Source organism: Labeo rohita, chromosome 19, assembly GCF_022985175.1.
Source record: "Labeo rohita strain BAU-BD-2019 chromosome 19, IGBB_LRoh.1.0, whole genome shotgun sequence".
Classification (NCBI taxonomy): domain Eukaryota; kingdom Metazoa; phylum Chordata; class Actinopteri; order Cypriniformes; family Cyprinidae; genus Labeo; species Labeo rohita.
The window spans coordinates 5,566,423-5,710,601 of record NC_066887.1 but is presented as its reverse complement, the minus strand read 5'-3'; the positions used below and the strand labels follow the sequence as shown (position 1 = coordinate 5,710,601).

Here is a 144,179-nt window from a genome sequence, read left to right as displayed (position 1 = left end):
GCGTGAAGTTGGTAAAGCTGTGTGTTGAGTTGTTTAAATGTTCAGTTGATTTCATCTAAGGCTGTGGCTGAAGTCAATTATATAGTTCTTGTGTTTGTCTTGTTTCTCTTTCAATCAGTGATTCTGCTCATTAACAGCAGCTGTTCATCAGTGTCTGAAGTCACTCATTAGTTTTCATTCTCTCTGTAAGGTGGACTATATTAGTAAACTCATGTAGGAAATAGTGAATGAGGGTGCAGAGTTTGATTTTAAACATAGTCTCTGAGTGTTGATTTTGAACGCTGTTAATTCACGATACATAGCAGCAGGCTACTTTTTCGAAAATGACAAATAATACCCAGAATGCACTGTTTTAATGGAAAACAGCATGTTACTGTCAAAATTTGGCCGTTTTTTTACAGCAATTTTTAACAGCCCTTACCAAAAAGAAGTATACTTCAAGTTTATTTTATTAAGTATACTTAAGTAAAGTTCAAGTATATTTGTTAAGTATACTTTATACAGTAAGTATACAAATATCAGCATACTAGGAGTATACTTTTCAGTGTACTACTTTAATACACCTTGGGACTAAATTGGCCCACTTTCTAGTATATAAAAGTATACTTTTAAGTATACTTTAAGTGTAACAGTAGTAAACTTTGAGTACACAATTAGTTTACATCTATATTTTGTTTGTACTGCAAGTATACTAAAGGTGAACTAATAGGTATACTGATAGTTTACTAATTAAATACTTTGTACACTTTGAAGTATAGTCTCACTAAACTACAAGATTAGTAGTTACTGTAAGTATACTCGTAAGTTTTCTTTAAGTAAACTTCATATCATACTTTAAATATACTACTATGTCTCTACTTAGGTATTATTTTGTTATATGAATATCTGAAAATACAAAACATCAGAAGTAATTTAGTTGTGTATGTAGACAACATTATTTCTCTTTGTAAAGCACTTTATAAGATTAAGATATCCAGGAAACAGATATAAAAAGATTAAAGTATCTAGGCCTCAACACTAGATACACAAACCTCAAGAATGGTGGCAATCAGCAAATATTAAAAAGATTAGATCTGTACGTCACAGTACAACAAATAACTAACAACAATGACAAAACAACAACATAAAATTTTAAATGAAGTCAGCAAACAGCAAAACAATAATCATATAACAGTAACTGGATAATTTATTCATGCTGCAATGCATGCTGGGAACTTACAATGAAAACGGATTCTCAGAGCACAAGTACAGCTCAAATACTTTTTCTAAGTATAAGTCAAGTATACTTAAATGTCATTTTAAGTATATTTCTGATAAGCATATAAAGCACATTTCTGAGAAGTACATAAAAAGTAGACTGAAAGTATACTTTCCTATTTTTAGTTTAAAAGAAGTATACTAATAGCACTTGAATAAACTTCTTTTTCGTAAGGGAGTGTACCCTAAACCTAACAGTTACCCACTTCTGAACACTATAAAGCATGTAACAGGCAAATTTAAGTACAGTCACAGGTATTTGTTGCAAAAACTGACCATAAACAAGCAGTATAAAAGTTTTACAAACAAGTCCAGTTGCATTCAGAGTCTTCTGAAGCCATTCGATATCTTTATGCGATGAAGAGAGCAAAGTGTATCTCTTTCAGAAATATACTCCTGAGCATTAGCACGATGCAGTTGGTCACGAGACACTCAAGAGCCAATGGCATTTCACAACCAAAGCTGACATAATGCTTCTTCTGGCAGCATTTTTTTAATTCTCGCACAGATTGCAGCACACAGGATAAGCTTTACGGCGGATGAACACAGCAATCGCATCTATTCCTCTCAGAAATCAATCGTTTTGCCTCGGAAGACTTGGAATACTAATATTTTTTAAATAAATTATGACTGTAGTTGTATTTGCCTGTTATATCTGTTATGACTTCGGTCTGATTGGCAGGTTATTGGTCTTGTCTTGTATGTGTTTGTTGTCAGGAGCATGTGTGTTTTGACAGTTTGCCATGTGCTTGTTGTCGTTGTGGTTCCCCTCTCCATCGTTATCTCATTAACTACTTTTGCTGCTGTCACACCTGTGACTAGTTAGTCCCTCATTTCTTCCTCCATTTAAGCTCCTCTCGTGTGCGGTCTTGTGTTTGACCGTTGCTGTGTGAACACGCTATGCTCTGCTTGTGTTCTGTTATGTCCTGCAGTGGTTTCCCAGACTCCAAGTACAGTTTAGTTTCTGCTAATTGACTTCTCTTCTTGTACCCTCTCTGCCTTTCGTTTCTCCAGATCTCTGTTCCCTAGTTATTGCCCTGGCATTACCAGAGCCATGTATTACGGCTTCTCTACTCCTGCCCCTTTTAGGGTGGTCAACAGGGAGCTCCCCACTCTGATGTTGCATTAGCACTGACGTTAGGGCTCCATTATCTCCTCACTCTGATGTTGCATCTACACTGACGCTAGTACACTGTGCACTGTTTTTTCCACGCCTTACCCTCTCTGCCTTGTGGAGTGTCTGGAGGCTCATTTGGACTCACCCCCTCTATTTTATTGGTTTATTGACAAATGGTTAGGTTTAGGGGCAGGTTACATGCTCATAAATGTGTAAATAGTGCAATGTAAATGAAACTGTTGTGAATGTTTACATTGGAAAATCACACCCCAGCATATGCAACAAAGGCAAAATGATTACCCAATACATACTTTGATCATGATGATAAATTTCCCAGTGCCTTTTGTGTCAGCATATTGACACCAAGGCTTTCTTATTTAAAGCAATGGACAACCCTGCTTGTCGAAAAATGACGCTAAGGTGGTACCCTGTGTGTCAAAAAGTGATGCCAAAGGGTCCTGACCAAGCGTCAATATATGAAGACTAGGGAGTGAGAATGTGTTAGGAAAATTGATGGTTGAAGATTGAAGGTATCCTTTAAGGGATCGGCAGCCACCCCAGAATTTAGTGGACTATGACTTAAGGCAGGGGTGTCAAACTCAGTTCCTGAAGGGCCACAGCCTAAATTAAACACACCTGATCCAGCTAATCAGGTCTTTTAGGCTTATTGGAAAACTACATGGTTTGTGTTTTGGAGCAGGGTTGAAACTAAACTCTGTAGGGCTGCAGAACTGAGTTGGACACCCCTGAGTTAAGTCTTTACCCTTTTGATTTTGGGCAGAATAATCCTCAAGGGTAGGCTAGGTTTTGAGAAGTCTGACATAACCAGAATTTCAGATTGACGGCAGAAGTTCTGGATTCCATAGCAGCTTTCCCTGGTCAAGGACTGCCTGACCAACATGTAAAGCAACCAATCACAGTTTTGTTTCTTGTCATATTTGTACGCATGAAAATGTAAAGTTGATGTCTCTACAACAACAGACATCTAATAAATAATTTATTCAAAAATGCTGTGCAAGTTTCCCTCAACAATGGCTCTGTGAACTGCATATACTTTTGGAAATCCAGTGTTTAGCTGATCCTGATACAGTTCTTTTTCTTCTATTAGGGGGTTTGGTGTCACAATGGCTTTGTTTTCAGGTGGTCCATTTAATAACGCGCCAAACAGGTCTCCGGAAAATCCTGTAGACTGGGGCCTAATGTAGTCTACTCTGATTCCCAAGGAAATGGTGAATTCAGGTGAATTCAGGTAAATTGCAATACTTTTTGACCGTCGAGATGATTAGATGAAAAAATGCCCACCCTGTTGAAAAAAAATAGCATATGCTGGTTAGGTATGTTTTGATGCTGGTTTAGGCTGGTCCTTTGCTGGTTTATGCTGGTCCTTAGGTGGTTTACACTGGTTCTTTGCTGGTTTATGCTGGTCCTTGACCAGCAACATGACCACCATAAACCAGCAAAGGACCAGCATGAACCAGCTAAGGACCAGCATAAACCTGCTAAGGACCAGCTTAAACCAGCATCAAAACATCCCTAACCAGCATCCCAGGATTAAAACATACCTACCAGCATTTGCTGTTTTTTTCACCAGGGCAGTTTACTTGAATTTAACTCTACTAAAAGTAGTACAGGTTAATTGTGTTCATTGTGCCCTTATGTCATTTGGGTCACAAGAGTAAGAAGGGGGGAAATGTTGTGTATTGTGTTATTCCATGATTCTTCCCCTTTAAAGATATTATATAACTGTCCATGTGCTAACACTACCACCCATTTGCAGATGGTATTGACAGATCTATGAACCTGACGTTGCCATACAAACGTCAGAAGAATTGTCATAGCCATGTCACAGCATATATATCACAAACATGACAACCACAATCACACAGCCATCATACGAGGAGACAGGTTAGCAAGACAACATACTTTCATTTTTTAACAACTCATCTGTGAATTTAAGAAAAATCATCAAATTAGTCATTATTTTTTAAAGAAATGACTGGTGTTTAACATATTTATAAGTATAATGTATTATAATGTTTGTAATTATGAAGCAATAGTATTGTTACTTTTATAACAATGTTAAAGTTACAATTGTACACCATGGTTCTTGTTAAATTTTTGTTTAATGTTTTAACTGTTCATTTTTACACCAATAATGATTTCACAGAAATGTTCCTATCTCACTACAGATCATGGGGCAGTTGAAGGTTTACGTTGTTGTCTTGGCATTGCTTCTTCTGACCACTGCTAGAGAGGATGACACAGGCACATCAAAAGAGTGTGAGGATGCTCCTTTTGTTCCAGGACACAATCTTGCTAGAGAAGGATTTGATATTGTGACCATGGAGCGAAAAGGTTCTTATGTGATCAACATGGAAAAATGGGATTTGGGAAACGGCACTTGTAAATTACACAAAAACAAGTACATGAATGGAATAAAACAGAAGCTACCAGCTGCAGTTGTAGACTGGAGGACCTTGCCATCGTGTTCAATGAAAGTCTCCAGTCAGATCTTTGAATCAAGTGAAGCAGTGGTCAGTAATTCATTATTAGCACTCTGAGCTGGCTGGAAAGATGGTTTAGATGTGATGGTTGCTGGAGCTGCAGTTGGAAGCACTCATTCCAGGGAAGCAAAATTTGCAATGACGAAATCAAAAAAAGACAAATACAGTTTCACAAAACATGAAGTTACATGCGACTTTTACAGGTGAGAGATCCGGACTGTTTTAACTCACTAATACTGTTAAAAAGACAATGACTATGAAAAGAAACAAAAATTTTAGACATTTATTGTTTTGTTTTTTTTACAGGTATCGTGTAGCTGAAAAGCCTCCTCTTCATGCACAGTTTCTTCAAGCAATCAAATCACTCCCTGCATCCTACAATCCAGATGCCTACCGCAACCTGATCACCACATATGGCACTCACTATACCACAACTGTCAAGTTAGGAGGCCAAATGAAAGCCATAACAGCCATCAGAAGCTGTCAGGCAACAATGAAAGGACTTACAGACACTGCGGTGAAAGACTGTTTGGATGTTGAAGCCTCTGGTGTATACAAAGGAGCAACTTTGAAGGCAGAGGCACATGTTTGTCAAGAACTACAGAGGAAGATGCGCACAAATCAAAAGTTCAGCTCCATGTTCAATGAGCGCCAGACAGAGATTATTGGAGGAAACATAAATGGAGAAGATCTACTTTTTTCTCGTTCATCACACCCAAATGCCTTTAAAAAATGGCTTAAGTCTTTGAAGAGTATCCCTGAAGTTGTGCATTATTCTCTGAAACCCCTCCATTTCTTACTGAGTACAAAACACCCTGCAAGGAAAGGACTGAAGAAAGCTGTTGAAAAATACATCATTCAAAATGCCCTCATGAACATTTGCTCTGAGCCTTGCAAGATTGGCAGGAAGTGCAGCGCAAGAGATCGATGTGCTTGTGTTTGTGAAAGTAGTCAAATTATAAAGTCTAACTGTTGTCCAGCTGAAAAAGGACTTGCCACCCTGAAAGTCTACAATCTCAGAGCCAGAGGTCTGTATGGAGATATATTTACACAAACAGATGGCTGTGTATTAGTTAAATATGACGGTAAATCTAGGCGCACTGAGACCATTAATAATAATGACAATCCACACTGGCCAGAAATATTTGAGTTTGGTCCGATTAAGATCAGAATGGCCAATAAACTAACTTTTGAAGTATATGATGCAGACAGCTCCTGGAACAGTGATTTCCTTGGTTCATGCTCTTTTCGTCTTAGAAGTGGAGTTGTGCATGATGCTTGTTTTTTTTAAATATGGCACCTTCTATTTTAACTATGAAGTAAAATGTGCACCCAGTCTCGAGGGCCCAAAGTGTAATGAATACAAACCTTCTCCAATGGCTGCCCCTCTGGCTGATATTTTCAGCTCAAGAAATGGTGTTCTGGTTAAAGACCTGCCAAGGCTTAAATCAGCTCTCAATAATTCTGTTAAGTTCACTATGACGAGTACTTATGGAAAGCTGATGATGTTGTAATCTGCATCTTGAATACATCACATGCTTGAAAAATCGACCAAATATACCCTAACAGCTCTTTCTTTCAAAAAAAAAAAAAAAAAAAAAAAAATTGGCTTATTTCTTTTCCCATTGCTTTTCTGTTTTATTTTGTGTTTTCGCCTTAATAAAGCATTCTAGAAGACAGTTGTATGTGTTTTCATTCTTTTTTTTTTTTTTTTTTTTTTAGAATTACAAAATGCAAAATCAACAAACAGAGCACTGTGCTGCTCCTGCCCCATTTGATATCATAGACTAGAAATGAGAAACCCCAACTTAATCATTTATTGAGAAGTTAATATTGCTCAGTTATATATGCACAGGTATATTTTATTCTCCATGATGCTATTTGCTGGCAGCAGCTTCACACACAGCTCATATCTGTATTTCTGTGAGTTACCTCAATGTTTCCCACAGGATTTTGTGAGACTGTGGTGGGTGGACCTTACATTAACACTGTTGTTTTAGGAAGCCAAACAAAAAATAACATAATAATAATAATAATAATAAAATATAGTTGCAAGCAGCAATTACTGGGGTTCGAGCATATAAGGCCTTTGAGGTGCTATAGCTTGGGTGTAGTCCAAACCAAAATATATGACTAACATTTTCTTTTAGTTTTGTTTTCTTTTAGGTTTTATAGACTTTTAGGTGCAGTAGATCATGATCATCTTATTACGTGGCCCTGTTATCACTGTCCAAATGCAAATGTTCAACATTTTTTTGTCTTTTTTTGTCTTTTTTATCTAGAGAGTCCAGAGAATTTTATTGCAGTGGTTTTATTGATTTTGAGTTAAAAACCTAGGACTAGTTTACAGAAATAGGTTTTTTAAATAATATCAAATATTTAAAGAACAGTTGGATTGACAGCAACGGTCCTGGAGGCAGAGTTGTTCAGAATGAGGAGATCTATCATATTATATCAAGATCTAGTGTTTGTGTGAATATATATATGCATTTTTTTTTAGCAATTTGAGGCCATTTACCATAGACAGCTTGTGTTTTTGAAGCCTTTTAACTGTTATAGCGCCACCTATCGTCCGATCTTCATGAAACTTTGCATGCTTGTTAAGAGTCATCTGACACATGTTCTCACTAATTTTCATAAAGTTTTGAGTTTTTGTTTAGGTTTTATAGGCTTTTGGGTATTTTTGGTCATGCCCCTTTTCTATATGACCCCGTTATAGCTAACTAAAGTACAAAATTAATTTTTTTTTTTTCATAATTATTGATCAGACCAGAATTATAGATCTGGAGAACTGCACTGCAGTGGTTTGATCAAGATTGAGTGAAAAACCTAGGACTAGTTCACAAAAGTAGGTTTTTAACATATTTTTGAATAATTAATGAATGATTTGATTGACAGCAATGGTTTTTGAGGCAAAGTTGTTCAGCATGAGGAGATCTATCAAATGATATGCATATTATGTGGATATGTGAAACACCACCTGATTACAGAGCCATAAAACTCGTTAGAGCCAACTAGTGGCTGATTTATTTCAAAATTTTTACAGACCTTTAGGGCCATGAGTCGAACATGCCCAGTGAGTTTTGTACCGATCGACCTCCGTTAACCTTGTCTAATAGGTGTTCAAAATTCATTGGCCCATGGTGGCCATGTTTTTTGAGATACGCAAATGTCCTCATAGTCACATGTGCCACTTCAGACAAAGAGACTGCATAACAATTTTCAAGTCGATCAGACTAACAATTGCAGAGTTACAGTCAATTTTTATGTTTTTTTTCACCTTATAGCGCCACCAAGTGGCAGAGATGTGCATTTTTTTTATTTGACCCAAGATTAAGCTTATACACAATGTTTAGCAAGTTTGGTGAAGATATCTCATTTGGTTCAAGAGTTATAGCTACATGTAGCAGTTGGCTAACATTAGCATAGAACGTTTTGTCGTTCCTATGCAACTGTGAGTCGACCTAGGACTAGTTCGCACTTTGGTTCGCAATTTTTCAGACTTTGTACGAAAAATCTGTACACTTTTGTTCGTCCTGACCCAACGATGTAAAGTTTTTTAGTCTACGGCAAAAAATGTGAAAAAAAGATAGTTTTTGCACTGTAGTGCCCCCTTTAGGCCTATTGGGGCGAGCTTTTGGATCTGAGTAGTGGTCAAGACTACTACCATCTGACCAAGTTTCAGCTCTCTAGGCCTTAAGGTTTGGGCTGCACAATCAGTTTTAGGGAAGAATAAGAATATAAAAAATCCTGACAATTACAATAGGGTTTCAGCACGACGTGCTCGAACCCCTAAGAATAATAAAAATAATAATAATAATAATTTATATTATTATTCCTAAGACAGTCAATAGCCAAAAACAATAGCCAATATTGTAAAACAATCGCACAGTCAAATAAATTAAAAATAATGTTTCACAGATATATGATTTTACTTTACACTACAGTAGGGCAATTACAATACTTTTGTACTAATATCGACACTTGCACTTGCCACACCTGCCAATGGCCAGTGACTTTACTGGATTTTTCTTTTTTTTTTTTTCTGTAGCCATTTAAAACCACTGCATTTTAATCATGATACAATCAAAGATGCTACACACATGTAGCATGAGCAGTTTTTATTTTATTTAAATTTGACTGTATAGTTTAAAAATTTGAAGCAAAAACATAATAGTCTGACATTACCTTTGTGAAATTATGAAACAAAACATCTGAATGAAAAAAAAACAGCAGACGGTCTGAATTAGAACGCAAATTCACTCTCTGACAGCAGGTGGCGCTTACAGAGCAGCAGCTCCTTGGCTATAACTGAAAATAAAGAAGCTGCTCAGAGACACGGAAAATACAGAATAACGAACTGATCGCATGAGCAGAGTGAACGTTTCGCTTCGAAATCCGCAGTGCAAACAAGCTTGATAAGAGAATTAAGCCATATTGCAGTTATTGAAGGGAAACACTGTACCTAAACCACACATGAAACCCAGAATAGACCAGCTGCAAATGTGCAGCGTGGAGTAGCTCTCTCACTCTGTATAACATGGCAGACAACTAGTTGTCCAGGATGGTTCCATTCACACAGTAGGGCTTTGCTGAAAAGTGTAAAAACAACAATTTCTCAGTGACATTTTTTATAGACAAAAATGAGATGATAACTAAACAAAAACCAGTTTGAATGACTCATTTTACTGACTAAATACGAGTCTGGGAAGAGAGATCCGATCAGAACTAATCTCGTGCATGGTGAGGAGGTCATGTTTTATCATGAACTATATAAAAGTTTGGAAATTTTAGAGGAATGCCTAATTAATGCATTACAATTTAACTAAAGCCATTAGATGTTAGTTGGCTAAATCTACTGTAGATTTACTTTACTTCTTATATGCATCTGGTCATAGAGCATTTTAGATGGCTAGCCTAAGGGCCCCCAGCAGGCTGTCAGTGCCGAGCCACTGAGACTTTGCTCATTGGCAAAACGTTGGCCCGTAGCACTATCCCTGCACTGGCAGCCCTTACTTATCCACCAGGAAGCCCTCACTAGGCCCACACAGGGCCCGTATTATTAATCTACAGCGATAAATCTGTTTCACTATAAATACTTTTCAGCTACTATAACTTAAGTCTATAGGAAAAACAGTTATTATGCATCCGAAATATATGCAGTCACTACATAACTAATGTCTGCATTGTTAAAATTGTACAGTAGTCCAGGGGAAATCCATTTAAATCAATGGATTTGGTAAATACAAAATAGAAAACATTTACTTCAGGTTGATACTGCTAATATAACATTCAACTAGTCAGCAGACGGTGGTAGCGCTCCATTCATCCACCCGCTATGTCTCTTTTTTTCTGCAACCACACCTTTATCTCACTCTCAACCTCAGGCTGAAAGGAACATTTTTAGCCAGCCTCTGAAAAACATATAGGGGAGCACGGTGCACAACCTAACACTTTTTGAATATCTCAGTTCGTGTAAATCCACGTGGGGTTCAGAGTATATATATTTTTATCCACATTTATTTCACACTTGTCTATTACAAATATGTCACTTTGTTTCATAATTACATTGTATACGTTTTTCATTATTTACCTCAAAGGAAGTAAATTTTGACAACATGCCCCATAGGTGGGGTACACTGTAACATGTGAGGGGCACAGAGAGCCCACTGTGGGCCCCACCTGGGCAAGGCTGCACTGGGCCTGTTTACAGGGGTCTCACTCACAAAATCCTTCCAGTTCACTGAAATGTTTGCTCACTAAAAAAAATCCCACAACGCACCGCACAAACTAGGAAGCACTGATGATCACTGTGGTCCCTTACCAGAAATCATGTCATATTTCTAAAGCACTAAACATAAACCGCAAAAGCTAACTCAATAAAAATAATGATGTTAATGACATTCTACTATGTTGTCCGTTAACAGTGTATGTAGTCATGTCACTGGAAATTGAGTAATCACTGTCCCAACGTGGTCAGTAGTGTCCTTACCAGTGACCGGATTCGTGCATGCAATATACTGAGAAACAAGTACATGAACTTAATCTTAAATATCTACAAACATGTAATGGTATTTTTATGCTTTAGAACAGTCAAAAATTAAATGTATATTTAAAATATTTTGTGTAACTACAAGATGTTCATGGCTTATCACTAAATTTATATCACAGACAAGGCTTAAGCCTAGTCCCAGGCTAAAATGTAAGTCTGAGCTGAAAGAAAATTGCACTGACTGATCTTAAAATATATCAGTGCCTTTGTCTCAAGATGCACACCAGTTTTTTGTTTTTTTTCTAAGACACATTTATAAAAATTACTTGTCCTAATTGAACGATGGCCTAATCCTGGCTTAGTCTAAACCCTGTCTGTGAAACCAGGCCATAATCTTCAAACATTTGCAAAATATTAGAACATTATTTTACAATTTGTCAAGGACAGTTTTGTGGGCTTCAGTTTGAGCTTTATGTTTAGGAATGTGAATGAATGAGCATGGTTTGCTATCAGCACAGGCTTTTTATAACGCATTACATTCAAGAACATAATCCTCTGGATGCTTTGTGAACTTTCTTTTGGTTAACAATAAGTCACAGCAATTATCAAATTATTAAAAATGTAATTAGTGAATGTCAGGGCTTTTCACAATTAAAATAAACCCTGGATAAAGGGAATTCAGTGTTATCCTGCTTCATGGCTCAGGGGTTTCTAGACCATTGATTGGCCACTAATTGTTAATATGATAATTTGGAAGTGTCAGTTGTACATTACTATTACAGTCAAATCTGAACACAGAGAAAGCATTTTGTTACTTATAATAGCCATTTATAATAGCTTGATCAGTTGCACAAAAATAATCAGAATATTAACTTTAACCTGATATAATAAACTGAATATAATAATATAATTCATGTTATATAATAATTAATCTGATATAATAATCTGAATATTGACTGAAATATAATTGACTATTATATTTCAATATAATAGTTTATACAACAGTTCTTTCTGGTCCTCCAACCTGACTGGCTGAGAGAAGTGTGATATTGTAGTGAAAATGATACTCCAACCATGTCACCGTTTGTATCACTCCACTTAGGGAATTAGCAAGTGTTATGGTGGACACCCAAATCCACTAAAATTTTATAAATAATACTGTGACACAGAATGTACTTGTTTAAACTTTTAGTATGTTAGTATGAAGTTTGTTCATAAAGATAACGTGTATTTAAAAATTTTCTTTGATGTTTTGCTAAATGTGAGCTCCCGGATGTCAGCAGCCGTTCGGTGCTCATGAACCCGCCTTGAGCAGCATCACCTCGACCAGATCTTCTGGAATTATATGCTGGCTCTGATATCTCAATCGTGGTTAAACAATGAGATATATTTTGTTTTGGTAAATATAACAGGCAGTTTTTGGTTTTAGTAATCTATTACTTGTTCCAAAGCAAATAATTTTGGCTGAGGACAAAATCTCAACACAATATATTTTATGTAAATTTAGTGCTGTATTTCAAAACATGATTTCAGAGATTTAATTTTTTTGTATTTTTTGTTTTTTAAGTAAGATCTTTCAGTGGCTAGGACACACACACACACACACACACACACACACAAGTAATGCTAATAGCAAGATCACGTTTATTTAATAGGCAGGACATAATAGACTAATGAGGGGGCTGTGTTTTCTGTATTTTATTAGGTTGAAAAAAGCGTGCAGTTAACTCATGTAATGAGCCTGGTTTGAAAATGTAAGAAGTAGTAAGTACAAATATTTGTGTAATAATGTAAGGAGTGAAAGTAAAAAGTTGTCAGAAAAATAAACAGTGGAGTATTGATTCCAGAAAAATTTACTTAATGAAGTATTTGGACTTTGTTACTTCCTATCACTCCATACCTGAGTCTGTTAGTGTAACATTTACTTGTGTTGTTTACAAGAGATACTTAACCTGAGTTGCTTATTGCCAACTGTTATTCTACCGAAATGGCTTTTTCGGACTATAATGGTAAGAATGAAACAGTTTCTAGACGTGCAGCATTTTCATGTAGAGACCTGGGGTGCGTTTCCCAAAAGTATCGTTAGCCAACTATGGTTGCGTGTTCAGTCATTACCAACATAGTTCAACTATTCAGTGTTTTCTGAAACCATAGTTTAAATGAATATTCGCAAACAGCGTCGCAGACTTACGTGGTTAGAACTACAGCTCTCGACCTGTGGTTAGAAGCATAGTTTCTTGTTAGCAAGACATATGGGCTCAATACATTATGCTCTCGGTCACAATAAGCAAGCTAACATGCAGTACAATCTATATCTTCCATTCTATCTAAATATAAATGCATTTTAATCTATGTATTTTTGTGCATCCTCTATAAGCAGCGTTTTTGAATAGTGCGCGTGTGCAAAAATAAGGTAATGACATAAAAGAGAACCTGCGATGAATTAAACATCAAATAAAGCGAAATGACGGAACAAAAAATAGTAAATTAGTCATTGGGTGCCATGTTCAATATTGCTGCATTTTAGAGATCTATAATCAGTTAAACAGCAGAAGTTATTACTCTACCACAGCGTGTGACATCATTAACAACAGCCCTACATTGTTGAACTAATGTGGTTCAAATGACGGAGATGCGACCGTGTTCGGGAAACAGTCAAGACTAGCTAGTTCATTTCCACAACAATGCATCATACTATGGAGGTTAATCTGCAAGTTACGTCCTTGTATGGGGAATGCACCCCTGGTGTGGGACAATAAATATGTATTTTAGTTATGGAAATAACATATTTTGAGTATTTATATTTGGGATATGGTCACTGAGCTACTTTGGGCTGTTTTTGACTGGCCATTGGGCTAGTTTTGTCTACAGACCTGGCATCCCTGGCTGTATGGAACAGTACACACTTTCAGCTTAGTGAAGCGTACATTTTCCATCTGAAGTAAATGATTTGTTTTCTATAAAAAAGTCAAGCAATCGTGTGGGCGCTGCCTTGCTGGGTAAGTAATGTGATCAGTGTACGACCAAACAGCTTGTAACACCGACTACCGCAGCAAGCCTAATGTTTATGTAACTCCATCATTCTTGTTATGCCCCAAATCGCAAAATGACAAGACCCCTGCTTTTTGTTTTGTTTTTTTTTCTAAACCCCACTCCCATCCACTCTCACGAGTATCGCATTGGGAAGCCTTGATACTAGGTAAAGTTTAGGTCTCATTATTTCTGTTAAGTCACCTTTCATTTACATACAATATCATAACGCTAAATCTAACATTGGCATCCACAGAAAATGGGCAGATGGGAGTTCTAGTTACACAAAAATGTTCTGAGGGCAGAAAGGAAAATGATTGGTTTACAGATTCAACCAATGAAATTGAAGCAGAAGCGGGGTCAGGAAATTTGGACGTGTGGAGGGAATACTTCAGATAGAAACGTTATTAACGCTTCGTGGGAGGCATTTGCTGCAAGGTAAGTGAATTTACCATGTATTTTATTTTTAAAAAATAATAATAAATCAACATAACTCTAACGTTTACTGAGATAATTAGCAGGCAAAGACACACAGAACAAGTAATCATCGACTATGTATCATATCATATGCATTTTCATTCAACTGCTTTATCAGTCGATCGCACCAAAACTTTGACTGTAAGAGAAGCAATTGACTCTGTACTGACCCCAGCACTCCGTGATCTACATCTGGATATACAAACAACCAATGATTCTGTAAAAGAGCTAAAAACAGAAGTTGAAAAGCTAGCCATCGCGGCAAAACAGACACATGACAGGGTCGATTCCGTTCAAACTGCTGCACATGAGGATAGGAGGACTGTCATAAACAGAAATCAGCTGGAGCAAATCACCGAAAAAAATGACAGACATTAAGGACAGGAACAGGAGAAATAAAGTAAGACTTGTAAGGATCCATCCACCGGCCCAAACGCGGAGTCCAGTTGGCTGGTTGAAGGTTTAGTGCATGTTCGGTCTTTTCACAGCGCTTCTGCAAAATCCACTTAATTTATCAGGATTTAGTTTCAATTTTAATCTAGCTCCATATTTAATCTGACTCCAATTTCATATGATCATTAAAATTTATGTGTTTACTTTCATTTAGGCTGATCACAAATATCAGTGTGTATTAATTTAGATATTTGATTATTCTGGAAATCCCATACTTTCAATTATTTGTTCATTAAAGACCTAATATCGCTTCGCAATTCACTTGGCCAACAGTGAACGCACGACACAAGCTCACCAGTTCTGGACTCACTCAGAGGATGAGGGGTGGTTATAATACATTTTATGCAGACTGCATCCTGCATTTCTTACCATAAAGTGTATTTTTTCTATAATCACGAGAACTACAACATGTTAAGCCAGTGACAGCCAGTAATCGGAAGCCCTTAATGGTGTTCCCCATGGTCCAACCATTGGTACTTCGGTATGCTCCATCCTGGACGCAAACTTTGTGGAAAATATCAGATTACACTTTAATCTACTAGAAATAATGATTTCAGAAGAGATCAGATTTAATCAAATAGAACAATTTATTTGTCAGGGAAAATGTATCACGCCAATTACACAATTAAACAATGAAAATCCAATTCAGAGTGGGAGATGCATACCTGACCGCAGAGAGATACACAACAGCATGTGAGAGGTTTGGAGGCAAAGCTCCAGAGACTCTCAAAACACAGTGTGGGGGTTCTTCTGAATAAAGAATCCCCCCGTAGTGTTTTGTCACTTCGCTTATATACCCAGACCAAAACAAACAAATCTTCCAATCAGTTGTAAAAACATAAAGACCTTTTGGTTTGCCAGGAGATCTCATGACCCAAGGTCACACCTGGCTGGAAATTCTCACCCGACCCTAAGGGGAAAACACACCCCTCAGCAGCAAAACACAATTCTACAAAAGTGTTCAGTCTTCCTCCTAATATAAGAGACCTTTAGAATGATACCAAACATGAAGGGGAAGAGCAACATATTCACAAGATGTAACACAGGTAGTGTATGGACATTCTTGGTCACTTTCAGTGGAATCTTTTAGGGAAAAGTGTGAGATGCAGGAGGGGAGAGGAGAGGGAGGAAGGGAGTCGTACATGAGCAAGGGGGGTGGTTTTGTTTGCCCTCTTTGAAGATCTCTTCTCCAGATTAGAGAATCATGCTATTGCATGCACACAATGAATGTTCTGAATATTTTATCATTGAATGTGAATGGCCTAAATTCTCCTGTTAAACATACCCGTATATTAAAATATTTGCACCATAAAACGATCTCCTGTGCCCTGATACAAGAGTCTTATTTAAAACAATGTGATGTGGCACGTTTTCAAAATAAGTATTACAAACTGGCAGCCTTCTATTGTGCTCATAATAAAACTAAGAGGTTGTTCATCTTAGTCCATAGGAAATTACAGTTAACTATAGAACATACTGGGAATGATGAGGAAGGTAGGTTTGTTTTTATACACTGCAAAATACATAATGACATACTAGCACTGGTCTCCATTTACGGCCTGGATGAGGCAGACAGTGCATTTTTCACAAAAAGTTTCAATGCATTACTTGAGCAGATTGAGTGTCCTTTAGTGATGGGTGGTGATTTTAATGCTGTTTTAAATCCTGCACTGGATAAATCTCACCCTGATACTACAGCTAACACATCCTCTAAGCTATTGAATAAATTTATCACTGAACTCAATGTGATCGATCTTTGGAGAATCCAAAATGCTACATCTAAGGACATCACTTTTTTTTTAATAGACATAAGACCTTCTCTAGGATAGATTACATATTTCTCAGTCCATCTCTAATTTCATCTAACTCTTCCATCTCTATATTACCAATTTTATTATCTGATCCTTCTGCAGTATTATGTAATATTCACCTTTCCAACATTAAGACCAAGGCCCCTACACTGTAAAAAACAATTTGTTGAGTCAACTTAAAATAATTTATAACCTGGCTGCCTTAAAATTTTTAGTTTAGTCAACTCAAAAAAAAGTTTATTCAACTTTAAATGTTAAATTATACTAAGTTACAACTTAGATATTTGAGCTGAATCAACTTAAAATTTTAAGGCATCTGGGTTACTTACCCATCTGTTAAGTTTAGCAAACACAAATATCTAAGTTGTTACTTAGTACAACTTAACATTTCAAGTTGACTAAACTTATTTTAGTTGACTAAACTTAAAATTTTAAGGCAGCAGGGTAACAAATTATTTTAAGCTGACTCAACAAATTGTGTTTTTTTATTTTTTACAGTGTAGACGGCGTTTTAACCTATCATTACTAAATAATCAGTCATTCATCAATTCGCTAAAAGATCATATAAAGGAAAAGGGAGACCCTCAAATATTGTGGGAAATGACAAAGTGTGTAATACGAGGATTTTGTATATCTTTTTCTTCTGCTCTAGCCAAAGCAAGAACCCGGAAATAAGATCCAATTATTACAAAATTTACAAAAACGAATTTTTTTCTGATCAACAAGCAACACAATTGTTCTCCTTGAAAAAGGAATGTGATTTACTTTCACAATCAAAGGCAGAGTTTATTTTACATAGGATGAGGCAAAAATACTATTTTGAATCGGAGAGACCTAGCCACTTATTGGCCCTCAGGTTGAGAGAATGTGAGTCTAGGGCATATATCAGTGCAATAAAATCTTCAGATGACCAGATAACCACAAATCCTATAACAATTAACAACATCAAATCTATACAAAACAGAAATCGATTTTGATGAGTCAGTCTGTAAAGAGTACTTGGATAAGTTAGAGCTGCCTCGGATCACACAGTTGGATAAAGACTCTTTAGAGGCCCCGTTAAGCTTGGAGGAGATCCATGAAGCACTAAAAAGCTTTTACCAAGCCTAGATGGCCTCCCTCCTGGATTATATTTAGAAATATGGGATATGGTAGGAACTCTTATGCTTGACTCATTTAATTTTGCAATTGAGTATGGTACATTTCATAGAGACCAAAAAACATCTTTGATATCATTGCTTCTTAAAAAGGGTAAAGATTCGCTAGATTGCTCCAGTTACAGTCCAGTATCACTCATCCCATGCGATCTAAAAGTTTATGCTAAAACTCTTGCCTCTCGCATGGAGAAGGTAATCCAAGGCTTAATCAAGGAGGACCAAACTGGTTTTATCAAAGGATGTCATGCGGCCAATAATATGCGGCGACTGTTTTATGTACTTGATTTTGCAGACTCTCTACCGAGTCCTTGTGCGTTTTTTTCACTAGATGCAGAAAAAGCCTTTGATAGGCTAGAGTGGAACTACATATGGGCAGCAAATGGCCTTGAAATTCCCTACATTGTATATGCGGTGTTGGATTTTAAAGTTGCTGGTGTCCAAATTCCAGCCAGAGGTGTTGTCATTGTGAAAGATGAATTTTCCACTAACTCCTTAATCGGTATGAACATAATTTCGCAATGTTGGAGTACTCTTTTTCAGAATGCGGGCCAGTCTTCGTTGCTGCAGTTTCAGAACAACCAAGAACGACAAGCATGGCAGCAGATCATGGCAGTGTGTCAACGTGTTGCAGCATGTATACAGCAAGATGGGTCTCTTGGCAATGTGTGGCTAGCTAACAGACGAGGTGTCCGTATTCCACCAAGGAGTGAAGTTTTAGTCTGGGGACGTGCTCGAATGGGCCCACAACAGCGTGATTATTGTGGACGTGTAGAGCCAGCATCTGATCAGCCTGTGGCTGCTGCAAGAACCATTGCTATGGTAAGAGATGGTAAAATTCCTGTGAGACTTTGTAATATACACCCTTACAGTGTTTTCATAGGGAGGTATCAGAAGCTTGGACAGCTGTATGAAGTAAACAGTCCCGACATTTATGGATGCAAGGATCTTGGACTAGTTATGAAGACCGATGGTATTGTGGAGGTGAGCTTGATTGAAGCTAGCCCTTGTGCAAAAGATTCAAGTGGTCCTGGGATACGTCAGTTTTCCCAAAGATCTGATTTGACTATGCTACAGTGCCAAGATTTGGATGCACTTTTGAAGAAATGGTCTAATGTTTTTGCTGAAAATGAGGATGATGTTGGATATACTGAAGTAGTGCAGCACAGGATTCATACTGGAGATGTTCCTCCCATCCGTGAGAGATTTTGACCATTACCTCCCATGATGTACCAAGAAATGAAGACCTTATTGACAGACATGTTGGACAAGGGGGTTATTTCTGAGAGTGCTAGCCCATGGGCGGCCCCAGTGGCAATGGTGAAGAAAAAGGATGGGAGTTGGCGATTTTGTGTGCTTTTCCTCTTCCTAGAATTGAAGAGACTTTGACCACCTTGAAGAGGGCCAAATTTTCAGCACTTTGGACCTGGCAAGTGGCTATTGGCAGGTGGGTGTGCACCCCGAAGATCATCTTAAAACTGCTTTTGCCACACCCCTTGGGCTATATGAATTTCAGCATATGCCCTTTGGGTTATGTAATGGTCCAGCTACCTTTCAGAGGTTAATGCAGCGTTGCCTGAGTGGCTATATCACTGATTTCTCATTGGTGAACTTGGATGATATAATTGTGTATTCAGTTGACTTTTCTACCCACCTTAGTCATCTTGAACAGGTATTCCAGCAACTGTCCCAATACGGGTTAAAATTAAGACCTGATAAGTGCCGCCTCTTCCAACATCAGGTGAAGTTTCTTGGCCATGTGGTGGATAAGGCTGGTGTGCATCCCGACCCAGAAAAGACAGCAGCAGTCCGAGAGTGGCCCATTCCTACAACAGTACGGGAGGTAAGGGCCTTTTTGGGCCTTGCAGGCTATTATAGACGTTTTATTTCTAGATTTTCAAAGATAGCCCAACCTCTGAATGCCCTTTTGGTGGGAATTCCTGTGGACAAGAAGTCTGGGGCACATCAAATTGAGTGGACTGCTTCATGTCAGGCTGCTTTTGAAGCTTTAAAGTCTTGTCTTACTGAAGCCCCAGTCCTGGCATATGCTGATTTTTCTTTACCATTTGTTCTGTATACAGATGCCAGCCATCAAGGCCTAGGTGCTGTCTTGTCACAAGTGCAAGATGGACGAGAACATGTGATCGCGTATGCTAGCCGAAGCCTTCACTCTGCTGAGCGAAATGATGCAAGCTATAGCTCTTTCAAGCTAGAGTTACTAGCATTAAAGTGGGCCGTAACAGAAAAATTCAAAGACTGTTTGACTGGATCAAAGTTTACAGTGGTTACAGATAATAACCCTGTGGCCCACCTACCAACAGCTAAGCTTGGGGCCGTAGAACAACGCTGGGTAGCCCAACTTGCCAGTTATGACTTTGTGGTGAAATATCGTGCTGGGCGGGAAAATAGAAATGCAGATAGTTTATCCTGATTACCTGTGTGTCCAACAGAGCCAAAGCCGTCCGCAGAGGTCCAACACATTGATGCCAGTGGAGATGTTACTCTTCCTGGTGCCTTGGGAACTGACGGGTGGCGAGAGGCACAGCAAGGGGATGAAGATCTTCAGCTGGTGATGCAGTATGTGAGTTCTGCTAGTGTACCCTCTGGTCCTGAGAGGAGAACATTACCCGTGATGGTACAACAGTTACTTCGTCATGTGTCAAGACTGACAGTCATTGATGGTGTATTATATAAAAGAATGACTGATCCTAATACCCATGAGTGTCCGTTTCAGATTGTATGTCCAGCTGCCAAGCAAGATGAGGTATGGTGGCGGTATCATGAAGCATTGGCCCATGCAGGTATTGAACGTACATTGACCAGAGTGCGTTATCACTTCTTTTGGCCCAAGATGGAGGAGGTAGTGCGAGGGTTTCATTCTGGGTGCATTGCCTGCAGCTTGCAGAATGAAAAGAATAGTTGTAAAGCCCCCTAAACCCTATATCAGTGTCCTGTCCGTTGGAGATAGTAGCTTTGGACTTTTTGTCCTTAGGTCGGCCTAATGATATCTATCAAAACATATTAGTTATGGTAGATATGTTTACACGCTATGCATGGGCAGTTCCAACGAAAGATCAAATGGCTCAGACTACAGTGAGGGTACTCTGGACTAATGTGGTGCAGACGTTTGGTTGCCCTTTGCGTTTCCACTCAGATAGAGGGCCAAACTTTGAGTCTGAGTTAGTCCAGGAGTTTCGTCAGTTATATGGGACAACCAAGAGTCGAACTACCCCTTATCACCCTGCAGGAAATGGTAGGGTATAGAGGGTTAATCAGACGTTGTTGAATATGCTTCGTACATTAGAGAAAGAGAAACAGGACAGGTGGCCTGATTTTCTTCCTGAGCTGATGCAGGCTTACAATAATACTGTACATAGCGCTACAGGTTTTGCTCCATCATATTTGATGTTTGGGCGGACAGTAAGGATTCCTGTAGATTTGGAATTGGGTGTAGTGGTTGACCAGCAGAAGTGGGGTCTGAGAGGGTGGGTGCAAGACCATTACAAAACCTGATATGGGCCTATGCTGTAGCTAAGAGTAAGATGAATCAGGCTGCAGAGATGATGAAACAGACTTATGATCATGGGGCTAAGGATGTACCCCTTCTAATTGGTCAACGGGTTTGGGTTAGGGATCGGAACAGACAAGGTCGTGGGAAATTGTGCGGGTTTTGGGATCCACTGCCCTATATGGTAGTTGGAACATTGGGGGAAACGGGGTTGGTTGAAATTGGAATCGGCTTCAGGAGGGGACGAGCAAGAAAAGAGACCTGTTGCACCTGCGCTGGCATCTTTTGACTGTGGGTGATTCGCAGGTGGTGAGACGGCTTATGGCTGTGAGAGTATACATGCCCTGTGGTTGAATACAGACGGAGTTAGTGGTTCACGGAGCACCGTCGAGCGAGCAGCACGTGAGCCGGTTGGATGTGCGGCTGTAAAAGTTTACCGTGGATGCTTTGACGACGAGAGTGGAACGGATGTGATTTTTTTTTTCTGCACACGACTACACTAGACTGGATGGCAGGGTTGCTATCCGGTCGCGCTGTGAGTAACTCCCCATTGATTTCGATCTAGTAGCGGCTTTCTAGCTTACTTCGTCAATCACCCTCAAAGGAGTGAACGAGCCTATGATTGGATTTGATGATCTTTTTAACTGAGTGCTGATTTTTAAATTTTAGTGTGTTACTTCTAGACTGATATACTGCCTGGAAATTGAGTGCTGTGAGATTTGTACACTGGATACTGGCAGATGTTTTCTTATTTTCCAGCACGTCATCCCTGTTGTCTTTGTGGGAAATGACAATAAAAGGACGATAACTGTGGACTTTGCTGTTCAGCTGGAATCGCTTTTAACTTGGACTACTACTGAGTTTGGACTTGGACTTTTTAACTCTTTTTATCCTTTTTGAGCCATTGATTGTAATAAAGAATTTTGTGCTTGAATCTTTTGTCAGTGTTGTTTTCCCACTGTTCCATCCCCTGACAACGTATCAAATTTAATAGTGAGTTCCTGGGGTCTTAGTTATACTCTAGGTGGCGTAGTCGGTCAAATAAGCTTGAATCATTTTCAATCTATCCATTTGCACTGTTATCGTAATGGTTTAATGCACTTCTGTGTTGGCGGTCTTTAAGCGTATTTGTGTATTCCCTTCTATAGCAATGCCTCACACTCCACCCCAGTAGGTGGCGGAAATGCACCAAAGCTGGTTTGCCAACCGCAATTAAGTCCAAAGAAGAAGAAGAAGAATTAGATCTTTAAGCGCGTGCGCATGCGCTCAGGTGTGCAGCACAGTTTGCAAATGGAGGACAGTGTGAGGTAGAGACGAAGAACTTTACATCGTGTTCTGGATCTAGTAGCGCAACTAGGTATGACGGTGACCTACTTATAAATCTAATTTTAATTGTTTGTTCAGTCTGTATTGAGAATTATAAGTCTGATAGAACTCACTGAGTTATCGTTAATGTTTATTTGGCGAAAGAGGCACATGGCATTTTCCCGTTGGTAACTAACTCTGTAACTGCCATTTAAGAGCATTGTCCAACTAAAGTGTCTATTTTTATCGAACATTTGTTTTTACGTACAGTTTGTAAGCTGTTTGTGCTTTGTGCTTCACAATTATTGATATGTAAAAACCGCGGAGTTTACTTTGCACGTGTCGTTCACGTGTGAGCAGTGCGATGTACGAATTACGAATTACAACAAACAAGTAATTGTGATTATTTTACCATTTTCTTTTGTGCACGCTTACTTTGGAGAGCTAAAACTCATGGAGTGGAAGTGTAAATTCTGCTTGTTTTCGTGTGAAAAGAGGGCTCAGCTGTTAAAACATTACAGATTGAAACATGGAGGCTATACTAGAACTACTCCAATTCCATGTCTCCACACAGATCGTCTGTGCTCATTTAAGTCGTTTAATTCACTAAGGGTGCATTTGACCAAAAATCATTCACATGTTAGCCAAACCAGTCCTTGTGATGACACCCGTTTAATATTTCACTGCCTACTGTGCAGTTTTGAGGAGCCCTGCACAGAATCAATTTTTTTGGGTCACTTAAGGCATCATCTTAAAAATCATGAAATGGTGCTGTGTCCCTATAAAAACTGCACTTTTCAGAGCAATGTGTACTCTACATTTAATGTTCATAAATGTAGAGAGCATAGAACCTCTGATCAGAGGCAGTTGAGGTCTGACATTCTTTTGCACGTTGCTCTCAGTGTAGATAATGTGCAACCAGAAGAGCCTTTGTACCCTGATTTGGTAGATGAACAAATGGAGGAAAATGATGCAGAGAATGAAAATCTTGATGATTTGCAGCATCAACTAGAGCATAATCTAGCCTCACTCTTTCTCAAAATGCAGGCTATTTTACATGTTTCTGATTTAGCTGCACAGGAAATAATGCAACAAATAACTCAGATTTTACTGCTGTCAGAGCCCCTTGTTTATCATGCTATTCAGCAAATTCTCCTTAAACATGGAGTAAGTGACTGTGATTCATTAGTGAGAAAAATAGTCAATGCAGTTAAAGACAATAACCCAATTTTGACAATGACCAAAGCTGGTGGGCCTCTTTCCACAGCAAGCAGAAGAGCATCATATTTTCTGAACGAATTTCAGATTGTCATGCCAATTGAGTACAGTCTTGATTCTCAATCGAGTACAGTCTTGATTCTCAATCAGTCTCCTATGTACCAGTTCTGCAAATGTTGCAAAAACTTCTAAACAGGACTGACATTCTAAATAAGGTCCTTTGTAATGACCGCTCAGTTAATGAATTTAACACTTACAGAGATGGCAGTTACTATCAAGGAAATGACTTTTTCAGCACGGAGACCTTCAGGATTGCCCTTGGTCTTTATGTTGACAAATTTGAGGTTGCCAATCCCCTTGGCACCTCACGTAAAAAACACAAAATGTTTGCTCTGTACTGGGTTATAGCCAATCTTCCTTCAAAGGATCGTTCATCACTTCATTTAATTCAGTTAGCAATTTTATGCAGAGCTAGTACATTGAAACAACGTGGTTACAAAGATGTCCTGAGCTCTCTTGTTCAAGACCTTGAAACCCTTGAAAAGCATGGTGTGTACATTGAACAGTTAGGGGACTGTGTTAAAGGAACTGTGCTTTTTGTGTCAGCTGATAATCTAGGTGCTCATTCTTTGGCTGGTTTACAGGAGAGTTTCACTGTTGAACATCCATGTTGGTTCTGCTTTGCCAAGAGAAGTGAAATCCAGGAGAAGGGTGTCCATCTGGGAGCATTCGAACCAAGAACCAAGCAGGAGCATGACAGGCAAGTGGTTGAAGTGTTTAAGGATGCAAGTTTGGTAAAGCAGTATGGTGTGAAGGATGGCTGTTTTTTAAGTGAAAGATTGGAACACTTTCACACAATTGGTGGTTTTCCACCTGACATAATGCACGATCTTATGGAGGGTGTCATCCCCATAGAGATGTCCTTGTGCATCAATGATTTGGTCTCAAGAAAACTAATCTCTCTTGAATCCCTGAATCAAACTATCAAGGAGTTCCCTTACAAATTCTCAGACAAAGTTGATCAGCCTCAGGTCATTCCAGCCACATTTGCCTCTTGAGGTACCATTGGTGGTAATGCCCACGAAAACTGGGCACTAATTTGACTTCTGCCCCTCATTATTGGCTTTGACATCCCTGAAAATGATCAAACGTGGGGAATTTTGTTGCTTCTGAAAGATATTTTAGAAATGGCAGTGGCATTTAAGTTCACTGAGGATTCTCTTGATTTCCTTGATGCAAAGATTGCAGAACTCAGACATTTACTTTTAACAGTGTTCCCTCATTTCAAATTGCACCCTAAGCACTACTACATTGAGCACTATCCGCAGCTCGTAAGAATGTATGGACCGCTTAGAGATGTGTGGACAATGCGCTTTGAGGGCAAACATAAATTCTTCAAACAGGTAATTCGTGACACCAAAAACTTTAAAAATGTTACACAAACTCTGTCAAAAAAGCTATCCGGCATCAAAGACTGATGGCTTATTATGTTGACTCACCCTCCTTTTTCAAGCCATCCATCCAGACAGAGAAGGTGATGGGTACTTTGATTTCAACTTTCTCTGAGAATATTCAAGAATTCTTGAGACAGACATATGCAGTACAGAACACAGTCCTCTCAGCATCATCTGTGACCATTGATGGAATCCAGTATAATCCAGATATGGTTGTATCTTTTGGTACTTGTTCAGGACTACCTCATTTCAGACAGATTTTCAAAATTCTTGTCATTAACACTGATGTTCTGTTCGTGTGTAAAGATCTGACATGTTGGTACATTGAGCACCTACGTTCTTTTGAACTGTGCAGTCATGTGCTGTCACTGACAGTTATCAAACCCTCAGATCTAAATGACCCATTTCCTTTGCCAGCCTATACACTTAGGGGCAGGACCTATGTTACATTGAAACATTATATCTTATGCTGAATGGATGACATATGTTAAAGGGTATTTAGAAATTGTGCAAACTCTCATGTTTTACTCTTTTGTTTTTATTCGGGGAACAAAATATTATTTTGAAAAACGTTCTGTACTAGGAATTGGCTTCAAGCTTCAGGGACACAAAAGCATAATTTAATTGTTTTATTCAACATTATATTTCAAGTATTGTGATTGTAGATCGGTGGGTTTAATGCGAAATAAATTGAATAAATAAAATAAAACTGTTGTTACATCCTGTCTAGCATGCAAAGGGCTGTGTCCATGTTTCAGGAGACTTAGATAATAATTTGTCTGAGATTTTGTAATTGTTCATATTTACATGTATTTCTCAACAAACCCATTCATTTGCCTTAAAGGGCTAGTTCACCCAAAAAAAGAAAATTCTGTCACTTACTCATCCTCAGATTATTCCAAACCTGTATACATTTCTTTGTTCTGCTGAAGACACAGGAAGATATTTGGAAGAATTTCAGATCTCACATCCCCCCCCCCCCTTCTCTACTATGGCTGTAAGTGGGGGATGAGATAACAGTTTTCCAAATTTCTTGATGTGTGTCCAGCAAAACAAAAGAATTTATACAGGTTTGGAACAATCGGAAGGTGAGTAAATGATGACAGAATTTTTATATTTGGGTGAACTATCCCTTTAAACACAAGAACATATTGCGCAAGTTATTTTTATTTTAAGTTTATTTATTGTTTTGTGCTCTTTAAAAGTTTGTTTGAAAAGGAGGTTTAAAATGTTTCATTTTGGAAGAAAACAAATTTTATCAAATATTGGGTTTTGAATGACACAGAGTAAACAAGACTTTGTTTGTGGGGGGGTGAACAGTGACAAATTTTGTAAATCTTTAACCTCAATTCTTTTATTTGTAGAGAGACCAAATATGGAGACAAGAACCGTACTCCGATTGATTATTCACAAAAATTACATCAGAAAAATCACTCTTCCTGTGAAACCACAGACAGTTGATTCACTATTGGAACAACTTGAAGAGAAACTGGGACTTCCGTACAAGTTCTCTCTTCAGTTTGAGGATCCTGACTTCAATAACTCCCTTGTGAATCTCACTGATATTGATGATTTGCCAGATAAGCCTACACTGAAGATTGTCTCCCTTGTGACGTCACCAACACCTACATGTAGCACAGCTGACACCGAAATCCTCTCTACGTCTTCTGATGGTCCTTCAAGTCAGGTTAAACGCACTGCATGGCCAGAATCTTTTGAGATCCCTACTTTTCCTGTTGATGTAGAATACAGGTTACGTCAGGGAAACCTACAGTACATGCGAGATGAGACATATCTGCAAGTGTCTGGAGAGTTAAAGCATGAGATCCTAGAAAAACTCTCAGAGACAATCTACAGTTTCAAAGCCTACCCAGATAAGGACAATTTTGAAGATGTTGCTGCTGCTCTGATTAAAAAACATCCCTGCCTTACTCAGCCTGGCACCTCTAAGGGGTGGAATGGGTGGTATGATAGCCTCAGATGGAAAATGGGTAATTACCGCTCAAAACTGTGACGAGCTGGATGTTTGGACGTATCCATAAATGCTGGAAAAAGAGGACAACAGCCTCAGAGACACTTAAAAAAACCAAAGAGGTATGAAGTCAATTTTCTACCGAATTTCCTGAAGGTCAAGATGAAACTAGCATGGAGTCCAAAAGGAAAGAGATGGTCGACGAAATGAAGAAACGACATCCTAATGGTGTGCTGATAGCCCAGAACATGAATTCTACATTTGCATTACGTAGACAAGAACCACACCCTCTTGTAGCACTCTTTCAAAAATATATTTTCCAGAATCTGGCAGTAAGTTTTAGGACTTCAGTTTTACTGCCAGATTCTGGAAAATATATTTTTGAAAGAGGGCGTGGTGCTGGTCCTTCAAGAGCCACTCTCAACTCATCTGTCTATAAAGCCTATAAAAAAACAGTCTCCATGTATTTCACAACACTTCAGAATGTTATTCTTATTAAGTGAGGTTCATTTTTTAGGATTTTTTTTGCCCAAGCAAAGTCTCTTGAGAACCTGACACATTGCACTTCTGGAGACTCAAGGTAAGTTGCAGTTCTGGAAAACGGTGGCGTGGGAGACTAAATGGTTTCTGATGGTTTCCATATCGAAGTCTTAACATTAATTCTTACTTTTTTTGCAATAAACATGCATCTTTTCTCCTACACCTGTTTTTTTTTCTGAGAATGCAGACGCAACAAGCGTTTTTCTGTCCGGTGGTCATGCCTTAACTTTGCAAATTCCAGTATTGCATTAGTATTGCATCCTTCTCATGGGCATTTAATAGTTTTTGACTTTTCAGTCTGAGGTGAATCTCTTTTTTTTGGGCATTTTATCTGTAAAAGAAAATGTGACTAATAATTCTGCACACCTAAATATAAGGAGTTTTTCACTTCCAGCCTTCATGGACAATTATATATCACTTAAAAATAATTAAATAGAAAATGAATAGTAGTTATTAAGATTGTTGTGGTTTGGAATTGGTCAAATGTGCTTGGAAAAAAAAATGACCACAATATCAACGTGCCTAATAATTATGCACACAGTGTAGTGTTATGTAAACATTTTTTATGTGCATAAACTTGTTGAGGGCTGGACAAAATTGAAAACACAATTTTTTTTTTTCAAATTAGCTGAAAATGACCAAATTCTAGGTTTCTGTCGGACATCAATGATGTTATTTTAAAAGATGTAACATTAATTAGTTTTATGTTGTTTATAGGACAGTGATGATGATGATGATGATGATGATGATGAAGTGTTGTCCAGCATTTCTATCAGCATATTGACAGTGATCTCCGAGGACTGTGAAACCACACCTTATTCACTGCACCTTGATGCCACATCCACTGCCATCATTTTGGAAGGTAAAGTAGTAATGGATGACCTGGGAAATCTTCCCAAAGCCATGTGCACCCTCTTTGGGCTCATGTATGCTCTAAATTTAGAGTATCCTCCAGTAATGAAGAACACATTCGATTTCATCCAGAGGGTGATTTTGTCACTTGGGCACAAGTCTCTGAAACCTAGAATCCAATCCCTGAAAACTCTTCTAATGCAGTAACGTCACTGTGCCATGATATCGAGCATTGTCATTGTCATTTTTCAAGGTTGTCCATTGTTAAGTTTCAGAAATGGTCATCACTACTGAAGAATGTATATTGTTTCCTGTTGGTAAACTTAATGTTACGTGGTTGGTTTTAGAATGTGTAACATTTTAGAAGAAAAAAACTGTTCTATACTAAGACTTTTATGCTCTCCAATTCCACATTTTACTTCTATGAAAGTTAAAGATGTGAAAAAGGGATATTTATTTTTTTCCTTTAAGAGTGTACTGAAAAATGTACTTTTTTTTTTTTTTTTTTTTTTGGAAAAATTGACAGTTTGCTTAATGTCAAGTAGTTGATTTTAGAATTAGAAAATTTTAAGAGAATTTTGTTATTCAACAGATCACAACTTGTCCTGTACTGTACTTGTCTGTTACAGCTTACACTGCAAAAAATTACATTTTCATTATGCATTTTTGTCTTGTTTGTAGTAAAAATATGTAAAACTTCTTGAATCAATATACAATTACTTGAGATAAGACATAAGATATTAAATCTTGTTTTATGAAAGACAATTTTTAATAAAATTTAAGTTTATGGTAAAAAAAGGCAAAGAAATGTCAATGGAGTGAGAGAAAATAATTTGACTTTTCTCAAGTACATAATTCAAGTTTATTTTTCTCACCACATTACCAGATTTTTTTTTTTTTTTTTGTACTATAAACCTTGATTTGTTTTCATAAAAGACTAAATATCATAGGTCATTTTTCTTGTCAAGAAAGTGTATCTTGATTCAAGAATGATTCGATATTTGTAAAATACAAGACAAAAATGCTTAGTAAAAATGCAATTTTTTTTTTGCAGTGTACTCTTTAGTGTTGTCCTATTTTGCATAAAGTTATACATGGAAAAATGGGACACTGTTCTTTTTTTTTTCAGAGTGCAATTTTTGTTGATGCAAATGTGCATTACTGTTGATATGTCATGCTTTAATGACTTGAATTAACATTGTTTTGAGTTAACATATGTTTTATGGAACAAATAAATTACCTTCTTGTTGTTCCAACAATCTGTTGTCTCTGTGTATGATTAACTTAGAGTTGTGAGTACACCTTACTTGAGAAATTTAAGGTAATCAGTTTCCACACATTTTTCTAGTAACATGAACTAGCAAATATGTTAACTGAACTGTTTTATTTGAGTTATCTGTATTGAGCCTAACTTGTTATACTGAGTTGACTGTACTCAAGTTTTTAGGTAGTCTTTACAAATAAAAAAGTTAACTGAGCTAAGTTATAGTAGCTTAATCAACTCAGAAATTATGTATTAATTTACTTGAAAATTCTGAGGTAATCAGTTTCCACAGGTTTTCTAAGTACACTCAACTCATTACTTTGTACAGTGTACAGCTGCAAAGAAGGCAATCATACAAAACTGGTTTACTCCGCACATGTGTGCAAAAACATTTTGAATTCATAGCCTCCTTAAAATAGTGACTTGTGAATGTACAAGCACGAATTAACAAGGCTAAACCTAGTACCATTGATGTATGGCAATGTTTTTGTCCAACATTTTAGACTATATAAAGGAATGACTATATAAAGGTTTTTTTTTTTTTTTTTTTTTTTTTTCTTCTTTCAGACTGTAAAATCATTGATATGTTTGTTGCTCCCCTTTCCCTGTTTGTTTGAATGGATGTTCTTCTGTTAATCTAATGACAATAAAATGTTGATCACAAAAAAGAAAAATAGAAAGAAATGTTGATTGAAAATAATCAGTTTACGGGTCCAATATTACAGTAAAATAAGTTTATTTATGATTTCTGTCTTTTTTTTATACAATTACAAATTACAAACAAATCCAGTAAATTAAATGCATGTGTAAAACACAGGAACATTTAACAACAAAATAGCAAAATGTATCATTAAACTGCTGTAGTTTTAACTAATGGATATCATCATTCCTAGAGGTTTTTAAGTGCTTTATTTTTTATTTTTTATGTTCATTTTAGACATGAGTCAACAAATTTGAACGGGTTCCCTTTAAAGGTCATAGGTCGCTTGCCAAATATCTTCTCAAAGCCAGTTTCTCAAAGTCTCCAGAAATGTTTATAAAGTCTTCCTGCAATTGAAACGCATAAAGAATTTTGTTTTAATTTACACTGACATTCATGATAAAAGAACAAAAAAAAAAATATATATATATATATATATATATATATATATACACATATATTACCTAACGGTTTCTGTTTGGGATATTGAATCATGAACATCCTCATTTTCATGCATTTCCTCGACCACTTTCTTTTGTGCAAGAAACTTCCATGCCAGGAACACTACATCACTGACCATCTCACTGCACAGCATCTGAAATATAGCAATGTAAACAAACAGAATTACTAGCAAAATCATAAGATCAAAGATAAAAAATCACTTACAACTCCCTCAAAATTGACAATTTCTTAAGGACATGTAATACATCCTTTAAACCCTGCCATTTCTAGAGCCTACTATACTCTGTGTGGCCTCAGCTACAACCACAATGATTGAGGGCAGATCAGAGTAGACGTTTGAGGGAGAGCTAATGAAGTTGGCTTCAGTAGGCTGGAATAATGCAAACAAAATGATGTTTGATAACAAAGTTCGGGAGGAGCACGATCAGATAATCAACTAATTTGACACAGGTGCAACTCGTCTAGGTAATCATCCAAACTAGCACAAGTCATATATATGCACACAGCCGACTTACCTCCGTCATTCGACTGTTTTTTGGCATCCCCCCTCCACCCCAACTCCTCACTCTTAATCTATCCTCATCCTATACTTGGGATGAGGGGGGTGTTCTCTGGGTTAGGGCCATATTCCGGGCTCGGAGCCCTCCCCCAGGATAGCACGGCAAAATATGCTTACTGTTTACTAAACCAGATTAGATGTAAGGGTGAACTCGTGAACAGGTAATTGGTAACAGGAAGTGAGACTAGAGTTTCTGACACTTAATATGGGCACTTAAAAAATCAACAAGATTCTCAACTAAAATTAGATGAATTTACAAGTCCAGAGATTCCCTTTCTCCAAGTATGGACCAGTGACGGCTTCTGCTTTTTCAAGAATGTTTTTCTGCAAAGAGAAAAAAACCTACATGAAACAGTCTCGACAGGTTTGTCATCATTATAAGCACATCATGTGAAAATGGAAAAAGAAAGCAGATTCTTGATTCAGCATTCAGTGAATAACCTTGGAAGAAATAACCTGACTAACCAACAGACCAATCATGTTGCACAGTATCTAAAATGTTGCTAAGGTCAGTCTTAAATTCCTTAAATTCCAAGGTATAGTCATACAGAAATACTCTGACGTGAGTAGCGCATAGTACATGACAAATAACAGTAATATGAACCTATCCAGTACACCTGCCCCGAGAGCAGCACATAATTCAGTTTAGTACTGTTATTTTTACTCCTGCCCTGAGAGCAGTGCATAGCTTAGCAATGCATAGTACACTAAAATAACAGTGATATGGACCTACTGAGCATAGTTTAGTAAAAAATAACAGTAATACAGACTTATTAAGTGCTCCTGCCCTGAGAGCAGTGCATAATTCAGTTTAGTACTGTTATTTTTACTCCTGCCCTGAGGGAGGAGGCAGTTTAGTAAAAATAACAGTAATAAAAATATATTCAGTAGTCCTGCTCTGAAAGCAGTGCATAGTACACTACAAATAACAGTAATACGAACCTATTGAGTACTCCTGCCCTGAGAGCAGTGCATAATTCAGTTTAGTACTGTTATTTTTACTCCTGCCCTAAGAGCAATGCATAGTTTAGTAAAAATAACAGTAATACGAATATATTCAGTACTCCTGCTGTGAGGGCAGTGCATAGTTTAGTAAAAATAACACTAATACGGACCTATTGAGTACTCCTGCCCTGAGAGCAGCGCATAATTCAGTAAAAATAACACTAATACGAATATATTCAGTAATCCTGCTCTGAGGGCAGTGCGTAGTACACTACAAATAACAGTAATACGAACCTATTGAGTACTCCTGCCCTCAGAGCAGTGCATAATTCAGTTTAGTAGTGTTATTTTTACTCCTGCTCCGAGAGCAGTGCATAGTTTAGTAAAAATAACACTAATACGGACCTATTGAGTAATCTTGCCCTGAGAGCGGTGCATAATTCAGTAAAAATAACACTAATACGGACCTATTGAGCACTCCTGCCCTGAGAGCAGCGCATAATTCAGTAAAAATAACACTAATACGGACCTATTGAGTAATCTTGCCCTGAGAGCGGTGCATAATTCAGTAAAAATAACACTAATACGGACCTATTGAGCACTCCTGCCCTGAGAGCAGCGCATAATTCAGTAAAAATAACACTAATACGGACCTATTGAGTAATCTTGCCCTGAGAGCGGTGCATAATTCAGTAAAAATAACACTAATACGGACCTATTGAGCACTCCTGCCCTGAGAGCAGCGCATAATTCAGTAAAAATAACACTAATACGAATATATTCAGTCCTCTTCTCTGAGGGCAATGCATAGTTTAGTAAAAATAACACTAATACGAACCTATTGAGTACTCCTGCCCTGAGAGCAGCGCATAATTCAGTAAAAATAACACTAATACGGACCTATTGAGTACTCCTGCCCTGAGAGCAGAGCATAATTCAGTGAAAATAACACTAATACGGATATATTCAGTACTCCTGCTCTGAGGGCAGTGCATAGTTTAGTAAAAAATAACAGTGCTAATGTTAATGCTAGCGCTAAGTGACTGATGAAATGCCACGGACATTTGAACGAGTTCTGTTGTCACTCATATCGGCTTCACAGACAGCATGGTAGCATTGGAAAAGCATGTTTTACTACCCCATAAGCAGCTTTGGTGCGATCGACTGATAAAGCAGTGAATGAAATGCATATGAAAATGCATATGATATGATATGTAGTCAATGATTACTTGTTCTGTGCATCTTTGCTCGCTAATTATCTCAGTAAACATTAGAGTTATTTTGATTTATTATTATTTTTTAAATAAAATACATGGTAAATTCACTTACAAATGCCTCCCATGAAGCGTTAATAAAGTTTCGGTCTGAAGCATTCCCTCCACACGTCCAAATTACCTGACCCCGCCTCTGCTTCAATTTCATTGGTTGAATCTGTAAACCAATCATTTTCCTTTCTGCCCTCAGAACATTTTTGTGTAACTAAAACTCCCATCTGCAGAAAACGGTCTCATATATTTTACGATAAAAAAATTCTGATGCATCTGGATATTTCTTGAGCCTCTTGCACTTAACTGAGACCATGCTGCAGCAAAACTATGTTGTACAGATGTTTTGTTCATATAGCATTGTGTATGTCTGCAGGGTTTTTTTATACAATATTTACATTCTGCCAAAACATGTTTTATAAAAGGATAGGGCATCCTCTATTTCAATTTCAATTTCAGCTGAATCCAAATCTCCTGTATCCATCACTGAGCCAGTTTTTAGACCAAATTTTCTGTTCAGCCAAGGTCTGTGGTCATGAAGTCTGAGGCTAAAACTAGGTTCTGAAGTAGTCTACCCTCATTCCCAAAGAAACAGATCAAGAATTTAACAAAAAAAGGTTCATGAACACACAAAAAAAAATGTGTAGTTTATGACATATTAGTATGCTAAAAACATTAACTGTGCATTAAGTAAACATATATTCATGTTAACAAAAATGCCAATAAGAATCTGAATATCGTAACATCATTTTAGGGTGAATTCAGGTCAAATGGGCAACTTTTTGCTATTGAGATGCACCAATTAACCTGAATTTACTCCTTCTAAAAGTGGTACAGTTTAAATGTTGTCTTTTTTAATTTAGGAAAATTTCTGTAGTGTTCACACTTACTGTGTGATTCTAACCCTCCAAAGAGATGACATAATCACCATGGTGGCTAATTCCTAGAACTACGCGGTGCGAAAGCCCCTTTTGATCACTGAATGCATCCATAGCCCACACAATGTGTAAAACCTCAGAAGAACTGTCATAGCCACGTCATAGTATATAATTTGCAACACAATCCTGACAACCACAATCACACAGCCATCATATGAGGAGACAGGTTAGAAAAATTTCACATTTTATTACTCATTTTTGATCTTAAATTTAGAGAAAACCATCAAAAGAATCATATTATTGATTAAAGAAACAATTGGTGGTAAAAAATACTTGAAGCATCTTGTATAATGCTTGCCATTTGTTTAAAAGGTACAATATTGTTGATTATAATATTATTGTTATAATTTTATGTTATTGTTCTTGTTAATTTTTTGGTTAATGTTCTTTTATTTTTTTTTTCACCAGTAATAATTTGTCACAAATGTTCTTCTCTTACTGCAGATCATGGGGCAGTTGTGGGTTTATTTTGTTGTTTTCTGGGCGTTGCTTCTAACGACCATTTCTGGAGAGGATGACACAGGCACATCAAAAGAGTGTGAGGATGCTCCTTTTGTTCCAGGACACAATCTTGCTGGAGAAGGATTTGATGTCGTGACCATGGAGCGAAAAGGTTCTTATCTGATCGACATGGAAAAATGGGATTTGGGAAACAGCACTTGTAAGTTTCGCAAAAACAAGTACATGAATGAAATTAAACAGAAGCTACCAGCAGCAGTTGTAGACTGGAGGACCTTGCCAAAGTGTTCGATGAAAGTCTCCAGTCAGATCTTTGAATCAAGTGAAGCACTGGTCAATGATTCATCCTCGGCACTCTCGGCTAGCTGGAAAGTTGGTATAGATGTGAAGGCTGTTGGAGCTGCAGTTGGAAGCACTCATTCCAGGGAAGCTAAATTTGCAATGACAAAATCAAAAGAGGACAAATACAGTTTCACCAAACATGAAATTGCATGCAACTTTTACAGGTGAGAAAGCTGGGTTGTAGTGTTGGGTTCAAGTCCACCTAAGTCGAGTCCGAGTCGAGTCCGAGTCTTTAACCAATTGAGTCCAAGACGAGTCCAAATCCAAAATGGGCCGAGTCGGACTCAAGTCCGAGTCCCAAAGGGCCGAGTCAGACTCAAGTCCGAGTCCCAAAGGGCCGAGTCCGAGTCGAGTCCGTCCGAGTCCAAGGAAACACTACTGTTTGTCAGTATCTTAACATTGTTTTAACCCAGGGGTGCCCAAACTCTGTCCTGGAGGAAGGTGTCCTACAGATTTTAGCTCCAGCCCCAATTAAACACACCTGAACCAGCTAATCAAGCTTGCATACTAGAAACGCCCTGGCAGATGTGTTGAGGCAAGTTGGAGCTAAACCAAGGACCAGGGCCGAGTTTGGGCACCCCTGTTTTTAACCTTTACAACTAGAAAAAAGCAATGTCAGTTGAAATGTAAGAAAAGCAAACCTCTAGTGGATCTTGCCATTTTGAATTTTGATTTCACAACATCTCATAATTAGTGTCCATACTCTGATCTATGTAATGTGACATATTTCAGAGTGAAACAGGTTTTAGAATGTGAAAAATTATAGGGCAAGACTTGACATTATTCATCGATGTAGTAAATGTATAAATTCAAGGGTGGGGGTAAAGAAGTAGGTATCTTGGTGAATGGGACCTTAAGATCAGAAAATGCACCTCTTTTATTTCTGATTGTGCCTGTGTGTGTTTTGGGTTGTATATGACTTTTTTTTTTTTCTTGAATGAAAATGAGGTTGTGAGGGATAAACCTAGTCCTTACAAAGGTCTACACTGTGTATAAAGCCCTACCTATACTTTCCATAAGTCACAGCAAACTCACACCTGTTTTATTTTTGAATGCATTTATAGTTACATTAATTACAATAAATTGCAAGGAATAATTGATGATGGGCCATTTAATTATCAGAAAATCATGCACACCCAAGGTGGTTTTGGACTCATAAAAACTGTTGCTGCAAAGATGTTAGAAAAATTATTTTTCTTTCAAGCTAGAAACTGCCACCATGTTTAAATAATTTCAATACTGAAAAAACTAATCAACTAATGTAAGTAAAACATTCTCGAGCTCAAGGCAAGTAAACACTCCAAGTATTACTTACAAGCAAAAGTATTAATACATATATTAATAAAAATTACAAATGAAATAATATTTTTTAAAATAGAATCTTTTTTAAAATAGAATTGTAGTTTTTTTTTTTTTTTTAGTTTTTTTTTATGTAGGTCTATGTAAAGGCTATTACAGAAATAGACTACAGACATTTCATGAAGTAATAAATGTTAAAATAAAACACTGCAAAATCTTCACTGTATACATTAAAGATAATTCTTATTACAGGAAATAAGTGATTCAGTCAAGAACAGTGAGTGATTTTCTCTTTTTCTTTTGTTGTTTTGATTATTGTTTGACGTGGTCGGCGGCTGCAGGTTTACGCTGCTGTCGCTTTAAGATCTGACGCACAGATCAAATATTTTGACGCATCAGTATTTCTCCGCTGTTCAGGTTTACTTAAGACAAAACCGACTTCATTTACATGAATAGTCTCCAATACGAGCATGTGTGTAGCAATAACAGAAGCTGTTAGAAGCGAAAGTGAACTCGGCATTCGCACACTGACTGAGAGGCGCCTTCTGTGATCGCGCTTTGAGTGTGTGCGCACATCTCGTAGCCTTTCAAGTAGCCTTCTGGACAAGACTTTAGTGATAATGCATCGATTCAGTGACATTTCCGTCAACTGTCTGTGGACTCAGACGGACTCGGGATATTTTCCGAGTCCGAAAGGCTCGAGTCCGAGTCAAGTCCGAGTAAAAATACATCCGAGTCCGTGACAAGTCCGAGTCGCCTAAAAATTGTACTCGAGACCGGACTCGAGTCCGAGTACCCCAACTCTACTGGGTTGTTTTTTCCTCACTAATACTGTTAAAAAGACAATAACTATGAAAAGAAACAATAACTTGAACTACAAACTGCTCCTTCTGATCACACTGAATTCAAACAGTTTTACTGTTTCTTTATAGTTACCGTGTAGCTGCAAAGCCTCCTCTTCATGCAGAGTTTCTTGAAGCTGTCAAATCACTCCCTACACCCTACGATCGAGACGCCTACCGCAACCTGATCACCACATACGGCACTCACTATACCACAACTGTCATTTTAGGAGGGCGAATGAAATCCATAACAGCCATCAAAACCTGTCAGGCAGCAGTGAGTGGACTTACAGACACTGCAGTGAAAGATTGTTTGGATGTTGAAGCCTCTGGTTCATACAGTGTAGTAACTGTGAAGGTAGAAGCACATTTTTGTCAAGAACTAAAGAAGAAGATGGGCACAAATGAAAAGTTCAGCTCCATGTTTAGTGAGCGTCAGACAGAGATAATAGGAGGAAACATAAATGGAGAAGATCTGCTTTTCTCTGGTTCATCACACCCAGATTCCCGTAAAAAATGGCTTGAGTCTTTGAAGAGTCTTCCTGACATTGTGCATTATTCTCTGAAACCCCTCCATTTCTTACTGAGTACAAAACACCCTGCAAGGAAAGGACTGAAGAAAGCTGTTGAAGAATACATCATTCAAAATGCCCTCATGAAGGTTTGCTCTGAACCTTGCAAGATTGGCAGGAAGTGCAGCACAAGAGACCGATGTGCTTGTGTTTGTGAAAGCAGTCAAGTTATAAATTCTAACTGTTGTCCAACAGCAAAAGGACTTGCCACCCTCAAAGTCTACAATCTCAGAGCCAGAGGTCTGTATGGAGATAGACTTACACAAACAGATGGCTGTGTATTAGTTAAGTATGACAGTAAATCCATGCGCACTCAGACCATTGATAATAATGACAATCCATTTTGGCCAGAAACATTTGAGTTTGGTCCAATTAAGATCAGAATAGCCAATAAACTAACTTTTGAAGTATATGATGCAGACAGCTCATGGAACAGCGATCACCTTGGTTCATGCTCTTTTGATCTTAGAAGAGGAGTTGTGACTGATACTTGTTTTTTTACACATGGTACCTTCTTTTTTACCTATGAAGTGAAATGTGCACCCAGTCTGCAGGGCCCACAGTGTAATGAACACATACCTTCTCCAATGGCTGCCCCTCTGGCTGATATTTTCAGCTCAAGAAATGGTGTTCTGGTTAAAGACATGCCGAGGCTTGAATTAGCATTCAATAACTCAGATAAGTTCAGTTTCAAGAACCCTTATGCAAAGCCGATAATGCTGTGACCTGCATCTCGAATCCATCCTTTATGCATGACAAATAGCCTAATATAACCTAACAGCACTTTCACTTTCACTTTCGTTTTTTTTTTTTTTCTCACAAAAAAAAGATAATTCTTTTCCCATTGCTTTTCTGTTTGATTACCTGTTTTTTTTGTTTTGTTTTTTTGCATTAATAAAGCATTCTTAAAGACAGATGTATGTTTTTATTCTTTTTAGACTTACAAAATGCAAAATAAACTAACAGTGCACTAACTATAGGCAGTACTGCTCCTGCCCCATTTGACATTATAGACTAGAAACAAGAAACCCTGTCTTTATCATCAATTCAGCAAACTTATTACTAATTATTAAGTCGTTTATTGATTCTATCTATCTATACAGTCAATGTCATTTTCCAGGATACTATTTACAGACTGCAACTTCAGACGACATAGCTCATATCTGTATATTGGTAAGTTACCTAAATATGGAGATAGTTTTGTTGTATTCTAAATAAATAGATTATGATTGTGTTCTGGAAGGAACTCATTAAAGCAATTTCAACATGTTTTAATTGTAACATTCCAATTACTCCATCACTCTGCCTGTTAGGTGATCAATTCCTCAGTAATATCCATCACAATAGAACACACCGCTCCACTACTCTTGTCTCTAGCTATCGCTAAAAAACAATTCTTATAAACTGGAAAAAAAAATAAAAAATTCCGTTACACAACAGTTTCAGTTATTAAAAGAACACATAGGCAATTTGGCCTTTTTGTTCCTTATATTTATAATCCTGTGCAACAAGAAGTCATGGCTGGACAATTTCATGTTCCTAGTCACCCTGGTGTGCTAAAAAATGTGAATATACTTCAGAGATATATTACTCATAAGAATTTCTAGGGGTGCCAATAATTGTGGCCAATGAGAACTGGAGAAAAACATTTATTTCATAATGAGATTTTCTCCTCACTTTCCATTGTTTTACTTCAATGAAAGGTTAGAATTTTGTGAATTTTTTGAATGAAAGCTCAAAAGGATAAACAATGCAGATTTATTTCCACAGCTGCCTTTGCTCATATTTATCAAGAGTGCCAATATTTGTGGAGGGCACTGTATATATAAATGTGAGTTGTGTGTTTTTTTGTGATCAGCTTGTTTTATGTTGTCTTGTCTTTGTTAATCTGTATGTGTATTTTGTGTATTCTTTGTATGCATATTAATAAAAATAAATAAATAAATTATGATCCACAAATAAATGTAAAGAGATTAGTAAAAAGTAAACATTCACAAATAAATTAAATGAGATCCACAAATAAATTTTAGAGTTTCACAAACAAGTTAAATTCAAATAAATAAAATGCTGAATGAATTTGTGGATCACTTCCTGTGCATTTGTGAATGGCTTTTTGTGCATTTGTGGATCATGGCATGCATTTGTGGATTTATAAAAAATTCTAGCGTCAAGACCTGCTAACAAATCCATAAATAGGTGGACTCCACAAACCATCTACTCAAGCCTATCAGATAACAGCCACATTAAACAAAGATTTAAAGCACTATTTTTCTGGCATTTTCAAATATACGTTAAAATATGTGACCCAGGATCACAAAACCAGTCATAAAGGTCATTTTTTCAAATCAGTCTTTCAATCTATTTAAAAATCAGGAATCTGAGGGTGCAAAAAAATCAAAATATTGAGAAAATTGCCTTTAAAGTTCTTCAAATAATTTTCTTGACAATGTATATGACTAATCAAAAATTAAGTTTTCATACCTTTATAGTAGGAATTTTACAAAATATCTTCATGGAACATGATCTTTACTTAATTCCCTAATGATTTTTGCCATTAAAAAGAAAAATCAATAATTTTGACCCATACAATTTATTTTTGGCTATTGCTACAAATAAACCCCAGCGACTTAAGACTGGTGTTACGAATCTGGTCGGTGTTCTGCGGTCCGCTCACCACCAGATGTCGCTCTCACCCTATCATCACACACAGACTGTTGCACTACACCCCGGACTATATTCCCCATCATTCAGCACGCTGATTGGGTCAGCACCTGTGACCAATCAGTGGCGCTATAAAAGCCCCAGTCTCTCCCCTTGCAGGCCACGGAGTATTGTTGTTGTGTTTATTATTGTTCCCTAGTTCCCTGGTTCCCTGGTTCCCTGTGTTTAGTTCCCTCACCTGGCCATCTCGTCTCGACTGTCTCGCCGCCTGCCTACTGGACTCTTGCTCGTTTATTTGATTATTCTCTCGTCTCATCCCCTTTACGGATTACGTTTGCCTTGGATTGACCCACGCCTGCTTCACGGACTCTCTCTACTTCTTGCCTGAGTTATACCTGTTTGCTACTGTTCTGACCCTGCCTGTTGTCGACTGTGTCTCTGTCTCGTCCTCTTAATAAAAGCTCGCAAATGGATCCACTCGCCTCTCGCCTCTCACTCAACGTTACAGAATACTCCATCACAACAGGATCCAGCAGCTTCACCCCCGGACAGTCAACAGATATGGACACAGACAGAATTCTTTTCAAAATCAAACAAGGACCACGCACACTTGAACAATACATCCATGAGTTTCTGGCCATTGCTAATTATTCCACCCTCCCGGACTGTATAATTATTGAAATCTTTTGTGATGGCGTTAATGAGCCTCTTAAGGCGAGACTCAGACGCGAGGGTCCGCGTTCATCACTAGCTGCATTCATGGACTTTGCCCTATTGTGTGTGGGCTCATCATTTACTGTGGGTGTCGCGGAGGAGGAACGCGACAACGTGGTAATGGCGGCCGCGCCGAAGCGCGTTCATACCATGGCGGGGACAGCGGAGCCCGTTTGCAAGATGGCGGCAACGGCGGCGCCCGTTTGCAAGATGGTGGCCGCGCCGGTGCGCGTTCACAAAATGGCGGCAACGGCGGAGCCCGAACACAAAATGGCAGCTATAATGAAGCTCTGTCACGTCACAGCTGCTACCCCAGAGCCGAACAAAGCTAAAGCAGCGTTTCCAGAGTCAAGTCAAGTTACAGCTGCATTTCCTGAGTCAAGTCAAGTTTCCAAGTCCAGTCAAGTTGCAGCTGTGTTTCCCGAGTCAAGTCAAGTTTCCGAGTCTAGTCAAGCTACAGCTGTGTTTCCTGAGTCAAGTCAAGTTTCCAAGTCAAGTCAAGTCAAGTTGCAGCTGTGTTTGCTGAGCCAAGTCAAGTTTCGAAGTCAAGTCAAGTTGCAGCTGCGTTCCCTGAGTCAAGTCAAGTTTCCAAGCCAAGTCAAGTTGCAGCTGTGTTTCCTGAGTCCAGTCAAGTTACAGCTGTGTTTCCCGAGTCCAGTCAAGTTACAGCTGCGTTTCCTGAGTCAAGTTTCCAAGTCAAGTCAAGCTACGACTGTTGTTCCAGAGTCACGTCAAGCTAGAGCTGTGTTTCCTGTGTCAAGTCAATCCAAAGCTGCTCTTCCTAAGTCAAGTCAAGTCACAGCCGTGGTTCCTGAGTCAAGCAAAGTCACAGCCGTGGTTCCTGAGTCAAGCAAAGTCACAGCCGTGGTTCCTGAGTCAAGCAAGATCCAAGCTACGGTTCCTGAGTCAAACAAATTCAAAGCTGCTGCCGCTCCTGAGTCAAGCAAGGTCAAAGTTGCTGTTCCTGTGCAAAGTACAGTCAAGACTGAGGTTCTTGTGTCAAGCAAAGTCAGAACGGATCTTCCTGAGTCAAGCCAAGCCACAACTGGTCTTAGTGAGCCGAGTCAAGTCTCAGTCAATCTTCACGAATCAAGTCAACTTACTGCTGATCTTCACAAGCCAAGTCAAGTCACTGCTGAACTTCTCGAGGCAAGTCAAGTCACTACAGATCTTCACAAACCAGGTCAAGCCACTGCTGGACTCCATGAGCCAAGTCAAGCCTTAGCCGGTCTCAGCGAACCAAGTCAAGCCACAGCCGATCTCCATGAGCCTGGCCAGGCCACAACTGATCTTCATGAGTCAAGTCAAGTTATTGCTGACGGCCCAGAGTCAAGTCGCGTCCCGCCTGATGGCCCAGAGTCAAGTCGTGTCCCGCCTGACGGCCCAGAGTCAAGTCACGTCTCGTCAGACCACCCAGTGCCTCGTCACATCTCGTCAGACCACCCAATGCCTCGTCACGTCTCGTCTGACCTTCCAGAGCCAAGTCACATCTCGTCTGACCTTCCAGAGCCCCATCATGTCTCGTCTATCTGTCCAGAGCCTCGCCATGTCTCGTTTGTCTGCCCAGAGCCTCACCATGTCTCGTCTGACCGCCCAGAGCCTCGCCATGTCTCGTCTGACATCCTAAGGTCACGGCCTATTATGATGGCTAGCGTGCTGGACCCACCACTAGTGTCAGTGAGGGCAGCAAACATCCCAGTGGCATCAACACCGTCAAAATCCACCATTAAAGAGGTCCTGCCACTGCTCTTCCCTAAATGGCGGTTGCCATTTGGTGTGTGTGGGCTGCACACTGTGCTCCTGAAGTCACGTCTGTTCACAAGTCTGCTCCTGAGGTCACGTCTGTTCACAAGTCTGCTCCTGAGGTCACGTCTGTTCACAAGTCCGCCCCGAAGGTCACGTCTGTTAATAAGTCTGCTCCTGATATCACGTCTGTTCACAAGTCTGCTCCTGAGGTCACGTATGTTCACAAGTCCGCCCCGAGGGTCACGTCTGTTAATAAGTCTGCTCCTGAGATCACGTCTGTTCACAAGTCTGCTCCTGAGATCACGTCTGTTCACAAGTCTGCCCTGGAGGTCCCGTCTGGTCTCAAATCTGCTCCGGAGGTCCCGTCTGGTCTCAAGTCTGCTCCAGAGGTCCCATCTGGTCTCAACCGTGGTTTTTCGGTTGGAGCGTCTGGAAGCCGCTCCTTGGGGGGGGGGCTATGTTACGAATCTGGTCGGTGTTCTGCTGTCCGCTCACCACCAGATGTCGCTCTCACCCTATCATCACACACAGACTGTTGCACTACACCCCGGACTATATTCCCCATCATTCAGCGCACTGATTGGGTCAGCACCTGTGACCAATCAGTGGCGCTATAAAAGTCCCAGTCTCTCCCCTTGCAGGCCACGGAGTATTGTTGTTGTGTTTATTATTGTTCCTTAGTTCCCTGGTTCCCTGTGTTTAGTTCTCTCGCCTGGCCATCTCGTCTCAACTGTCTCGCCGCCTGCCTACTGGACTCTTGCTCGTTTATTGGATTATTCTCTCATCTCATTCCCTTTACGGATTACGTTCGCCTTGGATTGACCCACGCCTGCTTCACGGACTCTCTCTACTTCTTGCCTGAGTAATACCTGTTTGCTACTGTTCTGACCCTGCCTGTTGTCGATTATGTCTCTGTCTTGTCCTCTTAATAAAAGCTCGCAAATGGATGCGCTCGCCTCTCGCCTCTCACTCAACGTTACAACTGGTCTTGTGGTCCAGTGTCACATATAATACTGTGTGCCTTGGCTTGATACACAGTCTAATGTCTAATGAAATCCAATTTTAAACATCTTTAACAATTTTTATGGCCCTTTTATTTCATATTTGAGCCAATTAGAGACTAGGAATATTTAAAAATCTACAAATGCACAGAAAGTCATTCACAAATGTATAGGACAGGACACACCAGTGTTGGGGAAAATTGTCACACCCCTGTGTACTGTTTATTTTGGTTTCTCCCTCTTGTGCCCATATTTGCCCATAATCATCATTGGTTTACCTTGTTTCACCTGTGACTTAATTAAGTCCATTGTTATCACCTGTCTTTATAAGCTGCATTCTGTTCAGTGTTTGGTGTCTGGTCTCGTCAATATATGTGTGTGTTTTTACCCTCCTTCTGTGGATTCACCTGTTTTGGATTTACCTTTGGAAGATAATAAAGACCTTATCTTTGACCTTCGTCTTTGTTCGCCCCTTCCTCGCATGATACGTGACAAGTTACTTTTAAAAGTAATGCATTACAATATTGCGTTACTCCCTAAAAAAGTAACTAATTACGTTACTTAGTTATTTTATATGGAAAGTAATGTGTTGCGTTACTTTTGAGTTATATTTGTGTTACTTTTTAAATCTGGGCTGGGCTTGCTTGTTTTTTTTATATGTGTGTGTGTATATATATAAATATAAATATATATATATATATATATATATATACAGGGTGGGCCATTTATATGGATACACCTTAATAAAATGGGAATGGTTGGTGATATTAACGTCCTGTTTGTGGCACATTAGTATATGTGAGGGGGCAAACTTTTCAAGATGGGTGGTGACCATGAGGGCCATTTTGAAGTCGGCCATCTTGGATCCAACTTTTGTTTTTTCAATAGGAAGAGGGTCATGTGACACATCAAACTTATTGGGAATTTCACAAGAAAAACAATGGTGTGCTTGGTTTTAACGTAACTTTATTCTTTCATGAGTTATTTACAAGTTTCTGACCACTTATAAAATGTGTTCAGTGTGCTGCCCATTGTGTTGGATTGTCAATGCAACCCTCTTCTCCCACTCTTCACACACTGATAGCAACACTGCAGGAGAAATGCCAGCACAGGCTTCCAGTATCCGTAGTTTCAGGTGCTGCACATCTTGTATCTTCACACCATAGACAATTGCCTTCAGATGACCCCAAAGATAAAAGTCTAAGGGGGTCAGATCGGGAGACCTTGGGGGCCATTCAACTGGCCCACGACGACCAATCCACTTTTCAGGAAACTGTTCATCTAGGAATGCTCGGACCTGACACCCATAATGTGGTGGTGCACCATCTTGCTGGAAAAACTCAGGGAACGTGCCAGCTTCAGTGCATAAAGAGGGAAACACACATCACATCATCAATGGCCCCCAAGGTCTCCCGATCTGACCCCAACACAATGGGCAGCACATTGAACACATTTTATAAGTGGTCAGAAACTTGTAAATAACTCATGAAAGAATAAAGTTACGTTAAAACCAAGCACACCATTGTTTTTCTTGTGAAATTCCCAATAAGTTTGATGTGTCACATGACCCTCTTCCTATTGAAAAAACAAAAGTTGGATCCAAGATGGCCGACTTCAAAATGGCCACCATGGTCACCACCCATCTTGAAAAGTTTGCCCCCTCACATATACTAATGTGCCACAAACAGGACGTTAATATCACCAACCATTCCCATTTTATTAAGGTGTATCCATATAAATGGCCCACCCTGTATATATATATAGATAGATATATATAGATATAGATATAGATAGATAGTTCTATTTTTAGCAAACGTAAAGAGATGTATTTAAAGTCATTTTCCTTATTAGTAGGGTTGAACATGGATCATTAAAGGCAGCAAAGACATTGGTTAATAAAATGGCATTAAATACAGGAAAGGAAATTTGCGTTAACATATTGTTGCAGGCTTGCATCATATTCTGAGTTTGCATTTCACTGTTTTAATTCATTTTGATGAATACTGAATCTGTTTTTTTCTGAGTGAGATGAATTAATGCATGTTCACGTTTAGTCTAGAATACAGTCACATCATGTTTACACAACACACACAACGCCTCTGTATTTCCAGTTTCTCTCAACATGAGGAGACTTAGGAGACTTGTCAGTCAATAAATGGGACAAGTAAACTGTCCACCCTCGGCGACGAGCAGGCTAAGGTGCTGTCGCCAGCGGCCGGGTGGAGGCAGCAGCTGCACGGCGGGGCAGGATATGTCTGATAGCCTCAGTCTGCTTCTGTGCGGCAGAAAACTGCTGGGCAAAGTTCTCCACCGTGTCGCTCCACTGGCTGTGAGGTGCTAGTGGAAGGGGGAACTTCTTTCTGCATTACTGAAGCGCCGTGCCGGCAACACATGAACAGGTATTATGAGTCTCTGACTCATTTTCTTTCAGTTTCTATCTTGCTTGAAGACTCGATCAGATCGTCTCCGAAGTGAAAAGCTGACTATGCGCTGCACCTGCTGCCTATTTATACTCGCGCTGTGATAAGCGGCAGCTGGATGCAATCATCGCATGCCAATGTACATTGGCTCATTTAGTTTACACTCAGTAGACTGGTCTCTCTAAGTGAGATCCCAATTTGTTGGTCACCAACGTGACTTGAAGTGACCAACTGAATGGGGAACTACTGAAACAAATGTTAAAAGTAAGTGGATAAGTAAGTAGGTAAGTTTTTCACTTGTATTTCTATTTTATTTTGTTTTTAAATTTAGATTTATTTTGTAGTGCTATCATGCAAGATAGTCCATTGTTTTAGGCAAACTTGATGATCCAGAAATATGATTTCTGGAGTATTTTATACGCAAGTCTTGCTGTGTCATGTTTTCTAACCAAGACTGCAAGACTGCAAGTCTTTATTTTTCTCCTCTTTTATAATAGTTCTGGAGAAAATGGAGCTGCTGAGAAACTTAAAAATGAAATGAAATTAGAATTAGTTCTGGAAATTGTTCATTTTTGCAAAGCAAGTTGTAATTTGTAAATGACAGAAATCCTTCTATACATTTTTGTTTGCCTCTAAATAACATTTGAAAATTAAAAACATACGAATGTAATGTATGCATTACATTAAAGGTAATTTTAATGCTTGTGTGTCAGGACTAAGTGATTGACAGCAGTGTTCACCTATCAGCACGTAGTTTGTTTGATTTAAGGGTTGCCTGGGATGTGTTTGATGCGAGTTTGTTGTACTGGGTTAGCATGTTGATGTGCAGTTAACATTTTGTTGCATGCTAAATAGGCAGTAGGGGTTCGATCTTCAACTGGCTGGCAGGAGATGCCATTGACAGGTCATGTGACCTGTCAGTGGCTGGTGGCTGGCAGTCGCAACCACTGTAGATCTGCAAGAATAACACGTTCTCTATCACTCTCACTGCAAGGAAATACACTATTTTATTGTTATGAATGTATGTATTCTTATGACTCTGTTATTTTGAATGATTGACGTCTTACTTTTTATTTTTATTTTTTTTCCCCCACAATTTAAGCAGTCAAATGAACGTTATGTTATCTCAAATGTAGACGCACGGCAGCCGCGCTCATAACGGAAGTGACGCGCTCAGTTTTTCCAGGCGCGTCCACACCGCATCGACATAAAAGGTGTGTTCGACTTAACGCAGCGCTGCGCAGCTCGATCAAATTCTGACTTCAAGCAGTGCATACCGGTTAAAAATTTTGTCCGACTTGAGGCGGCGCCGACGCCTCGTGACTGTCACGTGTGGTATCAAAGTACCGCAATAGCGATTCGAGAGCAGCCGGCTGACTTAGCCGGCGCAGTTTCTTCAGAGCAGCTGCAGGAGCTCTGATGACCACATGACTGTTTCACGATTGGCCAGATTCACCGCATGACAATGATCACGTGTGTTTCAGGTTTATTCTAACATCTGCAAGTTCGATAATACTCACAAATCTGTGTTTTTACTGTAGTCGTAATGTTATATTGAGTCAGATTTATCATAAAACACTGATAAAAGCATATATAACCCCACTTTATTAGTATTTAAATAGTATATGTTTATATTGATCATTATTCTTGCTCAGATGGCGCTGTATTAAGCAGTATATGAAATGTGTTTCTGTTGCTCATGAAAATGCTTTTGAAAAGTCTGTGTATTTGATAAATATTGCATTTAATTCACTTCTTCTGTGACGGAGCATGCAAACACCGCGGAAGCATCACTAACGAGAGTAGAAAGTGTCCGACTTGACACCTCCGTTTTCAACTCCGCCCACGACTGCTCTCGGCTACTCTCGTTGATCGCTGTCTGTAGCCGTAGATGAAGTTGAACACACCTAAAAACATTTCAACTTTTCAGAATGGTAAACACAACCAGAGGGTTAACAGAAATGCCAGTTTCATTTTAGGGTAAATACAGGTCAAATGGGACACTTTTTGCTATTAAGATGCCCCAATTACCCCGAATTTACTCCTACTAAAAGTGGTACAGTTTAATTGTGTTCTTTCTTTTTTTTTTTCTTCTTTGTGGGGAAGTAAGAAGGGAGAAATTGTTGTCTAGTGTTCACACTCACTGTGTGATTCTAAACCCTCAGAAGAATTGTCATAGCCACGTCATAGTATATAATTTGTTCTGGTTAAAGACATGCAGAGACTTGAATTAGCATTCAATAACTCAGATAAGTTCACTATCAAGAGTACTTATGGAAAGCTGATAATGCTGTGACCTGCATCTTAAATCCATACTTTATACATTTCACGAGTTCACCCTCACATCTAATCTGGTTGAGTAAACAGTAAGCATATTTTGGCGTGCTGTCCTGGGGGAGGGCTCCGAGCCCGGAATATGGCCCGAACCCAGAGAACTCCCCCAAAAGAAGCTTAAAGACCTGAGACAGCAGCCAGACTTGTTAGTTGCCCCCCAAAATGTGCATGCTGAGTAGAAACTTGAGGGGCCAGGGGGTGGGTGGTGTCTCGGTTCAGAGCGACTTGGAGAGCCCTTGCACTGTCTGACAGGAGCTGCGGCTTGAGGTGTCAGACTGGCGAGCCCTAAAGGAGAAGCATGATGGCAGATATCAAATGAGGGGCTCTCGCTGCTTCTGAAGGGAGCCTGCAGCTCTGCTGCACCGGGAGGGAGGGCCCCGTCCGCTGCCGAGTACGCAGCGTAACTCAATTGGCAGACGGAGGGCCCACACTGCGACTGAAGGGAGCGCTCAAGGAGAGCCGGGTCTTGTGCGGGACTAAGGTGGTGTCAAACGAGGAGAGTTCAGGGCTTTGCTCGATCTGTTGGCCGTCTTGGTGGCTGAAGTGGATTTAGGAGTGAGGTTAGCTAATCTGCAAGGTGAAAAAATATCCCGTACGGGTCCGCTTTGTTTGTCCTCTGCGAGAATGATTCTTCGAGATTAAACAGCGTATACAGTCCAGTTTCCGTGCAGAGGATATATTGGCATGGTCGAATGATACGAGGATGCCGGGGAAGAACCTGAAAGTCTCGCGATGTTAAGCTTCGGCATTGTGGTGAACGTGTGGCTAATCGAGCGGAGCGACGGTCGCGATAAAGCGTGGAGCTCGATGGCAGTTGTGACAGGGGATCTCGTGTAACGTTACTGGTCTCGTCGTTGTGCGGAAACGTACAGCTCTTTTTTAAACTTACAAAATGCATAATCAACTAACAGTGCACTTACAGGCTACAGGCACCCTTACCAAAAAGTAGTATACTTCAAGTTTATTTTATTGAGTATACTTAAATTTCAAGTATATTTTTAGTGTACGTTATGTAGTAAATATACAAATATCATTTATGATCTACAATTAAAAAAAATGTAAAGAGATTAACAACCCAGCAAATTTGCCAACCCAGCAAATTTGTTGCTAGATTTAACAACTTCTCAGACCATCCTAGAATACCAGCAGATCAGCTGGTAAGAGGTGCTTAGCAGTAAGCTTATCACGTACAAATTAGGTTGCTAGTTGCACTTCAACAAAAACATTAATAGTAGCTTTATGATACATGCAAGTTGGGACTATGCACCTATGATTGTTAATTTAGGTGCACTGTTGAACTTATTTTTCTCGAAAACCAATCTTTTTCCATCGTATCTGTCTGTGAACAACGTGTAATTAAAAACCCAACTAAATGCTAGTGAAAATTAATACAGAACATTTGAGTAATTTCGTTTCGCGACTTCACCTACAAACACAAAAATCATTTGCAACACGGCCTGCATCGCGCTAGCGACTGCTGTGAGAGCTCGAGGCCTGACTGCATGCACCGCTGCGGCCGGAAGACCCGCGGTGAAAAGTTGAGCCGAAGCGGGAAGCGAGTGAGGTTTTGCTGCGGTGAGAACTGGGACGCGACCCGGGCTCAATGATGCCTGCCGCTGCGACCCAGCGTTCGAGGAGAGCCGGGTCTTGTGCGGGACTATGGTGGTGTCAAACGAGGAGAGTTCGGGGCTTTGCTCGATCTGTTGGCCGTCTTGGTGGCTGGAGTGGATTTAGGAGTGAGGTTGGCTAATCTGCAAGGTGAAAAAATATCCCGTACGGGTCCGCTTTGTTTGTCCTCTGCGAGAATGATTCTTCGAGATTAAACAGCGTATACAGTCCAGTTTCCGTGCGGAGGATATATTGGCATGGTCGAATGATACGAGGATGCCGGGGAAGAACCTGAAAGTCTCGCCGGTGGAAGCGATGTTAAGCTTCGGCATTGTGGTGAACGCGTGGCTAATCGAGCAGAGCGACGGTCGCGATAAAGCGTGGAGCTCGACGGCAGTTGTGACAGGGGATCTCGTGTAACGTTACTGGTCTCGTCGTTGTGCGGAAACGTAAGTCTGTAATATAATGGCGAAAGGAGCAAAACCGAATGCCGAAAAAACAGTCGAATGATGGAGGTAAGTCGGCTGTGTGCTTATATATGACTTGTGCTAGCTAGACGAGTTGCACCTGTGCCAAATTAGTTGATTATCTGATCATGCTCCTCCCGAACTTTGTTATCAAACATCATTAAAAGTAGCCCTAATATAGCCTTTCACAGCTCTTTCATCTGCTAGAAAAAATGCCCAGAACCTATGATCACTGCTTTTCCCATTGCTTCTCTGTTTTATTTTCTGTTTTCATTCTTTTTTAAACTTACAAAATGCATAATCAACTAACACTGCACTTACAGGCTACAGGCACCCTTACCAAAAAGTAGTATACTTTATTTTATTTAAACTTTAAAAGTTTATTTTATTGAGTATACTTAAATTTCAAGTATATTTTTAGTGTACGTTATGTAGTAAATATACAAATATCATTTATGATCTACAATTTAAAAAAATGTAAAGAGATTAACAAAAAGTAAACATTCACAAATAAATAGAATGAGATTTACAAACAAATCTCAGAGTTTCACAAACATGAGTTAAATTCAAATAAATAAAATATAATTTCGGAATTAAAAAAAAATAATAATCTATTTATGTCACACAAAAACTTTGGCTGGCACTCATTTGTGAATTGTGTCCTGTACATTTATTGGTCACTTAATGAATTTCTGGATCACTTCCTGTGCATTTGTGAAAGGCGTTTTGTGCATCTGTGAATTTTGGAAAAATTCTAGTGTCAAGACCTGCTAACAAATTCATAGGTGGGCTCCACTCGGAATATTTCAGAATCTACAAATGCACAGAAAGCCATTCACAAATTTACAGGAAGTGATCCACAAATGCATGCAGTAATCTACAAATGTAATGGGCACATCGTAAATGAATGACAAGCAAAGGAGTGTGTGTGACATAAGATAGTATCTGGTCAGTATCTGGTGTGACCACCATTTGCCTCACGCAGTGCAACAAACTTCGCATAGAGTTGATCAGGTTGTTGACTGTGGCCTGTGGAATGTTGGTCCACTCCTCTTCAATGGCTGTGCGAAGTTGCTGGATATTGTCAGGAAATGGAACATGCTGTCATATATGATTAATAGAGTGTTTTTACAACGTGTCATCAATCAGCCATATTGGCAAAACTAAATGTAAACAATGCCACTGAAACCGAACAAAACTTGCATATTTTGCTGATTATTGCTGCTGAAAATAGTCAATTATGCAGATGGGAATTTCCCTTACACAAAGATGTTCTGAGGGCAGAAAGGAAAATGATTGGTTGACAGATTCAACCAATGAAATTGAAGCAGAGGCGGGGTCAGGAAATTTGGACGTGTGGAGGGAACACTTCTGACAGAAACGTTATTAGCGCTTCGTGGGAGGCATTTGTTCAAGGTAAGTGAATTTACCATGTATTTTATATAAAAATATTAATAAATCAACATAACTCTAACTTTTACTGAGATAATTAGCCGGCAAAGACGCACAGAACAAGTAATCATGGACTACATATCATATCATATGCATTTTCATTCAACTGCTTTATCAGTCGATCGCACCAAAGCTGCTTATGGGGTAGATTGAGTAAAACATGCTTTTCCAATGCTACCGCGCTGTCTGTGATACCGATATGAGCGACAACAGAACTCGTTCAAATCTCCGTGACATTTCATTAGTCAGTTAGCGCTAGCATTAACATTAGCGCTGCTCTCAGGGCAGGAGTGAAAATAACAGTACTAAACTGAATTATGCGCTGCTTTCGGGGCAGGAGTACTCAGTAGGTTAGTATTACCGTTATTTTTAGTGTACTATGCGCTGCTCTCAGGGCAGGAGTAAAAATAACAGTACTAAACTGAATTATTCGCTGCTCTTGGGGCAGGAGTACTCAATAGGTTAGTATTACCGTTATTTTTAGTGTACTATGCGCTGCTCTCAGGGCAGGAGTAAGAATAACAGTACTAAACTGAATTACGCGCTGCTCTTGGGTCAGGAGTAAAAATAACAGTACTAAACTGAATTATGCGCTGCTCTTGGGGCAGGAGTACTCAGTAGGTTAGTATTACCATTATTTTTAGTGTACTATGCGCTGCTCTCAGGGTAGGAGTAAAAATAACAGTACTAAACTGAATTATGCGCTGCTCTTGGGGCAGGAGTACTCAATAGGTTAGTATTACCGTTATTTTTAGTGTACTATGCGCTGCTCTCAGGGCAGGAGTAAAAATAACAGTACTAAACTGAATAATGCGCTGCTCTCAGGGCAGGAGTACTCAGTAGGTTAGTATTACCGTTATTTTTAGTGTACTATGCGCTGCTCTCAGGGCAGGAGTAAGAATAACAGTACTAAACTGAATTACGCGCTGCTCTTGGGTCAGGAGTAAAAATAACAGTACTAAACTGAATTATGCACTGCTCTTGGGGCAGGAGTACTCAGTAGGTTAGTATTACCATTATTTTTAATGTACTATGCGCTGCTCTCAGGGCAGGAGTAAAAATAACAGTACTAAACTGAATTATGCACTGCTCTTGGGGCAGGAGTACTCAGTAGGTTCGTATTATCATTATTTTTTACTAAACTATGCGCTGCCCTCAGGGCAAGAATACTGGATAGGTTCATATTACTGTTATTTGTCATGTACTACGCACTACGCACGTCAAAGTATTTCTGTATGACTATAGGCCTGTCATTGACTCTTTCATGTAGTTTTTGTTCTCTTTGCAGAAAAACTTCTTGAAAAAAGCAGAAGTCGTCACTGGTCCATACTTGAAGAAAAGGAATCTCTGGACTTTCTTTGTAAGTTCATCTAGTTTTAGTTGAGAATCTTGTTTTGTTTTTTTTAAGTGCCCATATTAAGTGTCAGAAACTCCAGTCTCACTTCTTGTTACCAATTACCTTAGGTTAGGTTTTATAATTCCAGCCTATGGACGTCATTAGCTCTCCTTCAAACGTCTACTCTGATCTGCCCTCAATCATTGTGGTTGTAGCTGAGGCCAAACAGAGTATAGTAGGCTCTAGGAATGGAAGGGTTTAAGGATGTATTACATGTCCTTAAGAAATTGTCAATTTTGAGGGAGTTGTAAGTGATTTTATCTTTAATCTTATGATTTTGCTAGTAATTCTGTTTGTTTACATTGCTATATTTCAGATGTTGTGCAGTGAGATGGTCAGTGATGTAGTGTTCTTGGCATGGAAGTTTCTTGCACAAAAGAAAGTGGTCCAGAAAATATATGAAAATGAGGATGTTCATGATTCAATATCCCATACTAAAGCCTTTAGGTAAAATTAATTTTTTTTTCCTTTCTTTCTTTTATTATGACTGTCGGTGTAAACTGAAACAAAATTATTTATGCATTTCAATTGCAGAAAGACCTTACAAAGATTTCTGGAGACTGAGAGACTGGCTTTGAGAAGATATTTGGAAAAGCAACCTATGACCTTGGGCTTGGTTTAAAGGGAGCCTGTTCAAATTCGTTGACTCATGTCTAAAATAAAAATAAAAAATACAAAAATGAAACACTTAAAAACCTCTAGGAATGATGATATCCACTAGTTAAGACTACAGTAGTTTAATGATACATCTTACTGAACTTTTTTGTTGTGAAACGTTCCTGTGTTTTATACATGCATTTAACTCACTGGATTTGTTTGTAATTTGTAATTGTATAAAAAAAGAAAGAAGTCATAATTAAACTTATTTTATTGTAATATTGGACCCGTAAACTGATTATTTTCAATCAACATTTCTTTCAATCTGTACAACAGACATTGAATGATACAACATTAACAACATGATTATTAAAAAATAAATAAATAACTCACAAGTTATAATTAAAAATACAAGTCTTAATTTCTCTGCAATAGTCCATGGGAGAAACATTAAGTGGTTGCACAAAAATTGACTGGTACCTTTTGTAATCACATTTATGTATCACCAAGTGAACTGTGAGAGAAGCCCTATTCGGACAGTAGGAACATATGTAAAAATTTATGTACATGGCACCTCAGTGATAAAACTCATGGATTTGATTTATTCACAGTGTGATCATACAGGGTGTCCGCGGGGTTGTAAAAGGTAGTAAAAGGTAGTAAATGAAATTAGCCAAAATTAAGGGCATTAAAAAGTATTAAAAAGTAATAAACGTCGTTTGACGAGGTATTAAATTTTCGAGCCCATTTTTTTAGATAAATTTAAATTTGTGTTAAGTGCAGGCCTTTCTTCTAAAATTTGCGTGGATTAATGTATATGTTGAGAGTAGGACCTGAGCGATATCATGTGAGGTGGTGTTCGTTCGCGCGCGCGCCGGCGCCGCTGAAACGAACTGAGTGCCCGGCTAGTTCGCTGCCAAACATGTAAGCGAGCTCGCTTCCGTTCCGTAATTAAATTAATGTAACCTGGGTGGGGGTGAATGGTGTCAAATCGCATATGGAATCAAATAGCCACCAAGCTAGGATGCGCGGACGTAGCGAGCATCTTCCCATATCAATGTTCTGCGCTACGGCTGCATCAACGACCTCAACATCGACTGCTCTCCCGATGCAAACCACTGCCAGCAGTAGTCCTAGCAGCATCGTCAACAGGTGCGTGACAGACATTGCGAGCTGAGGTGCTGTGGTGTTTAGACCTATGGTTTAGACCTAGCAACTAGAGCTGTAATCGGCCTTAAAAGTTAGGCCCGACAAGTATATTTTGATTGACAGCTTTTTAAAAGCCCGAACCCGTTTACAGCCCAACATTATTCAAATGTGCGCAAGCACACCGCTCTTTTGCCTTTTGTCAAGAATGAGTCAATTATACATGTTTTAATATAATTTATTAATGACTAACGTAGGCTATAAGCCACTTGGAACTTGGAACAAAGAAATAAAATAAGTCCTCTGGAACATCGTAACATCTTAGCACTCTAGGCAGCGATCACACCGAACGCGTTTTTGCAGCGAGAAGCGCCTTTTTTTTAAATTGTTTTCTATGGTCAGTGAGCGTTATGCGCGCTGTTTATGCGTCGCCGGCGCCTCGCGTTTTAACCGCCTGCTGCGCCTCGCGTTTTTGCAGGAGCGCTCTGAGCGCCTGAAGTTGAAAAAAAAGCAACTCTGCGCGGAAAAGCGCCCGACGTCATCGCGGTTTTTTCCATTGTCCAATCGAATGAATGGAGAGGCGGGCCTTCTCTTGTGGTGACGAAAGTTTTACCGACGCTTAAAAAGTCGGAGACTGCAGTGATGGAGGAGAAACTTTTGGTGTCTATCGCGGGTTACCCGGAGCTGTATGTTTTAAGTTTTTTGCTGATATGACAGTTTACTTAACAGCTAAAAACCAAAGATTTTATAGCGCTTGCGCTATAATCCTTTGATTAGATTGACAGGACGGCTTATTTGATGGTTGCCTAGCAACATATAAAACCGCAACGCACTGCTCTTTTTTTTAAAAGTCACCAGAAAAAGGCAGTGCCCGAGCCCGTGTACAATTATATAAATTAAGCCTGAGCCCGACCGAACCCGTTAGGTTCGGGGCAAAGATCTTCAGCTCTAATGCAATAGTTACTTTTTGACATTGATTAAAACTATGGACAAAGGCCCATTGTGACATCTTGATTAATCCCTCTGCTTTACTTAAATGTATCAGCTTGATTTATTTTAATAACACCTGTGCTTACTGCACCGCCACCTCTTTTTTAGATTGCTCACACATCAGACTTACTGACTAATGATCTATGAAGAAGATGTCTCCTTCCTCTTCTGTCTTTATTTCTATTCTTATATCTGTGGGCAGTTTTTGAGTCCAGTGTTGATGTTAAGTTATAATGACCTTGTTACATTGTGATGCAGTATGTTATTCCATTTGGAAAGATATTTCATTTACGCCACTACAGTTACAGCTCTAAGTCGCGCTGGTATTAAAAATTTTTTTGAAGGTATTAAAAAAGGTAGTAAAAGGTATTAAATTCAACTCAAGAAGTTCTGTATATACCCTGTCATATGAACCCAGGAATGTACTGCTCATATGGCCTGTCGCATAGTTGTCTGCTATAAATTAAATGTCACATGCTTGGATTAAGAATAAATTTAAATTTAATAATACGTTATTTATTTAAATCTCAGGTTCAAAAATAGACCCACTATAGCTGAAATGGTTTTCTTAAATTTTATCTCTCAAAATGATAGGTGTCATGAGAAATGTGAAGATTAGCAGAAATAAGTTGCATGCAACCTCTTATTTACATGAGGTAAATCAATCACATTTATTTATATAGTGCTTTTTAACAAAACAGGTTGTGTCAAAGCAACAGTTTTTAATAGGACAATAGTGTGTCAATAATGCAAAAGTTCCATGTTGCAGCAAAGTCAGATTGCAGAGGACTCATTTAGGACATTTAGGGAGGTAGAGGTCGTCTCTAGGTCCTGGTCCATCATCTGGTGACCTTGGAATAAGAAAGAAACAGACTAATATTAGTGTAGATGCCATTCTTCTTACGATGCAATGAGTACATCAGGTGTTATGAAAATTATTCCTGGTTCCGGTTGACCTAATTAATGCAGCCTAACCATCCTTTAATGGACTTGAATTATAGAAATGTGTTAATGTGTTGTGTTGGCTGGGTTAAAGAGATGGGTCTTTAATCTAGATTTATACTGACAGAGTGTGTCTGCGTCCCGAACAGTGTTAGCTAGATTGTTCCAGAATGTGGGCGCTAAATAAGAAAATTATCTGCCGCCACAGTTGATTTTGATATTTTGGGTATTTTCAAAATTTAGAGAACGCAGTGGACATGAGGGACTATAATGACAAGGCTGCTTGGTTTATATTTTTATGTATGTAATTGTAGGCCTATATTTTAAAATTGTATTGCATACCTATTACTGCCATAATAATGACTAATTTAAAATGTTTAAGTACTTTTCTTGTCTTCTTGTTCTTAACAGCTCCTACACGCTGTGCTGGAGAAGTTATGAAATATTTTTGTTGTAGTTCATTTTGAATCGATTTCTTCGACCACACAACCTTGGTGTCTAAAAAACAGCATGTAGTTTGGCTGAGAATTTTTACGAGGGTGGTGGGAGAAAAACACCAACGTTCTGGATTTGGATGGCCCTGTAAATGTTGAAAATCGTTTGCGTCCCCATGATTAACAGTTACCGACTGAATCTGGCTATTATGTGCTTTTATCAGGTGCAACCAAACTTACACCATTTTTCATACATCTCCATTTTTGCACCATTTTGGACTCAGCAGTATCAGATCTCAGTGTTAGCTCCTTTGATCTGTCCAGATTTTGCAACTCCTCCAGGTAACTGAAGAATAAAATAAAAGATCGATCAATCATACAGAAATTGTCTACTGTTTTATAAATATAATGATAATGTAATACAGACCAACTGAGTACTACTGCACCGAGAGCAGTGCATAATTCAGTTTAGTACTGTTATTTTTACTCCTGCCCTGAGAGCAGCACATGGTTTAGTAAAAATAACAGTAATACGAACCTACTGAGTACTCCTGACCCGAGAGCAGAGCATAGTTTAGTAAAAATAACAGTAATACGAACCTATTGAGTACTCCTGCCCTGAGAGCAGCGCATAGTACACTAAAAATAACGGTAATACTAACCTACTGAGTACTCCTGCCCCAAGAGCAGCGCATAATTCAGTTTAATACTGTTATTCTTACTCCTGACCCAAGAGCAGCGCATAATTCAGTTTAATACTGTTATTCTTACTCCTGACCCAAGAGCAGCGCATAATTCAGTTTAGTACTGTTATTCTTACTCCTGCCCCAAGAGCAGCACATAATTCAGTTTAGTACTGTTAGTTTTACTCCTGACCCGAGAGCAGCGCATAGTTTAGTAAAAATAACAGTAATACGAACCTATTGAGTACTCCTGACCCAAGAGCAGCGCATAATTCAGTTTAGTACTGTTATTCTTACTCCTGCCCTGAGAGCAGCGCGTAATTCAGTTTAGTACTGTTATTCTTACTCCTGCCCTGAGAGTAGCGCATAATTCAGTTTAGTACTGTTATTTTTACTCCTGACCCAAGAGCAGCGCATAATTCAGTTTAGTACTGTTATTTATACTCCTGACCCAAGAGCAGCACATAATTCAGTTTATTACTGTTATTCTTACTCCTGCCCCAAGAGCAGCGCATAGTACACTAAAAATAACGGTAATACTAACCTACTGAGTACTCCTGCCCCAAGAGCAGCGCATAATTCAGTTTAGTACTGTTATTTTTACTCCTAACCCAAGAGCAGCGCGTAATTCAGTTTAGTAATGTTATTCTTACTCCTGCCCTGAGAGTAGCGCATAATTCAGTTTAGTACTGTTATTTTTACTCCTGACCCAAGAGCAGCACATAATTCAGTTTAGTACTGTTATTCTTACTCCTGCCCCAAGAGCAGCGCATAGTACACTAAAAATAACGGTAATACTAACCTACTGAGTACTCCTGCCCCAATAGCAGCGCATAATTCAGTTTAGTACTGTTATTTTTACTCCTAACCCAAGAGCAGCGCGTAATTCAGTTTAGTAATGTTATTCTTACTCCTGCCCTGAGAGTAGCGCATAATTCAGTTTAGTACTGTTATTTTTACTCCTGACCCAAGAGCAGCGCATAATTCAGTTTAGTACTGTTATTCTTACTCCTGCCCCAAGAGCAGCGCATAGTACACTAAAAGTAACGGTAATACTAACCTACTGAGTACTCCTGCCCCAAGAGCAGCGCGTAATTCAGTTTAGTACTGTTATTCTTACTCCTGACCCAAGAGCAGCGCATAATTCAGTTTAGTACTGTTATTCTTACTCCTGCCCTGAGAGCAGCGCATAGTTTGGTAAAAATAACAGTAATACAAACCTACTGAGTACTCCTGCCCGGCGAGCAGCGCATAATTCAGTTTAGTACTGTTATTTTTAATCCTGCCCTGAGAGCAGCGCTAATGTTAATGCTAGCGCTAACTGACTAATGAAATGTCACGGAGATTTGAACGAGTTCTGTTGTCGCTCATATCGGTATCACAGACAGCGCGGTAGCATTGGAAAAGCATGTTTTACTCAATCTACCCCATAAGCAGCTTTGGTGCGATCGACTGATAAAGCAGTTGAATGAAAATGCATATGATATGATATGTAGTCCATGATTACTTGTTCTGTGCGTCTTTGCCGGCTAATTATCGCAGTAAACGTTAGAGTTATGTTGATTTATTAATATTTTTTTATATAAAATACATGGTAAATTCACTTACCTTGCAACAAATGCCTCCCACGAAGCGCTGATAACCTTTCTGTCCGAAGTGTCTGTCCCTCCACACGTCCAAATTTCCTGACCCCGCCTCTGCTTCAATTTCATTGGTTGAATCTTTCAACCAATCATTTTCCTTTCTGCCCTCAGAACATCTTTGTGTAAGGGAAATTCCCATCTGCGTCAATTATTGTCATGTTTTAGGCTGTACTAATCAGTTGAACCGGGAAAAACTTTTAGAGTACTATAGACTGCCAAAAGTTATAACAAATCAAGGAGAAGAGTATAAAAAAACTGTCCGAGGAACAAAATGTGTTTGTAGTTGACCAAAAAGAACCAGGATTTCCAGAAGAATCTTGACAACATTCGTGTTTGTTCTTTCCGGTCAGGTAGAAATATTAGAAATATTAGGCTAATTTCTTAATTAATACTGCGCAAACATATCTTTACTACGTAAACTTTAGTTTGTCAAAATATCATGCATTCCTGCCTCCTTCTTTATATGATTTAGCAGCTTCCACATGTTTTCTGTGGTGTAGACAGCATAAATTAGCAGAACAACGTATTCAGTAGTACATTAAACAAACCCGCTATACAAAGTCACTAACAACTTGCTTACGTCCAATTGTAAACAGTGTTGTGTGCGTGACACTTAGTTCATAAAACTCTTAAACTACACAAATCTGTCAGCTATTAAAACACTTAGAGATGAATTATTGCAGAAAACATCCACTTTACAACCAAATAGCAAGTTTAAGACCACTGTAACAGGGAGAGAGAGACGAGAGGCGAGCGGATCCATATGCGAGCTTTTATTAAGGGGGCGAGACAAAGACATAGTCGTACAGGCAGGGTGAAAGCAGGAGCAGACAGGAATATCACAGGCAATCGTAGAGAATAATCCAATACAAGCGATAGTCCAAAAGGCAGGCGGCTAGACAGTCAAAACGAGGTAACCAGGCAGGAAAGACAAAACACTGGGAACTAGGAACTCGGAACAAGAAACTAGGAAAACGCTAACAATACAACAATACAACAATCCGTGACTTGCATGGGGAAAGACCGGGGCTTTTATGGTGCTGCTGATTGGTCACATGTGCTGACGCAATCAGCGTGATGCATGACGGGAGATGTAGTCCGGAGTGTGGTCCAAGAGTCAGAGTGTGATGATGGGGTGAGAGTGACATCTGGTGGTGAGCGGACAGCGGGACACCGACCAGATTCGTGACATAGCCCCCCCCCAAGGAGCGGCTTCAAGACGCTCGAAGGAAACAACAGTCCAGGGGAGCGGTGGGGCGGGAGCGAGACAGGGCGAGGGCTGGAGGGCCAGGTCCTTGTGGGGGGCCCGGTGATTGAGGCAGGACCGACAGAGCAGATACCCTCCAGGGCGGAGGCGGAGCAGGAGCAGAAGGCGCTGGAGCCCTCCAGGGCGGAGCTGGAGGCGGAGCAGGAGGCGTAGGAGCCCTCCAGGGCGGAGGCGGAGCAGGAGCCCTCCAGGGCGGAGCCGGAGGCGGAGCAGGAGCAGAAGGCGCTGGAGCCCTCCAGGGCGGAGCAGGAGCCCTCCAGGGCGGAGCCGAAGCAGGAGGCGCAGGAGCCCTCCAGGGCGGAGCAGGAGGCGGAGCAGAAGGTACAGGCACCCTCCGGGGTGAAACCGGAGGCGGAGCAGCCCTCCGGGGCGGAACATGAGGCGGTGCAGCCATCCGGGGCCGAACAGGAGGCGGAGCAGCCTTCCGGGGCAGAGCTGGAGGCGGAGCAGGAGGCGCAGGAGCCCTCCAGGGCGGAACAGGAGGCAGAGCAGGAGGCGCCGGGGCCCTCCAGGGCAGAGCAGGGACTTGCGTCATGGGCTGGGACCTAGGGAGAGCAGGGATAGAGGAGACAAACAGAAGAGCAGGAGGGACAGGAGCCCTCCAGGGCAGAGCAGGAGGCAGAGCAAGAGGCGCGGGAGCCCTCCAGGGCGGAACAGGAGGCAGAGCAGGAGGCGCCGGGGCCCTCCAGGGCAGAGCAGGGACCTGCGTCATGGGCTGGGACCTGGGGAGAGCAGGGACAGAGGAGGCAGACAGAATAAGGGGAGAAGCAGAGAGACCAAAGGATAACGCCGCCTCCCTAGGAGGATCTACAGCCGAAGCTGACACCTCAGGAGGCATTGGCGCGGCTTCTCCGACAGGGAAGGCCTCTGGAGCTGACTCGTGGTCAGACGGGGCCTCTGGAGCAGACTTGTGATCAGTCGGGAGCTCTGGAACAGGCTTGTGATCAAACGGGAGCTCTGGAGCAGGCTTGTGATCAGACGGGAGCTCTGGAGCAGACCTATGAACAGACGTGACCTCAGGAGCTGACTTGTGAACAGATGTGACCTCAGAAGCACAGTGTGCAGACCACACACACCAAATGGCAACCGCCATTACGGGAAGAGCAGTGGCGGGTGGCAGGACCTCTTTAAAGGTGGGTCTAGAAGATATTGATGCCACTGGGATGTTCGCTGCCCTCACTGCTGCTAGTGGTGGGTCCAGCACGCCGGCCATCCTGATAGGCCGTGATCTTGGGATGTCAGACGAGGCATGGCACGGCTCTGGAAAGTCTGACGAGACGTGATTTGGCTCTAGACAAATAGACGAGACATGACGAGGCACTGGGAGGTCTGATGAAACATGGAGGGGCTCTGGGCCGTCAGGCGGGACGTGACTTGACTCTGGGCCGTCAGGCGGGACGTGACTTGACTCAGAGCGGTCAGGCGGGACATGGCTTGACTCTGGGTGGTCAGACGAGACATGGTGAGGCTCTAGACAGATAGACGAGATGTGACGGGGCTCTGGAGGATCAGACGAGGCGTGACTTGACTCTGGGCGGTCAGATGAGGCGTGATGGGGCTCTGAGCCGTCGGGCAGGACGTGACTTGGTTCGTGAAGATCAGTAGTGAACTGACTTGACTCTTGGAGATCAGCGGTGACTTGACTTGGCTCGTGAATATCAACGGTGACTTGATCTGACACGTGAAGCCCAGCGGTGACTTGAACTAGCTTGTGAAGATCAATGGCTTTACTTGACTCAAGAACCACGGCTGTGACGTTGCTTGACTCATGAACCACCGCCTTGACGTTGTTGGACTTGGAAGCTTGACTGGACTTGGAAGCTTGACTGGACTTGGTAGCTTGACTGGACTTGGAAGCTTGACTGGACTTGGAAGCTACAGCTTTGGCTTGACTTGACTCTGGAACAACAGCCGTAGCTTGACCTGGCTCAGGAGACACAGCTGTAACTTGACTTGACCTAGTATGAACAGCTGCTGTAATGTGACTTGAGTCGTGGAGAACCGGTGGGACTTGGCTTGACTCGTGGGGAACAGCTGTGACCTGGCTTAACTCGTGGGGCACAGCTGTGACCTGGCTTGACTCGTGGAGAACGGCAGCTGTGTCTTGACTTGACTCTGTGTCTTGACTTGACTCAGGGGTAGCCGCCGCGACATGAAGGAGCGCCACTTTAGCTGCCCATACCGTCATTAGGGGTGTGTCCAGCACGTGGGCCATCATGACCACAGGTGGCGTCCGGGTGCTGACCACAGGTACTGGAATGGTGGCCATCTTGTGCAGTGGCTTGGAGACGGCGGCCATCTTGTAACTTGACTTGACCTAGTATGAACAGCTGCTGTAATGTGACTTGAGTCGTGGAGAACCGGTGGGACTTGGCTTGACTCGTGGGGAACAGCTGTGACCTGGCTTGACTCGTGGAGAACGGCAGCTGTGTCTTGACTTGACTCTGTGTCTTTACTTGACTCTGTGTCTTGACTTGACTCAGGGGTAGCCGCCGCGACATGAAGGAGCGCCACTTTAGCTGCCCATACCGTCATTAGGGGTGTGTCCAGCACGTGGGCCATCATGACCACAGGTGGCGTCCGGGTGCTGACCACAGGTACTGGAATGGTGGCCATCTTGTGCAGTGGCTTGGAGACGGCGGCCATCTTGTGCAGTGGCTCTGGCGTGGCAGCCATCTTGTGCAGTGGCTCTGGCGTGGCAGCCATCTTGTGCAGTGGCTCAGGAAAGATGGCTGTAACTTGACTTGAGACAGGAGCGATAGCTCTGACTTGACTTGACAGGAAACACAGCTGCAATTTGACTTGACTTGGAAACTTGACTTGACTCGAGAAATGCAGCTGCAACTTGACTTGACTTGGAAACTTGACTTGACTCGGGAAACACAGCTGCAACTTGACTTGGCTCTGGTATGGCGGCTGTGACGTGACGGAGCTCTGTTCTCGCCGCCATCTTGTGAACGGACTCCGACGTCGCCGCCATCTTGTAAGTGCGCGCCGGCGCTGCCGCCATCTTGTAAGTGCGCGCCGGCGCTGCCGCCATCTTGTGAACGGGCACTGCAGTCGCCGCCATTTTGTGAATGGGCACCGCTGTCGCCGCCATTGCTCGAGCGCGCTCCGACACGGCCGCCATTTCACGAGCGATCCAGGCGGAAAGCGTGTCTGTGGGATCGTGCTCCGGCATGACCGCCAATTTACGAGCGGGACGCGCGGTCGCCATTGCCGCGTTGTCGCGTTCCCTCTGCGCGACCCCCACGGTGCACGGCGAACCCACACACAACAGTGCAAAGTTTAAAAAAGCCTCCAGTGACGAGCGCGGGCCCTCGCGTCTCAGTCGTGCACGGAGGGGCTGGTTCACGCCGTCACATACAGTCCGGGAGAGTGGAATGGTTTGCAATTGAAAGAAACTCACGGGTATACTGTTCGAGTGTGTGTGATCGCTGTTTGATTCTGCAAAGAATTATGTCCCTGTCCATATCAGATGAATGTCCGGGGTGAAAGCTGCTGGATCCTTTTGTGACGGATTGTTCTGTAACAGGGAGAGAGAGACGAGAGGCGAGCGGATCCATACGCAAGCTTTTATTAAGGGGGCGAGACAAAGACATGGTCGTACAGGCAGGGTGAAAGCAGGAGCAGACAGGAATATCACAGGCAATCGTAGAGAATAATCCAATACAAGCGATAGTCCAAAAGGCAGGTGGCTAGACAGTCAAAACGAGATAACCAGGCGGGAAAGACAAAACACTGGAAACTAGGAACTCGGAACAAGAAACTAGGAAAACGCTAACAATACAACAATACAACAATCCGTGACTTGCATGGGGAAAGACCGGGGCTTTTATGGTGCTGCTGATTGGTCACATGTGCTGACGCAATCAGCGTGATGCATGACGGGAGATGTAGTCCGGGGTGTGGTCCAAGAGTCAGAGTGTGATGATGGGGTGAGAGTGACATCTGGTGGTGAGCGGACAGCGGGACACTGACCAGATTCGTGACAACCACATCTCTGACAACATTCAACAAATATTAATAATATCATAAAGATATTTTTGAAAATGTCACACATTTTCAATCCAGGGCAGATTTTCTTTCAATATTATATGTTCATCAAGTACAAATAACATTGTTAGAGCATTCCATAAACCTTATTCTCACAACATTTTATGATAACATTATGAAAACTTTCAGAAAATATTAATAACATTATAAGGATGTTCAGAGAATGTTGTTCTAAGAACATTTTTACTCAATATTACGAGAACATTCATTAAGTTAAGTAAAAAAAAAAAAAAAACATCATTATATGAAGGGTATGTAAATTTAATAACATTATATCTGTTCTAGCAATGTTGAATGTTGATGGTTGTGCAGCTGTAGGTGTCAGATGTGTAGTAGCTACAAATGATATGCATTGTTATGAGTGTTAGGGTTTCACCCTGACAGGCTTTTCTAGATGTGTTTGACTTGATGCTGCAGTGCACAAACTGATCAGCCTCTGACTTAAAGCAGTGCATGGTGGATAGGATTTGAAGAGTCTCCCTGAAGTTGTGCATTACTCTCTGAAACTGCTCCATTTCTTACTAAATACTAAACACCCTGCAAGAAAAGGACTGAAGAAAGCTGTTGAAGGATACATCATTCAAAATACCCTCATGAAGGTTTGCTCTGAGCCTTGCAAGATTGGCAGGAAGTGCAACGCAAGAGACCGATGTGGTTGTGTTTGTGAAACTTGTCAAATGATTAAGTCTAACTGCTGTCCAGCTGAAAAAGGACTTGCAACCCTGAAAGTCTACAATCTCAGAGCCAAAGGTCTGCATGCAGATTTATTTACACAAACAGATGGTTTTGTATTACTTAAATATGGCAAAACATCCAGGCGCACTAAGACCATTGATAATAATGACAATCCACGTAGGCCAGAAACATTTGCGTTTGGTCCTGTTAAGATCAAAATGGCCAATAAACTAACTTTTGATGTATATGATGCAGACTCTTTCTGGATCACAAAATTCCTTGGTAAATGCTCTTTTGATCTCAGAAGTGGAGTTGTGACTGATGCTTGTGTTTTTACACATGGTACCTTCTTTTTTACCTATGAAGTGAAATGTGAACCCAGTCTGCAGGGCCCACAGTGTAATGAAGTCAAACCTTCTCCAGTGGCTGCCCCTCTGGCTGATATTTTCAGCTCAAGAAATGGTGTTCTGGTTAAAGACATGCCGAGGCTTGAATTAGCATTCAATAACTCAGATAAGTTCACTATCAAGAGTACTTTTGGAAAGCTGATTATGCTGTGATCTGCATCTTAAATCCCTACTTTACACATTAAAAGTAGCCCTGTAGCCTTCACATCTCTTTCATCTACTAGAAAAAAATGACCAGAACCTATGATCACTTCTTTTCCGACTGCTTCTCTGTTTTAGTTTCTGTGTTTTTTGCATTAATAAAACATTCCTAAAGACAGATGTGTGTTTTCATTCTTTTTTAGACTTACAAAATGCATAATCAACTAACAGTGCACTAACTACAGGCACCTTTACCAAAAAGTAGTATACTTCAAGTTTATTTTATTAAGTATACTTAAGTAAAGTTCAAGTATACGTAACACACTTGAGAAAGCAAACAAGTGTGACTGGTATTTGGGTTCTTTCGTTTACTCAGCCAGCAGTTTTACAAATCTTGCCACAGCTCCGTGCAACACAACAATGTGTGAACTACTATGACTACTAACGTAACTCTTCTCTCTTCCGTTCAGGTCTCAGGCAAAGTCCTCAGCAAAGTCTCCAAACACTTTCTCTGCAGCTGTCTTAGTGCTCTTGTTTCTGCACGCATATGCTTGAACGAATCATGTAAAGTGGTCCATCACAACTGAAATGTATTCATAACCTCCTTTGCACTTCTCAAAATGCAAAAAATCAGTAGAGACCAACTTAAATGGATAAGTGGTGGTGAGGTCAGGTCACCCTGTTTGGATGCTTACTTCTCAGGAAACTACAAACACATGTGGCATAGTGTTCCACTTCCCTTTGCATGTGGGCCACAAAAAAAAATCAATCCCTGATCAGGTTCAGCACTCGTTCTGCCCCTAAATGGCCCATGTCTTGACTTAACTCCTTGTAAACAAGCTCATGATATTTTCTTGGCAGGATCAACTGATGACGGGTTGCTGTTTTACGGAACAAGAGACCATGCTCATCCAAGTATAGTCTGGCTTTTTCCCTCATCAGTCCCCGAGCCCCTTTAGCCCTGGCTCCTGTTTATGGGCTGTGATTTTGATTTGAGACACATCAAGACTTCTCTGATTTCAGGGTTGTTTTCTTGGGCTGTCCTCAGAACTTCTTTTGGGATCTCCGCAACTGATGTGAGCAGCTCTTCCTCCTGTTCTCCTGACAGCACTGGCTTAATGGTAAGTGGACACAACCACAGACCTCTTTCTTCATTTTGTATCATCACTGACTGAGTTATGCTAACCATGACATTAGGGTGCACTTCTTCTGAGCAGGTTTACAGATACTGTTCCATTGACAGCGGCATGAGTGAGAGGCTGTCAGCATCCCCATTCGACTTTCCGGGACGGTATTTGATGGTCGGCAAGTCGGCAAGTTCGGCTACCCATGTGTACATGGTGGTGTTTAGCTTAGCTGTTGACATCACACGGGAACAACAGGTTTCTGTGCAGTTTTGTTGAGGGTTATTATCTGTGTACACAGTAAATGATGGCACATGGTAGACATAATCTCTAAACCTCTCACATATGACCCACTTCATGGGCAAAAACTCCAACTTTTCAGAATGAAGATGGTAGTTTTCTCGGGAGGGGTTAGGGCTCTCCATCCATATTCTATTACTACTAAACTTGCCTCTTTGCCTTTAATACAGCACTGTGCCGAGGCCTTCCTGTGACGCGTCACAGTGAAGTACAAAGGGTTCATTTAGGTCTGGATATCCCAGCACGGGTGGATTGGATAAGCAGTCAATCAACTCAGAGGACCTATCGATGCTCATCTGTCCATGTGACTGGACGTAATGATGCAAGCTGTCCCTGATGACTTTTGCCCTTGCCCTTCCGCTTCAGTGGTACTCTTTCTTTTGGTGTTGTCATTTCAGTGAGCAGCATATAAAGAGGTGCTGCCTTGAGGGAAAAGTTCTCAATGTACGACCGGTAGTAAGAGAGAAATACTAATAATCTTCTCACCTCTCCAACTGTCTTAGGGGTACTCTCTTTCAGTGTTTTGACCGAAAACCAGGCATCTGGAATGGATTCCTTATTTAACTCCCGGTAGCTGCAGCAGAGGCGGAGGGTTCCATCTTTCTTAGGCACACAGACTACCGGCAAAGAATATGTTGACTTCGATCTAGTGATCCACCCCTTATTTATCAGATCCTCCAGGTATTATTTAACCTCTTTGTACAGAGGCTTCGGGACTGACGTGTATGTGTGCTTCACGGGTGTGGTATCATGGAGGCAGATTTTTAACTGGAGAGAGGGGATACATCCAACATCGCTGTCATTGCGGGCAAAGGCACCACTTTCCTCCCTCAAAAGCTGTTTTACTTTCTGTTGCTGTTCGGATGTAAGGTTATCAACACAGACAGGAGGGTCCCATAAACATTTCCCATGAGTTGTTAACATTACCTCAGCTTTTTCTGTAGATTGAGTAACGTTACTGTCTTTGGGCTACTTAGTGTTTACTTGCCTTCAGTAAGCTTGAGAATGTTTTACTTACATTAGTTAATTAGTTTTTGCTGTATTAAAATTATATTTTTTTTATATTTTTTTAAACATGGTGGCAGTTTCCAGCTTCCAAGAAAAATAATTTTTATAACATCTTTGCAGCAATAGTTTTAATGGGTCCAAAACCACCTTGGGTGTGCATGATTTTGTAATAAATCAATGGCACATCATCAGCTTTTCTTTATATAATGTAATTTATTGTAATTAATGTAACTATAAATGCATTCAAAAATAAAACAGGTGTGAGTTTGCTGTGACTTATGGAAAGTATATGTAGGGCTTTATACACCAAGAAAAAAAAAAAGTCATATAAAACCCAAAACACACACAGCCACAATCAGAAATAAAAGAGGTGCATTGTCTGCTCTTAAGGTCACATTCACCATTCACCTTCTCCTTTAACCCCACCCTTGAATTTATACATTTACTATATCAATGAATAAAGTCAAGTACCGCCCTATAATTTATCACATTCTAAAACCTGTTTCACTCTGAAATATGCCACAAGACATAAGTCAGCTATAACTTCTGTTATATGACTTTAAGTTTGCTAAGCAGACCACGACACTAACTATGAGACGTTGTGAAATCAAAAATCAAAATGGCAAGATCCACTAGAGGTTTGCTTTTCTTTGCTTTTTGCTTTTCAATTGACATTGCATTTTTCTAGTTGTAAATGTTAAAAACGGGTGCCCAAACTTGGTCCTGGTCCTTGGTTTAGCTCCAACTTGCCTCAACACACCTGCCAGGGGGTTTCTAGTATGCCTAGTAAGAGCTTGATTAACTGGTTCAGGTGTGTCTAATTAGGGCTGGAACTAAACTCTGTAGGACGCTGGACCTCCAGGACCGTGTTTGGGAACCCTTTGGGTTAAAACAGTGTTTAGATACTGACAAGCAGTAGTGATTACTTGGACTCAGACTCGACTCGACTCAGACTTGAGTCTGACTCGGCCCATTTTGGACTCTGACTAATCTCGGACTCAACTGGTTAAAGACTCTGACTCAAACCCAACACTAAATATGTTATAGGCAGAGAGTATAAAAGGTTTTATGGAATTAATCAGCGTCACTTCCTCTGGTGGAACTCTGTTCTCCAGAGAAGTCTTTTGCTCCAGCTTTCCTTTTGTTAATTAACCTTTTTGTCAATGTGGCGAAAGATGGAATTCCGATCACACTCCCACAAATAAATTTCATAAATGATAATGACTACGCCACCCCATATTATTTCCTGGGGAAGGACAAAGACAAGGTACGCAGATTAGAATTGTCTTTGACACAGAGGGACAATGAGACTTGGATATGCAAATTTACAAATTGATCTTTATTAATACAACTTTATTAAACAACCGTAAATAGTTAAAAAAAAGACCATATTAAGTTCACAATTAATAATTGTAGACATAACAACTGGCTGTGGCATTAGCGTAAATAGACAAACAAAAAAGAAAATAAAAAAAAATCCAAGGAACTGGGGCTCACCAGCTATAAGGCAGGCTAAACACTAGGCCTTCAAAGGACCCACAATAATTTCTACACGTGCACAAAACAAGAAAAATCACTCACACATTAGTGAAAAAAAAAAAAAAATATATATATATATATATATATATAAAATAAATAAATGCACAATTTGAAAATAGACTCCCACACCAAAATAGCCTGCCCACTCTGGATCCCCCAACTCCTAAAAACACACAAAAGAAAAAGCACAAAGTCAACAAGGGTAACACTAACGAAACTAGTAACCAATAACAAAGAAAGAAGAAGGAATTAAAGAAAATTTTACAAATTCAGTTCTTCCAAGGAGACAAAAACAACTTAAACATCTAACAATGAAACATAAATATTCAACATCAACCACCACAATTAAGTTAAACCACAATAACGATACAAAGTAATACACCAGGGACACATATCATCTCATTTTCACAAATAAACAAAACACACATCCACACAAATACTTAAACAACAAGCAGCTGTTGCAGGTTAGAAGCCCAACAAAAAAGACAGGACATGACAGCGCTCCACAAGCGCGCTGGCAAGCAAACAAAAAAAACACCAAAGCAAAACAGCAGCGTCAATGTTTCCGGCCGTGCAGTGGCGGAGCACAAAAAGGACACATCAATACACCAATTTACATCTAGAAATAAAACTGAAAATGAAACCACATAATTTTGAAGAGAAATCTTAAACATAGAAAATAAATTATACATACCCACATGCGGGAAGCACGTCACTGTCACAGTGTCATCGTGTGCGGGGAATGAGGAAGAGGAGCGAGGATATCCAGAACATAGAACATAGAGTTTATTAGTATAATCCACAGGGAACAGGAACAGCAGGAAAACAAACGCAAACACAACGTAAACTGACTGATATGACGTTAAGAACAGATGACTCAACTGTGGACACAACCAAACTTAAATACACAGACAAATCAGGGGAGGACAGGTGAGAACAATAAGACAGTGACGTAATGATTGAAAACGGAACAGGAAGACCAAATAAGGGCATATACGGGGGAAAAACACACAAAACAGTCCAAAGGGTGTGACACTAATCCCCCCCCCCATAAGACGTGACTCGCACCGTAACAAATACACTGGGGAGGGAGGGTGGGCGCCCTGGAGTGCGGGGCAGACACAGGAGGGAAAGGAGGTACGCCTCCAGGGCAGATCAGGGAGCTCAGGGAGCCAAGGCGGAGCATACAGTCCCGGGCGCCATGGCGGGCCAGGGAGCTCGGGGAGCCACGGCCGAGTATACAATCCAGCCGGCCATGGCGGGTCAGGGAATTCAGGAAGCCATGGCCGAGTACACAGTCCAGGTGGCCATGGTTGATCAGGGGAGTAGCCCCCCCCAATTTTCTTGGGGGAACTTAGGGCATAGTCTGTCAGGGAGAGCACAGGAAGGCCGGGCTTAGTAGGCGTTGACACAGGAGGGCGCTCAGGAGCCGCAGGCACAGGAGGGCGCTCAGAAGGCGCAGGCACAGGAGGGCGCTCGGGAGGCGCCGGCACAAGAGGGCGCTCGGGAGGCGCAGGCACAGGAGGGCTCTCGGGAGACGGATTGTCTCTTCCTCCAACCCCAGCTGAAAACATGCACCCAAGGCAGCGTCGTGCCAGCTTAGCTGCTTAGCAAGCTCTAGGAATTCCTCCACATACCGTTCCAACTTCCAACCGCCCTGCCGCAAATGCCATAACGCTTCCTCAGCCCTCATGTTGTTGGTCGGTTCTTCTGTCACAGTGTCGTCGTGTGCGGGGAATGAGGAAGAGGAGCGAGGATATCCAGAACATAGAGTTTATTAGTATAATCCACAGGGAACAGGAACAGCAGGAAAACAAATGCAAACACAACGTAAACTGACTGATATGACGTTAAGAACTGACGACTCAACTGTGGACACAACCAAACTTAAATACACAGACAAATCAGGCGAGGACAGGTGAGAACAATAAGACAGTGACGTAATGAAAAACACACAAAACAGTCCAAAGGGTGTGACAGTCACCCATCCGGCAGAACAATACTTCAAAACTAATCACTATCCCAAAAATATAAATAGAAAAATCATACAAAAATCTATCGACAACACATTAACGGAAACATAGGAAATATTCACTTACCACGCAGGAAGACAGCCGTCACACACGCACGCAACAATGTAAACAACAGGGATTCAATACCCCAAGTTTTATGCCGACAAGACAACACAGCCAAAAAGAGCACCGAACAGACACCAGCCTTCCAGGAAAACGGCACAATTAAAAACACATAACCAAAAACCAAAACAATGAAACACGCCAAACACATACCTCCAACACCAGGCAGCAGAACGGCAACAACAGAACCAGCAATAGCTGAAACAGTGACGCAATATCCCGTGTCCCTAGCAACTCCTTTATATACGCTTACGTAATAAGGCTCAAGTCAAAATAAAAGCATCGGACACCACAATGCATTTCACCACATCAATATTTACTACCCTAATGGATTACCCTTTTTTGTTGTCGTTTATTTCTAACCCTAGACTTTGTTGTTTTCTTGTTTCTGTTACCAACAATTTTTCCCTTAATAAACAAACTTGTAATTTAAAATATTCTTTGGTATATGTGGTCCTCTTTATGTTACGGTCAGGGACGAGCTGGCCGTGACAGTAGCGTGGTGTGTGGGAGATGTTCTTTTCTCCACTTTTTGTTCATGAGACAGACTTGTGAGCCAGTATCCCAGAATGCTTGCGTTGCTACACCATCGAAGAAACAGTTCACCAGACATTTCTCTCCAATCAAATTCAGCAACCGTGCATTGTGTTTAGTGGATAGCTGGCTAGCACTTACTGATCTGATGAGCTGTCGGAAGGTCTCTTTCTGCTGTCACACAGGAGTACATGTTGTTTTGACCACTCGGACAATGTTGTGTCAGCTGTTACTGCCATGCTACTAGCTGAGTGCCCTCTTTTTGTTCTTCCTGCAGGTGGTCCCTGCCACCCTCTGGAAAGATGCCCACTTTGCCCACATTTAAAACAATGGTCACACTGGTCACCTCTACCATGCTCCTGACACCCACGGCATCCCCGCTTCCTTTCTCTGTGCTGTATGCAACAGTAAGTTGTCATCACTTTCCTCATTTCTCCAATCTCCTCTTTCAGCTGCTTGATGACCTCAGAGCTCTGAGTGTTTCTTGTCTGACCTGTGGTGTTTTCAAAGCTTTTACTTGTGTGTGCGTGGACTGTTTTTTACCTGTGACAGCATGAACTGTCTTGGCTTTGATGTAATTCTGCCTGACACTTAGTGACTTTAGTCTCTTTGACGTGGACATTTTTTTTTAACTTTTGCTGGCACTCCCACTCTAGGCTTGCAGCTTCGTTCATCTTTGTGATGAGAACTTCATCCGTGACTGTAGGATCATCAAAGTAAGCTTAAAGTTGGTATTTAATGTGATCGTTTGACAGACCTGCCCCCAGCGCATGTAGGAATCTCTTCTGTTTGAGATCTGGACTGTATGATTTTTCCCCATCCAGCTCTTGAGCAGCAGCTAACAGTCTTTCTTTTAATTCAATAGCTTAAAAGGGGAAGTTTTGTGGTGACTCACGGCTCTCTTGAGTTACATTTATCAGTCTATGATATAGGTCAGTTGAGCTTTCTTCCTTATAATGGCCTTTCAGAATTGTGCACAGGTGGGAAAAGGTTAAATCTGTCTTAATCTTCAGCATATCATGCAGGCTCATACCTGGACTAATTGCTCTGATCACAGCATCAATGATCCCAGACTCTCTGTGTCCTTTATTTATTCCAGCGTCAATTTGGTGCATTAAATTGTTGTATGATAGCTTATCTTTCTGTCCCCGTTCTCCTAGTTGTACTGAATATTTTTTAACAAAGTAAAACAATTAATCACTATTGAACAAACATTACAAAGAAAAATTCATATATATTGGGGGGCCCATATATATTGGAGCTTTTTAAAAAAAAAAAAAAAAAACTATCAAGATGCATACTCTAGATTTCTCCACGTATATTTTTAGTATACTTTATGTAGTAAATATACAAATATCATTTATGATCCACAAATGAATGTAAAGTGAACAAAAAGTGAACATTCACAAATAAATAGAATGAGATTTATAAACAAATCTTAGAGTTTCAAACACGAGTTAAATTCAAATAAGTAAAATGTGATTTCGGAATTTAAAAAAAAAAAAATCTATTTATGTCACAAAATATAAATACATTTTTTGAAACAGAATTTTGACAAAAATTCTAGCATCAAGACCTGCTAGCAAATTCATAAATAGGTGGGCTCCACAAGGAATGTTTCAACATTTTTTCACATTTAATAACTAAATAAAATCCAGTTATGTATGACAAAACTTATGGAGAAAAAAATATATTGACATATTTTACATATTTATCTGAATGAAAATGAGACAAAAATGTTAGGGAGGTAAGATTTTGGGAGAGAGATCCAATCAGAACTAATTTTCTACATGGTAGGGAAGGTAGATTCACATAATTGAACTGTAACATTCTAATCTATCCAGCGAGACATACAGTATAAGGTAGCATATGCTGGCTGTGTCACACCCCTGTGGACTGTTTTGTTGGTTTCGCCCTTCTGTCCCCTTATTTGGTCTTTCCTGTTCCGTTTCTTGTTATGTCTTTATTGGTTAATTACTCTCACCTGTCTTGCCATCATTAGCACCCCTTTATAAGTTTGATTCAGTTCCTTGTTTTTCGTCTGTTCTTAACGTTAAGTTGGCATGTGTTTTCCCTGCTGTTTCTGTATAATTCCGTTCCCTTGTTGGATTTTATTATTAAAACACGTTTGTATTATTTCCTTGTCCCTATGGCTCCTTCCTGCACTCCACTCCCTGATCTGCCATGGCTGCCCGGACTGTATACTCTGCCATGGCTCCCCGAGCTCCCTGATCCGCCTTTGCCTCCTGGACTGTATACTCCGCAATGGCTCCCCGAGCTCCCTGATCCGCCATGGCCGCCCAGACTGTATACTCCACAGTGGCTCCCCGAGATCCCTGATCTGCCATGGCTCCCTGAGCTCCCTGACCCGCCATGGCTTCCTGGACTGTACGCTCCGCCGTGGCTCCCCGAGCTCCCTGACCCGCCATGGCTCCCTGAGCTCCCTGACTCGCCATGGCTTTCTGAGCTCCCTGATTCGCCCTGGAGGCCTTCCTTGTCTACGTCCTGTGTCTGCCCTGCACGAGCCTCCAAGGTAAATGTTGTAAATGCAAACCATGTTGTAAATGCAAACCCTCTATACACAGTCACCAACAACTAGCTTCTGTCTGATTGTTGTGTGCATGACACTTAGTTCATAAAACTAGCTTGAACTACACAAATTAGACAGTGAACTACACAGGAAATGCTATCAAAACACTGACAGAAAATCTCTTGCTGAAAACATCCACTTAGCAAGTTAGCAAGTTTAAGACACATCTCTGAAAATATTCAGCAATATTAATAATATCATAAAGATATTTTTTGAAAATGTCACACTAAAAACATTTTCTTTCAATATTTTATGTTCAACAAGTACAAATAACATTGTTAGAGCATTCCATAAACCTTATTCTTACAACATTTCATGATAACATTATGAAAAACATTCAGAAAATATTAATTACATTATAAGGATGTTCTGAGAATGTTGTTCTACGAGCGTTTATCTCAATGTCATGAGATTATTCATTAAGTAAAAAAAAAAAAAAAAAAAAACATCATTAGGACGTTCCATGAACTTTGGATACTTTTTTGTAAAGGGTATGTAAATGTTAGAACCAAATGTTCTAATAACATTATATATGTTGTAGCAATGTTGAGAGAAAACATTTTAATGTTACAAGAACATTTGGTTCTAACATTTACCTAACCTTTACAAAACATTAGTGAAAGTTGTGAGAACCTGCCCTGTTAGCTGGGTAGTTTCTAGCAGCCATCCTCTGCTACCATGTTAAAAACTGAATGATGACACACAAATTTCAAACTGCTTATTAATGACGGTAATGGCCACCTCTGGGGAACAGCAGGGGCCCCAGCCATGAAGTGATACTTATTCATCAGCTTCTGCTTCTGTGTGGGACACAATAGACAGATAGAGGTTTTGGTGAATGAGGAAGGGCAGATAAAGTCCTACCTGCAGGCAAAATCCAGAGGTGAAGCCAAAAGGGGAGATCAGAGACAACATGTGGCACAAAGCAAGTACTTGTGGCAAGAACAGGAAGTAAAGGGGGCACAATGAAGAGAGACTAATGCACACAAGGAACAGATGAGCAAAATTACCAAGACAAGGACTAAACGAGGTGCCATGGCAAAGGGAAAACATAGCCAACACAAAGAAAAAGCTATATGTTTAAACACAAAACAAACATACAGACATGGAAAAAAAGACAAAAGCAGTGTTCAACTTCAAATGCAGCTGGATTTAACATCATAAATAAAAAGAAAACACGCCACTGTTGTTATCTGTGAATATGGCTAGATGTGCAATAGCTGTGTCGTCATCAGAGCACATAGAGCCACTCTGGAGAAACTGCACAGAATGAGATAGCCGACTGCTCTTGAATCACTCTCATGGTATTTTAATGGCATACATCACAGTGATGTAGCATCTGCACCGTCTCAAGTAAAACAAATCCTATCCACCATGCACTGCTTTAAGTCAGAGGCTGATCAGTTTGTGCACTGCAGCATCAAGTCAAACACATCTAGTGTCTGTCAGGGTGGAACCCTAACACTCATAACAATGCATATCATTAGTAGCTACTACACATCTGATACCAACAGCTACACAACCATCATATAAAATGAGCAGTTAGAGAGAAAACATTTCATTTTGATCTGCTCACCTGTGAATTTAGTGGTAAGAAACTATAAGTACATACTCATATTTTAAATGTTTGTTATTTTGTAAAAGTAATATTGTTTATATAATCAATTTTATGAAGAAGTTTATTTTTATGTAAAATCCGACAACAAAACAGAAATAACAGAAAAACTGAAATTTTCTTCTCTCACTACAGATCATGGGGCTGATGCAGGTTTATCTTCTTGCTTTCTGGGCATTGCTTCTCATGACCATTTCTGGAGAGGATGACATAGGCACATCAAAAGAGTGTGAGGATGCTCCTTTTGTTCCAGGATACAATCTTGCCGGAGAAGGATTTGATGTTGTGACCTTGGAGCGAAAAGGTTCTTATCTGATCAACATGGAAAAATGGGATTTAGGAAACGGGCGCTGTAAACTGCGCAAAAACAAGTACATGAACGGACTAAAACAGAAGCTACCAGCTGCAGTTGTAGACTGGAGGACCTTGCCAAAGTGTTCGATGAAAGTCTCCAGTCAGATCTTTGAATCAAGTGAAGCACTGGTCAATGATTCATCATCAGCACTCTCAGTCGGCTGGGAAGATGGTTTAGATGTGATGGTTGCTGGAGCTGCAGTTGGAAGCACTCATTCCTGGGAAGCTAATTTTGCAATGAGAAAATCTAAAGCAGACAGATACAGTTTCACCAAACATGAAGTTGCATGCAGTTTTTACAGGTTGTTTTTCCTCACTCATACTATTAAAAAGACAATGACTATGAAATTAAAACTTTAGTTGCAAAATTGTTCCTTCTTTGATTCCATTAAATTTATGTTTATTGTTTCTTTACAGGTATCGTGTAGCTGCAAAACCTCCTCTTCAAGCACATTTTCTTCAAGCAATCAAATCACTCCCTGCTTCCTATGATCCAGACGCCTACCACAACCTGATCACCACATATGGCACTCACTATATCACAAGTGTCCAGTTAGGAGGGCAAATGAAAGCCATAACAGCCATCAAAAGCTGTCAGGCAACAATGAATGGACTTAGAGACACTGCAGTGAAAGACTGTTTGGATGTTGAAGCCTCTGGTTCATACCATGCAGGAACTCTGAGGGCGAAGAAACAATTTTGTGGAGAACTGAAAAAGAAGATGCACACAAATCGAAAGTTCAGCTCTATGTTCAATGATCGTAAAATGGAAATTATCGGCGGAAACATAAATGGAGAAGATCTACTTTTTTTCTCGTTCATCACACACTAATGCCTTTAAAAAATGGCTCGAGTCATTGAAGAGTCTCCCTGACATTGTGCATTACTCTCTGAAACCCCTCCATTTCTTACTGAGTACTAAACACCCCGCCAGGAAAGGACTGAAGAAAGCTGTTGAAGAATATATCATACAAAATGCCCTCATGAAGGTTTGCTCTGAGCCTTGCAAGATTGGCAGGAAGTGCAGCGCAAGAGATCGATGTGCTTGTGTTTGTGAAAGTAGTCGATTTATAAAGTCTAACTGCTGTCCAGCTGAAAAAGGACTTGCCACCTTCAAAGTCTACAATCTCAGAGCCAAAGGTCTGTATGGAGATATATTTACAAAAACAGATGGCTGTGTATTAGTTAAATATGGTGGAAGACGTATGCGCACTAAGACCATTGATAATAATGACAATCCACGTTGGCCAGAAACATTTGATTATGGTCCGATTAAGATTAGTATGGCCAATAAACTGACTTTTGAAGTATATGATGCAGACAGCTCCTGGAACAGCGATCTCCTTGGTAAATGCTCTTTTCGTCTTAGAAGTGGAGTTGTGTATGATGCTTGTGCTTTTAAATATGGCACCTTCTATTTTACTTATAAAGTGAAATGTGCACCCAGTCTGCAGGGCCCACGATGTAATGTATACAAACCTTCTCCAATGGCTGCCCCTCTGGCTGATATTTTCAGCTCAAGAAATGGTGTTCTGGTTAAAGACCTGCCAAGGCTTGAATTAGTGTTCAATAACTCGAATAAGTTTGGTTTCAATAGTACTTTCGGAAAGCTGATGATGCTGTGAACTGCATTTTGAACCAATCCTTTATGCACGAAAAATAGCCCTAATATACCCTAACAGCACTTTCATCTGCTAGGATAAAAAGTGTATCTGTATATCTGTAATCTTTGCTTACTTATATTCCCATTTCCTTTCTGCATTCTTACATGATTAAAGCGTTCATAAAGACAATCTATGAGTGTTTTTTTTTTTTTATATTCTTTTTTTCAAAATGCAAAACTTCTAAAGTACCATTCTGAAAATCCATATAAATATAAATTGCAAAAATTGCATTATATTATAGACATTTTACAATATTTTAGGGAGAGCTGTTATCAAAGACATTAACTGTGCAATAGGAAAACACATCAAATATATACATGTTAACAGAAATGACAGTAAGAATCTGAATATCATAATTTCATTTTAGGGTGAATTCAGGTCAAATGGGACACTTTTGAGATGCCCAAATTACCCTGAATTTACTCCTATTAAAAGTGGTACAGTTTAATTGTGTTCATTTTTCATTTGGGGCAGTAAGAAGGGAGACAATTTTGTGTAGTGTTCATGCTCACTGTGTGATTCTAACCCTCCAAAGACATGGTGGTGTGAAAACCCCTTTTGATCACTGAATGCATCCATAGCTCACACAATCTGTTAAACCTCAGACGAATTTTCATAGCCACATCATAGCTAGTATATAATTTGTATCACAAACCTGACAACCACAATCACACAGCAATCATATGAGGAGACAGGTTAGAAAAATAACACATTTCATTACTCATTTTTGATCAACTTAAATTTAGGGAAAATCATCAAAAACAAATCACACTATAAATTTAAAGAAACAATTGGTGTTAAAAAAAATACTTGTAACACTTTGTATAATACTTGCCATTTGTTTAAAAGGTACAATATTGTTGATAATAATATTATTGTTACAATTTTATGTTATTGTTCTTTCTACAATCTCAGAACTAAAGGTCTGCATGCAGATTTATTTACACAAACAGATGGTTTTGTATTAGTTAAATATGGCAGAACATCTAGGCACAACAAGACCATTGATAATAACAACAATCCAGAAACATTTGCGTTTGGTGCAGACTCTCTCTGGATCACAAAATTCCTTGGTAAATGCTCTTTTGATCATACAAGAGGAACTGTGACTAATGTTTGTGTTTTTACACATGGTACCTTCTTTTTTTACCTATGAAGTGAAATGTGCACCCAGTCTACAGGGTCCACAGTATAATGAAGTCAAACCTTCTCCAATGGGTGCCCCTCTGGCTGATATTTTCAGCTCAAGAAATGGTGTTCTGGTCAAAGACATGCCAAGACTTGAATTAGCATTCAATAACTCAGAAAAGTTCACTATCAAGAGTACTTTTGGAAAGCAGATTATGCTGTGACCTGCATCTTAAATCTGTACTTTATGCATTAAAAGTAGCCCTATGACCTTTCACAGCCCTTTCATCTACTAGAAAAAATGTCCAGAACCTATGATCAGTTCTTTTCCCACTGTTTTTTTTTTTTTTTTTTTTTTTTTTTTTTGCATTCATAAAGCATTCCTAAAGACAGATGTATGTGTTTTCATTATTTTTTAGATTTACAAAATGCATAATCGACCAACAGTGCATTAGGCACCCTTACCAAGTTTATTTTAAGTATACTTAAGTAAAGTTCAAGTATATTTTTAGTATACTTTATGTAGTAAGTATACAAATATCATTTATGATCCACATTCACAAATAAATAGAATTAGGTTTACAAACAAATCTTAGAGTTTCACAGACATGAGTTAAATTCAAATAAATAAAATGTGATTTCAGGATTTAGAAAAAATCTATTTATGTCACAAAAAGCCTTTGCCTGGCATTCATTTGTGAATTGTGTCCTGTACATTCACTGATCGCAATTCGCAAATGAATGGCAGGCAAAGGTGTGTGTGTAACATAAGATATTTCTAAATTAATTTGTGAATATGTTTTTTATTTGCAAATCTCAATTTAGTTGTTTGTCAGTTTGTCTGACAAACAAATTGTTTGTGAATGTTTACATTTTCTTAAATCACTTTACATTCATTTGTGGATCATAATTTATTTATTTGGAATAATGCAACAAAACTGTCTCCACCTAAACTACACATGAAAACCCAGAACACGCCAGCTGCATATGTGCAAGAATGGAGCAGCTCTCCTACACTGTATAACAGACAACTAGTTGTTCAGTACTGTTCCATTCAAACAGCAGGGCTTTATTGAAAACAGCCAACCAATGATTATTGTCAACATTTTTTTCACAGGCAATAACTAAATAAAACCCAGTTATGTATGACAAAACCTATGACGAAAATCTATTGACATACTTGTCACTGAATAAAATTGAGACAGTGTTAAGGAGGGAAGATTTTGGTAGTGAGATCCAATCAGAGCTAATGCATAGTAGGGAAGGTAGATTCACATAACTGAACTGTAACTTAATCTACCCAGTGAGTTAGCATATACTTGCTGTAAGTCTCATAACTGTGCACACGCACAGCACGCTCATAGAAAGTACCTCTCAGACAGCTTATGAGTACTGAATTGAGTTCTCTTTTAAGTCTTATCCTGCTTAAACAGACAAATACACACAAAATAATGTCAAAATGTCTGCTTTCTTAATTATTCATGTAAACACAGTCGGTTACGTCTAAAGTGACCATAAAAACTAACAGTTGAGAGAATATTCAGCACACTGGATCTGTGCATTCGGGCCTTAAAGTGACAGAAGCCTGCTGCTGTCTGTCATTGATATTAATCATACGAAAAAAGAAAAAGAGAAAATCACTCACTGCTCAACTAAATCACTTTAGTAGTTTTAAAATGTAATGATCTATAGTTAAAAGGATGGTTTACCCAAACATGAAAATTATGTCATTAATTACTCACCCTTGTCTCGATCTAAACTATTCAATGTATGTGACAGTATCACAGGAATCAATGACAATAACAATAATAAATATCTAGTCATGAATCGTGACTAAACATATACAGTATCTCACAAAAGTGAGTACACCCCTCACATTTCAGCAATCATTTTAGTATATTTTCTCAAGGAACAATACTATGAATATGAAACTTGGATACATTTTAGAGTAGTCAATGTGCAGCTTGTATAGCAGTGTATATTTACTATCCCCTAAAAATAACACAACATGCAGCCATTATTGTCAAAACAGCTGGCAACAAAAGTGAGTACACCCTAAGTCAAAACTTGTCAAAACTGTGTCCAAAGTGTCAATATTTTGTGTCAAACCATTGTTATCTACCAGTGCCTTACTCATTCTGTGCATGGAATTCACCAGAGCTGCACAGGTTGTTGCTGGGATCCTCTTTAAATCCTCTATAATGGAGCTGCTGGATGTTAGACACATGGTGCTTCTCCACCTTCCGTTTGAGGATGCCCCATAGCTGCTCAGTATGGTTCAGGTCAGATCACCTTCACCTGCACCTTCCTCAGCAAGGCAATTGTCATCTTGGTGGTGTGTTTAGGATCATTATCATGTTAGAAAACTGCCATTCGGCCCAGTTTCTGAAGGGAAGGCACCATGTTCTTCTTCAGAAATGTACAGTACATAATGGAGTCCATTTCCCCCAATGAACCACAGCTCCCCAGTACCAGTAGCACTCATGCGGCCCCAGACCATGATACTACCACCACCATGCCTGACTGTCGGGGAGACACAGTTTTCTTGGTACTCCTCACCAGGGCATCACCACACATGCTGGACACCATCTGAGCAAAACAAGTTTATCTTAGTCTCATCAGACCATAAGGCATGGTTCCAGTAATTCATGCTCTTAGACAGCTTGTCTTCAGCAAACTGTTTGCGAGCTTTCTTGTAAGCCATTTTCAGAAGAGGCTTCCTTCTCAGATGACGCCAATGCAAACTGACTTGTTGCAGTGTGCAGCGTATGGCCTGAGCACTGACAAGCTGATCTTCTACTTCTGCAACCTCTAAAGCAATGCTGGCAGCACTCATGCATCTGTTTTTATGAAGCCAGGTTCTGCACCTGACGCACAGAACAAGTCCTCAACTTGATCGACCCTTGCTAGGCCTATTCCGAATGGAACCCATCTTGGAAAACATCTGTATGACCCTGGCCACAATACTGTAACTCAGTTTCAGGTTGTTACTGAACCTCATATAGCCTAGGCCGTCTTTGTGGAGAGCAACAACTCTAATTCTCAAATCTTCAGAGAGTTCTTTGCCATGAGGTGCCTTGTTGAACATCCAGTGGTAAGTATGAGAGAATTGTACTCAAAGCACCAACTTTTAACTGCTCTAATACAAGATACACAACTTTGTATGGTCCTGTCAAGCAGACAAAAACATGAACATGATTAATAGGACATGTGGCTTTGCATAAAATGACATAGTGCTATTATCACTTAGGGTGTACTCATCTTAGTTGCCTGCTGTTTTGACAATAATGGCTGTATGTTGAGTTATTTTCAGGGGACAGTAAATATACACTGCAATACAAGCTGCACATTGACTACTACTAAAATATATCCAAGTTTCATTTCTATAGTATTGTTCCTTAAGAAGATATACTAAAAATGTTGCTGAAATGTGAGGGGTGTACTCACTTTTGTGAGATACTGTATATGTGGGCCCACACACACACATCAAGCCCACCATTGCAGTCGCTGCTAGAGTGCACTGTGGCTGATAAAAACACCAACTGGCCCCGTCACTCCAATGAGTAAAATAAAACTGTGTGGGGGTACCTCAATTCAGGTGAATAGAAAGGCAGTCAAGCATGGCAGTCAGTCCACTCAAGCCCTCACTTGTGCCGATGCCAAACGTGAACTCTTCCACAACGCTGTGTACTTTCCAGTACTCTGAATCACATGTGGATTCAGAGCACTATCTGGGGTTATGACACTTCTCTCTTGGTGCCAGAGAAATTAGTAATGCACGCTGATCAGAGCATTAGCAATGTCCATCGTCCAGCCATGTCTTCATTTTGCTCCCCATCCGCCCCTCGATGATTAATAGAGTGTTTTAACACTGTGTCATCAATCGGCCATATTGGCGGAACTGAATGCTAACAATGCCACTGAAACCGAACAAAATTTGCATATTTTGCTGATTATTGATATTGAAAATAGTCAATTATTGTCATGTTTTAGGCTGTACTAATCAGGTGAACCAGGAAAAACATTTAGAGTACTATAAACTGCCAAAAGTTATAATAAATCAAGGAGAAGACTATAAAAAACTGTCTGAGGAACAAAATGCTTTTGTAGTTGACCAAAAAGAACCAGGATTTCCAGAAGAATCTTGACAACATTCGTGTTTGTTCTTTCCGGTCAGGTAGAAATATTAGAAGTATTAGGCTAATTTCTTAATTAATACTGCGCATACATATCTTTACTACATAAACTTGACAACATTCGTGTTTGTTCTTTCCGGTCAGGTAGAAATATTAGAAGTATTAGGCTAATTTCTTAATTAATACTGCGCATACATATCTTTACTACATAAACTTTAGTTTGTCAAAATATCCTTCTTTATATGATTTAGCAGCTTCCACATTTTTTCGTAGTTTAGACACCATAAATTAGCAGAACAACGTATTCAGTAGTACATTAAACATGCAATCCATGCTGTTTACATCCGAATATCTCCAAATATGGCTGCGTATCCGGATGATTGACCAAACTGTGACGTAAGTGCAAACCCGCTATACACAGTCACTAACAACTAGCTTCCATCCGATTGTAAACAGTGTTTTGTGCATGACACTTAGTTCATAAAACTCTCTTGAACTACACAAATCTGTCAGCTATTAAAACACTGACAGAAGAATTCTTGCAGAAAGCTTCCACTTTACAACCAAATAGCAAGTTTAAGACACATCTCTGAAAACATTCAGCAAATATTAATAATATCATAAATTTATTTTTGAAAATGTCACACATTTTCAATCCAGGATGGACTTTCTTTCAATATTATATGTTCATCAAGTACAAATAACATTGTTAGAGCATTCCATAAACCTTATTATCACAACATTTTATGATAACATTATGAAAACATTCAGAAAATATTAATAATATTACAAGGATGTTCCGAGAATGTTGTTCTAAGAACGTTTTATGTCAATATTATGAGAACATTCGTTAAGTGAAAAAAAAAAAACATTATAGAAATGGTATGTAAATGTTAGAACCAAAAATTCTAATAACATTATATATGTTCTAGCAATGTTGAGAGAAAACATTATAATGTTATAAGAATGTTTGGTTCTAACATTTACATAACCTTTAAACCTTTTACAAAAGTGAAAGTTGTGAGAACATGCCCTGTTAGCTGGGTAGTTTCTAGCAGCCATCCTCTGCTACCATGTTAAGAACTGAATGATGACACACAAATTCCAAACTGCCTATTAATGACGGTAATGGCCACCTCTGGGGATCAGCAGGGGTCCCAGCCATGGAGTGATACTTACTCATCAGCTACTGCTTCTGCTTCTGTGTGGGACTCAAGAAACAGATTATTGAATGAGGAAGGGCAGATGAAGTCCTACCTGCAGGGAAACTCCAGAGGTGAAGCCAAAAGGTGAGATCAGAGACAACATGTGGCACAAAGCAAGTACTTGTAGCAAGAACAAGAAGTAAAGGGGACACAATGAAGAGAGACGAATGCACACAAGGAACAGATGAGCAAAATTACCAAGACAAGGACTAAACGAGGTGCCATGGCAAAGGGAAAACATAGCCAACACAAAGAAAAAGTTATATGTTCAAACACAAAACAAACATACAGACATGAAAAAAAAAGACAAAAGGAGTGTTCGACTTCAAATGCAGCTGAATTTAACATAAATAAACAGAAAACATCTGTGTTGTTATCTGTGAATCCGGCTAGATGTGCAACAGCTGTGTTGTCATCAGAGCTCATAGACCCGCTCTGAAGAAACTGCACAGAATGAGCCAGTCGACTGCTCTTGAATCACTCTCATGGTATTTTAATGGCATACATCACAGTGATGTAGCATCTGCACCGTCTCAAGTCAAAACAAAATCCTATCCACCATGCACTGCTTTAAGTCAGAGGCTGATCAGTTTGTGCACTGCAGCATCAAGTCAAACACATCTAGAAAAGCCTGTCAGGGTGGAACCCTAACACTCATAACAATGCATATCATTTGTAGCTACTACAAATCTGACACCCACAGCTACACAAACATCATATAAAATGAGCAGTTAGAGAGAAAACATTTCATTTTGTTCTGCTCACCTGTGAATTCAGTGGTAAGAAACTATAAGACAAAAGTACATACTCATATTTTAAAGTTTGTTATTTGTTTAAAAGTAACATTGTTGATATAATCAATTTTATGAAGACATTTTTTTTTTTTTCATGTATAATCTGACACCAATGTTGACTTTATTTAAAATTTCTTCTCTCACTACAGATCATGGGGCAGATGCAGGTTTATCTTCTTGTTTTCTGGGCATTGCTTCTCATGACCATTTCTGGAGAGGATGACATAGGCACATCAAAAGAGTGTGAGCATGCTCCTTTTGTTCCAGGATACAATCTTGCTGGAGAAGGATTTGATGTTGTTACCATGGAGCGTAAAGGTTCTTATCTGATCAACATGGAAAAATGGGATTTAGGAAACGGCCGCTGTAAACTGCGCAAAAACAACTACATGAATGGAATAAAACAGAAGCTACCGGCAGCAGTTGTAGACTGGAGGACCTTGCCAAAGTGTTCGATGAAAGTCTCCAGTCAGATCTTTGAATCAAGTGAAGCACTGGTCAATGATTCATCATCAGCACTCTCATCTAGCTGGAAAAATGGTTTAGATATGAAGGCTTATGGAGCTACAGTTGGAAGCACTCATTCCAGAGAAGCAAAATTTGCAATGAGAAAATCAAAAGCAGACAAGTACAGTTTCACCAAACATGAAGTTGCGTGTAATTTTTACAGGTTGTTTTTCTGCACTCATATTATTAAAAAGACAATGACTATGAAACTAAAACTTTAATATCAAATTGTTCCTTCTTTGATTCCACTAAATTTATATGTGTTTACTGATTCTTTACAGATATCGTGTAGCTTCAAAGCCTCCTCTTCAAGCAGAGTTTCTTGAAGCAATCAAATCACTCCCAGCATCCTACGATCCAGATGCCTACCGCAACCTGATCACCACATACGGCACTCACTATACCACAAATGTCAAGTTAGGAGGGCAAATGAAAGCCATAACAGCCATCAAAAGCTGTCAGGCAACAATGAGTGGACTTACAGACACTGCAGTGAAAGACTGTTTGGATGTTGAAGCCTCTGGTTCATACCATGCAGCAACTCTGACGGCAAAGACACATATGTGTCAAGCACTGAAGAGGAAGATGCACACAAATCGAAAGTTCAGCTCCATGTTTAGTGAACGTCAAATGGAAATTATCGGAGGAAACATAAATGGAGAAGATCTTCTTTTTTCTCGTTCATCACACACAAATGCCCTTAAAAAATGGATTAAGTCTTTGAAGAGTCTCCCTGAAGTTGTGCATTACTCTCTGAAACCCCTCCATTTCTTACTGAGTACTAAACACCCTGCCAGGAAAGGACTGAAGAAAGCTGTAGAAAAATACATTGTTCAAAATGCCCTCATGAAGGTTTGCTCTAAGCCTTGCAAGATTGGCAGGAAGTGCAGCGCAAGAGATCGATGTGCTTGTGTTTGTGAAAGTAGTCGAACTATAAAGTCTAACTGCTGTCCAGCTGAAAGCGGACTTGCAACCCTCAAAGTCTACAATCTCAGAGCCAGAGGTCTGTATGGAGATAGAGTGACACAAACAGATGGCTGTGTATTAGTTAAATATGGCAGAAAATCCAGGCGCACTGAGACCATTATTAATAATGACAATCCACGCTGGCGAGAAACATTTAATTTTGGTGCTATTAAGATCAGCATGGCCAGACAAATAACTTTTAAAGTGTATGATGCAGACAGCTCCTGGAACAGCGATTTCCTTGGTTCATGCTCTTTTCATCTTAGAAGTGGAGTTGTGTATGATGCTTGTGCTTTTAAATATGGCACCTTCTATTTTACTTATGAAGTGAAATGTGAACCCAGTCTGCAGGGCCCACAGTGTAATGAATACAAACCTTCTCCAATGGCTGCCCCTCTGGCTGATATTTTCAGCTCAAGAAATGGTGTTCTGGTTAAAGACCTGCCAAGGCTTCAATTAGCATTCAATAACTCAGATAAGTTACATTTCAATAGTACTTTTGGAAAGCTAATGATGCTGTGATCTGCATTTTGAACCAATCCTTTATGCACAAAAAATAGCCCTAATGTAACAGCCCTTACATCTGCTAGGAAACAAAAATGTATTGGTATATCTGTAACCTTTGCTTACTTTTATTCCCATTTCCTTTCTGCATTCTTGCATTATTAAAGCATTCATAAAGACAATCTATGAGTGTGTGTGTGTGTGTGTGTGTGTGTGTGTGTTTTCAAAATGCAAAACTTTAAAAACTGAAAAAAAAAAAAACTTTAAAAATCGAAAGTACCTTTCTGAAAATCCATATAAATATAAATTACATTATATTATAGACATTTTATAATATTTTAGGGAGAGCTGTTATCAACAAGGGGGTGATGCACTGGTCATTTATCCAAGCTTCCTCCCTGCATATTCCTGAGATGTTAGGACAGGCTGTTATGTTTATTGCAAGTGAAATCGCTTTTAATTAATCACTGACACATTGTAGTGTCTCTCTCATTAAAAATGAACAGAGCTCACAGTGCCATATATTGTGTAAAATCATCTAAGACATTAACGTCATCTCTTGGCTTGCTATACTCATTTATAAATAAAAAATGTCTTTATTTGCAGCTTTGAATGGGAAACACCCCTGAAGCGCTTGTTACAGTTATTGATATGACAGGAAATAAACGAGAGCCATCACTTGTATGCTGATTATCATATGTAATAATAAAAACAACTCATGTTTGATGCCCGAAACACACTGCACGATTTTTGGCAAAAGACTGGATGTGATGCTTGTCCTTCAAGAGTCACTCTCAACTCATCTGTCTATAAAGCCTATAAAAAAAAATAAAAACTGTCTTCATGTATTTCACAACACGTCAGCTTGTTATTCTTATTAAGTCAGGGGCATTTTTTAGGATTTTTTACCAAGCAAAGTCTCTGAGAACCTGACACATTGTACTTCTGAAGACTCCAGGTAGGTTGCAGTTCTGGAAAATGGTGGCGCTGGAGACTAAACGGTTCCTGATGGTGTCACACCTAATTCTTCACCTTAATTCCTAATTCTTTTGCAGTTAACATGCGTCTTTTCTTCACCTCTTTTTTCTGACCATGCAGACTCAACAAGCATTTCACTGTCCAATGGTCAAGCCTTAACGTTGCAAATTCTTGTAATGCATTAGTATTGCATTCTTCTCATGGGCATTTAATAATTTGGACTTTTCAGTCTGGGTTAAATATCTTTTTTGGTTCATTTTATCTGTAAAAGAAAACATGCCTAATAATTATGCACACCTGAATATAAGGAGTTTTTCACTTCCAGCCATCACGGACAGTTATATATCACTTACAAATGATTAAATACAAAATTAATAGTAGTTATTAAGATTGTTGTGGTTTGGAATTGGTAAAATGTGCTTGGTAAAAAAATATGACCAGATTATCAACATGCCTAATAATTATGCACACAGTGTAGGTGCTGATCCACCATCTGTGCTGGGTACAGACTGGATCCGGGGGACTGCAGTGACCCTCTGATCTGGATACAGACTGGATCTGGTGGCTATGGTGACCTCGGAATAAGAAAGAAACAGACTAATATTAGCGTAGATGCCATTCTTCTTACGATGCAACAAGTACATCAGGTGTTATGGGAAGTGTTCCCGGTTCTGGTTGACCTAATTAATGCAGCCTAACAATCCTTTAACGGATTTGGATTATAGAAATGAGTTATGTGTAGGCCAAGTTAAAGAGATGGGTCTTTAATCTAGATTTAAACTGACAGAGTGTGTCTGCCTCCCGAACAATGTTAGGTAGATTGTTCCAGAGTTTGGGCGCCCGCAGTTGATTTTGATATTCTAGGTATTATTAAATTGACAGATTTTTGAGAACGCAGCAGACGTGAGGGACTATAATGTGATAAGAGCTCGCTCAAGTACTGAGGAGCTAAACCATTTAGGGCTTTATAAGTAATTAGCAAAATTTTAAAATCTATAGGATGTTTAATAGGGAGCCAGTGCAATGTTGACAGAACCGGGATAAAGTGATCATACTTTCTGGTTCTAGTAAGAACTCTAGCTGCTGCATTTTGGACCAGCTGTAGTTTATTTATTAAGTGAGCAGAACAACCACCCAATAAAGCATTACAATAATCTATCCTTGAGGTCATAAACGCATGAATTAACATTTCAGCATTTGACATTGAGAGCATAGGTCGTAGTTCAGATATTTTTGAGATGGAAAAATTCAGTTTTACAAATGTTAGAGATGTGGCTTTCGAAGGAAAGATTGCTATCAAATAGCACACCTAGGTTCCTAACTGATGACGAAGAATTGACAGAGCAGCCATCAAGTTTTAGACAGTGCTTTAGGTTGTTGTACACAGAGGTTTTAGGTCCAACACCTCTGTTTTTTCAGAATTTAGCAGTAAGAAATTACTTGTCATCCAGTTATTTCAACTACACAATCCGTTGTTTTTCAAATTGGTATGTTTCGCCAGGCCATAACGAAATATAGAGCTGAGTATCATCACCATAACAGTGAAAGCTAACACCATGTTTCCTGATGATATCTCCCAAGGGTAACATGTAAAGCATAAAAAGTAATGGCCCCAGTACTGAGCCTTGAGTTACTCCATATTGCACTTGTTATCAATATGATACCTCTTCATTTACTACCACGAAATGCTGCCGGTCAGATAAGTACGATTTGAACCATGCCAGTGCACTAGCACTAATGCTAACAGAATTTTCAAGTCTGTTCAAGAGAATCTTGTGTTCAACAGTGTCAAATGCAGCTCTAAGTTCAGTAGCACTAACAGAGAGATACAACCACGATCGGAAGATAAGAGCAGATCATTTGTAACTCTAATGAGAGCAGTCTCAGTACTATGGTACAGTCTAAAACCCGACTGGAAATTCTCACAGATACCATTTTTCTGTAGGAAGGAACATAATTGTGAGTATACTACCTTTTCTAGTATCTTTGACAGAAAAGGCAGATTCGAGATTGGTCTGTAATTAATTAATTCATAATTCACACCAGGTGGTATGAAAAAACTCTAGTTTTGTTTTCCTCCAGCTGCGCTCCATTTTCCGGGCTGCTCTCTTTAGGGTGCGAGTGTGCTCATTATACCACAGGGTCAGACTGTTTTCCTTAAACATCCTTAAGCGCAAAGGAGTGACTGTGTCTAGAGTGCTAGAAAAAAGAGAGGCAATAGTTTCTGTTACATCATCAAGTTTTTCTGAGCTATTGGTTATGCTGAGGAATTCAGCATAAGATTATTTACAAAGCAGTCTTTTGTGATAGAAGTAATGGTTCTACCATACTTGTAATAAGGACTTCAATTTACAGTTTTAGTTATCTGGAGTATACACAAGACTAAATAATGATCTGAGATATCATCGCTTTACTGCAGAATTTCAATGCCATTAAAGGGGTCCTATTATGCTTTTTCACTTTTTGAACTTTAGTCAGTGTGTGGTGTGTATCTTTGGGCATAAAAAAGATCTACAAAGTTACAAATCTCAAAGTCCACTCCAAAGGGAGATATTCGTTTTTCCCTTTTCAAGAACTACAACGAACGGTTCCTTTGTAATACAAAGTTTGTTTTCCGCATGCAATGATGTCACAATGCGGTCCATTAGAATATCATTAAATTAAATCCCATCCACGGAAAATCGAATTGTTGTTGGTGTAGGGACGAGGTGGGGGATTACGATGCAGCGCAGAGATTCATTCATTCAGAGCAGTAAGGCGCCGCAGATGTGTGCAGTACAGGGGGTCGAAACATATGCCGAAGCCGCGGTCTACTCTGGTTGCTGCGTCGGAGCCATAGCACGCCAGTCTGGGGTAAGAGACTTATTCATCATACAGTGTAGATAGCTTCACTTATAACGCAAGTGTTTTTTAAAAAGCATAAACTTGCACTAGAATAGGCTAGGCTAATCAGTGATGATGTTCTTTGATAATGTTAGGCTGCTTTTAGCCTCATGCTGGAGCTGGTTTCGGGCAATGAAACTAAGTATGTAAATAATTAAATACATTAGCACGATAATATCATGTATTGGCGATCTCGCAGGCTACACAACACTACTGTAGTGTATTATTTACTCACCCTCCATGCATCCTACGTGTATATGACTTCCTTCTTTCAGATGAATGCAGTCAGAGTTATATTAAAATTTGCCTCACATGGCTCCAGGGGTAATAAAGGCCTCCTGTATCGAATCAATGCGTTTTTGTAAGAAAAATATCCATATTTAAAATGTAAGAATCACTTTAATCTAGTTTGTGCTAACAGTTGTACACGGAACTTGCTTCTTTGACAAGGGGCGTGGCAGTACTGAAATACCGTCTAAGCTGTTCGCCAATCGCAACGCAGTGGGACAGCTAACCAATCACAACACATTTCGTTTTTCAGAAGGCTGAACCCAGAACTAATCGAGTCATTTGTGCCAGGCTGGGAGAAATGAATTTTAATCATGTAAATTATGTTAAAAATAATGTGTTTTTTGAACCACCAAGCATGAAAGCATGTTCTAGTACACCCCCAAAACAAAATTAAGTCTCTGTTAAAGAGCATAATAGGACCCCTTTAACATCAATTCCATGTGACAGTATTAAATCTAGAGTATGATTTCGACAATGAGAAGGTCCTAGCACGTGTTGTCTAACCCAAATAGAGTTCAGAATATCTATAAAAGCTGATCCCAGTGCATCGTTTTCATTATTAACATGGATGTTAAAGTCACCCACTATTAAGACTTTATCTTTAGCCAACACTAACTCAGACAAAAAAATCAGCAAATTCTTTAATAAAGTCTGTATGGTGGCCTGGTGGCCTGTATACAGTAACAAGTACAAACATCACGGGGGATTTATCATTAACACTTGTTTCTCTGGATAATGTATATGAAGCACCATTACTTCAAATGAGTTATACTTGAAGCCTGTTCTCTGAAAAAACCCTGAAAATATTGCTATAAATTGTATAAACACCTCCCCCTTTACCTTTTAGATGTGGTTCATGTTTATAACAGTAATCTTTGGGGTAGACTCATTTAGGATAATGTAATCATCTGGTTTTAGCCAGGTTTCTGTCAAACAGAGCACATCTAGGTTATGATCAGTGATCATGTCATTTACAAAAAGTGCTTTTGTAGAAAGGGACCTGATATTCAATAACCCTTACGAAAAAGAAGTTAATTCAAGTGTGCTGTTAGTATACTTCTTTTAATCTAAAAACAGGAATGTATACTTTCAATCTACCTTTTATGTACTTTTAAGAAATGTGCTTTATATGCTTATCAGAAATATACTTAAAATGACATTTAAGTATACTTGACTTATACTTAGAAAAAATCTAAATATACTATACTTATACTAAATATACTATACAAATATACTATCAGAGCTATACTTGTGCTCTGAGAATCTGTGTTGTCATTTTTATACACAAGAGTTGCTATTACACATCTTCTGTACAGAATTTCCAAAACACAAGTGAAGAAGAAACCAAAACAGATGCTTTCACACTGTAAAAATGCAAATACCTATTTTCCATTTTTTACGAAACAGTCTCAAATGCTAAAAATGTTATTTTCTTGAAACTATATAAAAACCCTTGTCAGACCAACAAAATTACCCCAGATGTTGTCCCAACTTGTCAAAAACAGTTGTCTGTGCTGTTGAAATTTTAAGGCTTTGTAAGTTCCCAGCATGCATTGCAGCATAAATAAATTATCCAGTTACTGTTATAGGATTACTGTTTTGCTGTTTGCTGACTTCATTTAAACTTTTTTGTTGTCGTTTTGTCATTATTGTTAGTTATTTGCTGTACTGTGACGTAAAGATCTCATCTTTTTAATATTTGCTGATTGCCACCGTTCTTGAGGGTTGTGTATCTAGTTTTGAGGCCTAGATTCTTTTCAATCACTTATATCCATTTTCTGTCTTAGTTTTGTAAAATGCTTTATAAACAAAAACAACAGTGCCTACATATTAAGTTATTTATAATGATTTGTATGTTCAGATATCCGTAAAACAAAATATATACAAATTAATACCTAAATAGGGACATAGTAGTGTACTTATAAGTATGATTAAAGTTCACAAAAAAAGTGAGTATAAGTAAACTTGCAGTATAAAACTACTAAACTAGTAGTTTAATGAGACTATACTTCAAAGTGTACTAAAATGCATAAAAAAATATTTTATTTATATTTATTTATCGGTATACCTATAAGTTCACTTTTAGTATACTTGCAGTACAAACTGAAAACTACTGTTTACTACTAGTTTATACTTAAAGTATACTTAGAAATATACTTTTATATACTAGAAAGTGGGCCAATTTAGTCCCAAGCAGTATTAAAATAGTACACTTAAAAGTATATTACTAGTACACTGATATTTGTATACTTACTACATAGGGCTGCAACAATTAATCGCACAATGTCGTGAGGCACGTTTAGTCAATGAAGCCGGTACTCTGATTAGTAGTAAAGCTCCATCACGTGCGTTCAGCCGGAGCGGCAAGTAATACACAGAGCCATAAAGCACTGACAAGCTACGCCAAAAACGATTTTGGCGTAGCTTGTCAGTGATGTAAATAAACTTAAATAAATAAAATAAACTTGAAGTATATTTATTTTTGGTAAGGGAAGCCAAGCTTTATCACTTATTTCTCTGTATTATATATATGTTTTTTATTTGTTGAACATCAATTAGATTGTTACTCTTAAATTGGTGGATGTTTTTTTTTTTTTTTTTTTTTTTTATATATATATTTTCTATCTCAGGGAAAAGACACAGTCTCTATAGTATGATACCTAGGTGAAAGGGTCTCTATGTGCTGAAAATTAACTGATTTTGGTGACGTGAGGCGGCTAGCAGACAGTTTGTGTGCTTTTTGACCTGGGCCCCAGTTAGTCAAGTGCAAACTCTAAGACTATGTGCCATTTTTCTAGAGAGAAGAGCAGCACCAGCCCTGGAGGGATGAAGACCATCTCTTTTCAACAGGTCAGGTCTGCCCCAAAGACTTGTCCAATTGTCTATGAAACCTGTGTTGTTCTGCGGGCACCACTTAGACATCCAGCCATTTAGTGACAATAGTCTGCGATGTATCTCATCACCACAATACACAGGAGAGGACCAGAGCAAATTACAGTGTCTGACATCATACTTGCAAGTTCACATACCTCTTTAACATTATTTTTAGTAATCTCCGATAGGCGAAGTCGAACATCGTTTGTGCCGACGTGAATAACACTCTTACTGAATTTACGCTTAGCATTAGTCAGCACTTTTAAATTTGCCAAGATGTCAGGCGCTCTGGCTCCTGGTAAACATTGGACTATGGTGGCTGGTGTCTATTTTCACGTTCCGTACAATATAATCGCCAATAACTAGAGCACTTTCATCAGGTTTCTCAGTAGGTGCGTTACTGAGTGGGGAGAACCTGTTTGATGTTCTGATCCGAACAGAAGAGCGGTGTTTTGACCCACGACTATGTCGTCTCACAGTCACCCAGTTGCCCTGCTGCATAGGCGAAGTTACTGGAACCGCACAATGTGCAGGACTCCCTGAGCTAGTCACATCCAAAGCCGTATCTTAGGCCCTCACATTCTTACTATCCTCAATTAAAGTTTGGATGCGTGTCTCTAGTTCTGAAACCTTTCCCTGCACATGCATATCCCTTACTGCCAACAGAGATAGATAAGCTATACATGTAGCAGGTGGTGCAAATTGTAATAACAGGGGAAGAAGCCATTACTCACTATGATTGTAGAACAATTCTAATTCACCACTGTTTGATGAACTTGTGAAGAGAAGGGGCAGGTGGAGAAAAACAACGGAGTGAGAGAAAAAAGGAAAATGGTAGTAGAAACTAGAAAAGAAACGCAAATGGCAGGCTAAACGGCTAAACGGAATGCTAACGCACAGCACGGCATTGCACTCTTGGTTACTGAATAAAAACGAACGATCAGCGAGAGCGAGAGATAAAAGGAAAACAGTAGTAGTCGCAAATGGCAGGCTAACCGGCTAACGCACCCGGGGTGGAACGACATGAGGGTGAGTATAATTTACATAATTTTCTTTTTTGTGTGAACTCTTTAATTTGCCGTATGGACCAAGCCTCATGGTGTGGCATGCATATAATTCACATATTATTCACATAATATAATTGGTAAGTTTAACCATCATAGAGTTAAAGTTTATCATTTGCACGCAAAATTATTTCATTTGCATTCAAGCAAAAGAAGAGGCAAAAGAGAATGTGTTCATGTACTCATGTACTCGTGCAGTTTTCTGTGTGCACATCCCCACATATAAAGCATGCACACACATAAACAAGGTATATGGTGTTTTTGCTTGTTGTTAGGAAGTTGTAGATACTCACTGTGTGCAAAAACACTTAATATAAGGTCACAACTCATCCTGCCACCTCCACGTTACATGCATTGAAAGTGACGACAGCAAGGTCCAGCTATGATGACGAGTCATTTTACACTTTGTGGAAAACTCTGATGTACGTGGATGTTTCCTGAGCTTCCTGCACTTAACTGAGACCACGTAGCAGCAAAACTATGTTGTATAGATGTTTTGTTTGTAGTGCTCAGCACTGTGTATGTCTGTTTTTTTTATTGTTTGTTTTTTTTTTTTTTTGCTTGTTTGTTTGTTTGTTCATACAAAGTTAGTGTTTTTTTTTTTTTTACAGTCCTGAAAAACCAAAATTATGCCAGACATCAGTCATATAAAAGGATCGAGCATCCTCTATTTCAGTTTCATTTTTGGCCTAAATTCAAAGTGTCCTGTATCCGTCACTGAGCCAATTTGAGACCTCAGATTTCCTGTTCAGCCAAGGTCCGTGGGTGTCACATCTAAAGCTAACTAGGTTCTGAGGCAGTCTACCCTATGTTAGTATGCTAAAAACTAACTGTGCAATAACAAAACACATGTTAACAGAAATGCTAATAAGAATCTGAATATCATAATTTCATTTTAGGGTGCATTCAGGTCAAATGTGACACTTTTTGCTATTAAGATGTCCCAGTTAACCTGAATTTACTCCTACTAAAAGTGGTACAGTTTAATTGTGTTCATTTTTCATTTGGGGCAGTAAGAAGGGAGACAATTTTGTGTAGTGTTCACACTCACCTTGTGATTCTAACACTCCAAAGACATGGTGCAAAAGCCCCTTTTGATCACTGAATGCACCTATAGCTCACACGTTAAACCTCAGAAGAACTGTCATAGCCACGTCATAACTAGTATATAATTTGTATCACAAACCTGTCAACCACAATCACACAGCCATCACACAAGGAGGCAGGTTAGAAAAATAACTTATTTCATGACTCATTTTTGATCAACTTAAATTTAGGGAAAATCATCAAAAAATGAATGAATGAATAAATAAATAAATAAATAAATAAATCATATTATAAATGTAAAGAAACAACTGGTTTTAAAAATACTTGTAGCACTTTGTATAATGCTTGCCATTTCAGGTACAATATTGTTGATTATATTGTTATTGTTACAATTTTATGTTATTGTTCTTATTATATTTTTGGTTAATGCTATTTTAATTTTTTTACACTAGTAATATTTTTTTGTCATAAATGTTCTTCTCTTACTGTAGATCATGGGGGAGTTGTGGGTTTATTTTGTTGTTTTCTGGGCATTGCTTCTAATGACCATTTCTGGAGAGGATGATATAGGCACATCAAAAGAGTGTGAGGATGCTCCTTTTGTTCCAGGATACAATCTTGCTGGAGAAGGATTTGATGTTGTGACCATGGAGCGAAAAGGTTCTTATGTGATCGACATGGAAAAATGGGATTTAGGAAACGGCTCTTGTAAGTTTCGCAAAAATAACTATATGAATGGAATAAAACAGAAGCTACCAGCTGCAGTTGTGTTCTGGAGGACCTTGCCAAAGTGTTCGATGAAAGTCTCCAGTCAGACATTTGAATCAAGTGAAGCAGTGGTCAATGATTCATCATCAGCACTCTCAGTCGGCTGGAAAGTTGGTTTAGATGTGAAGGCTGTTGGAGCTGCAGTTGGAAGCACTCATTCCAGGGAAGCAAAATTTGCAATGACAAAATCAAAAGAAGATAAATACAGTTTCACTAAGCATGAAATTGCATGCAACTTTTACAGGTAAGAGAGCTGGGTTGTTTTCTCCTCACTAATACTGTTAAAAAGACAATGACTATGAAAAAAAAACGAGAACTTCAATTACAAATCTCTCCCTTTTTGATCACACTGAATTCAAACACATTTACTTTTTCTTTATAGATACAGTGTAACTGCAAAGCCTCCTCTTCATGCAGAGTTTCTTGAAGTAATCAAATCACTCCCTGCATCCTATGATCCAGACGCCTACCGCAACCTGATCACTACATATGGTACTCACTATACCACAAGTGTCAAGTTAGGAGGACAAATGAAAGCCATAACAGCCATCAAAACCTGTCAGGCAGCAGTGAGTGGACTTACAGACACTGCGGTGAAAGACTGTTTGGACGTTGAAGCCTCTGGTTCATACAGTGTAGCAACTGTGAAGGCAGAGGCACATTTTTGTAAAGAACTGAAGAAAAAGATGGGCACAAAGGAAAAGTTCAGCTCCATTTTCAATGAGCGTCAGACAGATATTATTGGAGGAAACATAAATGGAGAAGATCTGCTTTTTTCTGGTTCATCACACCCAAATTCCCTTAAAAATTGGCTTACGTCATTGAAGAGTCTCCCTGACATTGTGCATTACTCTCTGAAACCCCTCCATTTCTTACTGAGTACTAAACACCCTGCAAGGAAAGGACTGAAGAAAGCTGTTGAAGGATACATCATTCAAAATGCCCTCATGAAGGTTTGCTCTGAACCTTGCAAGATTGGCAGGAAGTGCAACGCAAGAGACCGATGTGCTTGTGTTTGTGAAAGTAGTCAAATGATTAAGTCTAACTGCTGTCCAGCTGAAAAAGGACTTGCAACCCTGAAAGTCCACCATCTCAGAGCTAAAGGTCTGCATGCAGATTTATTTACACAAACAGATGGTTTTGTATTAGTTAAATATGACAAAACATCCAGGCGCACTAAGACCATTGATAATAATGACAATCCACGTTGGCCAGAAACATTTGCGTTTGGTCCTGTTAAGATCAAAATGGCCAATAAACTAACTTTTGAAGTATATGATGCAGACTCTCTCTGGATCACAAAATTCCTTGGTAAATGCTCTTTTGATCTTAGAAGTGGAGTTGTGACTGATGCTTGTGTTTTTACACATGGTACCTTCTTTTTTACCTATGAAGTGAAATGTGAACCCAGTCTGCAGGGCCCACAGTGTAATGAAGTCAAACCTTCTCCAATGTCTGCCCCTCTGGCTGATATTTTCAGCTCAAGAAATGGTGTTCTGGTTAAAGACATGCCGAGGCTTGAATTAGCATTCAATAACTCAGATAAGTTCACTATCAAGAGTACTTTTGGAAAGCTGATTATGCTGTGACCTGCATCTTAAATCCCTACTTTATGCATTAAAAGTAGCCCTGTAACCTTTCACAGCTCTTTCGTCTGCTAGAAAAAAATGCCCAGAACCTATGATCACTTCTTTTCCGACTGCTTCTCTGTTTTAGTTTCTGTGTTTTTTGCATTAATAAAGCATTCCTAAAGACAGATGTGTGTTTTCATTCTTTTTTTAGACTTACAAAATGCATAATCAACTAACAGTGCACTAACTACAGGCACCTTTACCAAAAAGTAGTATACTTCAAGTTTATTTTATTAAGTATACTTAAGTAAAGTTCAAGTATATGTGTGACTGGTATTTGGGTTCTTTTGTTTATTCAGCCAGCAGTTTTACAAATCTTGCCACAGCTCTGTGCAACACAACAATGTGTGAACTACTATGACTACTAACGTAACTCTTCTCTCTTCCGTTCAGGTCGCAGGCAAAGTCCTCAGCAAAGTCTCTAAACACTTTCTCTGCAGCTGTCTTAGTGCTCTTGTTTCTGCACGCATATGCTTGAGCGAACCATGTAAAGTGGTCCATCACAACTGAAATGTATTCATAACCTCCTTTGCACTTCTCAAAATGCAAAAAATCAGTAGAGACCAACTTAAATGGATAAGTGGTGGTGAGGTCAGGTCACCCTGTTTGGATGCTTACTTCTCAGGAAACTACAAACACGTGTGACATAGTGTTCCACTTCCCTTTGCATGTGGGCCACAAAAAAATCAATCCCTGATCAGGTTCAGCACTCGTTCTGCCCCTAAATGGCCCATGTCTTGATGTAACTCCTTGTAAACAAACTCATGATATTTTCTTGGCAGGATCAGCTGATGACGGGTTGCTGTTTTACGGAACAAGAGACCATGCTCATCCAAGTATAGTCTGGCTTTTTCCCTCATCAATCCCCGAGCCCCTTTGCCCTGACTCCTGTTTATGGGCTGTGATTTGATTTGAGACACATCAAGACTTCTCTGATTTCAGGGTCGTTTTCTTGGGCTGTCCTCAGAACTTCTTTTGGGATCTCTGCAACTGATGTGAGCAGCTCTTCCTCCTGTTCTCCTGACAGCACTGGCTTAATGGTCAGTGGACACAACCACAGACCTCTTTCTTCATTTTGTATCATCACTGACTGAGTTATGCTAACCATGACATTAGGGTGCACTTCTTCTGAGCAGGTTTACAGATACTGTTCCATTGACAGCGGCATGAGTGAGAGGCCGTCAGCATCCCCATTCGACTTTCCGGGACGGTATTTGATGGTCGGCAAGTCGGCAAGTTCAGCTACCCATCTGTACGTGGTGGCGTTTAGCTTACCTGTTAACATCACATGGGAGCAACAGGTTTCTGTGCAGTATTGTTGAGGGTTATTATCTGTGTACACAGAAAATGATGGCGCTTGGTAGAGATAATCTCGAAACCTCTCACATATGGCCCACTTCATGGCCAAAAACTCTTCCCGAATGAAGATGGTAGTTTTCTCGGGAGGGATTAGGGCACTCGATCCATATGCTATTACTACTAAACTTGCCTTTTTGCTTTTGATACAGCACTGTGCCGAGGCCTTCCTGTGACGCGTCACAGTGAAGTACAAAGGGTTCATTTAGGTCTGGATATCCCAGCACGGGTGGATTGGATAAGCAGTTAATCAACTCAGAGAGGACCTTTCGATGCTCATCTGTCCATGTATATGTTGACTTCAATCTAGTAATCCACCCACTGATCTATATATATGACTGGATCGCTCATTGCGTTCTAAACTACCGTAAGGCAGTGAAGCCACCGGAAGTGTTCGATCCGCCATCTTACTATTCCCTACCGGCAGAGAGCACCATTGACTCACAGCTAACTCGCTGACCCAAAATCACCCGATTTTAAGCGTCTCAGTCACACAGGACTAGTTTTTATGATATGTGTATGTAAATTAATTTTTACTTAAAATCTTATCTGCAGTATTTATCGTCTTTCGAGCAGGATAAGGGATGTTTTGAAATCGTTCAGGTGGGTGTGTCTGCGCACTTAACAACACAGTTCTGATCTAACACAAAATATATTTCTTAACGTAAGGAATTATGCAGGAAATAGTAATCATGAACATATATCTGGAATTAGTATCTGAAATGTATTCGAATATACAATAAATAATACAATACTAGCCTGTTATATTGCTCTGTGTTGTATTGAAATTCAAATCTTGGAAATAAAGCTTGATGTCTTTAAATCCATATCAAATGTAATTAGTCAGCGTTGTTTCTCCTAGTTATGATGTTCGTATTTTAATGTCCCTAAGTGAGCAACATCTATTTATAACTCTTAAAGATCGCGCAAATTCTATTATATTAAGTGCCTTAAATTACATTTATCTGACTACAACACTACCTGATTTTGCTCAGTTTCGTCAAGGAAAATAGTCTGAAACAAAGTCACTACTAAGCCGCATCTCTATTCAAACACAGCTGTGTTCCCTTTATGAATGAACGGGCGTTTTTAAACGAATCTGAGTCATTGATTCAATTACCCATTCCTAAAGAGTCGCTTCATTCCTGAATAAATGATTCAGTGATAAAATCAGTGACTTAAGGGCATCTGCTGACAGTTTTAGTTTCATTTTTAACGTTTCATTTTCATTTTATCTTTTTAGTTATTTAAATCATTTAATATTTCTATATTTAAAATGTTATATTTAACATTTTTGCATTATTAACGTTTATTATTAACATTTATCTCAACATGAATGTTATGTAGGCTGAATTAAACGTTAAAATCATTACCTGCTTCAAAATGATGTTAACGAAATCATTGTTGAAACGTGCATTTAGCCTGTAACGTTACGAATAAAAACACTATAACAAAACAGCATAAACAATTATTAACTGCACAAGGCTAATTATATGTATACAAAGCATAAATCTAAAAAAAGTTTTCAGAATGAGAATTTTGTCATTTGTAAACATGGTGAACGTCCGATGTTTATCATGTTCATATGATGTTCGCTACTGTAATGTATATGAACGTAACTTTTTAATAAGCAGAGGGAATTCCCGACATTAAACAATAACCGTTTACATGCTTAGGACGTTTGCGTCAATAGAATGTTTGCGAGTACTAGGTAATATCAATATGGCAGCGCAGTGGCTTCACTTCTATGACGTCATGAGCAATCCAGTTCTCTATTATAGATCAGTGAATCCACCCCTTATTTATCAGATCCTCCAGGTATTATTTAACCTCTTTGTGCAGAGGCTTCGGAACTGACATGTATGTGTGCTTCACAGGTGTGGAATCAAGGAGGCGGATTTTTAACTGGAGAGAGGGGATACATCCTACATTGCTGTCATTGCGGGCAAAGGCACCACTTTCCTTCCTCAAAAGCTGTTTTACTTTCTGTTGCTGTTCGGGTGTTAGGTTATCAACACAGTCAGGAAGGTCCCATAAACATTTCCCATGAGTTGTTAAAATTACCTCAGCTTTTTCTGTAGATTGAGTAATGTTACTGTCTTTGAGGTAGAGTTGGGGTACTCCTACTCAGACTCGAGTCTGAGAAAATTTTTAGACAACTCAGGCTTCATTTTTACTTGGACTTGACTCGGCGTCCATTCGAGTCCAGAGACAGTCGACAGTGAAGATTTTGGCAGTCTTTAATGTAAACAGTGAAGATTTTGCAGTGTTTTATTTAACATTTATTAAGAAATGTCTGTTGTAGTCTATTTCTGTAATAGCCTTTAGATAGACCTACCAAAGAAATCTATATATATATAAATAAAGATTCTATTTTAAAAAAATATTATTTCATTTGTATTTTTGATTAATATATTTATTTATCCTTTTGTTTGTAATAGGCCTACTTAGAGTGTTTACTTGCCTTCAGTAAGCTTGAGAATGTTTTACTTGCATCAAAATTATCATTTTTTATACTTTTTAAACATGGTGGCAGTTTCCAGCTTCAAAGAAAAATATTTTTTCTAACATCTTTGCAGCAATAGTTTTAATGGGTCCAAAACCACCTTGATGGTGCATGATTTTGTAATAAATCAATGGCACATCATCAGTTTTTCTTTATATAATGTAATTTATTGTAATTAATGTAACTATAAATGCATTCGAAATTAAAACAGGTGTGAGTTTGCTGTGACTTATGGAAAGTATATGAAGGGCTTTATACACCAAGAAAAAAAAAGTCATACAAAACCCAAAACACACACAGCCACAATCAGAAATAAAGAGGTGCATTTTCTGCTCTTAAGGTCCCATTCACCAAGATACCTTCTCCTTTACCCCCACCCTTGAATTTATACATTTACTATATCAATGAATAAAGTCAAGTCCCGCCCTATAATTTATCACATTCTAAAACCTGTTTCACTCTGAAATGTGTCATAAGACATAAGTCAGCTATAACTTCTGTTACATGACTTTAAGTTTGCTAAGCAGACCACGACACTAATTATGAGATGTTGTGAAATCAAAAATCAAAATGGCAAGATCCACTAGAGGTTTGCTTTTCTTTGCTTTTTGCTTTTCAATTGGCATTGCATTTTTCTAGTTGTAAAGGTTAAAAACAGGGGTGCCCAAACTTGGTCCTGGTCCTTGGTTTAGCTCCAACTTGCCTCAACACACCTACCAGTGGGTTGATTAGCTGGTTGAGGTGTGTCTAATTAGGGCTGGAGTTAAACTCTGTAAGACGCTGGCCCTCCAGGACCGAGTTTGGGAACCCTTTGGGTTAAAACAATGTTAAGACACTGACAAACAGTAGTGTTTACTTAGACTCGGACTCAACTCGGACTCTGCCCTTTGGGACTCGGACTTGAGTCCGACTCGGCACATTTTGGACTCAGACTCATCTCGGACTCAACTGGTTAAAGACTCGGACTTGAACCCAACACTACTTTGAGGGACGTGCTTTGAGTGGTGTGTGTGGTAGTCTTACATACACTCTCTTGCTGGGTTCTTGCTGGTTTCACCTCAGCTGGGTAGATGGCCTTTACTCACTGTATGTGGCCCAGATCTGCACTTGGAGGAAGGGTCAATGTCACGGGCAGTATCATTAATCACAGGAATGCAGATACACGAACAAGTCCCTCTCTGGAGCCGGACAATGTTTTCCTCCACTTTGAATCCGTCTGGCCACCGTGCACACTCGTCTGGCACAAACAGGGCAGCTTGGTCGGATAATAAATCGCCCGTTTTGATGCAACACATGATGACATTGATGACAGCGATAGCCTGTTTAGCTGGAATTTTTGTTACTGACCTTCCTGTTTTCGCTACTCCATCACTGCATCCATCATCCTGATTTCTCACTAACTTCAATAACACTTCTGCTTTCTTACAATCCCATGCTGTCCCCATGCTGTCACACATTTTGTTGTTTTGACCACCCGGACAATGTTGTGTCAGCTGTTACTGCCATGCTACTAGCTGAGTGCCCTCTTTCTGTTCTTCATGCAGGTGGTCCCTGCCACCCTCTGGAAAGATGCCCACTTTGCCCATATTTAAAAAAATGGCCACACTGGTCACCTCTACCATGCTCCTGACACCCACGGCATCCCCGCTTCCTTTCTCTGTGCTGTGTGAAACGGTAAGTTGTCATCACTTTCCTCATTTCTCCAATCTCCTCTTTCAGCTGCTTGACGACCTAAGAGCTCTGAGCCTTGTTTGTGTGACCTGTGGTGTTTTCAAAGCTTTTACTTGTGTGTGCGTGGACTGTTTTTTACCTGTGACAGCATGAACCATTCTGTCTTGACTTTGATGTAATTCTGCCTAACACTTAGTGACTTTAGTCTCTTTGACGTGGACATTTATCTTGAACTTTTGCTGGCACTCCCACTCTAGGCTTGCAGCTTTGTTCATCTTTGTGATGGGAACTTCATCCGTGACTGTAGGATCATCAAAGTAAGCTTTAAGTTGGTATTTAATGTGATTGTTTGACAGACCTGCCCCCAGGGCATGTAGGAATCTCTTCTGTTTGAGATCTGGACTGTTTGATTCTTCTCCATCCGGCTCTCGAGCAGCAGCTAACAGTCTTTCTTTTAATTCAGTAGCTCGAAAGAGGAAGTTTTGTGGTGACTTACGGCTCTCTTGAGTTACATTTATCAGTCTATGATACAGGTCGGTTGAGCCTTCTTCCTTATAATGGCCTTTCAGAATTGTGGACAGGTGGGAAAAGGTTAAATCTGTCTTAATCTCCAGCATATCATGCAGGCTCATACCTGGACTGATTGCTCGGATCACAGCATCAGTGATCTCAGACTCTGTGTCCTTTATTTATTCCAGCGTCAATTTGGTGCATTATATTAATTGATTTTTTGAAACAGAATTTTGACAAAAATTCTAGCATCGAGACCTGCTAGCAAATTCATAAATAGGTGGGCTCCACTAGGAATGTTTCAAAATCTACAAATGCACAGAAAGCCATTCACAAGTGTACAGGAAGTGATCCACAAATGCATGCAGCGATCTACAAATATTAAAACACAATTCTCAAATAAATGACAAAGTTGTGTGTGTGACATAAGATATTTGTGAATATGTATTTTATTTGCAAATCTCATTTTATTTGTTTGTCAATTTGTCTGACAAACAAATTGCCTGTGAATGTTTACATTTTCTTAATCGCTTCATTTGGGGATCATATTCTATTTATTTGGAATAATGGAACAAAACTAACTCCACCTAAGCAGCTCTCCTACATTGTATAACAGAAGCAAGGCTTTGCCGAAAACAATAATTTTGTCAACATTTTTTCACAGGCAATAACTAAATAAAACCCAGTCATGTATGACAAAACTTATGGAGAAAAAATATATTGACATATTTTACATATTTATTTGAATAAAAATGAGACAAAAAATGTTAGGGAGGTAAGATTTTGGGAGAGAGATCCAATCAGAAATAATTTCCTACATGGTAGGGAAGGTAGATTCACATAACTGAACTGTAACATTCTAATCAATCCAGCGAGACATACAGTATAAGGTAGCATATACTTGCTGTGTCACACCCCTGTGGACTGTTTTTTTGGTTTCGCCCTCCTGTGCCCTTATTAGGTCTTTCCTGTTCTGTTTCTTGTTATGTCTTTATTGGTTAATTACTCTCAAGAATGGACCCAAAAAACTAAAATGTTCTGGGCTGAGGAATTCCTTTTGAACATCCAGCAGGAGGGAAGGCCTTTGGAGCAGTATGTGGAGGAATTTCTGAGTGTATTACATCTGGTGAGTTGGAGCGATTCTATGATTAACGCGTGCTTTCAGACGGGACTAAAAGAAGATCAGTTGATTTGTTCCTTGACTCCTGACGATTGCCGTAGACCCGTAGCGGATTTTATTAACTATGTCCTTCCTCTAAGTAACTCCAAGTTTTATGTCGATGTGGAGGATTCTAATCCTCCTCCCATCCAAAAGATCCCCTCCAGTGCCAGCGCCGCCTGAGCTCCTTCCTGAGCCAGTGCCGCCTGAGCGCCCTTCTGAGTCAGTGCTTCCAGGAGGGGGGAGTACTGTCACACCTCTGTGGACTGTTTTGTTGGTTTCACCCTCCTGTGCCCTTATTTGGTCTTTCCTGTTCCGTTTCTTGTTATGTCTTTATTGGTTAATTACTCTCACCTGTCTTGCCATCATTAGCACCCCTTTCTAAGTTTGATTCAGTTCCTTGTTTTTCGTCCGTTCTTAACGTTAAGTTGGCGTGTGTTTTCCCTGCTGTTTCTGTATGTTTCTGTTCCCTTGTTGGAATTTATTATTAAAGCATGTTTGTATTATTTCCTCGTCCCTACGGCTCCTTCTTGCACACAACCTTGACATGCTGCAAGTCTCATAAAACATTAAAAAATGTCAGCATCTGGGAGAAGACCTCAATTCGGGCCGGTTTTCTGAGCGCACATACTCGGAGCACAATCACAGAAAGAACCTCTCAAAGTATGAGTGCTGAATTCTGTTCTCTTTCATGTCTTATCACGCTTAAATGGACATATACACACAAAATAATGTCAAAATGTCTGTTTGGTGAGTATTCATGTAAACACAGTTGGTTACATCTTAAGTGACCATAAAAACAGTTGAGAGAATACTGGATGTGTATCAGCACACTGGATCCATACATTCGGCCTTAAAGTGACAGAAGCCTTTTGCAGTCTGTGTCATTAATCTTAATCATACAACAAAAGAAAAAGAGAGAATCACTCACTGCTTGACTAAATCATTTTAATAGCTTTAATAAGGAATGATCTATATATCTACTTGTATTGATTCAAACTATTCAATGTATATGACAGTGTCACAGGAATCAATTACATTAACAATACTAAATATCATGAATCGTGATTAGACATATATATGTGGACACACACACGCTCATCAACCCCATCATTGGTAGACTGCATTGTGACTAATAAAAACACCAAATGGCCCCCACACTCCAACGAGCAAAATAAAACTATGTGGGGTACCTCAGTTCAGGTGAATAGAAAAGCATTCAAACATGGCAATCAACGCCAACCATAAACTCTTCCATGATGCTGCCCTGATAGCACACATACATCACAGAGATGAGCATCTGACATCTGCATTTACATCTGGAAGATATAGTTTTTATGTAGTTTGCTCATCTGTAATACATTCATACACTGAAAACCCTAATAAGTTAATTGGACTAAATTGATTGAGTAAACTCGTTGCCTCAATTTAATTGAGTAATGGAATCTTCCAAAACTTGCATATTTAAGTTTATTTAACTTGGCGGTTTTGTAGACTGTACTTAAATCATTCAGTTCAACAAACTTAGCACTTATTTAATGTACTTAAACGATTGTGTTCACTTGGTATTCATTTTTTTAAGTGTACTTATATATTTAAGTTAACTCAACATGAACATGTAACTTAAAACTGTTAAACAATGTTCTTATATTTGACTGCAAGTCATGTCAGTAGTAGCACAACAAAAAACAAACAAAAAAAGCTCATAAAATGGTTATTGATAGTTCATAAAAATAAATAAAATTGAGTTGTTACCATTGTTGTGATTCACATGCTGAATGTTGAAGTCTGTGTGTGACTCACGCACATTACCCCAAATATTAAAAGATTATATAAACGCAGTTAAAAGCTTCTTATAGTGTTTATAAAAAAAGAAAATCAGTAAAATCATTAATCAGCATAAAAAAAAAACCTCATGATTTAATTACCTAAAAAACCTAATGATTTAATTAGAATATAGATCACCTTCTAAAAGCAATCTATTTATTACTTTTCTTTCTTTGAAATCAAAGAACTCTGATTTCATGCTGCATTGTTGCAACAACAGAAAGAAAACTATAATAATATAAACAAAGTTCCAAGTGCCCAACCAAAACTAACACTATTCACTATAATGGTGAGTATTTAAAAAAAAAAAAAAAAAAAAAAAAAAAAAAAACCTTTTCAGGAAAATCAACATTAATTTATGAAGTCAGCTTATGTGATGTTCTCTCAAATATTTCAGTTGTATTGAAAATTCAACATTCAAGATGACTTTTTAAAATGATTTTTTTTTTCAAATGATTAATCATGATTTTGAGCTCACAACACTTGAAATCTTAAGTTTATGCATTTTGATAGTAAATAAGTTAAATGAACTCATATTTTTAAGTAATACGTCCAAAATGCAAAATTTTAAGTAATGTTTAGTCAACATTACTTGATTGTATAAGTAAAGACAGCATGTCTTTAAGATGTTTATGGTTTAGAAAGTATGTAAAACTGACATCTTACAGACGTCGGTCAGATTTTTGTACACAGCAGATGCTTTCCAGATCAAGTGATCTTTAACAAACATCTTGCAGACATATGTGTGCTATCTGAGTGTGTACTTTCCAGCAAAACCAGAGGAACTGAATTACATGTGGATTCAGAGCGCTATCTGGGGTTATGACACTTCTCTATTGGTGCTAGAGAAATTAGTAATGCATGCCGATCAGAGCATTAGCACTGTCCATCGTCCAGCCATGTCTTCTTTACTACATAAACTTAAGGTCGTCGAAATATCGCACCCTTTCCTGCTTTCTATGTCCTTCTCTATATGATTTATCAGCTTCCACACATTTTCCGTGGTTTAGACAGCATAAATTAGCAGAACAACGTATTCAGTAGTAAATTAACCGTGCAATCCATACTGTTGTTTACATCCGAGTTTCTCCAATATGGCCGTGCATCCGGATAATCGACCAAACCGTGTTGTAAATGCAAACCCTCTATACACAGTCACCAACAACTAGATTCTGTCTGATTGTAAACAGTGTTGTGTGTGTGACACTTAGTTCATAAAACTAGCTTGAACTACACAAATTAGGCAGTGAACTACACAGGAAATGCTATCAAAACACTGACAGATAATTTCTTGCTGAAAACACTTTACTACAAAATAGCAAGTTTAAGACACATCTCTGAAAATATTCAGCAATATTAATAATATCATGAAGATATTTTTGAAAATGTCACACTAAAAACATTTTCTTTCAATATTTTGTTCATCAAGTACAAATAACATTGTTAGAGCATTCCATAAACCTTATTCTCACAACATTACATGATAACATTATGAAAACATTCAGAAAATATTAATTACATTATAAGGATGTTCCGAGAATGTTGTTCTAAGAGCGTTTATCTCCATGTCATGAGATTAAGTAAAAAAAAAAAAAGGAAAAAAAACATCATTAGGATGTTCCATGAACTTTGGATACTTTTTTGTAAAGGGTATGTAAATGTTAGAACCAAATGTTCTAATAACATTATATATGTTGTAGCAATGTTGAGAGAAAACATTTGTTAGAATTTAATATCTAATCTACTGCCCAGATTGAGTTTGGTTGAGCGATGGAGAACAGAATCGGGATCCCGGACCAATGAATGAACACACACAAAAATGCAATTCACTCAAAGGCATTTATTAAGAGAAGACTCCAACATTTATATGGTAAATATGGAAAAGTGAAAGATCAAACATCACATCCTTAAAGGAAGTACACCATGTCCTATGATTCTCTAGACTAGACTTGGGTCATGTCTGCTTTTCAGGTTAGTATGAGAGGGGCACAGGAGGTCAGGATTATTACAATCTCACAATGGCCACTTTAAGACATAATGTCTTACTCAACACTCCTGTGCCTCGTATAAAACAATAAAACAATCATATCAGTTTTCAGTATTACTGTTACATCAGGATACACATGAATATGATTTATAATTGAATACATGTAATCATCTCTATGATTATAGCAAGTTAAAATCAAACTCTGGTTATACTTCATTTAGACTTCGTCTTCTGCATTCCGAATATACCCTTCAGGCTCATAACTGATACACACAAGTATAGCTACTGTACTCATCTTCATCTGATTCATGATCAGGTATTAGAATTGGAGGCGGTGTATGAGCAGTTGTTTTTGATAATTTGATAAGTTTCTCTCGCTGTAATCAAAATAATAGTACACATAATACAATTGTTTATACACTGAATTAGGCATGGAGCAATCAATAACACAATAAGCATTAAAACAATAATCGGTATGACAGTAGTGAAAATCCAGGTTCCCCATCCACCCCAGAGTCTGTCCATCCAGCTAAACCAGGAGTCATCCTTTCTTGGCTCCGGGATGGATTCCCTCATGTGAGTTAGGATGTCCGTGATGTTATCTGAGTTGTCTGGAATATAGAAACAACAAGATACCCACAACATTTTACAAACTCCCCCTTTCTCAGAGGTCAAAAGATCAAGGACCAATCTGTTTTGGATAACTGCTTCTCTCATTTTCTTTTAGCTTGTCAGTGATTAGCCCTAATGCATGAGCGGTATCATTCTCCAATTACTAAACCTGCCATGCTAGCCAATTGATTTTATTTAAAGCTATTGTTGTCCCTACTCCAGTAAAGAATCCCGCTAAGGACCATCCTATATTTTTCTCACTATCCTTTGTACCAATACTGTGGTTCCTGTGGAGAGTAAAGCAGGATAACAACATCCACACCAATCTCCGTCATTTAAGTGATAATAAGCCATTCCTCCACAGGTCCAATAGTCCACCATGAAATAATTCTTTCCGGTCATGTATTTTTACCAATGCAGTATTTGGAAGAAATGTTGCTAGTTCAGATTGCAACAATAACCACTGGTCTTTTGAATTTTCTGGTGGTTGCGTATATACTTTAACAATTCTGCCAGAGTTAAGAAATTTTGTGGCCAATCCAAAATTGGATAGCGCCTTTGTTGCTATTTCAAACCACATTTTTCCTTTGACTAGTATCCACTCAGTCAATAATCGTAACATGTTATGGAAATGACATCAGGATTCCACTTCCTTTTGTATACTTCAAGCTCTCCCTGGTTCAAAGTGAACAGGTAGAATACAGTTTTATCTGGATATACCCTTTGCAATATTATTTCCTTAAATTGAGGTTCTCTAAGGTCTCTTTAGTTAATTGAACAATGAGTTTGTCAAAATCAAGAATAGCTCGACAGCTGAACACTGAGTGAAACTCTCTAGTGGTGGGTAATCCATCAATCAGAATTTGGCCCTTAGTGCATACAGGGTTGTGTAAGGAGTTAGCACTGTTTGGCACAATGGGCCACCAAACTTCTAGCCTCGGATAACCCCCACCTCACTATAAGAGGTAGTTCCTTCCTCAGCTTAATCAGTGTTTTTCCTCCTCCCTGTTAAGCAGTAAGGTGAATCCCCTTTTCAGGATTCTATTTTAAATTGGAGCTTTCCTGCTCTCCTGTAGAGTAATGCTTTACTCTTGAGGCATGTATCCACTGTGGCTGGTAGTCCGTCAGAACTCCCGTCCTGGTTACTGTAATCACAGTGGCTGGTCCGAGGTATTTCGGCTCTCCTATCCTCGTCGGCTTCAGACTTTTGATCAGCACACTTTGGCCTGGAACAAAAGGGTGAGTAGGCTTTTCTGAGGGGAGAGGAAGACACAAGAAAACATCAGCACATATAGAGTTCAGTTTCTCTGTTAAGGAAGTCACGTAGTCCTCCTGTATCACCTCCAGGTCTCCTAAAGAAGCAATGCCTGTGCGGCCTTTGACTCATGGGGTAGGGAAATGCCTACCCATTAGTATCTCAAACGGTGAGAGTTTAGTGGTGGAAGATGGAGTCATTCTTATTTCTGTTAACACCGCGGATAACAGATCTACCCATTTTTTCCCTGTTTCCAGGACGGCCTTGGTCAGCTGTCCCTTAATGGTTTTGTTTAAACGTTCCACATTCGAACACGACTGTGGATGGTAGGGTATGGAGAAATGCCAATCGATGGACAATGATTTGGCCAAAAACTGCATTACCCTGGACGCGAATGGTGTCCCATTGTCACTCTCAATTGTAGTAGGTATACCAAATATGGGAATTATCTTTTTGGTTAGAATTTTAACCACGGTCTTAACATCCTCTTTTGCACATGGGAACGCTTCTGGCCACTTTGAGAATTGGTCTACTATAACCAGAAGGTACTTCAAATTACCTATTGGTGGTATATGCGTAAAATCGATCTACACATGCTGAAAAGGTGCTTCTGGGTGCAGTAGTGCTTCATGTTTAATTGGTCTGTGTGGATTTACCTTCGCACACGTAAGACAAGTCCAGAATAAGCTTGGCTGTTTTATGTACATCTGCGATACAGTACAAACGATTTATTACTTGTACTACTTTTGCACAGCTTGTATGCGACAAATCATGGGAATGCCTAATGAGGACTACTAATCCTAACTTTGGGAGTGCTATTCTTCCCTTTTCATCTCTCACAATACCATCTTTATCTGGGGCACATCCATGCTTACTCCAATGTTCTAAGTCAGTTTGTGTCGGTTGACTTTGCAGAATCTTAATTTCAATTTCATGTACATTAGTTATGTGTACAGCCATAGTTACCTGACTTTTGTTACCTATGTCAAACAGCAGTTTAATCTGGGCCTTCGCTGCTTGTTTCGCAGTCTCATCTGCTTTTCTATTCCCTACATCATCTCCCGCTGCGTGACCTTTCACCTTTACTATGGCCACTTCGGCAGGTAGCTGTACTGCTTCAGTTAACTGTCCTATTAGGTTCGAATGCACTATTGGTTTACCATCTGCTGTTTTGAAATCTCTAACTTCCCATGTTTTGGCAAAAGTGATGCACCACCCCCCCATGCATACTTTGAATCAGTATAAATTGTTACCCGTTTTCCTTCCATCAGCTTACATGCTCTTATTAACACTACCAATTCTGCAGCTTGCGCTGAATTATAGTCTAAGGCATAAGCCTCTATTGTTTCTCCAGTTTCTGACACCACAGCATACCCACAAAGGTAGACACCGTCAAAAGGTTTTGAGCATGATCCATCAACATATATGTTCTCCCCTTCGGGAACTCGAGCTGCGTCCGAAAACGCTAGGGGAACAATATGCCCACGCTGCCAGACTTTCAAATCCCTGCCTAGTGTGTATCACTGAGCACAGCTAGGATGAGAGAAAAAAGGAGCCCAGAGTGGCATAAATAAGACCGAGAATCTCATGAAAGTGAGAGGCATGGAACAACCCGGAGCGTTAAAAAGTCAGAGAGGGAACTCCTGACGAGAAGGCCATACTTCGAGAGGAGTGAGCCTTGACCCCCAAAAAGAGGGGGGGGGAACAGAGGACTCAAAGTTATGGAATAGCAACCAAATCACCACACAGCAAAGCTACACCTGGTCAGAGGCCTTAGCCTCAGCGCACCGTGGAGGAAACCTGTAACCAGGGGGTTCCTACCCACTGAGGGGCCACCCAGAAGGGTGTGGTAGACCGCAATAGCCGCCACGTATACCTTCAGGGTGGAGTGGGCTAACCCTGCAGAGAACCGATCCTGCAGAAACTCCAGCACTGTACCAACTGGGCAGTTAACTGGGTCTTGCTGGTGGTCTCCACACCATGAAGTGAAAAGTTTCCACTTCAGGGTCTACAGTTTCCTCGTGGAGGGAGCTCTGGATTGGAGGATGGTCTCAACAACCTCGGTTGAGAGACCGGAGGCTACGAGGTGTGCCCCCTCAGAGGCCACACCCATAACTTCCACAACTCCGGGCGAGGGTGAAAGATGGTGCCTCCCGCTTGCGAGAGGAGATCCCTCCTGACGGGAATCTCCCAGGGAGAGCCGTCGAGGAGGGAATCAGGTCCGAGAACCATGCTCGGGCCGGCCAGTACTGGGCTACTAAAAGAAGACGGTCCCCATCCCAGCACACCCTCTCCAGAACTCCCGGGAGCAGAGTGATCAGGGGAAAAGCATACAGACGAAGCCTCGGCCACGTCTGTACCATGGCATCCAGCCCCAGTGGAGCTGGATGAGTCAGAGAGAACCAGTGGGGACATTGCGCATTCTCCTGAGTCGCAAAGAGGTCCACCTGAGCCTGGCCAAAAACTCTCCAAATCTGCTTCACCACCTCGGGGTGAAGCATCCATTCCCCGGGCCTCAGCCCCTGCCTCGACAGGATGTCTGCTCCCATACTGAGATGCCCAGGAACATGAACCGCTCTCAGCGAGAGGAGTTTATCCTGGGACCACACAAGGATCTGGTGCGCCAGCTGTATAAGGGGCGCGAACGCAGACCTCCCTGGTGGTTGAAGTAATAGACCACCGCTGTGTTGTCAGTGCGAACCAACACATGGTGGCCTATTAGGTCCAGGAGGAAGTGTTTCAACGCTCAAAACACGGCCAGCATCTCCAGGCAGTTGATGTGCCAAGTGAGATGGCGACTGCTCCACAGACCGCGGGCGGGGTGGCCACTCATGACTGCACCCAAACCGGTGAGAGACGCATCCGTCGCTAGTGTACGCGGCGACAAGGAGCTCCTAACACCGGGCCCTGAGACAGGAACCAAGGCTTCTTCCACATGTCTAAGGCACGTAGGCATTGCTGCGTGACCTTGATCATGCGGAATGGGTTTCCCTCAGGGAGAACCCCTTGGTCCTGAGCCACCACTGTAGGGGTCTCATGTACAGCAGGCCAAAAGGTATCACGTTGGACGCAGCTGCCATCAGACCCAGCAGTCGCTGGAACTGCTTTACAGTGAGTGACCGGCCTTCTTTCACTCTTGTTACTGCAGTGAGGATTGACTCGATCCGAGCAGGTGACAAACGTGCCTGCATCGTGGTCAAATCCCACACCACGCCTAGATAAGTGGTTCTCTGTAATGGAGACAGCACACTCTTCTTGGCGTTCAGTCTCAACCCCTGCTCTTTCATATGAGCGAGAACAACATCTCGATGTTGAACCGCCATGTGCTCCGATTGAGCCAGAATCAACCAATCGTTGATGTAATTGAGTATGCGGATGCCCCGGAGTCACAGCGGAGCCAGAGCAGCACCCACACACTTCGTGAAAGTGCGGGGGGAGAGTACTAGGCCGAACGGAAGAACCCGATATTGGTATGCTTCGCCCCTGAAAGCAAACCTCAGGAACTTCCTGTGTTGAGGAAGGATGGAGACATGGAAGTAAGCGTCTTTTAGATCTATCATCACAAACCAGTCCTCGGACCTGATTTGTGACACCACTTGATTGACAGTCAGCATTTTGAACTTCAGCCTCATAACTGAATGATTCAGTAGTCTCAGATCTAAAATGGGACACAGGCCCCCATCCTTCTTCGGAACAATGAAGTACCGGCTGTAGAACCCGGACTCCCCGTCTTGAGGAGGGACCACCTCGATGGCCTCCTTCCTCAACAGAGTTTCTACTTCCTGTTCCATTACCAGACCCTGCTCAGGGCTCACCACAGTGGGAAAGACCCCATTGAATGGCGGCGGTGCGCCGAATTGGATGCGATAACCTCGCTCTACAGTGCGCAGGACCCATGCAGACACATTTGGCAGTAGTTTCCACGCTGCCAAATAATCTACTAAGGGAACCAGTCTCTCGAGACTGGCCTCTGGTGTTGTTTGAGCTGCTAGTTCGGCTGTCTCCTGCCGGTCATCCGTTACAGGAGACAGCCGAACTAGCTGCTGTAGAGACCCCCGCAGGGGTGGCGAGCTCCCCAGCTCCGCTACGTTTCCGGGCGGAAGACTGAGGTGTGGGCTCGCTGGAGACCGCTGCGCCCTGAAGCACCGGCAGGGTTGGCAGGCTAATCTCCCGAGGGCACAGAGGAGAGACGGGCACCGAAGAATGCGGTGGACCACGCCCTTCCCCAGTAGGGCCTGCCCTCAGAGGTCCTGGACCATAGGAGTCAGGACCATAGTCTCATAGGTCTGGGTGAAGCGTTTCAGTACCTGAAACGAGGCCAGCATCTCCAGGCAACTGAAGTGCCAAACTGGATGGTGACCGCTCCACAGACCATGGGCGGGGTGGCCACTCATGACCACTCCCCAACCGATGAGGGACGCATCCGTCGCTAGCATATGCGGCAACAAGGAGCTCCCAGCACCGGGCCCTGAGACAAGAACCAAGGACTCCTCCACGTGTCCAAGGCACGTAGGCATCGCCGCGTGACCTTGATCATGCAAAGCAGGTTTCCCCTCAGGGAGAACCCCTTTGGTCTTGAGACACCACTGCAGGGGTCTCATGAACAGCAGGCCAAAAGGTATCACGTTTGACACAGCTGCCATCAGACCCAGCAGTTATGAAACTGCTTCACAATGAGTGCCTATTTTCACTCTCTTGACTGCCGCGAGGATGACTTGATCCGAGCAGGAAATATACATGCCTGCATCGTGGTCGATCCCACACCACGCCTAGATAAGTGGTTCTCTGTAATGGAGAAAGCACACTTTTCTCTGCGTTCAGTCACAACCCCAGTTCTTTCATATGGGTGAGGACGACATCTCGATGCCGAACCGCCCATACCGACAAAAATGTCAATAAGGATCAGTATGCAGATGCCCTGGGAGCCACTTTTTTTTTTCTTTTCTTTTTTTTAGCTAAGCCACAGCAGCATCCACACACTTAGCGAAAGTACAGGGTGAGAGTGCAATAAATTTAATTCCTCAGAATTAAATGACAATGGGAGAAGAGCTAAACATTCAAAATGCACGTCGTTTGTTTTTTGTTTTTGTTTTTTTGAATGAAAACATTTATGAATGAATACAGCCCGCCCCCTCAAGGGCAGACTGTACATGCTCAGCTCCAGAACAAACCACACATAAATCGCTTGAATCCCCGTTCCTGAATTTATTTTTTAGAAGCGAGGGCAGGTAGAAACGAGCGATCTAATATGCAGTCAGTTCATATGCGGACAGCATCAATCTCCTCGGAGAAAGATAGCCGCAGCAGCGCGAGCTCTCATTCAAAGGGGGAAGAACCGCAGCGCGGGCTTCCGAACCCAGAAAGAGAGCGCTAGGTCTAGGGAGAAAGGCAGAGATAGGGCGGACCCATCTCTAACCCGTTCGTAGATCTATGTGCGATCCCCACAGCCGCAATCGCCGCTCTGCCTCGGCAAAGCGGGACCCGAGCCGCGGGGAAGTTCACGAGGGCTCCCTCCTCGAAGAGAGTCCTCCGGGAACGAAGCGTGCGCAGCGAGAGTGCGGGCAGTCAGCCCCCTCTGGAGCTGACACAGCCTGCTTCGCCACAAGCTCTCACTCAAAGGGGGAAGAACCGCAGCGCGGGCTTCCGACCCAGAGAGAGAGCGCTAGATCTAGGGAGAAAGACAGAGATAGAGCGGACCCGTCTCTAACCCGTCCGTAGATCTAAATGCGATCCCCACGATCACAGCCGCCACCCTGCCTCGGCAGAAGTGGGAGCTGAGCGCGGGGAACGCAAACGCGGGCAGTCAGCTCCCTCGAGAACTGACTCCCATGCTTCGCTCCCAGACAGACAACAAATAGATTGTGTGTATTGCCACCCGAAATAGCGCAGGCAGAGAGGAACACACAGTCTAAATGCTGCTGCTTATATTCGTAAGAATGCTTTGTAGGACATAGTGACACTCTCAAATAAAAGCTGTGCGAACTAGCACAAAAAAACGGAGTGACACACACACACAGAGCGCTTGCTGAAAGACAGAAGCTGCCGGCTGCATGCACCGCACGTGCTTTAAGCTCTCTGGTCTCTACGTCACCCCGCCTGTGACGTCTCGCTTCTCCATTGGACTGTTTGCACACGTGTTTCAGAGCGTGGTCACGCTGGAGGCGTTCCCCTAGCGTTTTTGGACGCAGCTCGAGTTCCCAAAGGGGAACATGAGGAAGTCAATTCAATGATACAATCATGACTTTCATTACCATCTATCATGTCAGCCATTCCAAGAACCCCTAATAAAGCAGGATTATAGATGATGTTGGTTGAATGGTAAGATTTTTTGTGGCCAGCAGATTTGCCTCGTATCCTGAGCGTTGTTGTGCTGTCATGTGTTGCGTCTGCATGTTATGTAGGATTGTTCCTACCTGGTGTGAAGTATGTACAATCATTGGATGTGACAGGACAATCTTCTCAGCCATCTGAACAACTATTGCAGCCGCTGACACAGCACGAAGGCATGCTGGCATACCTGCAGCTACATTTTCCAATTTCCTAGACAGGTAAGCTACAGGTCTGCAGGTGGAAGCATGCTGTTGCAACAGGACACCCATGGCCACCCCTCCGTCTCCCGGACATTCAAATGGAATGGCACAGTCAGGTATTCAGGATCTGCAATAATTCACAAGTCCCAAGAAGCTTTGAAGCTGCTGCACAGTTTGTGGGGACTTAATCTTCCTGATCATATGGACCCTGTCCATGGAAATCGCTCACAGACCTGTCATTATTATGTGTCCCAGGTACGTCACCTTGGGCTGGAGCTTTTCTTTCGAGGCTTTAAACCCAGTTTGTGCAAGGACATTGCAGACGATGATAGAGGCTTTTTCACAGTCCTCACGCATTTCTGAAGAAATGATCAGGTCATCCGCGTACTGGAGGACACAGACTGTGGAAGGCAGGTCAGTCATTTTGGCTAGTGTCCTTTGAACAGCCGCCGAGAAGACTGCGGGGGAGTCCACGTAGCCCTGGGCAAGGTATGTCCACGTATATTGTGCACTTTGGAAAGTGAATGCTAGGATCGGCTGAGTTTCTGGATGCACAGGTACAGAGAAGAAAGCTGCACACAAATCAATGACCGTAAAACACTTATGCATACATGCTATAGAATTGATAACAATTGGAACATCAGGCACAATTGGTGCTAATGGCATTATCAATTTGTTTATGGCCCTCAAATCTTGAGTCAGACGCAATTTTTTTTTTTTTTTTTTCATCAGCTTTTACCACTGGGTTAGTGGGTGTGTTGTATGGCAAGTGAGTCGGCACAAGGACACCCTGCTGGACAAAATTGTCAATCAGCGGTTTAATACCAAGTTCCTTGTCTTTGGACAAAGGATATTGTTTAATGTAGACTGGCTGCTTAGTTTTAAGCTTCACTTTATACGGTTCCATGTCAATAAAACCTGTTTCATCTTTATATTGTGACCATAATGATGGATTAATCATAGTCTCTACCATTGGTGGTATGTCAGCCCTGGATTCAGCTGATTGTGGTTCACTGGGTTCTTCCCATGTATGCAAAGGATTCATTGAATCTTCACCATGATTTGAAAATGTAAGGGTCATCATAGACAAATCGGAACTGACATCACTCCGTAGGCGTCCCTATTGTTGTTTGTTATACCATGTAGTTGGATATTGGGCTGGTGGTGAGCCTCTCTGCTGTGGGTTTATTTGTGGCCTGTCTCTGCTCTGCTGTGGCTGTAGCTGTCTCATCTGAAACTTCCTCTTTATCCAATCTTTTTCCATTTGACCTCTTTGTGACTTACAAAAGTGCTGCATGTGCCCAAATGACCACAACGGTAGCATATTGTTCTTGGCTTTCTTGATTGAGCCAAGTGTGGTTTCACTTCTGCTGTCTGGTCATGTTGGTTCCCTTTCAATTTCTGGCCTGTAACCATCGCAGCCTCAGTTTTAACTACAAAGCCTCCAGAGGAGTCTGGTTTCCTAACTCACTTCCCTAAAGCATCTATCTCTATGTCAAATAAATTTGTAATAATATATTTGCAATAATATAATAATATATTTGTAGTAATAAGAAATTCCCCATACGTTTATCTAGGAAAACCCTTAGTTCTTTAAAGAATGTGTCATGATTTTCAGACTTCTCCCAGAAAACTCATGAGGGCTATTGGCCGTAGCTGTGCCTGATATTTTATAATTCTCATGGCATAATGTTGGACATTCAGTAATCAACATTGATTCAGTAACATCTCCTTCCAGCATTCTCGCCAGAATCACCCTGTAATCTGCACCAGTAAAGTGAGCATATCGTATATGTGTTTGCAGAACAGTCACAAATTTGCTGGGGTTCTGAGGAGAAGGCAAACTTTTGCATATTGCTTCCATATCTCCCATTTTTATAGGTTTAACTGCTATGCCGTTACCAGATCTTAGCCATACCATTGCACCGTTGGACTTCTCGTTAGGCACTTCTGTTTTATTGCTGATGGTGCAGTAGGTTCAGGCGTGCAGTAGGGTGGGGGGTTTAACCCCTGCGGGGCAATTTTGTCTTGCTACATAAGCAGCCACTTGTTTTTGCTCTGGGCCCTGTCTCAAACTTGTTTCATATATTTCTAGATACCATAACTCTTAGTCTGTAATACACTGTAAGACATCAATTTAATATTTCTTTTAGAGGTCCAAAGCTCTGGAATGAATTAAGTCCATCTTTGCGATCAGTGTCTTCTTATTCTGCTTTCAAAAGGCATTTGAAGAATCTTTTATTGCCAGCCTGAAGCCTTTATGTACTCCTTTCTAGGTATTATTAATCCTTCTGATCGTTGGTTGCTTGCTCTTTCTGCAATTTACCTGGATTGATTTTTTTTTTTTTTGTTTTGTTATTGAATTTGTTGTTTATGCTCTTGCTTTGTTTCATTTGTTGTTTGTTTTTTATTGTGTGTTTAGCCTGCATGTCATGAATTAATATGAATAGGAGTGGAACTCTGTACAAGCCTAGAGTGGCTTCGTTCCCTCCTTGCACAGATCTGTACGTGTACTAAATTTGTGCTAAACAAATAAACCTAAACCTAAACCTAAACCTAGTCATATAGTTGTAATCCCAATTCGGATTGCCCCATCCCTCTTTGACTAGACTTTTAGCCAACTGCATGCCCTCATCTGTAAATGAACCCTCTCGTGGATATGGTGTTTCGATTTGCGGTTTAATTTATTTTATTTTATTTTTTCTGACCATCCTGCCATATTACTGACATATGGTTCAGTATAAAATCCCTGATTATTTCTGTACATAAAATCAACGGGCGTTTCCCCCGGTATCGGTCTCGATACTGAACCCCCCATCTTCCACTTTTAGGAGTTAGTATTAGCGGTTAATAAGCATAAATTCTCTGCACTCTATTGCTCAACCTCAATTGTAGTACATGTATCATATTGTGACTTTGGGTGATGGTCCTATATTTCGGCTCACACAAGACTTTATGTCCTGATCGCCGCTAAATCACCTTCTTTTGTTTGGGTGCTTCCCTGTTTCTTTTGGGCTCTCGCCGAACCGCATTCGGGTCGCCCCTAAAGCACCTTCTTTTATGTCACAATATATCAACATGCAGTAACAATTGGAAAAAAATGTCACAAATATGTGATTATTAATAATTTCCTTATTTTATTATTCCCGCAAAATAATTTACGCAGCAAAAATACAGTGTGATCAGTACTGTATATCCAAATCACTCTCCACGCTAATAGTTACCATGTAACTACTGTTGCTAGCTGAAGTGTTACAACAATGGAAGAAAATTCCACTAGCGACTAGTGATTACCTAATCACTCTCCACGTTAATAATTAACTTAAAATTACTGTTGCCAGCCGAAGTGATACAACAATGGAACCAAAGTTCCGCTAACGACTAGTGATTACCCAAAATTAGGAACCTACAAGGGGCAAGCGCTGTATTTCCTTTAAGAAATATCAAAAAACATTTACCCCCTTTATTATAGGCCCTTGCCTGATCCCCGGCACGTCTTTCCCACTCGTTCTCGGGACAGTGTTCCCGGTTCACAGGGAGATTAGGGAAATAATTCCCCCCTTCGCGGACGAGCCCCCAACTGTTAGAATTTAATATCTAATCTACTGCCCAGATTGAGTTTGGTTGAGCGATGGAGAACAGAGTCGGGATCCCGGACCAATGAAATGAACACACACAAAAGTGCAATTCACTCAAAGGCATTTATTAAGAGAAGACTCCAACATTTATATGGTAAATATGGAGAAGTGAAAGATCAAACATCACATCCTTAAAGGAAGTACACCATGTCCTATGATTCTCTAGACTAGACTTGGGTCATGTCTGCTTTTCAGGATAGTATGAGAGGGGCACAGGAGGTCAGGATTATTACAATCTCACAACATTTTAATGTTATAAGAACGTTTGGTTCTAACATTTACATAACCTTTACAAAACATTAGTGAAAGTTGTGAGAACATGCCCTGTTAGCTGGGTAGTTTCCAGCAGCCATTCTCTGCTACCATGTTAAAAACTGAATGATGACACACAAATTAAAAACTGGTTATTAATGACAGTAATGGCCACCTCTGGGGAACAGCAGGGGCCCCAGCCATGGAGTGATACTTACTCATCAGCTTCTGCTTCTGTGTGGGACTCAAGAGACAGATAGAGGTTTTATTGAATGAGGAAGGGCAGATGAAGTCCTACCTGCAGGCAAAATCCAGAGGTGAAGCCAAAAGGGGAGATCAGAGACAACATGTGGCACAAAGCAAGTACTTGTGGCAAGAACAGGAAGTAAAGGGGGCACAATGAAGAGAAACGAATGCACACAAGGAACAGATGAGCAAAATTACCAAGACAAGGACTAAACGAGGTGCCATGGCAAAGGTAAAACATAGCCAACACAAAGAAAAAGCTATATGTGTAAACACAAAACAAACATACAGACATGGAAAAAAAAGACAAAAGCAGTGTTCAACTTCAAATGCATCATCATAAATAAAAAGAAAACACGCCACTGTTGTTATCTGTGAATTCGTCTAGATGTGCAACAGCTGTGTCGTCATCAGCGCTCATAGAGTCGCTCTGGAGCAACAGAATGAGCCAGTTGACTGCTCTTGAATCACTCTCATGGTATTTTAATAGCATACATCACAGTGATGTAGCTTCTGTGCCGTCTCAAGTCAAAAAAAAAAATCCTATCCACCATGCACTGCTTTAAGTCAGAGGCTGATCAGTTTGTGCACTGGAGCATCAAGTCAAACACATCTAGAAAAGCCTGTCAGGGTGAAACCCTAACACTCATAACAATGCATATCATTAGTAGCTACTACACATCTGATACCTACAGCTACACAACCATCATATAAAATGAGCAGTTAGAGAGAAAACATTTCATTTTGATCTGCTCACCTGTGAATTCAGTGGTAAGAAACTATAAGAAAATCTATACTAAACTATAAGTAAATCACGATTTTAAAGAAACAATTAGTGTTTTACAGTACATATTCATATTTTAAATGTTTGTTATTTGTTTAAAAGTAATATTGTTTATATAATCAATTTTATGAATACGTTTATTTTTATGTAAAATCTGACACCAATATTGACTTAACAGAAAAGTTTCAATTTTCTTCTCTCACTACAGATCATGGGGCAGATGCAGGTTTATCTTCTTGTTTTCTGGGCATTGCTTCTCATGACCATTTCTGGAGAGGATGACATAGGCACATCAAATCAGTGTAAGTATGCTCCTTTTGTTCCAGGATACAATCTTGCCGGAAAAGGATTTGATGTTGTGACCTTGGAGCGAAAAGGTTCTTATGTGATCAACATGGAAAAATGGGATTTAGGAAACGGCAGCTGTAAACTGTGCAAAAACAAGTACATTAATGGAATAAAACAGAAGCTACCAGCTGCAGTTGTAGACTGGAGGACCTTGCCAAAGTGTTCGATGAAAGTCTCCAGTCAGATCTTTGAATCAAGTGAAGCAGTGGTCAATGATTCATCATCAGCACTCTCAGTCCGCTGGAAAGATGGTTTAGATGTGATAGTTGCTGGAGCTGCAGTTGGAAGCACTCATTCCTGGGAAGCTAATTTTGCAATGAGAAAATCTAAAGAAGACAGATACAGTTTCACCAAACATGAAGTTGCATGCAGTTTTTACAGGTTGTTTTTCCTCACTCATACTATTAAAAAGACAATGACTATGAAATTAAAACTTTAGTTGCAAAATTGTTCCTTCTTTGATTCCACTAAATTTATGTTTATTGTTTCTTTACAGATATCATGTAGCTGCAAAACCTCCTCTTCAAGCACATTTTCTTCAAGCAATCAAATCACTCCCTGCTTCCTATGATCCAGACGCCTACCACAACCTGATCACCACATATGGCACTCACTATATCACAAGTGTCAAGTTAGGAGGACAAATGAAAGCCATAACAGCCATTAAAAGCTGTCAGGCAACAATGAATGGACTTAGAGACACTGCAGTGAAAGACTGTTTGGATGTTGAAGCCTCTGGTTCATACCATGCAGGAACTCTGAGGGCAAAGAAACAATTTTGTAGGGAACTGAAAAAGAAGATGCACACAAATCGAAAGTTCAGCTCCATGTTCAATGATCGTAAAATGGAAATTATTGGAGGAAACATAAATGGAGAAGATCTGCTTTTTTCTCATTCATCACATACAAATGCATTTAAAAAATGGCTTGAGTCATTGAAGAGTCGCCCTGAAGTTGTGCATTACTCTCTGAAACCCCTCCATTTATTACTGAGTACTAAATACCCTGCCAGGAAAGGACTGAAGAAAGCTATTGAAGAATACATCATACAAAATGCCCTCATGAACATTTGCTCTGAGCCTTGCAAGATTGGCAGGAAGTGCAGCGCAAGAGATCGATGTGCTTGTGTTTGTGAAAGTAGTCGATTTATAAAGTCTAACTGCTGTCCAGCTGAAAAAGGACTTGCCACCCTCAAAGTCTACAATCTCAGAGCCAAAGGTGTGTATGGAGATATATTTACAAAAACAGATGGCTGTGTATTAGTTAAATATGGTGGAAGACGTATGCGCACTAAGACCATTGATAATAATGACAATCCACGTTGGCCAGAAACATTTGATTATGGTCCGATTAAGATTAGTTTGGCCAGTAAATTAACTTTTAAAGTATATGATGCAGACAGATACTGGAACAGCGATCTCCTTGGTAAATGCTCTTTTCGTCTTAGAAGTGGAGTTGTGACCGACGCTTGTGTTTTTAAATATGGCACCTTCTATTTTACATATAAAGTGAAATGTGCACCCAGTCTGCAGGGCCCACAATGTAATGTATACAAACCTTCTCCAATGGCTGCCCCTCTGGCTGATATTTTCAGCTCAAGAAATGGTGTTCTGGTTACAGACCTGCCGAGGCTTGAATTAGCATTCAATAACTCAGATAAGTTCAGTTTCAATAGTACATTTGGAAAGCTGATGATGCTGTGACCTGCGTTTTGAACCAATCCTTTATGCACGAAAAATAGCCCTAATATAGCCATACAGCACTTTCATCTGCTAGGATAAAAAGTGTATCTGTATATCTGTAACCTTTGCTTACTTATATTCCCATTTCCTTTCTGCATTCTTGCATTATTAAAGCATTCATAAAAACAATCTATTTTTTTTCAAAATGCAGAACTTCGAAAGTACCATTCTGAAAATCCATATAAATATAAATTGCAAAAATAGCATTATATGATAGACATTTTACAATATTTAAGGGAGAGCTGTTATCAGTGACATTAACTGTGCAATAAAGAAAACACATAAAATACATTCATGTTAACCCTCTGGTTGTGTTCAGGTCAAATTGAGCCACTTGTTAATGTTATCACATTGGACTCAAACTTACTGACTTTGTTTACACAGGGTATAAGTACTTCTCTGATGTTTTTGTTTGTTTGTTTTGTTTTGTTTTGTTTTGTTTGTTGTTGTTATTTTTTGTTTGTTTGTTTGTTTTTTTCAAATTTTCGTTAATTTGATCCCAGTCAAAAATGACTGGACTCCAAACAACTGCTTATAAATCTCTTATTATGCTATACTATCACCAAATATTGGATTCATTCTTTTTGTCAACTTGTTTTCTTTCATTTAGGACTGGTTTTGTGTTTCTATTTACATCTGATTAATTGTAGGCCTCATTTTCTGAGAGAAGGTAGGAAAAATTAATAATCTTCACAATATGAGATAAAAAAAATTATGACAATTTGCACTGTGTATCACACTAGTGTGCTTTAATGTAAAATAAGGAAGTTTGCTTTTAAATGCTTTTATTTTGTACAAAACTGTGAAAAGTCACACTTGTGATGTTCCCGGTCAAAAATGACTGGACTCGAAAACAACTGCTTATAAATCTGTCATTATGCTGCATTATCACCAAATATTGGATTAAATCATTTTGTCAACTTGTTTTCTTTAATTTAGGTTCCCCTTCAGGAACTCGAGCTGCGTCCGAAAACGCTATGGGAACACCTACAGCGAGACCGCGCTCTGAACGTGATCTGATGGGGCGACGTCACGGGCGGGTGACGTAAGCAACCAGGAAGCATAAAAGCATGTGCAGCGGAGCCGGCGTCAGCTTCTGTCTTTCAGCAAAGCGCTCTACGTGTGTCTTGTCACCCTGTTTTTCCGTGACAATTTTAGCACAACTTCTATTTGAGGGTGATGTCTGGTAAATCGAACAGCAAGGGCAATAAGAGTGGCGAGAGCGGATCACGTTACGCCACTTCCTCAATCATTGCAGTACGAGGAGCTGTTGGAGATGGTTACTCGTGCTGTGTCTAAGCTAAGCATCAATTGGCCCGCCGAGGAAAAGGCTGTTCTGCAGAGAAGCAAGTTAGAAGAGCGATTTCTGCGGAGTAAGCCTCCATCTCCACGCAGCCTCCTTTCTTCCCCAATCTCCACTCTGAGATCTCGAGGTCGTGGGCAAGACCTTTTTCAGCTCGCTTGTTCGTCCCCACCTAGGATTATTACAGCAATGTGGTGGGGTTGGACGAGCATGCTTATAAGACGATGCCCCGGGTGGAACAGACTTTGGCCAGCTATCTTTCCCCCGGCGCAGCATCGTCTTTGAAGGCTCCTTCCTTACCCTCCAAGCTGCTTCGCACTACATCTGTGCTGGTGAGTAAGGGGTACACGGCAGCAGGTCAGACTGGGGCATGTCTTCACACCATGTCTGTGCTCCAGGCTTACCAAGCCGACCTGCTAAAGGAGTTAGACGAGGGCGAGAAAGCTGATCTATCAGAGTTGCGCAAGACCGCTGATTTAGCTCTCCGTGCCACCAAAGAGACCGCCTGTGCTGTTGGGCAGTCTATGGCAGCCATGGTGGCAGCGGCGAGGTACTTGTGGTTGACCCTGTTCGATATGAAAGAAAAGGACAGGGTCTTCCTCCTGGATGCCCTGCTTGCATCTTCTGGCCTGTTTGGCGACGCAGTCGACTCTGTCGTCAGCAGGTACCAGGAGGCACGTAAGAAGGCAGCGGTGTTCCAGCAGTTCTTGCCTCACCGCTCTCTAGCTCCTGCGGCTGCTGGGTGTGAGCAGCTGCAGCCATGTACCAGCTCCTTGTACAGGGAGGTCCAGAAGTTGAGTGTCGCTACTTGAGTTCCCCCGTCTCGGGACCGAGATCAGCGACACTCTAGGCTGGGGGCTTCCAAGGCTAGGCCCGACCTGCGGGTTGTGCTTCAGTCGCAGAAGCCTCCGGCCAATTGTGTCCTGTACATTCGTTGATCGCTGAATTCATTTCTGGATCACTTCCTGTGAAAGGCTTTTTGTGCATCTGTGAATTTTGAAAAAATTCTAGTGTCAAGACCTGCTAACAAATTCATAGGTGGACTCCACTAGGAATGTTTCAGAATCTACAAATGCACAGAAAGCATTCACAAATGTACAGGAAGTGATCCACAAACGCATGCAGCAATCTACAAATGTAAAGGACACATCGTAAATGAATGGCAAGCAAAGCTGTATGTGTGACATAAGATATTTCTGAATTCATTTGAAATTCATTCAAATTGTTTGTAATATTTACATTTTCTTAAATCGCTTTACATTCCTTTGTGGATTATAATCTATTTATTTGGAATAATGTAACAAAACTATCTCCACCTAAACCGCACATGAAAACCCAACCCTGCATATGTGCAAGAATGGAGCAGCTCTCCAACACTGTATAACAGACAACTAGTTGTTTAGTACTGTTTCATTCAAACAGCAGGGTTTTAAAACAGTCAACAAATGATTTTTGTCAAAAAAAAATTCACAGGCAATAACTAAATAAAACTCAGTTATGTATGACAAAACCTAAGGCAAAAATCTACTGACATACTTGCCACTGAATAAAACTGAGACAAAAATGTTAGAGAGGGAAGATTTTGGTAGAGAGATCCAATCAGAACTAATGCTTAGTAGGGAAGGTAGATTTACATAATTGAACTGTAACATAATCTACCCAGTGAGACATACAGTATAAGGTAGCATATACTTGCAGCAAGTCTCATAAAATGTAAAAAATGTTAGCGTTTAGGGGAAAGAGAAGAATGGACACATGAGTACATTTGAAAAAGCATGATGACATGAAAAAGCTCAATCCAGTGTGCACTACTTCCAGCTTAACCAGCTGTACTGAGTGTGCACACGCAAGCACGCTCACAGAAAGCACCTCTCGGACAGCTTATTGAATTGAGTTCTCTTTCAAGTCTTATCCCGCTTAAACAGACAAATACACACAAAAAATGTCAAAATGTCTGCTTTCTTAAGTATTCATGTGAACACAATCAGTTACATCTTAAGTGACCATAAAAACTAACAGTTGAGAGAATTCATATTTATTTGTATTGCACTTTTCACGATACATATTGTTGCAAAGAAACTTTGCACCAAATTAAAGTTCTTACAATATATTTAGTAGTAGCTTACTAGTGGTGACTATGTCAAGTTGATGTACATATGGCGAGATGTATGGTAAAGATCAATTAATGACATAATCAAACAGACAAAAAACACCATAAATTAGTAGCAAAATTCAGTAGTGCTGTTTGTTGTTTCAGGGTTGGCATCATCTCTTCTTAAGTGTTCTGGATCCACACTGGAGCTTGTGATTTCCTAGTTACCGCGGGATGTCAGTCCCATGGCAGAACCTGGAACAAATAGGAACATAATTAGCGTAGCTGCTGTTCAAAGCAAGCAAAGAAAGATTTGTTCAACCAGAGCTAAAAGATTAATAATGAGCATTTGATTAAATATAACTGCAGGAAAAGTTTATGAGATGCATTATTTGAATGCTTGGCTAAAAAGATGTGTCTTTAATCTAGATTTAAACAGAGAGAGTGTGTCTGAACCCCGAACATTATCTGGAAGGCTGTTCCAGAGTTTGGGAGCCAAATGTGAAAAAGCTCTACCTCCTTTAGTGGACTTTGCTATCCTAGGTACTACCATCAGTCCAGAGTTTTGTGACCTTAGGGAGCGTGATGGATCGTAGCGTGGTAGAAGACCAGTTAGGAACGCAGGAGCTAAACCGTTAAGTGCCTTATAGGTAAGAAGTATATTTTGTAGTTGATGCGGAACCTAATAGGTAGCCAGTGCAGAGACTTTAAAATTGGGGTAATATGATCATATTTTCTTGACCTGGTAAGGACTCTAGCAGCTGCATTTTGGACTATCTGTAGCTTGTTTATTGAAGATGCAGGACAGCCACCTAGTAGTGCATTACAATAGTCCAGTCTAGAGGTCACAAATGCGTGAACTAGCTTTTCTGTGTCAGAAACAGGTAACATGTTCCGTAGCTTGGCAATGTTTATAAGATGGAAGAATGCTGTCCATTGTCCAGCCATTTCTTCATTTCGCTCCCCATCCCTCCCTTGATGATTAATAGAGTATTTTCATGACGTGTCATCAATCAGCCATATTGGTGGAACTAAATGTAAACAATGCCACTGAACTGAAAACAAACTTGCATATTTTGCTGATTATTGCTGCTGAAAATAGTCAATTATTGTCATGTTTTGGGCTGTACTAATCATTCAGACAAGGAAAAACTTTTAGAGTACTATAGACTGGCAAAAGTTATAACAAACCAAGGAGAAGAGCATAAAAAACTGTTTGAGGAACAGCATGCATTTGTAGTTGGCCAAAAAGAGCCAGGATTTCCAGGACAAGAATCTTGACAACATTTGTGTTTGTTCTTAACATTTCCGGTCAGGTAGGTGAAACGTTAGGCTACTATCTTAATTAACACTGCACATATATATTGTGACGAGTCGACTGCCTCCCCTCTAATTGTCAGCTGCACCCCGTCGGTAATCGCCGCCCTTCACCAGGCTCCCGACGGGAGTGGGCGTGTGGGAGGAGGAGGGGCGCTGAAACATCCAGGTCTGGCGGCGTGTGATGAGGCACACCTGATGTGAATGAAGCCTCATCACCGCCGCTGTTAAAATGCCGAGCGCGCCTCTCCTCAGGAGACCGGTCTCTTCCCCCGTGCATGCACGCTGGTGTCCTCGTGGGTCCAGGAAGGGGTGAAGAGGGAACCAGCGCCACAGGACGAGTTGCCGGACCCCACGGGTCCGGATGAGGACCGCACCCGTGACGGCTGACGGGCCAGGTTGCCGGGCCGTTTTATCCCCCCCAGAAGTGCCGCGTGGATAGAGCAGGACGATGCCGCTAGAGAAGCTGCCGCCCCTCGCACCCCGGACCTGAGCGGGGAGCGCGTGCGGCCGCCGGACTCCGCCCCTTACCTGGACCCTTCCCTTCGGAACACTACCCCTCCTCCACGGAACCCCGTCACGTCGAGGACACCAGATCCCCCTTTTATTTTGGACACTTTTTTTCCCTTTTTGGACACTTTGTTTTATTGTTTAATAAAAGCCTCTCCGAGGCCTGACGTCACGCCCACTGTGTTTGTCGCTTTGCTCCGCACCCGTGACAATATCTTTACTACCTAAACTTTAGTTTGTCAAAATATCATGCCCATTCTTGCTAACTAAGTCCTTTATATGATTTAGCAGCTTCCATGTTTTCCGTGGTTTAGACAGCATAAATTAGCAGAACAACGTATTTAGTAGTACATTTAACGTGCAATCCATGCTGTTGTTTACATCCGAGTATCTCCATTATGACCGCACATACGGATAATTGACCAAACCATGACGTAGGTGCAAACTCTCTATACACAGTCACTAACAACTAGCTTCCGTCCGATTGTAAACAGTGTTTTGTGTGTGATACTTAGTTCATAAAACCCTGCGGAAAAAAACAGCTAAAACCAGCTTAGGCTGGTTAGCTGGTTTTAGCTGGTTTAAGCTGAAAGTAGCTGGTTTTAGCTGGTCTCCCAGCCTGGCCAAGCTGGTCAAGCTGGTCAAGCTGGTCTCCCAGCCTGGCTGGTTACAGATGGAAGTAGCTGGTTTTAGTTGGTCTCCAAGCCTGGCCAGGCTGGTTTTAGCTGGTTTAGCTGGAAGTAGCTGGTTTTAGCTGGAAACAGCTGGAAGTAGCTGGTTTTAGCTGGAAGTAGCTGGTTTTAGCTGGCCTCCCAGCCTGCCCACGCTGATTTTAGCTGGTTAAGCTGGAAGTACCCACATGGAAAGAACCTATATGAGGATATATGCGCATATATGAAACCTATATGCAGTATATATGCACATATATGATAATATATATGCTGCATATATGCGTATATATGCCACATATAGGCAAAATTGAGGTGCATATATGTGCATATACAGGCTATATAGGTCTCCTGTATTGCTTCTTTATATCCACAAAAAAGCCCTATATGTACTTACAAGATATGTCTCCTATATAGCTCATGGCAGGATCTGGTCATTTTAGCTCATATCTCACTTTAGCAACTGTCATACATGATGCCTAGCTCATATTTTGTATTATCAAGGCAATAACTAAGAACTAACTAAAAAAAAAAAAATGCAAAAAACTTATGTGCGAACACGTGAAATTGGTATCACATGTAACTGGCATGTTACGGAATTTACCCACACGAAAATAACCTATATAAACATATATGTTTTAATATAGGTTTTGATATAGGTTTTTAATATATGTGACATATATAAAATTGGCCGTTTTCCTATATTATATGCATATAATATAGGAAAACGGCCAATTTTATATATGGCTAGGAAACCGGCCAATTTTATATATACAGCTAAAATTGGCCGTTTTCCTATATTATATGCATATAATATAGGAAAACGGCCAATTTTATATATGTCACATATATTAAAAACCTATATCAAAACCTATATTAAAACATATATGTTTATATAGGTTATTTCCGTGTGGGTAGCTGGAATTAGCTGGTTTTAGATGGTCTCCCAGCCTGGCCAGGCTGGTTTTAGCTGGAAGTAGCTGGTTTTAGCTGGTCTCCTAGTCTGACCAGGCTGGTTTTAGCCGGTTAAGCTGGAAGTAGCTGGTTTTAGCTGGTCTCCCAGCCTGGCCAGGCTGGTTTTAGCTGGTTAAGATGGAAGTAGCTGGTTTTACCTGGTCTCCCAGCCTGGCCAGGCAGGTTTTAGCTTGTTAAGCTGGAAGTAGCTGGAATTAGCTGGTTTTAGCTGGTCTCCCAGCCTGGCCAGGCTGGTTTTAGCTGGAAGTAGCTGGTTTTAGTTGGTCTCCCAGCCTGACCAAGCTGGTGCCCATTTGATCTAATTACAACTTAATCAGTTTGTTTCACTTACTGACAAGGATCAATTCAAGGTAAGTTTAGTATCATAATCACGTAGGCTAAATGATACAGCTTAAATTATTCTAGTTGTTAATGATAATATATCTGAGAATATATCTGTCTAAAATAAATTGTAGTATAAAGTATAGCATAAAATCAAGCTAGCACTCAAAAAATCAGCATAGAACTCAAATCAGATTAAATTATTGTCTGAAGAAATACATTCACCATAGTTGTATGAACAAATATAGTCAGCTGTTTTATTTTTAACGAGTGTTTTAGACTTTTACACAAAATATAAATGAAACAAACACAGTCTTTATATAATAAATAACAATCACCTGCAATTAAAAACCACTAGGAGAAAAAAAACAATATCTTTAACATAAAAAAACGCTTAAAGCATTATCTGATCACGTGGATATTAGCATATTGCTGTAAATTTTAAATCTACAGAGGCGGAATTTTCTTCAACAGTCGACATACGGGAGCAGCAATAAGTACAAATCACAACTGTGGTAAGTGATTTATTTTACTTTAAATTTTTCATGCTTGGTAACTGCAGTAGTGTATTAAGGTGTCTACATTTGTGGTAACCGCAGATAAACAAATCCTCCATCCACGGGGCGCGAGGGAGACTTGTGCCGGGTTTAAGGAGCGTGGTAGTGGGAGGATTTCACACATTCCCCGGCCTCATAGCGGCTATAGGCGGAAAATCTCTGGGTTCCTACGGTAACAATTACATGCTTCATTGACAACAGTTGTGATTCACAGGAAAGTCGTGTTGTTCAGCACACTTTCTTGTGATTATTGTATATGATGTAAATCAAATTTGTACAAGCAGTCATCTGTTAACAGGGGCGCCGAAATGAAACGCGTGACGATACTTAAAGGGGTCATCGGATGCTAAGTTCACTTTTTTCATGTTGTTTGAACATTAATGTGTGTTGCGATGTATGTACAAATCTGCCCTATAATGATAAAGATCCATGCAGTGGTTTTTAATTAATCTGTAAAAATAATATCCCCTTTTTCAAATTGAGCCATTCTCAGATGTGCCGTCACACCCACAGAGGCCACTCCCACTATAGTTGATTGACATGAGCGTCTTACCTCAGATCAGCTGTCACAGTCCAGTAACTTTCCATGTTTTGATGCCGGAGCAGGGATGTAAGTTAGAAAAGAATATCTCCGATTGAGCGTTTGAGGTGTTGTGTTGCTGGATGTAATAATGAACATAGTGGTCGTCATTTACTCCCGAAATTTGAGCTTCTGCAGATGCGGTAGATTATGTTTGTTTGTGAATGGAATGTGCCTCCCGATCTACATATATCCGTCTATGTTCGCGCGAATCATTCATGATCCAGCTTCACTTACAGCAGAAGTGAGTATAAGCGTTTTTTTGTGAATCTTTGCGATCGCCTTTCCTTATAACGTGGTAGTTAGGAAGTTTAGCGGCTAAATGCGGCTAATGTAAACAAGACCGTCTTTCCACAGAGAGAAGAGACGGGTGGGGTGAGCAGAGCTCATCTGCATTTAAAGGAACAACCCCTTAAAATGCTGATTTTGGCAAGGTAAAAAGGGTGTTGTTTTACAAAACCATTGAGAATTTTTAATCAAAGTATATTAGAGACTTTTCATTAAGACCCTAAAGAATCATATCAACTTGTGGAAAATGGGCATCCGATGATCCCTTTAAGTCTAGCAACTCGCGGTCATCCTGCTCACGGAGGATGTAAACTGTCACATAAACTTTGAATGGTGCTGTTAAAGCAGTTAACGTAAGCAGCGAGATGTGCAAGAACCTTCGATAACTTGCTAATTCGCTTATTGTTTGATTGTAATGCTTTCCAGCCCATCTTCCTGTCTGGCCTTTTCGCAGCATATATTCACTCTGGAGTAGGTAAAGAAAACGGCAAAGAAGACTGCCTTAACATTATAATAATTCATTAATATGTGTTTTCTGTATTTTCGGCTGCAGTGATAAAGTCGATAACACTTGTCATCTCTACAGTGGATGTGCACATTTGATTGAATGGATTACACAATCTGAAAATATTTGTTTTCCATTTTAACTGGCTTATTTAAAAGTAGACATTTTGCCTTCTATAGATACATTTTTCATGTCTGTGAAGCAAGCATGGAGTTTCTGTTTTTTTTGACACCCTCAAGTTCATAGAGACCTAGGGCCAGAATTACATCATGGACTTCACCACTTCCTGTGGATTTTTTTTTTTCTAGCACCTAATGAAATTTTGATAGGCTAATGGTTAATTGATGATCAGAACTCAGGAGGCAGCCCTTGTAACCATAGTCAGTTTAGCTAAAACAGCTAAAAATTGTTCATGCTAAGATATTCCTATTCATATTCATCCATGTATACTCATTTATCAATAAAATAGTTACATTAATTAAACACCTACAGGAATATCCAAATGGAAGTATATATATATATATATATATATATACACACAAATATACACATATATACACATAAATTTTATCTTTATTTTAGCAATAAAAGGAACAACTATCAGGGGCATGTTTCTAAATTATTGCAGGCTATGTCTGGAATAAAAGGAAAATGGTTTAAGCTGGGTTAAGATGGGTTTTTTTCAGTAGGGAACTCACCTGAGCTACACAAATTAGACAGCGAACTACACAGGAAATGCTATCAAAACACTGACAGAAGAATTCTTGCAGAAAACTTCCACTTTACAACCAAACAGCAAGTTTAAGACCGCATTTCTGAAAACATTTAACAAATTGTGACGAGTCGACTGCCTCCCCTCTAATTGTCAGCTGCACCCCGTTGGTAATCGCCGCGCTTCACCAGGCTCCCGACGGGAGTGGGCGTGTGGGAGGAGGAGGGGCGCTGAAACATCCAGGTCTGGCGGCGTGTGATGAGGCTTCATTCACATCAGGTGTGCCTCATCGCTGTTAAAATGCCGAGCGCGCCTCTCCTCAGGAGACCGGACTCTTCCCCGTGCATGCACGCTGGTGTCCTCGTGGGTCCAGGAAGGGGTGAAGAGGGACGAGCGCCGCCGTAGGACGAGCTGCCGGACCGCACCCGTGACGGCTGACGGGCTAGGATGCCGGGCCGTTTTATCCCCCCAGAAGTGCCGCGTAGATAGGACGATGCCGCTAGAGAAGCCTGAGCGGGGAGCGCGTGCGGCCGCCGGACTCCGCCCCTTACCTGGACCCTTCCCTTCGGAACACTACCCCTCCTTCACGGAACCCGTCACGTCGAGGACACCAGATCCCCCTTTTATTTTGGACACTTTTTTCCCCCCTTTTTGGACACTTTGTTTTATTGTTTAATAAAAGCCTCTCCGAGGCCTGACGTCACGCCCACTGTGTCTGTCGCTTTGCTCCGCCCCCGTGACAAAATATTAACAATATCATGAAGATATTTTTGAAAATGTCACACTAAAAACATTTTCTTTCGAAATTATGTTCAAGTACAAATAACATTAGAGCATTCCATAAACCTTATCCTCACAACATTTTATGATAACATTATGAAAACATTCAGAAAATATTAATAACATTATAAGGATGTTCCGGGAATGTTGTTCTAAGAGCGTTTATCTCAGTATTATGAGAACATTCATTAAGAGCATCATTAGGACGTTCCATGAACTTTGAATACTTTTTGTAAAGGGTATGTGTGATGAAGTGAGTGCCACGACTCGCTTCAGGGGGAGGGGAAAAGGGAACGTGAGTCCGTGAAAACACAAAAAAAAATGATGGCTTACTCGCAAAGCACTTCTGTGCAGGGTGTAGTTTATTTACAGTGCCAATAATCCAGACAGTCCACAGTGAAGAATATATACAGGTGTGCACAAAAATATACAAAGTACCAAAGAAACAACAAATAAGAAAATAAAGATGAAAAAACTATATTTACAACCACACACCGTATCCACAATATACAAAAAATTAGTTGAGGAATTTGCTCGAGGTACCACAGTAACACTCTCACTGACTTGGTTAACAAGCAACTGTCTGGGAGTCTGGCCTCCCCTTTTATAGGCCAGACTCCACCCCTTCCTTGGCAACACTACCAACAGGTAAGTTTTCAGGTATACCATAAACATTTTACATCAACACATTCCAAGACATTCATTAAATCTACATTAAATAATAATTTTTCCACTGTTAATTCTTCCAATAAAACACATTCATCATTATTAAAACACATAAACATGTAAACAATTAACACATAATTCACACTATCCCCGTCACAAACTAACTATGGTTTTGCCGGCTTCCGGCGGCGCGACCCACCGAAAGACCGACTACTTCCTGACAAACAAACAAATACTTGTACAAAGACACGCGGACGAAACACAAGACACAGTTAATGTGTGTGTGTGAGATGATTGGGTATGAGATGTTGGGAACTGTGTTGTGGGAAAATGTCCGTGGGCAGATGGGGTGTGTGGGTGTGTGTAAGTGTATATGCGAGCCAGTGCTGCTCCCTCAGCGGTGACAGACAGGTGCTTTGTCACAGTATGTAAATGTCAGAACCAAACATTCTAATAACACTATGTGTTCTACACATAATGTTATTAAAGAAAGACGAATACACACAAGGAACAGATGAGCAAAATTACCAAGACAAGGTCTAAACGAGGTGCCATGGCAAAGGGAAAACATAGCCAACACAAAGAAAAAGCTATATGTTTAAACACAAAACAAACATACAGACATGGAAAAAAAGACAAAAGGAGTGTTCGACTTCAAATGCAGCTGAATTTAACATCATAAATAAACAGAAAACACTCCACTGTTGTTATCTGTGAATCCGGCTAGATGTGCAACAGCTGTGTCGTCATCAGAGCTCATAGAGTTGCTCTGAAGAAACTGCACAGAATGAGCCAGTCGACTGCTCTTGAATCACTCTCATGGTATTTTAATGGCATACATCACAGTGATGTAGCATCTGCACCATCTCAAGTCAAAAAAAAAAATCCTATCCACCATGCACTGCTTTAAGTCAGAGGCTGATCAGTTTGTGCACTGCAGCATTAAGTCAAACACATCTAGAAAAGCCTGTCAGGGTGGAACCCTAACACTCATAACAATGCATATCATTTGTAGCTACTATAATTCTGACACCCACAGCTACACAAACATCATATAAAATGAGCAGTTAGAGAGAAAACATTTCATTTTGTTCTGCTCACCTGTGAATTCAGTGGTAAGAAACTATAAGAAAAAGTCTTCAAGTAAATCACAATTTTAAAGAAACAATTGGTGTTTTACAGTACATACTGGTATTTCAAATGTTTTTTTATTTATTTAAAAGTAACATTGTTGATATAATCAATTTTCTGAAGAAGTTTTTTAATGTAAAATCTGACACCAATGTTGACTTTATTTCAATTTTCTTCTCTTACTACAGATCATGGGGCAGATGCAGGTTTATCTTCTTGTATTCTGGGCATTGCTTCTCATGACCATTTCTGGAGAGGATGACATAGGCACATCAAAAGAGTGTGAGGATGCTCCTTTTGTTCCAGGATACAATCTTGCTGGAGAAGGATTTGATGTTGTGACCATGGAGCGAAAAGGTTCTTATGTGATCAACATGGAAAAATGGGATTTAGGAAACGGCCGCTGTAAACTGCACAAAAACAACTACATGAATGGAATAAAACAGAAGCTACCAGCTGCAGTTGTGTTCTGGAGGACCTTGCCAAAGTGTTCGATGAAAGTCTCCAGTAAAATCTTTGAATCAAGTGAGGCATTGGTCAATGATTCATCATCAGCACTCTCGGCTAGTTGGAAAAATGGTTTAGATATGAAGGCTTATGGAGATACAGTTGGAAGCACTCATTCCAGAGAAGCAAAATTTGCAATGAGAAAATCAAAAGCAGACAAGTACAGTTTCACCAAACATGAAGTTGCGTGTAATTTTTACAGGTTGTTTTTCTGCACTCATACTGTTAAAAAGACAATGACTATGAAACTAAAACTTTACTATCAAATTGTTCCACTAAATATATATGTGTTTACTGATTCTTTACAGATATTGTGTATCTTCAAAACCTCCTCTTCAAGCAGAGTTTCTTGAAGCAATCAAATCACTCCCTGCATCCTACAATCCAGATGCCTACCGCAACCTGATCACCACATACGGCACTCACTATATCACAAATGTCAAGTTAGGAGGACAAATGAAAGCCATAACAGCCATCAAAAGCTGTCAGGCAACAATGAATGGACTTACAGACACTGCAGTGAAAGACTGTTTGGATGTTGAAGCCTCTGGTTCATACCATGCGGCAACTCTGACGGCAAAGACACATATGTGTCAAGAACTGAAGAGGAAGATGCACACAAATCGAAAGTTCAGCTCCATGTTTAGTGAACGTCAAATGGAAATTATTGGAGGAAACATAAATGGAGAAGATCTGCTTTTTTCTCACTCATCACACACAAATGCCCTTAAAAAATGGACTGAGTCTTTAAAGAGTCTCCCTGAAGTTGTGCATTACTCTCTGAAACCCCTCCATTTCTTACTGAGTACTAAACACCCCGCCAGGAAAGGACTGAAGAAAGCTGTTGAAGAATACATCATTCAAAATGCCCTCATGAAGGTTTGCTCTGAGCCTTGCAAGATTGGCAGGAAGTGCAGCGCAAGAGATCGATGTGCTTGTGTTTGTGAAAGTAGTCGAACTATAAAGTCTAACTGCTGTCCAGCTGAAAGCGGACTTGCAACCCTCAAAGTCTACAATCTCAGAGCCAGAGGTCTGTATGGAGATAGAGTGACACAAACAGATGGCTGTGTATTAGTTAAATATGGCAGAAAATCCAGGCGCACCGTGACCATTAATAATAATGACAATCCACGCTGGCGAGAAACATTTAATTTTGGTGCTATTAAGATCAGCATGGCCAGACAAATAACTTTTAAAGTGTATGATGCAGACAGCTCCTGGAACAGCGATTTCCTTGGTTCATGCTCTTTTCATCTTAGAAGTGGAGTTGTGTATGATGCTTGTGCTTTTAAATATGGCACCTTCTATTTTACTTATGAAGTGAAATGTGAACCCAGTCTGCAGGGCCCAAAGTGTAATGAATACAAACCTTCTCCAATGGCTGCCCCTCTGGCTGATATTTTCAGCTCAAGAAATGGTGTTCTGGTTAAAGACCTGCCAAGGCTTGAATTAGCATTCAATAACTCAAATAAAAGTTAAATTTCAATAGTACTTTTGGAAAGCTGATGATGCTGTGATCTGCATTTTGAACCAATCCTTTATGCACAAAAAATAGCCCTAATGTAACAGCCCTTATATCTGCTGGGAAACAAAACGGATCTGTATATCTGTAACCTTTGCTTACTTTTATTCCCATTTCCTTTCTGCATTCTTTCATTAGTAAAGCATTCATAAAGACAATCTATGTGTGTGTGTGTGTGTGTGTTTGTGTACCTGTTTTTGCTACATTCTGGGAACCAAATGTAAAACCTGCAGGCCGGTCCCCACAATGTAAAAAAAAAAAAAAAAAACGATTAAAAATAGTAAATGATGTTTATCTGAAAATGTAACGATGCAAACATGTTTTCTGTAAGGGGTAAGTTTAGGGTTTTGGTTGGGTGAGGGGATAAACAGTGTCGTTTAGTCAGTATAAAAACTATAGAAATCTATGGAAGTCCCCACAATTCACAAAAACAGTGTGTGTGTGTGTTTTCAAAATGAAAAAAAAAATAAAAAAATAAAAATGGAAAGTAGCATTCTGAAAATCCATATAAACATAAATTGCATTATATTATAGACATTTTATAATATTTTAGGGAGAGCTGTTATCAACGAGGGGGTGATGCACTGGTCATTTATCCAAGATTCCTCCCTGCGTATTCCTGAGATGTTAGGACAGGCTGTTATGTTTATTGCAAGTGAAATCGCTTTTAATTAATCATTGACACATTGTAGTGTCTCTCTCAATAAAAATTAAAAGAGCTCACAGTGCCATATATTGTGTAAAATCATCTGAGACATTAACGTTGTCTCTTGGCTTTCTAACCAACATTAGCTTGATATACTCATTATAAATTAAAAAAATGGCTTTATTTGCAGCTTTGAGTGGAAAACTCCTCTGAAGCGCTTGTGACACTTACTGATACGACAGGAAATAAACGGGAGACTTCATCTCACTGACCCTCACCATTACTTGTATGCTGATTATCATATGTAATAATAAAAACAACTCATGTTTGAGGCCCGAAACACACTGCACGATTTCTGGCAAAAGACTGGCATCGTGAGCAGTGTTGGGGGTAACGCATTACGTAACGTGAGTTACGTAATAATATTACTTTTTTCAATAACTATAAAGTAACGCATTACTTTTGAATTACTAAGAAAATATCTGAGTTACTTTTTCAAATAAGTAACGCCACTTACTTTTTTCCCCATTTATTGATTGACAAGTCTCCTGTCAGGAAATTGGGAGTAAACATGATGCAAATGTGAACATGCATTAATTCATCTCGCTTACAAAAAAACAGATTCAGTATTCCTCAAAATGAATAAAAACAATGAAATGCAAACTCAGAATATGAAGCAACCCTGCATTGGGTTGTTCGCGAGAGAAGTAACGTTAATTACTAAGCATGTCGTGTTCATATAACAGCAGCAGCGGCGGCTTATAGTTCATGTTTGTGAAAATATATCGCCTAGTGAAACAGTAAAGTGAAGGTGATTACACTATTTGCCCGAAACATTTTATTTTTTAATATTATCTTGGGCATTCTCATCTTTTTAAGAGTGAACGGGTTGATTTCAGAAGATGCACGCCACAGTGGGATCAGCTGCAGTGGCATTCACAGTCTTTTTATAGTTTAAGCCAAGGCGAACCTGTATTATGGTATTCCTTAAACGTCTTATTGTCATCAGTCTGCTACTTAAACCAGAACAACTTAAATGAGCAAAATAAATAATAAACTCGCTTTTATTATATTTATTATTGCAATCCACTTCAGAAGGGAGCACTCATTCTTAAAGGGGCCACATCTCTATTTCACTCGTTACATTTGGTTCAGTCATAGTGCAGTGTTTATTGTTAAAGTCATGTTTAGTGGTAGTTTAAAAATAATGAATCAGTAATTCGTTTAAAATATAAAAATACTATTACCAATAATAAATTGGTTAGCCCTTTTACAATGCAGCATAATAGTAGGGCACTTTAAACTTGGAATTTTCTTATTTTCTTTCTTTTTCTTATTTTCTTATTTTCTTATGTTTATTCAGCTGGGCTCACAGCAATTCTAGTACATTCATAGACTGTAGCAGCAGTATCCATAGAAATTCAGATTGCATTATTAGCAAATTATTAATAGCTGCATGCATAGCAATTAAATGTTTTTTTTAGTAGCAGCAGCAGGTAAACCATAGTTGAAGTTCAATGACTAAACATGGATGTTACGTGAACTCTTCAAGTGAGTAGGAATTATTAGCATTTTGTTTATTTATAAAGGGGCTATAGCAATCATAAGTATTTGTACAGCTGTAGCAGCAGTATGCATAGCTATTCAGATGCAGATGTTAGAAATAGCATTAGCATGCTTAGCAAGCCAAATTATTATCGATAACATAGCAGCGGCCGCAGGAAGTGCTTTAGTCGCAAAATGTTCGTTTAACGTATGGGGCAAGTAACTCTTTAATGTGAAATAGGCATTTTATTTATTTTCCTTATTTAGCAGGGCTACAGGTAATTTTGTGAACTCTTAAGCGAAATAGGCTTTAATTTGATTGTTTGCTGTTTACAAAAAAGGGTTATAGCAATTCTAAGTACTTTGTGCTAAGTCAGTATGCTTAGCGATTTTTTTTGTTTTGTTTTGTTTTTTTGTTGTT

At 40.0% G+C, this 144,179-nt stretch overlaps 4 protein-coding genes and 2 pseudogenes across 8 annotated transcripts; all 6 read left to right on the top strand.

Annotated features, from left to right (window-relative positions):
• Window positions 1-4,566: 4,566 nt before the first annotated feature.
• Window positions 4,567-6,392, top strand: LOC127181715 (perforin-1-like; annotated as a pseudogene).
• Window positions 6,393-35,169: 28,777 nt separating this feature from the next.
• Window positions 35,170-69,945, top strand: LOC127181714 (perforin-1). Of its 3 annotated transcripts, XR_007829801.1 has the most exons (5): window positions 35,170-35,742; window positions 37,810-38,380; window positions 66,448-68,192; window positions 68,289-68,863; window positions 68,999-69,945. XR_007829801.1 is itself a non-coding variant. In XM_051136603.1 (2 exons), exons 1-2 carry the CDS (start codon window positions 35,225-35,227, stop codon window positions 39,014-39,016), a joined length of 1,725 nt encoding a protein of 574 aa, XP_050992560.1. In that variant the 5' UTR covers window positions 35,170-35,224; the 3' UTR covers window positions 39,017-39,140. The 3 variants fall into 3 exon arrangements, 1 of the variants encoding a protein (XP_050992560.1); XR_007829800.1 differs by having other exon boundaries at window positions 66,448-68,863; XM_051136603.1 differs by lacking the exons at window positions 66,448-68,192; window positions 68,289-68,863; window positions 68,999-69,945 and having other exon boundaries at window positions 37,810-39,140.
• Window positions 69,946-77,768: 7,823 nt separating this feature from the next.
• LOC127181710 (perforin-1-like) lies at window positions 77,769-80,063 on the top strand (annotated as a pseudogene).
• Window positions 80,064-87,043: 6,980 nt separating this feature from the next.
• On the top strand, window positions 87,044-89,356 carry LOC127181712 (perforin-1-like). Its single transcript, XM_051136600.1, has 3 exons — window positions 87,044-87,182; window positions 87,347-87,867; window positions 87,986-89,356. Exons 2-3 carry the CDS (start codon window positions 87,350-87,352, stop codon window positions 89,190-89,192), a joined length of 1,725 nt encoding a protein of 574 aa, XP_050992557.1. The 5' UTR covers window positions 87,044-87,182; window positions 87,347-87,349; the 3' UTR covers window positions 89,193-89,356.
• Window positions 89,357-98,474: 9,118 nt separating this feature from the next.
• On the top strand, window positions 98,475-100,835 carry LOC127181713 (perforin-1-like). The gene is made up of 3 exons (XM_051136601.1): window positions 98,475-98,490; window positions 98,803-99,323; window positions 99,462-100,835. Exons 2-3 carry the CDS (start codon window positions 98,806-98,808, stop codon window positions 100,666-100,668), a joined length of 1,725 nt encoding a protein of 574 aa, XP_050992558.1. The 5' UTR covers window positions 98,475-98,490; window positions 98,803-98,805; the 3' UTR covers window positions 100,669-100,835.
• Window positions 100,836-125,002: 24,167 nt separating this feature from the next.
• Window positions 125,003-141,783, top strand: LOC127181716 (perforin-1). 3 transcript variants are annotated; one of them, XM_051136606.1, is made up of 3 exons: window positions 125,003-125,030; window positions 139,727-140,247; window positions 140,354-141,783. In XM_051136606.1, exons 2-3 carry the CDS (start codon window positions 139,730-139,732, stop codon window positions 141,522-141,524), a joined length of 1,689 nt encoding a protein of 562 aa, XP_050992563.1. In that variant the 5' UTR covers window positions 125,003-125,030; window positions 139,727-139,729; the 3' UTR covers window positions 141,525-141,783. The 3 variants fall into 3 exon arrangements, with proteins under 3 accessions (XP_050992563.1, XP_050992562.1, XP_050992561.1); XM_051136605.1 differs by lacking the exon at window positions 125,003-125,030 and adding an exon at window positions 139,284-139,598; XM_051136604.1 differs by lacking the exon at window positions 125,003-125,030 and adding an exon at window positions 139,285-139,522 and having other exon boundaries at window positions 140,354-141,782.
• The last annotated feature ends 2,396 nt before the right edge of the window (window positions 141,784-144,179 follow it).

Bases quoted from the DNA above. Each gene is read 5' to 3' on its own strand.
- LOC127181714 (XM_051136603.1), top strand. From the start codon at position 35,225: ATGGGGCAGTTGTGGGTTTATTTTGTTGTTTTCTGGGCGTTGCTTCTA. The intron at 35,743-37,809 runs GTGAGAAAGCTG...GTTTCTTTATAG, and splicing joins ATTGCATGCAACTTTTACAG to TTACCGTGTAGCTGCAAAGC.
- LOC127181712 (XM_051136600.1), top strand. From the start codon at position 87,350: ATGGGGCAGATGCAGGTTTATCTTCTTGTTTTCTGGGCATTGCTTCTC. The intron at 87,868-87,985 runs GTTGTTTTTCTG...GATTCTTTACAG, and splicing joins GTTGCGTGTAATTTTTACAG to ATATCGTGTAGCTTCAAAGC.
- LOC127181713 (XM_051136601.1), top strand. From the start codon at position 98,806: ATGGGGGAGTTGTGGGTTTATTTTGTTGTTTTCTGGGCATTGCTTCTA. The intron at 99,324-99,461 runs GTAAGAGAGCTG...TTTTCTTTATAG, and splicing joins ATTGCATGCAACTTTTACAG to ATACAGTGTAACTGCAAAGC.
- LOC127181716 (XM_051136606.1), top strand. From the start codon at position 139,730: ATGGGGCAGATGCAGGTTTATCTTCTTGTATTCTGGGCATTGCTTCTC. The intron at 140,248-140,353 runs GTTGTTTTTCTG...GATTCTTTACAG, and splicing joins GTTGCGTGTAATTTTTACAG to ATATTGTGTATCTTCAAAAC.